General features: G+C 35.0%; 1 protein-coding gene across 1 annotated transcript; it reads left to right on the top strand.

Moving 5' to 3' along the window:
* The first annotated feature begins 30,613 nt into the window (after positions 1-30,613).
* LOC150094183 (glutamate receptor ionotropic, kainate 2-like) lies at positions 30,614-117,284 on the top strand. Its single transcript, XM_090412416.1, has 14 exons — positions 30,614-30,707; positions 84,831-84,992; positions 93,092-93,343; positions 94,768-94,943; positions 96,351-96,404; positions 97,111-97,275; positions 98,029-98,181; positions 100,774-100,875; positions 102,409-102,510; positions 104,931-105,134; positions 105,820-106,380; positions 108,484-108,706; positions 113,257-113,522; positions 117,072-117,284. The coding sequence occupies exons 1-14, from the start codon at positions 30,614-30,616 to the stop codon at positions 117,282-117,284; spliced, it is 2,727 nt and encodes a 908-aa protein (XP_090268542.1).
* Positions 117,285-144,179: the final 26,895 nt, after the last annotated feature.

Raw genomic sequence — 144,179 nt, 5'->3', positions numbered from 1 at the left:
GCAAGACTTCAAAGGTACATTTGAAAACTTCCCTCTTGGCAAAATATACATTTTAAGTTGTAGTTTCAGCTTTAGATGGCACAGTGATTTGCCTGGAAATATTTTTCGAAAACATCTGCAACCACTTAAATCTTATTTCATAGCAGGAAAGGAATGGGAGGGGGGAAGAGGATTCTGTGTCCGCTTTTAAGGAGGTTTTGTGTTTATTCATCCGTTTTACTTAGCGTGCCGAAAACGACGATTTTAATATCTTCAAATAACTTACAAGAGTGACATTGCTTGTGTAGACATTTACTATCACTGAAAGAAAATATTCATCTCTTTCATCTGAATTCCCTTTTTAGTGGAGATCGAGATAAGAAGCGAAGAGCTTCTTAAAAGGGCTATATGCTTACTGTAAGACGATAATGGAAAGATAGATAAACGGTACAGTTTACTCTCTCTCTCTCTCTCTCTCTCTCTCTCTAGATAGCACTCAGTTAGAGATATTTCTATCTTTTTATCCATTTTGTTTATTCTTTTATATCATCTCCATGTTATGCACAAAGCTGAACATAAAAAGTGATACGGCAGTGATTGCGTTTTCCTTTCTGTCCAACAGTTATTATAAATAGGAGACATTATTACCTATTTCAAAGTCTCTGAAGCTCAATCTTCATGTTGCATTTTGACTGGAAATACCCGGGTTCGATTCTCATCTAGAAGTCGAATAAAGGGTTTCAACTGAAGGTATGTTAGTGTCAATTTGAAATTCGTATTTCGTACGGATGTGAAGAGGTATTTTTTTCACAGAAACTATGGTTCGTTTATCCCTAAAAACAGGACAAGAACATGCGCCGTATACAGACATAGGAAAAACAATTAGTTGCCTGATTCCATCGGATGTTTGAAAGCCTACATGGTTACCGTTACACTCAAGATCATGACACTTTAAACCTATGAATGCATTTATGATCGCCCCCCAAAATGACTTCGTAACACATCCTTACATTCCGAAATAGTTTCGGTGTGTTGTTAAGCTAATGTAATATTTCTCCATACATTTAATATTTAGCATTTGTGAGTGCTATTGATCACCTCCACTACAACATCAGGGAATCTATTAGTCATCTGTCACCTCTTTCCCTAATTTCGGACAGGCTTAATGATCTATGAAATGGGTCTTGAAATTGACATTTCAGATATTCAGTGCGACTGTTATCGTGGGAATAATTTGTAGAGTCGTCCACATATCAAAGAAGGAAGCCATTAGGTTTATGTGATTTCTAAACCTGGTTTGTGAAAACATCATTACTCCAATGGAAGAATAGAAATAGGCAACGTTCTATTGGAGCTCATAGTTCTGAGTGATAAATGAGTTTGTAGATCGAAATGGCAGATTCTGTTTTCACACTTCACTGTAATTTATCGGGAATGTTATGGATGAAAAGGGCTTTTGACAGATCTGATAAGCAACAAATAACTAACTAGATTTACGTCAAACTGCGCTATGAATAATCCTCAATTTAGTGTACACATTCTCTCTCTCTCTCTCTCTCTCTCTCTCTCACTCCATAATGCATAATGCATGTATTATATATAACTGCAGTGAAATGCGAACTATTAAAGATGTGTCAGTAAAATGAAATACATATAACGTTGCACAGTTCGGTCTCCGTAATATTATGATAACAATTATTTTCATTGTTTAATTTCGAACACTAACAAATTATAACAGGACTTAACACATATGAAATTTAACAGTTAAATTTGAAACTTAAACAAATTTGCGCGGTAGTATTCATTGTGTTTTTAAATTTAAAAACCAACATCAGAAAATATTTTTGTTTCTAGAATCTTACGTCTTTATTTTTTGTCCGATAGGAAAATAAATCTCAAGTAATTTATCACAAAGCTGTAATAAGGAAATTTAATATCGGTAAGTAATCAGGAGTTCATTCATAAAAGGCCTCGTTAAGATTTACGAGGGTCAAACAGTATTCGAAATTACTTCATTAATACAAAACCACTCTTCAAGCGGAACTCACTGTTAACAATCCTGCATAAAATCAACAACAGCACAACATCATTCGCGTTTTTGAGTAGTTTTGAGTCAGGAAATTAATCAAAACAAAATCTCATTCAAGAAAGGATATTCTATGTTTTTACTCCATCGAATTCGTTAAATTCACGGTGTCCAGTAAGACTAAGCATGGATTAAAGTATAGTATCTCTTTAATTTAAATTACAAATTAATAAGCAATGATCCGAGATTAAAATTCAGCTGCTTAAGTATCCCAATAATCCTTTGAAATAAAGCTACGGAATGTTTTTCATCTCTTAATGTTTATTCCACTGAGTTTATCGAGCAGATCTCTTTTGGTTGCTGCTTGGAATCCACCGAAGAATTAATTTCTGATTCTGTTGGCTTCGGTGATTTACAAAAGCGTACCAAGATGCAAATCTAAGTCTTCAAAGCTTATTAAGATTAGAAAATGCAATGGCAATAAATTCTTTCTTTCTCTCCTGATAATTCTCGTATTAATTCTTCTTGTTTTATGGATATTTTAAATACGTGACTAGTTGGGGAAATTAACTGTCGAGACAGCAGAGTAATAATGAGGGAGAAGATGAAACGTTTTCGCAAAATTAACTTACTGGAAGTAAAAGAATATTCTCGAAGAATCTCAAGATGCTTTAGGAAGGGTACCGCTGATTATCAAAATTTCACTTCTTACGTTTAATAAGGTACTGCAGATGAAACTGAGTATAATTATAGAGTTTCTCATCCAAATTTCAGAGATTGATTACTGTTAGATATCGTAGAAAAAGTCAATACACTCAATTGCAGTAACTTACACCCTCTGTCCAAAAAGAAACCGAACTTTTCGAAAATAGAAGAAACTAGTGGCACCACCTGTTGTGCGGCAACTTTCATTGGTGTTGTGTCAACTGTTTATGACATTTATTTCATTAGAAGCCGAGTTATAGTGCCAAGAGTGACAGTGTGTTTCGACGAACGGTCAGCTGTCACCATATTCATGCCGTACGCAACGAATTCTCGCTATCAATCGCTTCAAAACTTCGAAATAAAACTCACCATTGATCGTTTGGCCAGGCAGAATGAATTCTTTGTGGATAATGCCCTTGGAATCGTAGAAACAAATCAGCATTGTCCTTACTTTTGACTTCTCCAATCGACTTTTTTTCGGATGCCCCTCTTCTTGTGGCCTCCACTCAGCACTCTAGCGCTTTGATTCGGGCTCATACTCAAAACACCACGTTTCGTCACCAGTACCGATCGTTTCAAGAAAGTTTGAGTCCTTACGAGTGGTTTTAACGAGGGCATTGCAGTGTTCAATTCGATACATTTTTTGGTCGTCGGTCAACTTGTGGGGAACAAATCGCGAATTCAATTTACGAAGGCCCAAACTCTCGTTCAAAATGTTGTGCACAGTTGATTTTGCAATCCCCAATTCATCTTCAATCAATCTCACGGACGATTTCCGGTTTTCTTTGATGAAATGACGCACTCTATGGATGTTAACTTCGCTCAATCCAGTTTTTGGACGATACGACCAATTTGAAATCACTTAAACCACTCGTAAACTTACCCCTCGTACGGGATAAGCATTCATCACCGTATGCTTTTTGAAGCATTTGATACATTTCTGTAAAACGTTTGCCAAGTTTAACACAAAAGTCAATCGCAGCTCTCTTTTTGAAACTCATTTTCCGACCGTTCGTCAAAACACACTGTCACTCTTGGAACTATAACTCCGCTTCTAATGAAACAAATGTCATAAACAGTTGGCACAACACTAATGAAGGTTACCACTTTCAACAATAAAAAGATACAACACGTGGCGCCACTAATTACTTCTATTTTCGAAACGTTCGGTTACTTTTTGGACAGAGGGTGTACATTAAATGTTCAGAGTATATCCAAAAATACAAATTGAAGAATAAAAAATACTATAATAATAAAACATAATTCTGAGATTAGATTGACAAGATAAACAGAGCAAACATTTCGTTCGTAGATTTTTTAGGCAAAATAAAGCCTTAAAAATTAAGTAATCTTGATTTTCGTATGACATATGCAACCACGTTTTTCTGTTTAAAAATATATAACAAAAGTTATTATAAAATCATAAAGAAACGTTTATGAAATTTCTGTCGAGTCCATTCCATACCACCAACTTCACATCAACGGAAAGGAAAAAACAGTTAGGATATGGAATATTGTAGACGCATTCGCAATGCTAAGATACGTTACTTTACAACTGATAATAAACAATGGTAAAGGATAAGAAGATTACCGCGAGAATATAAGTGTGAGTATAACAATGAGCAGGCGCATTGTTATGGAGAAGAAAGTCAGATATTTCACTTTTATAGTCTCTTGTAATCTTATCGTTTTTGCAACAATGTGCCTGATATAATGCAACAAATTCATGATATTTGTTCATATTTTCACAGTTTGGTCTTATGAACGATCGAGTCCACAAAGAAACAACGGTGCTCCAACTTTGCATTGAAGTTCTTCGGTAGTGAGAGAATGATGCACTTCCACACTGTGAGTTGGTGATTCCAATAATGACCTGCAATTCCTGACACAGTTCAGTTCGATTCTGTTCTTTATTTGTCACTTAAAAGAGAACACGTAACAAAGTTTTATAATGAGCCACAAGTTTAAATCATTTAAATCACGATGAGCTGTGCATGTGAGAGTGGGACCTCCAGCGGCGAGTCTCTTGGACTCTATGGAGGACTGTTGAATAATAATAATAAGAATTAGTAACTGTCCATTGTCAGCGATAAAAGAAATTCGTTTGGTTTACCAAATCAAAGTTTGCATCACTCAGTCCATAGAGGTTAGTGTTGTCGTCATCCGGGCGGTTCTTAGAAAACAAAGCATTGCTCACTTGCAGTTATTTCTAAATCATCCTTACATATTTTGTGCCATTCATAAATTTCTCTTTTACTCATAGTTTCATTGAAAGACGCTTGCCTTAGCAGTTCAAATTTCTGAGGGTATACTCGTCAGATGGCGTAATTATTTGATATTTCAACGACAACACATGTAGGAATGATCTCAAACAATTGCGCCATCTGACGAGTACTAAAATAGGCAGTGACCGCTCTTTCGACTAATAAACTTTATAAACGTCTTACGTATTTACATCTCTTATGCAAATTTCCTTCTCAATTCAGGTTCATATAACGTTTGGAGAGTCTTTTCTTTATACGATGCTATACTGTATTTTTCTGTTTGTTTGTTTAAGGACACTAGACTTAGATAAAAAAAAAAATAGTAAAGTGCTTGTTGAAATCCAAATATGCATCTTTGTGTAGAAATGAAAAATCGGGTGTGGATTATCAGGGCCTTTGACTAAACGTTGATAAACAGCGACAAGCATTTTGGCCCATTTCTCCATTGGAATGCCTGTCAGTCCGCTGGAATTAAGGTTGAACATACTTCTCAATCTTATTCTCAATCACGCACGCGCGCGCGCGCGCATGTGTGTGTGTGTGTGTGTGTGCAAACAAGTATTTTTTTTTTGTTAGGTATTAAATATTGGATGGCTCCTTCCGTATTTCCTGTAATGATGTAAGTAGATCAGATATTATTTATTACAGTTCGCACGTGCAACGTCATCACCCATAGAACCCTATCATTGAGCACAAGCAATCAGTTTTGTAGCAATATTAGTTTTTCCGCTTGTAACTTCACTATGTCAACTGTCGGCGATATCATTTCTCTCTCTCTCTCTCTCTCTCTCTCTCTCTCTCTCTCTCTGGTAGTATTCGAACTCTTCTTCCATCTGTCTTCAACGTGGCACGAAGACAAAAACCAAATATTTGTAGAGAGAAAGAATGGAAAAGATCCTCTCAATCAATAAACTTTAGCGGTTTTTCTGATTATTCTCCAAGAACAAAAAAAAAAAAAAGTAAAAGAAAGCGACGAAGCCTTTCGTGTCGGAATCAATGGAATTTGTGTCTGCTGGCAACTCCTGGGGTTATTTACTTAAATATAGCACACGACGTATGCTTCCCGCATTTTTATTTGCGAGTCAAGAAAATGGAAATCATCCAAACGTACACTGTTGGAACAAATATTAATATTTATATTAATCAAAATTCATTATTTAACATTGTAATCGCAGACCCTTCATCTGATGAAAAATATATCGTCATTTTCGATTACGGAGGTCAGTTTATGGTGTTTCAAATGAAGTATACGATTCTTTAATTTCATCGAAGTTTCACAAATGCCTTTGGATCTGGTTTCGAAAGCCTGCATGGTAAAGATGGGTCTATGCGTAAACTGTGTTGACTGTTACTCTATGAGTGATCCAGTAAATATTTATTTTAATTTTTTTGTTTTCATGGCATTTTTATAAAGAAGGATTATCACTAAAGAGTTTCTGCGAAGGATAGGGATATGTATTATTTAATACCAGTAGTTTTTTTTTTTTTTATCTACAGGTCTGGTCTCTGGATGTCAGTACTCATCCCATGTCATATTTGTGTCGAGAGCGTGTCTTAACTTTATCCAGTTTCATCTTTGACGTCTTTAGCAAATGAATATTTAATGGGATAACCATCAGAAATCCCAGGCCAGTAGCTGAAGCATGAGCACATTTTAAAAGAATAAATAATAATATTTTGTAATGTTTTAATATATCTGTCAATTGTCATAGAAAAAAAATCAACGTAGCATGTTATGTACATAACATTCTCACGAGTTTGTGTTGTTATCACAACACATCAACATTATTCAACAATGGAACAGTCCATTGTTGAATAATGTGATTGAACAATGGACTTTCCAGTAAGCTCTGTTATTGAAAGAATGAGAAAGGTTCCATTTGTGGATACTGAATTAGAAAAATGGAAACAATCACAGTATTCAACAATACTCTGATTAAAACAGTTAGAAAAGCCTATAGTTGAACCGCTTTTAAAGAAGACATGGTACGCTCCTTGATGCAAATGGAACTTGGAAGCCAAATAGTTAATTCGATCTTTAACTTCTGAACTAAATCGATATATACACAATATTATTTAAGACTGAAAATTGTTATAATTCTTGGCCACAGAGATTAATGAATAACTAACTCTTATTTAGAAGTATTGGTCAAGTGTTAATAAACTATTTAATAACCAACTAGTTTCGCCGGCTACTGCTGTCGGCATCTTCAGGGTACAAATAAGGGGCAAAGTAAATTACAAGCTAGATGTTAACTGACAATTCTAATTCGATAACAAAATAGTACTGAGTGTGAAACAATACACGCGCATGTGTGTTTAGTGATCTGATTAAGGTCTTTCATATATCAGGTAGGATTAAACCTTGATTCTTGTTAAGGTTTTTTGTGGAACGGGCGACTGTAGCTGCTTCTGGAACGAAAGATTCTGGAACGGTAGTTTTCTTCTATATAAGGCATATAACTTTTATTCCATTCAATAATGTGGTTGGTTCTAGAGAAGTGGGAAGAAAGGCCAGATACATATTGTCTGTTATTTCTTACATAACCGAAGTGTTCCCTTTGTTTCATTTCGAAGCTTCTAGACGTCTGATCAATGTAACTAAGACCACAGGGACAAGGATGTTATAAACTCCAGCCTACTTGTAGAAAGGATGGAAGTCTTTCGGTGATCTTGGAAATTTCTGAATAGTTTCAACTGGCTTGAAGGTCACTCTAATATTGTGTGGTTTTGGGAGGAGAGCCAGTTTTTTGGAAATGGTACCAACATATGGAATATTTATAATGGTGATATATTGGGTGACATCACGTTGTCTTTGTGGTATGTCAGAGAAGAGAATCTTGTTGACGAGTCTTCTAGGGTAGCCATTTAAGGATAGGTCGTTGAATGTTGTAGTCAATTCTTCTTGAAGATCATTTTGGTCGTAGTAAACTGTATAGCTCCTTTCTTTAGCATATGAATAATGCTAAGTTTTTGGGAGATGTGGTGTGATGAGCTGAAGTGTAGATAACGTCCAGTATTTGTAGGTTTTCTATAAACAGATAAGTTGACACTTTTATTATCTTGTTTCTTTATTATGATGTCCAGGAATGGTAGTTCTTTGTCCTTTTCAAGTTCTAGTGTGAATTTGATAGTATGGTGGAACGAATTGATTTTGTTTAGGTAATCCAATAGCTCTTCCTTTTTGTGGTTCCATATGATAAAGATGTCATCTACATATCTAAACTATGCTGTGGGTTTTGGGTTAATCTCAGATAAGATTTCAGTTTCAAGATCTTCCATAAATAGGTCAGCACAAGAGGGTGAGAGGGGACTATCAATGGCCAATCCGGTTAATTGTTTGCAAATGGTTTTCTTCCATACGAAATAGTTAGAAATTAAACAGTGACTAAACAACGAAGTAATGTCTTGTGGGAACAAATTGTCTACGATGTTGATGACTTCATCTACTGGAATGTTGGTAAACAGCGAAGTAACATCAAAGCTAGCAAGTATATCATCTTCAGAGATAGGGATGTTTTTTAATTTTTCAATAAAATGTTGAGAGTTTTTAATATAAGTATCTGAGTTATGGATATGTTGTTGTAGAATTTTGGCTAGATGTTTAGACAGTAAATAAGTTGGAGAATTGATTCCATCTACAATGGGGCGTAATGGGGGGCCATCCTTGTGCACTTTTGGAACGCTGTACAGTCTAGGAGTTAGAAGATGCATAGATTTTAACTTTTTAATTAAATCTGTAGGCCAGTTTGTCATCCGACATAATAGTTCATTGGTGTCATTATGATTTTTAACGTTGGATCTTTATTAAGGACATTATAGACAGATGTATCCGATAAAAGAGTGTTAAGTTTATCTTCATAGTATTTTGTGTTTAAGATGACAGTACTATTTTCTTTGTCCGCTTTAAGTATAATGATGTCTTTGTTGCCTTTAGGTTGAATACTTTAAATCGAAGAAAAGAGCTATACAGTTTACTACGGACCAAAATGATCTACAAGAAGAATTGACTACAATATCCAACGACCTATCCTTAAATGGCTACCCTAGAAGACTCGTCAACAAGATTCTCTTCTCTGACATACCACAAAGACAACGTGATGTCACCCAATATATCATCACTATAACTATTCCATACGTTGGTACCATTTCCAAAAAACTGGCTCTCCTCCTAAAACCACACAATATTAGAGTGACCTTCAAGCCAGTTGAAACTATTCAAAAATTTCCAAGATCACCGAAAGACTTCCATCCTTTCTACAAGTAGGCCGGAGTTTACAACATCCTTGTCCCTGTGGTCTTAGTTACATTGGTCAGACGTCTAGAAGCTTCGAAATGAGACAAAGGGAAAACACTTCGGTTATGTAAGAAACAACAGACAAGATATATCTGGCCTTTCTTCCCTCTTCTCTACAACCAACCACATTATTGAATGGAATAAAAGTTATATGCCGTTAGAGAAGAAAACTACCGTTCCAGAATCTTCAAAGAAGAGTCGCTCGTTCCACCAAAAACCTCAACAGGAATCAAGGTTTAATCCTACCTGGTATATGGAAGACCTTAATCGGATCACTAAACACACGGTTGAAATGAACTTCAGCGCCAACTACAAAATGTTTCTCAACAAGTAAATCATGTATCCGCGACACGTGTATTGTTTCACGCTCAGTACTATTTTGTTATTGAATTAGAATTGTCAGTTAACATCCAGCTTGTAATTTACTTTGCCGACCTTATTTGTACCCTGAAGATGCCGACAGCAATAGCCGGCGAAACTAGTTGGTTATTAAATAGTTTATTAACACTTGACCAATACTTCTAAATAAGAGTTAGTTATTCATTATTTAAGACTATTTCACTCATGTAGGGGTGAGATGTGGAGAGAGAAGGATTTGTCTTTAAAAGGCTAGGCTTAAATTGATATTTATATTAAAGGTATGTATGGAAATCCGTTTTACTAATTCCATGGCAACGAGTTTGCATTTGTACTAATAATCAAGAGGCCAGTGGATGTACACTTATAAATGATGGACGGCTATTCAAAATTAAATATAAATTTGGATCTTGTTCATGAGTAAAGAAACTCTTTGGCCTTCTTCCAGAAAGGTTACGTTATCCGTTCATAAACAGAGACTAAGCATTTTTATTTCTCTACCAACAACTCTGATTTTTTTTCTCTTTATAAATAGTTGAATAAGCTTGAATTTGAGATTTTTAGACAGCAGACACTGCAACAATACGACTAGCAAACTCACATTATTATTAACTGCTTATAAGTAGTATTTTATAACAATGACTTTGATTGAAATGTACTCACTATTCATTATTACATGATGACATTAGTGACATCTGGTGTTGTCACTTTGTATTACTGAAATGATTTGGACCGCGAATAATTTTAAATAGAGAAATGGAAATGCGCACAATATTTTTGCATACGTTCTTTCGTTCAATCAAAACTCTGTCCTCAGTAATGCGAAGCTCTTACAGTCAAGCTTAACATAAAAAAAAAAGCAAAACACTTTTATAACAATCAATGGACCAGAAATATAAGATCACCAAATATAGAAAAAAAATCCATTGGGTTTCGACAGTCACATTTTTCCATAGCACTTTAAAATGTTATTTTTCTGTCCTTTTTTCATATTCGTGAATGATTTGGTAAAACGCACATAACGTGAAGGCTACAAAAATAACGCTTTGTCATCGCGAATTTTGTGTTTTTCCTTCGAAGATTTCGCAACAATATTTTGAAAGCTCACCCTGCGTATTTTTCGTTGAGTATTGAAGGCAACACCAAAATGCAGAAGCAACTCATCGATCACTTCTTTGTCACCAGACAATCCTTTGCTTCCTTTCACCTACACTTTCAACAGCTTATGTTCCCAAATAAGAAAACACTACAAAGCATCAAAATAAAGAAATTTAATTCGAGGCATCAAAAAATAACATTTAAGTTTAGGGTTTAAATGCAAAACTTGATGTAAAATAGATCGTAATGAAATTTCACAGATTAAATGTTATATTAAATAAACAGAAAGATTTTTCTTGAATCTAATTCTATAATATTTTATTTATGTTCACTGCGATGAAAAGAATAACTATTTAGTTAATAAATATTAAGTAAAATAGGAACAATTCAAGTCATGTGACTGCATTTGACGCATTAGATATCCATGTTTACAACAATAATTCGAATTATTTCAACACTTAAACGTAACAATGGTATCTCCGATGACAAACAATGGATATAATATTCTTTTTCTCTGTTGCAGTTGGACACGTAACAATGTTTTTAATTGTTTAAGTTGCAGTATTCAACTATGAGCCTTTCTAATTGTTTTAAGCTCAGTATTGTTGAATACTGTGATTGTTTCAATCTTTCTAATTGTTTCATTCACAGTATTCACAAATAGGCCTTTGTAATTCTTTCAGTAACGGGACTTACTGGAAAGTCCATTGTTCAATCATATTGTTCAACAATGGACCGTTCTAGTAACAGTCGCATTGGTGATGTGTTGTGATAACAACAGAAACTCGCGAGAATGTTATGTACATAACATTGTTGCACTGATGTTTAGCAACATTGAGTTAGCAAAAACAATGCGATGAGCAAATACTGGCGCATAGTAAAAGTTTTCAATTTATTTGAGAAAATATCAGGTATTTACATAAATAATAAATAAGAAACATATCGTAAGGTGATAATATTAATTATTTAAAAAATTGTCACCACACATTACGTCATCCATTATTGATAAAAAGATGTATTGATACATATGCTAGGAGAAACTGCAATTCATTACCTATTTGAATCGAAATTTCAGTTTATTCACTTAATACAAAATTTCAATTTATTCATTTACACACATACTAGCCACTCAATGAGAAATCTTAATACAGGTATATGTAAACGTCACTTATGCAGCCTATATGCAAAATACTTCGTCGCTTGCGTCACTAGGTGTTCCAGGCAACTATTCAACAGTGTTGCTCACAATTTGAAAAACAAGGAATCTTTAGGAGTTCAATAAAGGATTTATCTGGTTTCTCCAAAGGTGAGATATTCTGGGTGTTTAATCAGTAGAAAAACAATCCGCATTGCTTGTCTAAGAGGCGGCTGTCCAAAGACAGCCTGTCAAGAGCGAGAAGAAGGCTAAGAAGGCTTGTACAGACAAACAGAACTTTTTGTGTGCACCAATTGATCGAAGTGTTTAACGAAGGCTGTCCCGACCCATATCTCGCCGAACTATGCGCATGGAACTGAAGAGGATCGGTATTGGCACTCACATGCCTATACGAAAAAATAAAGTTCAGTGGCAGATATATTTATTACAATGCACAATTAATTAATTGATTAATTAATTAATCAATTAATTACAATTTCTTAATATACAAGTAAGGACAATGTACAAGTATTAATTCTGGACTGTATTACATCTATCATAAAATTACAGGAAAAATGTATTACTGAGCAGGAAAATTCGCATATGCCATATTTATGAATATTTTAGAGCTGCTGTTTAAATACGTAAATAAAATATTTAGTTAAATTTCCAGTACTTAAAAAAATTGGTTACATTAAGCATAATTAAATAGCTAAATTTTGTGTTTTGTTTTTTTCTCTCTATATTGTACACTTTCTTTCAGTTCTCTCTCTTTTTTTTTTTTTTTTTGTCAGGACAATGCACAGAATTGTACTCCATTATGAAAACCCGATGTACAAGGAAAGTGCAATGCAAAAAAAAAAAAAATCTTTCTAACAAACAGTTTTTCATTGGAATAAAAGCATTCGATAAATTGATTTTGGACCAATTGCCTGCTCCCAATAATGTTATCGCGGTCTGGGACAGCTCATTTCAAGAAACCGGAGGGAGCTCCTTTATAGGCAGTTGCTAACTTGACGTACGTTATTTATGAACTCAAAGTAAACGTACGCAACGATATTAATAATATTTCCCAATTTATTTAATGCTATCTTCCTTTCCAAATACCAAGAAAACATACAAAGAGAATGGAAGAAAACAAGTGAATATGTATGGGACCTTGTAAATCATTCTGTTAACACACACACACACACACAGAATTTGTAATGCGTGTCTTTAAGACATATGTAGTTTAAGAAAACCGATTCGTACCGGCATAAATTTCACGTTTAACCTACTGAGATATCTCTGAGACACTGAGAGTGATGGATAATTTTGTTCAAAGAAATAAAAACTGATCCGCTGACCTCTTCATGCATATCAGGAAAAAAAATATTCCCTTAATCTCTTCCTTCCTTCCTTCCTCGAATATTTTTGCCTAATAAATAAGAAGGTTATATTAAAATGATTCTCAAAATTCACAAGATTATTAAACTCCTAATTTCAATCATTCGCTTTGTTATTTTTCTGTTAGCTTATTTTGTATCACTTTCTGATAGTGGAACACGTGGCGCTCCTAGCGGCGAAAACCAGAACTACGTATTAGATATTTATTACTACAGTGCTATGTGTGAATATATATATATATATATATATATATATATATAATGCAAAACTGCACGATTGAGCATACCTTACAGAGATAACAGAACTACTTATTAATATATTTACTGCCATCTGAGTAAACGTGAGTCCAAATCCAGCAGTTCCTTTCTGAGCTAGACTTGGACTTATGTATATATGCATACGAATAAGATGACTTGCTAACTCATGCATATCTTTCAGAAGTTTGTGACCACCTGATTCTAACTCTATCATTCTAACCTTATCTCTTTCATTTATATAAACTACATGGATATTTGTAAATAATATTAATTACTTGTCTAGTCTACAGTATTTGTATATGCCATTATTAATGAGAGTTTGAGTTCTTTTGATCGAATCGACTTCATTACTTTGACAGATGCTATTGTTCGATACAAGCTAGAAGTGCACTAGAACATTGTTATCGAAGCTAACAATTGTCTTCTAATTAAATGTCTGGGAGTAAAGTTGTTACTTGAGGCGAACATTCTATTGTTATCACTGAGCTTAAAGATCAAATGTGAAACATGAATTCACTTAGGTTATATGTAAAGCCGTTCGCTGAATTATCCTAATGACATCTATTAATTTTTAACTCCATTCTATTGATTTTAGTTAAATCTTAACATTATTTAATATAATTTGGCATCAGAAACTATATCAGGACTGACGTAGCCAGAATTATGACGTCACAATGTCTGTAGACATTGCGACGTCACAATGTCTACAGATTCTCCCATTGTTGTGATATTTGATTGTAAAATTCAAAATCACGTTTTACGTATTTCTTTTTTCTAACAATATTAGGTTTTCTACATCATACTCTGAAGCACTAAAATACCGAATATGTTACTGGCTATTCCATTTGCGCAGATGTTGCAAAATTTAATGACATACTTCAACAAAAGAGTTATGGATGTCAGGGCGGTTGTTACTTTACAGACAAGTTCAGATTGTTATTCTTAGACAATAGCGTACCCATTTGGAATGTCTTCTTGTTTCAGAGGTCTCCGTATTTCAGTATTCTGTGGGTTTCCATAAAACTTAATTCCTTTCTGAAACAAAATCACAGTATAAGTATATATGATACTACGTGTTTAAAGTGGAAAATCTTGAAATTAAATTAATAAAATCAAAAGAAGATGAACGTAGTTCTTGACATTCGGTAGATACTTATTTGTCAAGGATAATGAAATATTGCTGTCAAAAAGGGCGTACAAACTTAAATTCTCAATTATTTTGTTTTGGTCACTACATGTTTTTATTTTAAATATTAAAATTATCATTGAATCCATACATCCATTATTTTAGGGTTCCAAAATTCCACACACTGAATAGCAAAGCATGAAAATACGCCAAGGATCAAAAGCTTAAATAACCGCTGCAGATAGCGACAAATTAACATTCGATTTTTAAAAGAATATACAGATTTTATGGTATTCATAAAAAGGTGTATTAATTTACCGATGTATTTTTAGTAAATTTAGAAATTTTTAATACATTATTAATTAATTAGCCTTTTATTAATTTAATTAAACATTATTATAAATGTTTATTTTGAATATTTTAAAGGAATTTAACATTAAATTAGGTATAATTATAATACCATTAAATTACAAACAAATAAAATTATGATAACTAAGATGTAAAAATATCAGTATATTTGGTCGAAATCTTTATTTAAATTGGATCATCAGATTTATCTAATTAAACTATGCCGTGAATAATTAATTTGTTTGCATTCTTTATTCTTTTATTATACCAGGGCGCATGAATTTAGTCATATTTTAACAGCTAACTTATTTAATACAAAACTAATACCATACCCAAATAACCCTTGTATATTTTAATATGCTTATTTGATATGTTAAATTTTCGAAAGTTAAGTTGTTGTTTTTGTTATTATTATTCTTATTTATATTTAACATTTGGCTATAAAATATAGTTGGATCCATAATATCTTCCATTACAATAGCATTGTTTAGAAGTTTTACTTGCAAATACTTGGGAAAAATACGCGTTTTCCATCTCAAATCACAGTTGATTACTGCCATAGGCTATTCTAGCTTTCTGATAAGCAGTTCAAGTAGCTGAAGAAATTAAGATGATTTTTTCTCATTACATATTGCACAGATATCGGCAATTCATCGTAAGAAGACTCAGTTGCTCGCTACGTAAAGAAATAAGACATTCTGTTTTTGATGAGTTTTGTTTGTAAGATGAGGTAGAACAACCCCTTTTGAAGTAAGTAATTGCTCAACTCCTCCGTTTAAGTTTGGGGAATTAATTTTTGTGTATAGAATTACAACGTTGTTACTTAAAATCAATAACCTTCTCCGGGAAAAATCTGATAACGAGGTCAGAAGATGAAATATCGTAAGTGAACAGCACCCCGTCAGGATTTTAATTAAGCATCGGCTGCTTTATGTCTGGTCTTTAATTAGATCCCCCAACTGTACAGTGACAAGATAATGGATTTTTCTTACGGCCACCCACATCATGAATCGAGACGTCCCTCAAACCCCCTCCTTCCCCCCGATGAAAAGGAAATTGTTTGAAGCTTGTTTCTGTACCGAAGATAAGAAGTTCCCACGCAATATTCCAGGAACGTGCCAGCATAAAGTTGTTAACGAACTTGAAAAACAGAAGAAAAAAAAATGGATGGAAATGAAATAAATTAACAACTAAAAAGATTTTTTATTTTCCACCTTCGTAAAGATCGGCTCGATATTATTGGGTTTGCGCATAGTCGACTATAAAAGGGATAAACAATGGACGGTGATGTAAATTGCTGACAAATGCAGTTTATCGTCAAATAAGCACGCACACACACACACACACAATCCAGACGGATAACGTTTCCCGACATATAGGCGACAGTGCGTTCAGACAGTGAGCAGAATAATAAACCAGTCGATTTTCATTTGTCGCCGAGGTAAACCGGAAAATGAACCTCATTGCGACATCAAAAGGCAAAGACAGGTAGCGACGTGGTGACGCGAATGGGAAAGATCCCTGTGATTGGAGATTTTTTTGTGCATTGAAGAAAGGCATAAAATACTCTTCGAAACGTCAGCATGGATGCAATTTCTTCGGCGATGTGGATTCGGTTTCAGAAGGGGAAAAAGATAAATCTCATTCTTTCTTTCACTCTTAGAGAGAGAAGGGATCGTTTTTACTCGGTAACAAATTGCGTTTCACCATTCTTTCCTTCCATTTTTCGTTCTCTCAGACGAGCAGCATCACAGGTGGTGGTCCTTCGTCTTAGGTATAGAAAAGTAATCTTAAGGAAACTCAAGGACGATATCCTAGTACGTGTTTCTTACGATTGCTGTCTCATTCTGTTCACAAGTTTCTATTATTTCCTCTCTTTAACCACACTATTATGCCGTTCCGTGCTTTGGAAAAACTCGGAGAACACTTCCAAGAATTTCCCAAGAAATTTCTCTTGGGATTTCTGTAACTCTAGTGCTTCCCTCCCCCCACTCCTCCTTTTTAAATCTGTTCAGCGCGAGACTCGCTGGCTGTTACTGGATCTCTTATCCCGGTGAGGGGGGGGGATGCGATATTAGTTTTCCCTTAAACGTTGTTCGTGTGTGCAACTTCATTTCCAGTGGCGTTAAACGGACCAATGAGAATCCTTCTTTTATACGCTCCTTCCTCGGCTTCTTTTCTTTCCTATCAATTACCGGAAATACCTTGGGCTTTCGTTCTAGCCTTCATTCTTATGTAACGCATGACGCTCGATCGTATTATCGCCCGACACAAAGTAGACGACATACATGATTGTTGTGAGGCTTGCTTAGCTCATTTCGTAGCAGACTACAGCACCGTCTTCTTTTTTTTTTTTTCTTTAGTCGCGGCCTATTAGTGTGTAATCCGGTTGTGAGACACTTCCTTCCCAATGTTTCAACTTCCTGGTACAATGATAGACAAATATTAATCAAAGATTCGCTAGATAATTTAACTTACAAGATTATTAGGTTATTTAAGAAATAAAGTAATGCACTTAGACAAATTGTCTAAGTGCAATTGTCTAGACATACCGTGGCTTGAAATTGTGGGGGTGCTGCAACTTTCGAAATATCCATACACACTGTAAGTACAGTGAATACGTGTTTGGATAAAATATCAAAATTATGGTAAAATTTAAAAAAAAATTATACAAAAAATATTGTTTATTATCGATAAAATTATACAGTTTGGTATAATTCAAAATTACTTAAAAATAAAATCCATTATCATAACCCCAATAATGTTCTAAAATAAAAACTATAACAAATGTTATGTCTTTAATTGTACAAATATTGAAAGAGACGGAGTAAACACGATAAGCACTACGAACACTCTACTACTGGCGCAAACTGCATATAAACAACAGTGGAACTGCGCGACGGACAGTGCTGCATGACGCTAATAGCTCGCATCTCACTATGACGTGCATATGCTTGCGCGCGTAGCAATATGACACTGCGGTAAACACAGTGCTGCTAGCACCCTCCTAAGTGCTACAAGATGGATTTTTATTATTTTTTATACAAAATAAAAGAATTATATAGGATTGTTGATGATAAAATTAAATATTACAAGCAAATATAAATTAATTAATTAATATATGTATATATCGAGAAAAATTGGGGGTGCTGCAGTTCCGCAGTGCACGAGCCGCCCCTAAGATAATAAAAGATTATGTGGGTTGATTAGCATCTATTATTCGTGCACTGTTATTGGGTGGTTACTCACAATATTGGTCAATCTCTTTTTTTTTTTTTTTTTTGTATAAAATTTTCATACTAACATTTAAGTGTTTGGTTGCATCGTTCGAAATTATGGCTTGGACAAACAAGGTCAGGAACTAGTTATTATATAGTCTATTCATTGTGTCGTATATTGTTAGGCTGACATGGTTGTCTCATGTGAGAAAAGTGTGGGTGAGCTTGGAAAACGTCCTTGAACAAAGCCCCTAATTAGAAACAGGATTTGAACGAGGAAAAATCAAGCAAACACAGGAAGCCACCATGTTGAAAGCCACCACGTTACATCAACAACTGAGAAACAATATTGAGCGGATCCAAAGCATTTCAGTAACCAATATTAAGATAATACTGGTCACGTTTTCACCTCATAGGGCCCAATGCATTAGGAATTTCTTTCTAGCCACAATCCTCTTATGAACAAGCTATGATACGTTAGAAAACAATTAACGAAAGTTGTTCTTTCGCCATCAATGGAAATTAAGTGTGAAAACAACTTTTGTTCTCACAATTAGGCTCTTTATATTTTCTGTCTGCTTCGAGGATTTCTTCCTTGAAATTCCTTTGCTATATCTCGACTACTTTCTCCAGTTTCGTATGTCTCCGTGGGAAAGAGGCTTCAGCATTCATCAGTCGCCTGGCAAGAGAACGAAGGTCAACTCTCCTGTAAGTAGAACCGAACAGTGCGAATAATAAAGTACATTGTGTGCACCCTAAAGTGAGCTCATCTTTTTCGCTTCCATCTTAAGATTGTCTGAGATGTCCTTGCTTGGAAACCCGTTTACAAAATTCTATAATCACGAGAGAGATTTCAGCCCCGTTCGTTTCCCAGGCAACTAATGAATGTTGAGACTGCTTCTCAACCTAAGTGGGAAAGAAAAATAATCCAAAAGAAGAGAAAATATGTGGAAATTGAAATAAAAAAAAAAGTAGAGCTGTTAAGGGAAAGTACAGCAAGGAAGGACAGAAAAGGGAAAATAGAGTGGAGCTGAAGAAAGAAGGAAAGAGGACTTCACTTAGTTTAAGGCGGTGGAGGAAGACTTTCTAAATCTCTTTTGTTGACACGATATTACGTGTGCCGACTACGTATCCTGCGTAGTCATCGAACGTGCGGATATCCAATCCCCTCGACTTCCATTTTAAAAAGCCGGCGAGCCGAAGCTGACAGGAGGTCAAGTGGACACGTCGCATCCATATCGGATCAGATCGAACTTTTACCTTCTTTTTTTTTTTTTTTTCTTCTTTCGACGAGACTCCTCGAGAGTCTCATCCCGCTTTAATCAGTCGTCAGTTGTGTGTGTGTGTTGACATGTGAGGTGAAGCGGTGTGTCGATGTCCTCGTGCTGCGTGCCGGAAGCTACATTACTGCGGAAATGTTATGTGGGTGGGTGTGTGTGTGGGGGTGGCTCTTTCTCTTTATGGACACGTCTATCCCTCCTGTGAAGAGGAAAAGACGCGACCTGGCACACGTGACTTCGAAAATGCATCGCTTCTTCACTAAAGGGCAAAAACGTAACGCCTCGAACTGAGATGAATGTCAAAGGCGCGCGCCCTTAGTTATTTAAAAGCGGGAAATGGAGCCCACCCACGTATTCAACTTTTCTTAAGAAAGTAATGGAGACTACGGAATCGCGAAGATCTGTACCCGACAGTGATCACTAACCCGGAAGCGAGCAATAGTGAGAAATGCTATTAACCTTTTGCTACGGCTTTGAGCGCTACCTTTGCCGAGCGTGTCCGTCTCATTATCGGAAAGAGAGAGAGAGAGAGAGCACGTGACACCAAATAAACGGCATCGATCAGGTGCTTTTCATTTTCAAACCCGAAAATATTCGCACTTCCGTACGTACCAGAGTTCATTTGGTGCTTCGACACTCATTTGGCCTTCGTTTTCTTTGATCGCTCCTTCCGTACCTCCTTCGGGAACCCATTTGAAAATTCATGCGACGCCCTTCGAGAAGCGCCGTCGCTTCATTTGGACTCATGAATACCTTAATTCTTTTAAAGTTTTCGGCTCGAATCAAACACGCTACCAGTTGCGTTATTTATTGCGTCCGCTACGGAAACAAGGACGAAGCATAAAAACTAATTTCCCGCCCCATTGACCACACTGCTAACGTCGGTGTTCGCCGGCGGTCGAATCTGCTACTATCCTACGTTCTTTGAAGAAAATAATTTATTCTTCTATTCGCCCTCTTTATAAGAACAACTTCCAGTTGATAAACTTTCTCATTTTGCTCCCTAATTTTCGTAGGTCGCTTCACAACGCGGCCTCTTCAATGTGTTTTGTCTTAAATACGGGCTCAACTAAGTAAAGGGCATTTGCTCCATTTAGCGGAACATAATGAAAACTTTCTAAACTAGCGAACATTTTAAACTGGTATAAGCTTTGAAATTTTGAACGGGAAGTACAAATTCTTCTTTTCTATCGGAAGTATGCATTATTCATTTTGAACCGGAAGTATGCATTATTCATTTTGCATTGGAAGTCTATTTTGAAACGAATTACACATTGTTTCGAAAACGAGAAGTAATTAATAAGGTTACCCCCAAATATTTATTACTGAGAAAATCAGAACAAAATTTAGATGATGGTAACTCTAGCGAGTTTAAAATTGCCAATCAGCAAACAATTCAAAATATATCTCTTTATATCTTTACTTATATTTTTGACATTTTTTTGATCTCGCTGACAATTAAATAGTATCATTTGTTCTGTAATTATCGTCATAGTACAGATATGCTTTCATGTTTCCATGACAAAGTAAGTTGTCTTGATATCTACCAGGTGGCGCTGTGAAAGAGTAGTTAATATCGTCAAGAACCAACGTTGTGGTCGTCTGCAGCTAAGTGGTAAGATGTGCTCATCGCTGTTCTTTGCTTTTATGAACAAAATAAGCCATAATTTAAGACACCACTGCCCTGTTTTTTTTATATGCGCATTAAAAATAAAGGACAAGATTATTATAATGCAGTTTGGGATCAAAATGGAATTACCACCAGGAGAAAATCTGATTTGGTCTCTGGACCCTTCCATTGATTGTTTTGAATTTCCACCGCGTATTGATTTATTAGTTTTTTTTTCCTCTTCTGTCATCGGACACTGCATTTCTCCTTTACCTTTCTAATTCCGCCAAATCGTTCTACATTCCCTTCCGCTAAGCTCCTTCAACACCTCCTCTGTTTTCATCAATCAGCCAGGAAGTAAATAACAAAGTTGATTGAACTGAAAACAGCGAATCGGAGTTCTACGTGAGTATTTTTTTACTCGGCTGGGTTTGCGAAAGGAATCATGGGAAGAATAACCAAGTTAGCATAGAACAGTAAAAAAAAAATTCGTTCTTTTTTATTTATTTGTTTAACTAGTAGACTATACTATAACAACAGTACCGTCTACTGTAAGTGCAGGTTTTCTGAAGTATTTCATACTCTACGAACACTAACAGAACTATTAATCAATAGACAATGGTCTGTTATAAAGGGTAAAGAGATATAGCAGCATATGATCTGATAAAGAACAAATAATAAAGCTAAAAGTCGTCTTTCCATTACTATAGCATCCATCAGAATGATGAAGATGTTGCTTGTATCTGTACGGCGAATGAAGGCCTTTTTGGCTTGTGTTGTCCTGTCTATGATGTCGAGCATATATGCGTAGGCGGAATCCAGTCTGGCTGGTGCCATTGTGGCACCGAAACATTCGTCAGTTTCTTTCTTTAAAAAAAAAAAAAACTGTTTGAGTAACTTTCTAAGAAAAGCCCAAGAAAACAAGATTTTATTACTTCTTATAACCATTCATGCATTACCTGTAAATGTTTGTATGACAGCTATCTTAAAAATAATGTAAAATCAGCAGTTTCTTTTAGGGTTATAAAAATAATTTTATATTTTCTTTATTATAAAATTTTTATGGTGTTAAATAAGTTTTCCGTATGATTAAATTTTATTTTCACTTAAGTCTTTTTTGAGTATATTTTCAGTCTGATAACTTTATGAGATATTTTAATTTATAGGAAACTTATTTTTATTTTAATTGTTTATTGTAAATTACTGCTCTAGTATATGCAACCTATAAGGTTATTCGGTTTCCTGACATCATCCTGTAACCCTACTCAAAAGACCAAAACATGGAGCTTTTTTTTTCTTTTCAAATTGACCGACCTTTCTATAAAAAAAGAAGATAAAAATTGCATACAGAGGTAACACGATACCTTTTAACAAGTAACTCCAATTCCTAGTAGTACTTTCTTTCATCTAGCGGATTATTTTAAAATTCCAACATGTGCATACTTAAATAAGGACAAAGTGACTTCAAACTTTAATATTCTTGTTCAGGCTATTAAGAAACAATTGCAAATATTTTCCTCGTCAGCTTTGTATCCCCTAAAGAATACAGCCTCTTGGGGATCAAGTGATACAGTAATAATCCTGTTCCGTCAACAACAACACAGCATAATGAAGAAATAAAGTCACAGGGCAAAATATTTTTCAAATGAAAACTTCCATTTAATAATACTTTGCAAATAAATGCTGTATTATTATTTAATAACAGTATCACCTTACAGAAAAATATTAACTTATTAAAATATGAGAAACAGCTACAGTATATGTAAATAGACAGACCGATTCCGTGTGTGTGTGATGCAAATAAATAATCCTTATGCATCTCTGTGTATGAAAACAACAGTATCTTTGACAGTTCGAGACGTGTAACGGATGTAACGTCATATACAACAATGTACAAATATCTAATGTTTTCATTTGATTTTATATATTTTCTTAAATAACAATGTAATTTATAGATTAATTAATTATTTTTAAATTTAAAATCTTAAATAATTAAAATGTTTTCTAAATTTTCAAAAATATTGAGAACACCTTTAAAATTTCCATGTCTTAATATTATAAAATATAAGTCGTCTAGTTTATAGTTTATTTATATCTATATATCTATATATATATCTATATATATAGATGCGGAATCAATCGACCGTGAGATGCGGTGATCGATTTTATGAGATGCCCATATATATAGGATATAGATGCGGAATCAATCGACCGTGAGATGCGGTGATCGATTTTATGAGATGCCCATACATATATATAGGATAACGGATGGCAATGTTGAACCAATGAAGTTTAACTGAGGTTCGGCTGTTGCTGTTATCCTGGGTAAATGAGTTCGCTCTCTTAGGTTTTGCCCTAAGGGAGCACTTTGAGTCTCCGGGGAAAGTGTTCTCCGGCATGGCCCGCTGAGGGGTACTTGCCGGTGAATTATTTTCCTCGGAATATGAGCGGTTCTGCTCAGTGGTCGGGGAGCCCGTCACTGAGGGGAACCAACGCTGAGATTAGGACGGTCTTTCGCCCACTAGGGAGTGGCCTAGAGATCGTCCGTATTTTTGAGATTTCACCTTTACTTACATAGTCGGTGATTGATGATTGATTCATTCAATCCAATACCCTTGGAGGGTAATGGATGGCAATGCTGTAGCCAATGAAGTTCTAACTGAGACTCGGCTATTGCTGTTACTCTCCTGCCATGATCAGAGCTTTAATAGCTCAGTAACACCTTATCCCTACACTGTCCTCTACAGATAACGGGGAAGATGAAAAGCATTCTTGCTTCGCCCCTTTAAGCCAGTCCTTATAAGGACTATATATATATATATATATATATATATATACGTGATCAGAGCTTTATATATATATATATTTATTTATATTTACGTGATCAAAGAGCTATATATATATAGCTCAGTAACACCTTATCCCTACACTGTCCTCTACAGATAACGGGGAAGATGAAAAGCATTCTTGCTTCGCCCCTTTAAGCCAGTCCTTTTTAAGGACTTACGGATACTCAGCATCTCAAAACAACCAAATAACAAATTAGAACTGATCAACCTTAAATTCCTTCTCCAGCAGAAATAATTAACATCATCAAACATCGCAAAAACAGGAAAGCACTAGATCCGGACAGCGTCACAAACAAAATCATCAAAGGTGTATAATGCATCTTGTCAACATCATAAACGCAATACTAAGATTACAATATTTCCCTCCATCCTGTAAAATTGCGGATATTATACCAATTCATAAGCCTGGTAAAGATTCACATATCTCAAAACTACTGACCCATCACCTGCTATCCAATCTAGGAAAAATTGCCGAAAAAATCTTCCTCCCAAGACTGCAAGAATCAACAAACAAATTAAAACATTATTCCAACAAACGAACAATTTGGCTTTCGCAGAAACCACAGTACTGTCCAGCAAATCCATTGATTTGTCGAGTATATTATTCCAGGATTCAACTGGAAACAACACACATGTGTGCTGCATTTCTGGACATTGCGAAGGATTTTCATAAAATCTGGCACTACGGTCTCCTATACATTAGAATAAACATATCAATGAATATGATACATCGACTCATACCTTAGTTCTAGAAAAATGCGGGTCAATATTAATGGAACGAGATCTAACCAACGCAAAATTTTAGCTGGAGTTCCACAAGGCTCCTTACTGGCCCCGCTTTTGTTCGCAATCTACATGACACATGTCCCATAGAATCCTATGCCGTCCATCATGACTTAAACGCAGACGATACTGCAGTATTAATAAGATCTCTCCGTCCTTACATTGTAATCAAGAAACTTCAAGACAGTATCTCTAAGCTAGAAAAATGGTTCTCAGATTGGAGGCTGCAAGTAAACTTTCAAAAACGCACAGCCATATTCTTCACGAGAATGCTAGTATCCCCCAAAGGGGATATTCAACAATTTAATGCTAAAATCCCATGGCAAACACAAACTAAATCAACCGATCAAACACGTTGTAGATTACTGTGAATATAAACACTACAAGAACGAAAGACCTAAAGTCATTTTAATATTCAATGCCTATACTTAATCCCTCAGCCGCCACAGGGCGAGTTTAATATTCACAAACTACCCTTAACAATGCATCTCTCTAATCAGACAGCAGGGAATATAAAACGCGGTTAGCTTCATCCTTAATCGTAAGTGTATATTTATTATAGTGAGTTTATATGTTACATTTAAGGTAAGAAAAAGTTGCTATATTCTTTTATTAGAATTAAATAAGTAATTAAATAAAACCCAATGGCGAATGCTAACCCAGCCAGATTAAACATTTCAGAACATCCTCGATATTCATCTCAAAGAACCCAATTTCCATTGAACCCAATCTCCGAATGTGAAACTTAATAAATTTCGTAAGCAATGTATATTTTAATTCCAGAATTTTGTTCTGTTGAGCTCATGTTAGCTTATTGAGATATTAAGATCTGTAATCAATGTCAAAAGCCAGTTCCTCCTGTATCCCTTCCTGTATTACGAGTAATCTAGGTAATGCCCTTTGCTTAGTAGAAAGTTTTAAACTGACGTTAAATCCAGAGCCTAATTTACAATCGTGATAAAAAAAATAATCCAAATATATCATATGTAGTGAATATAATTCAGCCAAAGAAATTACTTTACATACACTGTCAAATTCATTTTAGTAATGAAACATTAATAAATGAATACAAAAATGCGACATTTCTGCATAATAGTAACAAACATTCAGTAAGAGGTAGAATGCACTTCGATAATTAAATTAGCATTTGTATTACTCAATGAATGTCAATAGGCATCCACAAAATGTCACCAGGTGATGCTCATTACTTACCGATATCATCAGCCGAAATCATGCATTTCAAAATATGAGATGTACACTCGCAGAATATCAAATGAAAGAAGCGAATGTGCAAAAGGGATACGTAAATAAATAATTATTACATATGTTGGAATATGAAAGGAAATTTATTTAAATACTTATATTTACAAATCGTAAGCAAGATTAATTCAGACAAATAATTGTACAGAAGTTCATACCATTGCTGATGTGATTATGTCTTAGAATTATTTACGATAGAATAATGCACGTAAGATGATTATTTTGTAATTAGAATTAGATTAATAGAAGGAAAGTGCGCATTCATTTACATGAATTTGAGATTGTTTTTAATTTCTTTCTACTCATTTTGAATTTAAAGATTTGTTATGATTTATATATATGTATGATATATATATAGGCATATGTAGTGCTCTCCATTGATTCTACTCACTTTACAAGCCGTGCTGTGCATCAAAATCATCTACAACTACTGCTTTAAACGCTGATCTACTATCCTTCAATGGGGCGAGGACAATCATGTTATGCTCAATGCCGCCAAAATACATCCATGTCTCTTCTATCGCCAAGAGATCTCAGCTCTCGATTCCCTTAACTTCCTAATACACAACTCACCAAATAAGATTAACTCTGCTTGGAGTAACATTCATCTCCAGTCTCTCCTGACACAACACATCACATCAATAATGTGATGTGTTGTGATAAGAATGCTTCCTCAGCATTAAAAAAACTAGGCATTCTCTTTCGTTTAAGATGCTATTTTACACCCAACCAATACTAACTATATACAAATTCCAAATCCATCCATGTTTAGAAAACTTCGGCTCGTAGACGATCCCCCTCTCTTACAGATTTACCTCAATCTAGCTCACAGATACAGCGTTGTGTCTATTCGACTTCAATGTTCATTGCTCCAGTGAAATATCAACCATCATTCCTCCACTTTCTATTGCACATGTTGATACAAGAGCAGCAGCTGCTCAACATCCCTTTACTGTGAAACTAAAAACACCGAACCTGCTTCTCTTCCTCTTTTATTCTTCCGTTTACCTTTCCAAACAACTACAACCTGCAAGTCTTCCAAAAATGCCAGCATATCAATAAACAGCTCCCCGAGTCCTCATCTGCACCTCAAGCAGGACACTGATGTGCTGATAGGTCCCCCGATATCTCGTGTATGGGATCTATCTTTTCTGTTAATTTGTTACCTAATTGCAATTTTATTTTGGTGTCTTTATATAAACTTTGCATAGTTTGTATGAAATGTAATGAAAATCTACCCCTTCCACATTATACTCCATAATTTTTATCGATGTATTTTATCAAAAGCTTTCTTAAAATTTTCAAAGGCTCAATACATCACCAAATTAAAACTCTGTTTTATTTTTCCAATAATTTCTTTTAAAACATAAATATCATCTATCCTAGTCTTAATAATATGTACAAATACTAAAATGTTGAGATGTTCAGATCAGTGAGTCACTTAAATCCAGCATGTTTTTATATTTTTAAGGAATATCTTTAAAATATTCTTGAGAAAGACAGTTTGAAACTTACAAGGTTTATTCAAACACTGTCCAAAAATTACGTTGTTGATTTTTTTCATCCAAGCTGGCCTATGGCCGAAGAAAATGGAAGGCACACGGACCGACTGTTTACCAGACATACTAATTGAATCTTACTTAACCAGTCTTGGATGGAGACGGCGTTTTCTTTCACCTTCAAAGAGACAAGGCAGGTTATGAATACACGCTTAAAAGACTGTATTTAATTTATATCCAGAGCTGTCAACTTTTTGTATTAATTAATAAATAGTTTATTATATCTATGTAAATGTAGTAATAACATCGGTTAGAACTATACGTGTTCTTTGTTGTTAAAAAAAAACATCTTTCATAGGAGCGAGCATTATTAGTTACTAGGTGAGTGACCCGACCAGTTTCTTAACATCTTTCATCAAGCTCGAGATTGAAAACTGAAGGAATGTATTGAATTCAATTACCAACCCCGAGTGCCGGAAATAAACTCATACCGCTCCGTTTTGGTTGCAATATACCTTCGATATCACAAGACGTTAACAGTATCCATGTCTTGTGTGTTGTAAGAAGGCATTTAAATAAATCCAATTTACATAAATTAAACCAGATTTTGTTACAGGGAATTCTTTCGTTTTAAAAATTGAGGTTTATGCATTCTTACGTATTCCCATAACACTGCAAAAATATCCGTTTTCGTTTTTTTTTTTTTTTTGAATAATCAGATGTATCTTCAAGAAGAAACACAGCTTACCTAGTTTTTGTCAATCTAAAGAGAACGCGTCGAGGAGATTTTTGTAATCCTTAGTTGAATGATTAATTTCCATTGAACATTACCTGACATGTCCGCTGGGATGTATTTAGACGAAATTACCTTTACGATCCGCCTTTTACGGAAATCTAAGCAGCACTTTCTCGCAAAAAAAAAATGTTTTAAAAAAAGACCAAGTAGTTAAAAACAATTCTCTGAAGTCGAGTAAGCCCACACTAAAATCCAATAATAAAAACGTTAAAAATATCCTCAGCGAATCAACTTCTCATCTACAATATAATAGTGATATATTTTGACAATTTAAGATTATTAAATTTTTTAAACAATATTATAAACAGTGCAAAATTTATATTAATCCAAGCAACTAAACGAATTATAATCCAAATTTATCACAATGATAGAGGTGTTAATTCATTTCTGCTTTTTCTATACTTCTTCAATTGGTTTATCGTGTGTGTTGCTAGTGACAAGGAAACGCAGGTTCCCAAAAATAAAAAATAAAAATTCATCTATTGCAAGGGACTGGTTTACTGACATTTTGTTGAAATCCCTTAAGACGTTCTTTGTATCCTAGATAGTATTTGATAAAAGTCTTTTCAAAAAAGGCATCGTCGCTAATAAATTCTATGGAGATAGTCGCTATATCTCTAACAATGGTAAAAGCTTGAAACGTCTGTATGAGCAACTCGTTGTTCTGTAGGATGAATCAATTTTTCTTGCTACAAAATGCAAATATCTTAAGCAGATAGTTTCATTTTTTAGCAAGAGATATTTTAAAATATCAATAAGGAAGTCAAAGACATTAAAAATTTCTACCATCTTTTCCTGGTCTTCCTGTTGTCCAACAGACTATCAAATATTCGTGAGGGTGGGCAATAATAGTCAACTGACAGAAGCATACACTGAAACCAAGAGAATTTTTAATTAAATTATCAGAATCTTAATAACTGAAACGAATCTAACATATGTTGGTAATACACTTAGTTATTTTTGAATGCGTTTCATTGTACTAACGCGATCAAACACAAACAGGTATAATTACTTAATGAGATAAAAAAAGTAATTTTTTTTATCTCATTAAGTATATATTTTATCTCTGCGTCGTATATAGAAATATTAACAACTGCATTAGTAATTAGGAGAAATTGCATAACTGTACAACTTCGGTGCTCTGCGGGAACACATCCTTTACAGGGGCTAAGAAGAACTAAATTGTTCTGATATGATTTTTTTAAAATAATTTTCAAATCGCGTACTTTTAGTGTTTTAGTTAGTTTTTCTTCTTCTTTTTCCTATACTCTCAGCATTCTTAAACATTTCCTTTTAAAAAAATGTAAGAATCCCAAAGTTTCAACTATATCTTCTATTTCTGTGTGATTTTTTAAAAAAATGTACCGTTATTATTATTATTATTTTGTAATTTTTGATAGTTCTAATAATTCTCTCTGTCTTTTTATTCCCATCACATTAAAATCAATAGCTTGTTTTACTTTTTACCGTTCAAGAAATCCCATAACTTCAATTCTGACACTTCTGTTGAACTTTATTACTACACGAAGGCTTCTTTCTCGGTATATTTCTAAATAGCTTAATTCTATAATCAAATACAATAAGGCAATTTTAATAAAAAACGAAGAAATTCAGTTGGTTCGATGGGCTCCTGACAGTTTGTATTGTCTGATTAGGAGAAGTGCAAAGCCATCCGGAAATAACACAATTACAAGAATTCGCAAGAGAAATAAAAAATAAATAAATAAAAAAAAAAATGCCTCCGATTTTCATTTTCACTACGCGCCCTTTCCTCTCCTCTATTCCTCAATCCAGCGGTGTTAACGCTAATAGCTTTCTATCTCAATCAGCCGTCATACCCCCCCCCCCAGCACTACCCTCAACAACATGGGTAGCTATGGAGGGCGATATTATAGAATCACCTGTTCCTACGATGGTGCGGACGTGTTTGTCGCTGACAGACATTCACCGTTCTGCACGATTCTCAGCGCCCTCTCGCGTCGCGAACGCAACACACCGACGTGTTCGTGGCAGTTCGAGCGTCAGATGTTTCTCGACTGCCAGAGCGTTGCAGCGTGCACGAGACCATGCCGGCGGTGTCACGAAACATGCTGTCATCTGGAGAGCGACACGGAACTTCGTGGCCAAGGAGAACGTCGGAAGGCAGCGTCCGCAAGTGTCACTGCAGCTGTAAAGTTTCAGGTGGTCCCGCTACAGTTTTAATCGTATCCTTGTCGTCGGCACTGAGTTTCCGCCTCTGACTGTGACAGCGGGAGGGAATTTTGTGAAGGTGCTCTCAGTCATGTCTCTGCTGCTATTGCTCATCTGTTAGTCGTAGGGCCTGTAAGTGACAGCTAGAGCGATGTTTTCAGGTACCTGCCTTCTCCTGGGATATCTAATTCTTCAGTTGCTCGTCATGAAATCGTACCCAGCATTAGCCTCCGTCGTTAGAGTAGGTAAGTCACGTGCTTCCGTTAATCAAACAATGAAATTAGCACTAGATTCTAAAGTATACCTCCTTAAAAAAAAAAAAAAAAAAAAAAAAAAAAAAAAAAAAAAAGCTGTTTCGCCCAATGGCGACTCGTCAGGTGCAGTAAGGAATAATGCAGGAAAAAAAAGTAACCAAACCGAAGTACCTAATCTTCCAAAAGAATAAACTTGCTTCAGAAATCCATTTCATCATACAATTAATTAATTTACTTTTGATTGACTGCAATTAATTATTTGAATGAATTCAAATCTTGAACTTCTTTTAATTCGGTTGATTATCTGCAGGGATAATCATCCCCTACATGAGTCTAGTTGTAGTAGACTGTATCGAAAAAGATTATAATAATAATAATGCTCATGTTTCTGTCATCATCATGGTCATTTTGCCTATCGCTTGGATCAAGACCTCTCCTCTGTTCTATATAATACCGTAAATAACTTAACTGGCATGAAGATAATAAAATTTTTATTACCTTTTCATCGTCGCTCCGATTCTTCTTAGCAATGATGGAGAAGCATTAATTTAAAAATTAATTGGAAATGCAGCCATTACTCAACTACCGTGTTAAACAGTTGAATTCAAATATCGCCCGTTACACTTGACCTTTATAATACCATTAAAACCATGACTTTTATTGATCTGACCACTGTAAGGCAGCTTTCAATCATTTACTTGTTTCTTGCTTTAATTATGTTCTCGGAATAACTTTATACATTCTTTCATTCTTCACACAAACTGAAATTCAAATATAAAAAAAATCGTATTGAACTAGTGACTGATAAAAACGTAAAGGTGAGCTGTCTGAGAGTTGATCTTTTTATAATAAAATATCTTCATTGTAGGCTTAAGAAAAGTAAAGAAAAGATACGCTGTATTTCAAAGCAATTGTGCGTGCACGCGCGCGCGATCGCAACCATGCACCCATATGTAGTTTCGATAAAATCTCATAGAATAGCCCTTTAAGCTTATTATGCAAACAATAAAACAATAACATATTCATCAAATGTGACGTCATAACGTTCACTTTTTGTTACGTAACTCCATAGTTTTTTTTAAAAAGATATTTTCCATTATTTCGATCATTCTTGCACTAGATCGCTCCTATGAAAAACACAACTACTTTATTTTTAAAATGTTTATACTAATTTATTGACTTGCTGCTATTTACTAAATGAGGATTACTTAAAGATATTCTCGGGTAGTGCTGTTCTAGGTAAGATGCAATCAATCTATAGTTTCTGTCCGTTAGGGCCATTAGCTTTTGGATGCAATCAATCAGTATGTTATCAAAGGTACTGCTTTATCTTTGGAGCCAAGTAAATTAAGATAACTAAGTAATAAAGCGTAAAGAAATCTCTTTATGTATTACAAACTAAAATGACATTAACCACACAGTTTACAACTTAGAAGAATTCAGAACAAGTTAATAATATAACGAATTATTCTACGTTACTAAGCGCTGTTTGCTAAGATGTTCTCCTCTCTTCCATAACTTAACGGGTGACAGAACTAATTACTCCACAATGAAAGTAATAACTTGTAGAAAAAGAGACTGTATTCTTCTCTTGTGAAGACTATTTAAGAGATTGTAATATTGTCATGTTAAAAATTGAGTAAACATAAGTAATTTGGAGCACCGATGTAGAAATAAGCACATATGTTATGTTTAATCTTAATACCAGATGAACATATGGTTTGTCACAATTCAGCTCCCGTACTTTTTTAACTGCGCACGTTCACATTGTTACGTATTATTCTGATGTTTTTAATAAACAGTCTACACTTTATTCTTATGTGTTGCTGCCATTGTCGTCAATTCCATATCCTGACTTTGACATAGATTAATTGTGACGTAACTCGCTGGTAAAACTTCATTTACCACTTCTTTATTTATGGAGTAGACTAAATTACACTCTCCTTTCTCATTCTGTCGCTGCAGTGTGCTTATCTTTGCCGCTGACATCCGAACGGCATCTTTAATGAGCCGATTACAACTGGCGCCACCTCGCTACCAACCGTCAAGATAAATCTAGTCCTGGGCGAAATGGAGAGAACGAGATCTGAGGGGGTCGTTCTTCAGGCCGCTTAGCCACATAGAGAAGCAAAATTGCGGCAAGTAGACGAACAAAATGATCCTCTAAATTAGGAGACATCGTGATTTAGGTCGTTTCTACGACCTCCCCCCCCCCAGTGAAATATTAACCACGTACCTAGTAGTGGCTTTTTCTTCAAACATGATGATAATAGTGAAAGTTATTGAGAATGTTTAATGAAAAAGCGAAGGAAATAAAAGAATACACCTAGTAGATGCTGTATAAGTAATATGGTAGATTTATAACAATTCCACTCATATCACACAAAACGGCACCAAAGTATATTTTTATTATTTTAGTTTGCTTTAACTCTGCTCATCAAGTGGAAAGACTGGTTTGAATGGCGTGTCTAGGACGCGAACTTTATAATCTATTTTTGAGCTGAAGGTGAGGTGATCAGTCTCATACGGAGAAAGCGATACTTACAATCCCGGAAACTACGGTTATTCATTCTACAATACAGACAAGCACACAACAAGAATGCACTCATTTAACAAAGGCAATGCATTGGTATAATCCCCGCTTCTATCGTAACTCCAAAAGGACATCGTACATCTGATTATTTTTAGCCAACAAAGGCAGGAATTCCTAATTATCAGGGGAAACTCGTGCATAGGCACTGCGTAACTGCAGCACCCCAAATTCTTCTCGATATATAAATATATTTATTAATTTATTTATATTTTCTTGTACTATTTAATTTTATCGTCAGCAATCCTATACAATTCTCTTATTTTCTATAAAAAATAATAAAAATCCATCTTGTAGCACTTAGGAGCGCGAAGGACGCTAGCAGCACTGTGTTTACCACAGTGTCATATTGCTACTCGCGCAAGCATATGCACATCATATTGAGATGCGAGCTATTAGCGTCATGCGGCACTGTCCGTCGCGCAGTTCCGTTTATATGCAGTTTGCGCCAGTAGTAGGGTGTTCGTAGTGCTTATCGTGTTTACTCCGTCTCTTTAAATACTCGGACATTACAATTAAAGACATAACATTTGTTACAATTTTTATTTTAGAGCATTATTGGGGTTCTGATAATGGATTTTATTTTTAAGTAATTTTGAATTATACCAAACTGTATAATTTTATCGATAATAAACAATATTTTTTCATGTTTAATTTTTTTTTTAATTTTTACCATAATTTTGATATTTTATCCAAACACGTATACACTGTACTTACAGTGTGTATGGATATTTCGAAAGTTGCAGCACCCACACGATTTCAAGCCACGAGCAGCCACTGCTAATTATACAGCCAACTCTTGTGAATATTTTGACCATTTTCGCCGATACTTTAGCTTATAAAATACTTAGCAAGAAAATATTATTGCAAAACATCGGTCCATAGTTGTGTCACATGACACAATCATAAGTTAGAATTCCATGTAGAATGCTAATGTGAAAGTCTGTCTAGCTTGTTCACGCGAACATTCGCGTGTAACTGAATAGTTGTGTGATGATATTGCTAGTCGTTTGTTTCTTAATCTTATTGTTAATAACCTGTGAAGATATCAAACCACAGTTCTTTATCTTTTGAGTTTATAGTAAGTATCTCGCTAACTTTCTACTTAAATTTTCGGGAGGGGTGAGAACGATCCGACTTCTATTAACAATAGTCTTAGGTTCACGCACGAAATAGGAGAATATTAAGATAAAGCATTCATCCTTTGTCGCTTTCATTGACCTGATAGTGCACCCTTTTTAGAAGGGACAACGCTGGTCACTTTCAGCTCTTTTCTATAATCAACGCCAACTCCATTCATTCCAGTAGTAGACTGAGGCGAGAATACTGTTGGCGAGGTGGACTATAACAAATTCAGATTGTTACATTTAAAATTACTCTGTTGAACTTTTGCTGTAACGCAAAGTGTACGATTACTTCTTGAGTTACTATAATGAATTTGGTATTTTAACACAACCCTCCACCAAGCAAGAAAACCAAAATAGTTCAGTGAGAGAAAGAACTAAACATTCTAAGGATTTCAGGGATCCTCCCGTTTCAATGATTACTGTGAATGCCCCTTGATCTTATTATAAAAATGGAATGTCATCCCACTGTTTTCCATAAGATATTTATAAGAGTTATTTGTAATAAGAGCTACAAAAAGGATATCGAAATCACTTAATGTAGGTTATGAGGGTAGATTGAGAGTGCGTGCGCTGCAGACCCTGATAAACAGGAGAAAGAGGGTTGATACGACAGAGATCTATAAACTTTGAGGAAGACGGTATAGAATATCGATTGATAATTTTTTTTTATTTATTATATGGACGGCGAGGGGAGTACATGAAGGTATCCATACAAGTTAAGTTTTTGTGTGGTTGAGAAAGGGATGGGGGCTAGACTTTTCTCCGAGAGATCAGTGAGTGAGTGCGTGAAACAGTTTGTCTGTTGACGTACTGCATGCATCTGCTGTGAATGAAGTTAAGATGGGGGATGTAGGGTCTCGTTTTAAATGGTGTGGTGCACCATATGTATGTTTGCAATAATATTGCGTGAGATATGACTATTTGTAGGAACATTTTCACGTATTTTATGGGCCCTATTATTTATTTACGTTTTTACAAGGGGGGGGTCTAGAAAGTTCTAATAAAACATCCAGAACAAAAATGATATTAAATCAACTGATATAACTACAAGAAAAAACGTATCAGAAAATCTGGTGATATTTCTAATGTTCATTGAACATTACAAATATCACCAGAAGTATCAATATATATACGAGAAATATCGGAAATATTTGTAATGTTGATATACCAGAAATATCAACATTAAAAATGTTTAATTTTAATTGTTCAATTAGAAACATTCAATCGCAGTTGAATGTTTCATCCAGGCTATCGAAGGAAAAGAACACTATTGATTTACAGTTCTGTATTGAATACAACTCGCAAGCTGGATTTCTTTGATGTTAAAGAAAAATAAAACAATAAAGAAAAATAAGTAAGAGTGATCTGTCACTGTTTTCTTTCTCCCAGTTGGAGCACACTCATCTAATTATTCTACTTATCCTATTTTGCAAATAATTTTAGAGATAATTAGGAATAAAATAGAAAAAGAAATGAACGAGGAACAGTTTGGATTCAGAACCAACAGAGGAACTAGAGAGGCTATAACTTGTCTAAGAATTACTGGGGAGAAAACACTAAACCATGGTGGAAAGTTGTTTTGGGGATTTCTAGATTTTGAAAAGGCATTTGATACAGTGAAACATGAAAAGCTTTTTGACATTCTGGAAAATACTGATATTGACTCTTATGACTTGGAAATTTTAAAGAGATTATATTGGTCACAAATAGCGTCAGTAGGTGTAAATGGAGAGGAAACAGGAAAATTCCCGGTGGAGAGAGGAGTCAGACAAGGATGCAAGTTATCACCATTATTGTTTAACTTTTATAGTGAACAAATGTTTAGAGAGGCACTTGAGGATGTAGAAGAAGGAATAAAATAAACGGAAGAATCATGAATAACTTAAGATATGCGGATGATGTAGTAGTGATGGCAGAAAGTGAAAATGGGTTACAACAAATTATTCAAAGAATTGAAAACTCTTGTAAAGAGTATGGATTAAGAATTAACACAAAAAGACCAAGATAATGATAATGGGTAGAAAAATAGGAGATAATGTAAAAATAAGATGTGGTGGAAAGATTTTAGAAGTGGAAAGATTTCAATGTTTAGGTAGCTGCATCTCAGAGAAAGGAACTTCAGAGTTGGACATTAGAAATAGAATAGGCAAAGCTAAATCGGCATTTATGGAAATGAAGAGAATTTTAATAAACAATAACAAAATAGGCGTTAGAATAGGAAAAGCAACAGTTTGGAGTATTGCAAGTTATGGAAGTGAATCATGGACACTCAGAAAGAGATATGGAAAGAATTAATGCATTGGAAATGTGGTGTTATAGAAAAATGGAAAAGATTAGCTATACAGAGAGAATATCAAATCAAGAAGTTTTAAGACCAGTTGGGATGGAAAGAACACTGCTCAAGAATATTATGCAAAGAAAGACTAGATTTGCAGGACATCTTCTGAGAGGTTCTTCGGGACACCTGACAAGAACTGTATTACAAGGGAAAGTTGAGGGGAAGAGAAAACGTGGAAGACCAACTAGAGAGTGGTTTAATGACATCGTGGAATGGACTGGTTTAAGAATGATGGAAGCGACAGATAGAGAGAAACGAATAGCTGCTCATCTGCTGCAACCCTTTTGCTAGAGGATGCTACCGGACGACGACGATCCTATTTTCAATATTTATTTAAGAATGGAATGATTTTAATATTTAACTGTGTTTTACAAAATTTTACAAGTTAAATGAAAGCTTTTTTTCAAGAGTATCACACACACACACACACACACACACACACACACACACACACACACACACACACACACACACACACACACACACACACACACACACACACACACACACACACACACACACACACACAAGAGAGAGAGAGAGAGAGAGATGTGCAGATTTTATAGCATGCAAGGGAATAGAAACATCCTAATATGTACCGTGGAGGAATGCTTGACGGTGAAGGATGTTCCAGAGAAGAGGCATCTGGAGTAATAGAGGAAGAAGAAAAGTGAGTTGACTTTGCAGTTGGACCACAGAAGCATGTTGAAAAGTTACTGTGCATGCTTTAAACAGCTTAATATATAGAAAGAGGGAGGTGGCACTCCAGTGGATGGATGGGGAAAATTCAAAAACCATTCAGCATGATCCTCATCGATCAGACAAAAAAAAAAAAACTGGCTACCCAATTACAAACAGCGAATGGTAAACCAAAACATGACGGTTTGGTGAGTGAGTCACCATGTCAGATGCGATTAGTTTCTCTTGAAATTTCAAGAGAAACAGCATTGGTAGTTTCTCCAAATCGTTCACGGTATATCCAGAAGTGGGAGATGTAGGCTAGGAGATCCACCGGGGATCAGAGTAGCAGAATCAGTTTCGGTGGTCATTGATTAGTTGGTGGCCTTTGGATAGTGGAAAAGTTGGTGATTCCTGAATTACTTTAGATTAGATTGAGGAGAGGAAATTAGTCAGAAGTTTACCGGCACTCGCTTATATCTATTTTTTGTAACGGGCTAAATGTAGGTTTGCTTCCATATTATGGAGGCCTGCAGTAAATGCAAACAGCATGATGTAGTGTAAAGATAATGCAGGATAGGAGCTGGTTACGGAGTACAACTTTTGAGTATAAATAATGAGGTACCATCAGAAGCAAGGTATTTTTATTATGCAGGTTATTTATTATTTTTCCGATTTCTTGTTGCCAAAAGACCACAGGACGCATTTGACCCAATGCTCCGATATTACAGAAGGTGATTTGCCGTAGTCACCTACGCAGCTATTAGATGATGAAATGATTCCAAGAGGTCAGCTTTGTCTTTAGGTGGTGTTGAAGCTGTCTGAGTGAGGAAGAGATGGAAGCATCGATATAAAGATCTGGATTTGGTGATGATTATTTTGCATTTTGTGGCATGTTGCATTACAAGATGAGAATAAGATTGGAATGTCTCTCTCATGATTCGTACGGAGTTCTGAAGTGTTTTTTGGATTGCCTTCGTACGCCCGTTGTAAGCGTCATGAGAGAAACATTCAAGTCTCATTTTTGTCTTGTGATGAAACACGTAACAAATCCAAATCCACCTGCTGCATCCAGAATTCCTGAAAATAATGGAGTGTAAGGTGAACGTTCTGTAGAAGAGGAAACTTGCACTAGATTATATTCTGAGTTAAGAGGAATACGTTCACTTGGGAAGATGTGAAGTCACACGTCTGTTTTCATTAACTTTCACCTGTTCGTGAAAGCAATATATTTTGAAGGAAAACTAATTAAGAAGAAACTGATTCAGATACTTAATGAACGAGAACGAGCTATCAAGTTGAGATTTGTGATGCAAACACTATGATGGAATTGTTTTTATAAGGGAACCAGGGCGAAGCGAACAGCGAAAAGTCAGCTACTCGAACAAACCCCAACTCAACATTAGCAGAGATCAAGAATAGCATCAACAACATAAGAAGCATCAGTGGGAAAGGAACTAGTAGAAGAATCGAATAAGTATCAGATCAACATAATAGGCGTGACGAAAACAAAGAAGATAAAACAGCTGAGGCAAAGAAGCAATAAATACAAAATGTTATATTCAGGCAATGACAATCAAGGAAAAGAAGGAGTAGCCATAGTATTCAACACAAAATACGAGGCTAATCTTCTTGAATGGCAGTCAGTCTCGAGTAGAGTAATGTGGGCAAATATGAGAATGGGGAACTGGACAATGAGACTTATTTATGCCTATGGTCCCACAGAAGGTTCTACTAAGGCAGAAGTGGAGGAATTTTTTAAGACATTAGAGAAAGCAGTTGACACAATGAAAAATGAAAATTTGTTCCCTATTAGAGATGTAAACAGCAGAGCAGAAAATGATCACCAGATATATAAGAAAGTTTGGGGGAAATTTGGAGAAAAGAGCAAAGTTCTTCTTCTTCTTCTTTCACTACGCCTTATTCCCGCTTCCTATGCAGGGTCCGCGTGTTACTTAGATGCGACTACTTGTTAGTACCACTCCCAACCGACCTGTCGCCTAGTCTGCCGCTGGGGGGGGGATATATTTTTGGCTGTAGAGGCGTATGTTCACGGGGCCGGTTTGGCTGCTTGCGGGATGAAAAACCCCAGATAAACTGGTGGGAAAAAACCCAACTGCCCGCCCCCTAGACCGGCTAACTTGGCTATGCCTGAGGAAGATCCTCAAGTTCCTTACGTCGAAGACGTAAGGAACTTGAGGAAATCGAACCTGGGACACTCCTTCCCCTGGCATATAGTTGCGAAGCGGAAAGCCACTAGGCTAACGGCGCAGACTAGAAAAGAGCAAAGTTAATAATGGCAAATACCTGTTGGATTTCAGCTGAGGACATTGACGTGGACTAAAACCATGTTTCAACATAAAAATTTGCAGAAATTCACATGGAGAGAAGATGAAAGGAATGCGAAAAATATCGGTGACTGTGTTATTGTTGATAGTGATGTTTTCTCCCTGGTGCAGGACACCAGAGTGTACGCAAAAATGTAATCACGGAGAATACAGAAAAAATGTAAGAAAGCGAAGCACTGTGTAAAACTAGTTAAACAAAAGTCATTAAAAGTCTTTGGTAAGAACATTGAAAATAAATATGAGGAAGGTGGTAAGATATTCTAAAGGATATTGAAGAAGCTTAGAAATGGAGGAATTAGAGATGATAAAGGAGACAGGAAAACTGAAGAGAATGATATTCTTGATGTATGGCGTAATAACTTTGAAAGATAACTAAATGAAACACGCAGTGACAACATGGTGGTAGAAAACACGTAACAGGAATGACATCTGGAATGCATATTGAGCTAGAAAAGCCATCAAAAGCCTGAAATGTGGCAAGGCAGCAGGGGTAGATGATATTCGCCTAGAAATGCTACAATATAAAGGTGTAAAAGTTTTAGTGGCTGCACTGCATAATTCAGAGGGTCTGGTCAGAGGATAGAATTCCAGACGATTGGAGTAAAGCTCTCATTTATATAGAAAAGGGAATAAAACTGAATGTGAGGATTACAGAGGTGTTTCCCTACTGAGAGTTACTAGTAAACTTTACGCAAACATACTTGAGAAACGGCTAAAAATTGTGAAGAAGAACAAGCTGTGTTCAAATCAAAGTCAGGATCAGATCTTCACTTTAAGACATAGTTGAGAAATCATGGGAATATGACAGAGATCTGTATTTAAGTTTTATAGATCTGGAAAACGTATGTGACAAGGTGCAAAGAGAGAAGCTATTCAAAATGCTACAATTGTGGGACGTTATAGCGAGCAATTCATAATCTTTATTTAAGCTGTAAGCCAGCAGTTAGAATTGAAGGAGGTACAGGAAGATGGTTTGGGGTTAAGTCTGGTGTGCGACAAGAGTGCGAATTATTTCCACACTTTTTCACCATATCTATATGGATGACATTATGAAGGAAAGTGGTATTAAACCTGATATCAAAATTGGAGATGTTAATCTTAGCTCTTTGGTTTATGCGGTTGATGTTATACTTCTAAATAAATCCGCTACAAGTCTGCAAGATTCTCTGACTAAATTGAATAGCTGTTGTAATAGATATGGTATGAAGGTCAGCAATAAAAAGACAAAGACAATGAAAATAGGCAGAATCATTGAAAAAGTCAACTGTGTTGTGAATGGAGAACCTGTGGAACAAGTAAAACATTTCAGCTACTTAGGCACAATTTTTACTGAAGATGGTAAACTAAATATAGAAATTGACAACAGAATCAGCAAAGCTGGTATGGTGGGAAGTCAACTGAATAAATTCATATGGAATAAGAAAGAAATTAGTCGGAACACTAAATTAGCTGTATACAGGACAGTGTTCAAATCACTTATGGATCTGAGAGCTGGGTCAGAAGTAAAACACTTGACCAGAGACTAGAGACCGCAGATATGAGAGTCCTGAGAAAGATTATAAGCATGAACAGATGGCATCAGTGGCAATATCATATTAAAAATGAAGATACTAGGAAAGAACATGACCTTGTCAGCATCCAGGAATGCGTTAGCAGAGCTAATCTCAGTTGGTATGGTCACTTAAACAGAATGGGCGAGGAAAGATTAGCAAAACAAGTGTTCTCTGCCAGGTTGGCAGGAAAACGACCCAGAGGAAGATCAAGATATAGGTGGATTGATACGGTACAAAGTGCCTTAGACCAGTGATTCTCAAACTTCTGGATGTCAGGGCCCCTTTGCAAAAATTAAAATATTTCACGGCCCCCCTCGAAAAAAAATCGTAATAAAGAGATATATTATTATAATATTCATTGTATTTATATTCAATACAAAACATAGACAGCGAATATTGCAAAAATCAAATGCATATATTACATTTTTTGCCTCTTACCGTTTGGTTCTGAAGATGATGCGGGCTGTTCTGGTAAAATATGAAATACTGTCCTTTTTTTTTTGAGTCTGTTTCTGCTTCTTCTGATTGTTCGCGGGAATATTTTTTATTTTTTATCAGCCACTTATCCATCTCAGGGTTACATTTTTTAACGTAGAATAGATCAAATAATATCACCACTTACCGATACTGCACACCACAGACTGATAACATGAGATTAGTGAATATTACCTGAATGAGGGAATCCCCGGACCAGGAACATTTTTCTCTTTTGTGACTTTTCTCCCTTTAAGGTAATTAATCCTAACGCGAAACAGACAGCAAAGGCAGGTTATTAAAACGTGCATATGACTGGTGCGGTATTAACAAAAGATCGCGCTTAGTTTTAACACTTTTACGAATTTTAGCACATTCGGTAGAATTTTATTGCTGCCTTGGGAAATCGAACTCACACACATCTAATTAATAATAGTTTTTAGTTAGATACTGAGTTTGCCCATGCAACATATGGTTTTGTTTCAGTCTATACAGCATAGTTTCTGTATGAGGGGACATGTGATTCATTAATTAGTGTGTTTTTATTCCAGTTGTCTCTAATTGCACTATTTGTTGAGAAATATATTACACAGACTCCTCATACCTTATTCACTGGCATAATAAACTACTTGTTTTTATTGCCTCTGCAGTATAGTGGCTGTTAGGGAGGGCATGTTTACCACTGCAAGGGAGTTACTATCTCCCTACATGAACTTGTTTAAGCTTTTTGTCATGTGTGAAGTATATGCGAAATTTTTATTGGTAACAGAAAACTAGCTCGGATGACAGTGATAATATAAAACGAGTTTTGATATGTATATAAAGTCAATATCAACAGTCCCTGATTACGAACGCGAATGCGTGATGAAAGGGACAGGAAGATTTGGAGCTTCCCTGGAGAACATTCGAAGTAAATACAATTAACCACTGCTTTGAAATGAAACATATGAATAAGCAATATTTACTAATATTCGTTAAGCGCCGAAATACGCAGGAAGCAAAGTTTTTGAACCAACACCAATGTGTGGATTTTTCCATTAAGATATAAAAAATAACAAAAAAGAAATAATAAATAATAAAAGTTAAATACGTTTCTTTTAAAATAAAAAAATCTACTTAGTCTTAAAACATTTTAAATTTGTTTTCATTATTTCACGGCCCCCCTCAACAAAACCTACGGCCCCAAGGGGGCCACGGCCCACAGTTTGGGAAGCGCTGCCTTAGACGATAGAAATATAAGATCTGGTAATGTTGGAGTCCTGACAAGTAACAGACTGATTTGGAGGAAAATTGTAGATAGGAAGTTAGTAATGATGTAAATTTTTCATGAAGTACTATCACATTCTGTACACCGTCTGAGAATAGATGTCAGAAATTTGATGATGATGACTAATTAAGAAAAGATAAAGAATGTTGGAGATACAAAATGCTGATATTCAGGTTGATAGATGGACGATTTATATTTGATCGTTTCTTACTGCAAATACTTCCGTATTTCTCCAGTTTGGTCTGTGGAAATGAAAACAATAGTCAATTGGAGTTGGATCCAAGAGGTTAGAGAGATTTTTTGAATTTGGATTGAAGTAAAGACAGAACGCTGAAGTATATGAGATGACGGGAGATGAATAAAGATGAAATAGGGGGTCGGTTTTTTGTAAATGTAAATGCACATCATTTATGTTTTTTTTTTTTCTGAAATTTGGTGAAATGCACGAGGAAATAATTTTCATGGGAAGATTTGTATGACAGTTTTGGATTTATTTATTTAGAGAGATTTTAACTGCGGAGACGCTATAGTTGTTTCTGATTCTTTCGTGACTAATTTTGTGGATCGCCAAAGTTAGATTCCTGTCCAGGTACTACTATCAGTCAGAGTACATGGAAATTGAATTATGCATCAGCTAATCAGAAAAAAAAACATCCTGATGCGGGTTAAATCCCGTGTATTATCTAGCGGTCTACCTGTGGAACAAATTTTCTCCTGTATCCTCGAATAAATGAGGTTTTAGATCTCCACAACTTCCACTACAGGAAGAAAGAAAGAAAGTGAGGGTTGATAGAACCTGGTACCGCTATTCTGGAGACTAAATATAGAATCAGCCGCTTCATGCGTCCGCTTAACAAGATGGTGTTTCGCTCTGCGCTGAAATTCATCTGCCATCAAGAGAACTAGCTGGCATTTTCCTTGAACTCGCCGAATTTTTAGGACCATGTTGTAGAAACGGCCACATCGTCGGAAGGTACGGATTATAACTAATAAGGAAAAAAAATAGCGTACTGTTCTTCTGTCTATTATTGGTCCATGCGTTTATTTCAACAAACAAAACGAATCCCACTGGAAGTGTTAAAATATTTTTTTTACCTTCGCGAGAAATTTCGATCTTATTTGGTACCGATCTATAGGGACATTTGAAAATACCAAAGTAAGTCCATCCGGCTATTTTCACGCTTTCGGTTATATTTGTCTTTAATTTAAGTTTGGTTGATTCGACGCAAGACACTTTGCAATACTTCTGATAATAATTATGATATTTTAACTCATGTTCAGTAATATTTCATACTACTTCGTTCTAATCTAGTTAGTGCCAGTCTGGTTGGCCGAGTGGTTAGCGTATCCACTCTCCAGTCAAGCGGCTGCTGGTTCGAATCCTGCCTAGGTATGGGTGTCTGTGATTGTCTTCTACCTTCATACATTCACTCATACAAGTGAATAAATACTCTCCCAAGATGGACTGGGTCACCACGGGAGAAGTAGACCCAACCCTCCCTCAATGGGAGAGGTCTTCATCCTGTAGTGGGGAATTTTTAGTGCGCGTGTAATGAAATTAATGTCCGCGTGGTTAGCCTAGTGACTTTGCGCTTCGCAACAACCTTATGCATGGGGAAGGAGTGTCCTTTTGATTCCCATCGACGACGTGAGGAGCTTAAGGATCTTTCTCAATCAGCCAAGTTATCCCGGCATGGACAGCATGGTTTTTCTTCTCAGTTTAGCTGGGTTTTTTCCTCCCGCATGCAGGCAAACCGGCCCCGTGAACACACACCAATACAGTCAGGAATACTTAAGACAATCCCTCTGAACTGTCAGCTATGCCGGTCCCGAGCCAGGATAAAAATAGCGAGGATTGAGGTGGTGCCGTACCTCCCCGTAAAAGGGGCTCACTGCCGTTGAATCACCATACGAAATGAATGAATTATTTTAATGTGTAGTACACTTGGCAATAAAAGCACCACAAGATAAAATAACAAGGAAACGTTTCTCTGGCAAGCAGTTTTTAGAGGAATGCAACCATATACCTGTAATTCAAATCATCAAGGCCATTATTATAATCATAAACCTTTGTAAATTTCAATGAAATCCCCTCTTTATTTGTGTTGTCTCTAAGATTGTACCTTTAAAATAGAAGTCAGTTTTCCTAAGTGTAACCACTCGTGCAAGATATGAATGGGTTCGCTTTCTTGTACACTTTCTCCACTCGGAAATAATCTTTCTCAGGCAGTAATTTAAATGCTGGTCTGGTTGGCAGAACGGATGGTGGATCCGCTCTCCAACCAACAGATTAGGGAACGTGTAAAATGTATGTTTGTGATTGTCATTGTCTTTAATTTGATTATTTTCCCTGTACGGATCACTACTCTGCATTTTTTTTTATAATTACCCCACACAAGAAAGGTCACTAGACTTATAACAATACTACAAGTTGGGGAGTAATTCAGTAGAGAGAAGTAATCGATTAATGTGTTTCTTAGAGTTGGATGTTGTACTTAACGGGAAAAACAGCACGAGGGGAGATTGTTCCAAGAACAGAGACAAATGGAATGAAGAAAGATGGTGAGAAGTTAGTTCGCATGTTTGCAGTTGGACACTGTGAGTGTTGGCCACTGGCTGCTCTATTTGTTAGATGATTAGAAGAAATTGGAGAAATCTTAGTGGACAGCGGAGCAATGACCATGAAAGTGCCTAGAAAAATGCACAACAGAGCACCTAGGGGGATGCTACTGAAGGGAGTCTGTGGGCAAAGGATTATCAATTAAACGGATTGCCTTCTTCCGTATATCATAAGAATTCTTTGGGAGAATTTTGGTGCATCGCCTCAAATGTGAGAACAATGTTCCAAGGTTGGTTGGATCTGAGATTTATAAAAGGCTAGGAGTTGAACAGAAGAGAATTAAAGTTTTGAACGAAAAAGAACACCAAGCTTTTTAGAGGCTGAGTAGGCTACGGATAGAATAAGTTAGTGCCAGGATAATGTGAATAAGGATAATCTTGAAAGAATATTGGAATAAGTAGGAACTTTTTTGCATATAATAAGAGATGTCTGAGTTTTTATTAGCATTAAAATTCACTTTGTCTTCATCCCATTTGAGATGCGGAGTACTGTCATTAGCAAAACAGAATTTCAATTCAAAGACAGAAGGTCATTGACATAAAGGAGACAGAGCGTGGGTGAGAGTGCAGAACCCTGGAATATCCCAGCGTTGACAGAAAAATATGATGAGAGGAACCCCCCCATCCACCATGACACCTAGAGGACGACAATTGAGGAATCTTGCAATCCATAGTGCAGGAGGGAGGTCATAAGATGGTTGCTTCTTCAGGAGGCCAGACACAATAAAATGCCTTTGAAATATCAAGCGTGACCCAAATCTTTCCATGGCCTGTACCCAAAGGTGAATAAGGTTGGCCAGAAGGTCTGTTGTAGAACGAGAATGGCAGAGTACATATTGTGTGATCGCTAAAAATTTGGTGGGTTTCGAAGTGGTAAACAAACTGATTGTTGATGACTTTCTCCATCACATTTTGAAAGTAATCAAGTGAATACAATGGGATGATAGTTTGATGGCTAACTTTTGTCTTTTTAAGGTAAACAGATAAAGGTGCTTCCATGCTATTGGGTAGATGCCATAGAAATATGATAGCTTATATAGGCGACACAGGATCGGTGTTAATTCTCGGACACACGTTTTGAGCCAAAGTGTGGAATACAATCTAAACCAGGTGTCTTACTAAGGCATGAAGATTAATCAGGATTTTCTTGGTGAAGGCGAAAGATCAAAGGAAGCATACAACGGACTGTAGTGGTGTAGGATGTGGTTTGTCTTGATGAGAAGTGGAGGAAAATTCTGATGCCAAAAGTCTGCTTTATCCTTGAGAGAAGTTACCATCGATAACTTCTCTCAAGGATAAAGTTGTTGAAAGAATAAAGAAGATTGGTGTTCGGTGGGTTGATTAACTGTTTGTGATTGATCATGCTGATGGCAGATCCAACTTCTCTTCTTGCTTGATCTGTGAAATTGGAGAAGAGTTTCATGTACGTTAAAATCGTCTAGGAAGAAATTCTCACAATAGTAAGAAATCTTGAGCAGGAGCAGATCGAAGAGCTGGGATTCCAGATTGGATGGCCTTTAGCAAGAAATACGAGATTTGACGAAATCACATGTTCCTTCCTTTTTTTGCAGAAATGAGTAGAAGATCGGGTTTTGATGTCTATAGGTGGTATTTAATGTTTGTATTGATGTCTCGAATGTTGGTGAAGTGTGAAGTGAATGTGGAAGTGTTTTATTGGAAAAACTTATAGTGTTCTTTTAGTGTTTTTCTTTTCTTTTTTTGGGGGGGGGTTATATTTTTATTTTTAATAACGTTTTGAAAATTTTGTTGTACTTTTCATATTTTTGTTATATTTTTATTTTTATGAAAGATTTTTATATTCGCAGTTAAAACGTTAACATTTAGATATCTTTTATATAAGAGTTGTTAATTCAGGACACTAAAGAGCAAGGGCATGTTGCTGGCGTGAGCGACTTGTGTACATAACTCCCACACAGGGAGTTATGTACACTCCAGTCCAAGTGTGAACTCGGAAAGTACTCCTACACACCACTAACAGTCTTCCTCTAGACGCGATGTGGCAGAGTGAGCTGCAGCCAATCAGGAAGCTTCCAACAGATGCTTTGCCATCGAGTTTGGTCCAGTGTGCTGTTTGGCCGACTGCTGTACCCTCAAATGGAACAGAAACTAGCTCTTTAGTTCAATAAGAAATGTGTTAAGAACTTGCCCAACAAAGCCATCACCCGCATAGGAAGAAAGTGGGAACAGAACCCCGAGGCCCGTTTCTGGAGATGACACATGGCAGCAACTACTTGATGCTTACACTGTGAAGCAAATTACGTAAGTAAAATTGCTTACTGGAGACTTGAAGTGACCTGAAAAGCGTCATGTTTGATCTCACTAGTAGAGGTTGATGGATGCATCATCATCATCACATCTCCTTCATCTTGGCTTGACTTACATATCTAACCTTTAGCACAAGCAAATTACTTTCACGGCTTCTTTGTCCTTCAAGACAGTGTTGGTCAGTGGAGACTGAGATGAGAAGTGGGCGTTTCATGCTAACCTTAGAATTCTCTTATCGTATTTGGGATAGTTCACCAAAACTCTATTGAGAATGAGTGTTGCTCTGAAGAGGGGCATCCTCATAATCGCAATCCCCTTTCTCATAGCCGTTCTCTTTCTTCTTTGTATCCCTTCGACAGAACTTTTGAGAACTGTTCGCTGAACCGGTCAACACTGCGCCACACACTTTCTTTTATGCCTGTAAGAACAAGAGCAAATACCAGTCAACATCCCTACAAAGTTCAACTTCAAACGTATCGAACGAACTTCATATTTTCTTCTTTCATTCTATTTATCTTTGTTCTTCGAAACGGCCTTCACCGCACCGTTTTCTCTAAGGACCTTCAAGAAATATGTCAATAGTCCCTTCTATCTCCTTAACCACTTGTACCCAAAACACCAGTGAGCTACAGGTTTCGCTGCATCTCTTGTGTAGGGTAGATATCAAAAGATGTAATCCTAGCTAATCCATAGCACTGAAGTGACGCAGGTTTACAGTACTTTTATTTGTATGTTTAACATTGCTGGATAATGATAAGAACAACCACAATTGCGAAAAGCTCACCACCTAGAATAATCTACGGAACGTGTTGTTTTAGAGGTCTTCCGTGAGCCGACTTACACTAATCATGAACTTTATGCTTCGTCCTTCACTTTCCTTCTCAGAAGTTAGTCATTATCTACACCCTTAAGGGCCGAGAAAGCTCTTTCTTTTAAAATGAAGACAAACTTAGGGAAGAACTTGAAACCTTATCCCTTTCTTTGATCCTTAATGGATGTTCCAAAAATACAGTCAACAGGATTTTATTTTCAAGTACTCCTCTTCTCCAGAACCAGAACATCCAGTACAGAGATTCGATCTTCATCCCATCCATCTGTTACGTTGTTCTGCTCAGATATCGCAATATCTTTCAAACCAAATCAAAGTGTTTGTAGTCTTCTCAGATCTCTAAAAGATCTTCTACAAGCATCTTGGGATCTATAATATATCGTGGTCATGTGGTCTTGCTTACGTGTGGAACACAAGTCGTGGTTTCGAGGTGAGAAAGAAAGAATATATTAAACATGTTGGAGGTTTTTTCCCACTTGATTAGACTATAATAAATTTAGCTTAATCCTTTATCCAAGTAAGCAAACAAAGTTTGCGCCTGAAGTATCTTCAGAACCGGTCTGGGTAGTGATCCTTCCCCTTAATACATAGCATTATACATGTCCGCAAAGAGATGTTCTTTGCATTATGGGAGATACTGAGACAAGGAGTGATGAGAGCTTGGTCCACCTTTATCACGGGTTGCCCCGGTCCTGAAGATACTTCAAGCGCAAACTTTGTTTGCTTACTTTGATAAAGGATTAAACTAAATTTATTATAGTCTAATCAAGTGGGAAAAAAACTTGCAACATCTTTCTCTAAATCCACAGTAATTTAATAATAAGGTGGTACACCTTTTGGCAACTTCTAAGGTAAATATGACTTCTCCATTGCTTTTGCCTTAGTATCACCACCTCTGGGTCTGGCTCCACACTGATGAGACCTCAATAAAGGGTCGAAACCGGTTTGGGTAGTGGCCCTTTCCTTAATGCATAGCTGTATACATGTCCGCAAGGATATGTACTTTGCATTATGGGAGATACTGAGACAAGGAGTGATAAGAGCTTGGTCCACCTTTACCACGAGTTGCCTCAGTCTTGAAGATACTTCAGGCGCAAACTTTGTTTGCTTACACTTGGATAAAGGATTAAACTAAATTTATTATATTAAAGATGTTGAGCACGAAAGAAAAATCTGCTCTGGCTCATCATAATTCAGCTACAAACGATCATTGAATGAATTCATCCACCATGCTGTACTTAGAAGAAAACTTATTTTCTAGATAAATCAAGGCTCTACGACAGTTTACCAAAGATTGGATTTCATCGGTAAATCTGTTATTATATCTTTTTTCCATATCGCATTTCAGTGTCTTCAGCAATTATCTGCAATCTCTACAAAGTGACAGTTGACGCGCGTCCAGCGATATTGCAGACGTGTTAATACGAACCGTTTTATTATTCTCTTCTAACGATTTTCAGAGTTCCCATTCACCAGTGTTTTTATTCGTTTCTTTATACGAAAAACCCCGAAGAAGCCACCAGTTTTGAACTCTTGAGAAATACAAAATTAGATTTCAGTGAATGTACGCAACTAAAAAACTGGAAGAAACAAGGAATTAGTTCGATCATTTAGTATTCGTTCTATGTGCATTATTGGTGAATATCCGTGCGTGGAAAGGGGGGGGGTAGTAATGTTCATATTTATCCTTCCAGACCTCTTCTCTATAATCACGTGAGATTCATAAAATATTCAAGCAAATCAGCGTAAAAAATGCCGTTTTCTTTAATAATAAAAATCTTAATATTGACTTCTACATATAGAAAAGATAATGAAAAAGATAATCGGCAAAAATAGAACTTTAATAATGTTAGCTTTGCTACCGTTTTATCGTCTCAGCTATAATTTAGCCCGTTCTGAACTAGGACTCATTAGTTTTCAACGTTAGTGCCAACGCAGCAGTTTTTATTATTATTATTCACTCTTGGAGTAGAATTATTATTAAACCGAAGCTTTTCTTAGTCCACATCCGGGTCACCAAAATCAGCAGTTGTGCAGGAGCACATAATTTCCCGTTCAAAACAGCTGCCAGTCTCAAACGTGGCTCAACGCGCGTTTTGTCATGATCCCGTCAGAGACACGTGCATTCTCTCAGTGATAGATGACGAAGGAAGGCTATATACCGTATCCGGAAGACAATTACGAAATAAAAAATGAAAAAAAAAAAACGCGTTAAAAAAGTTTGGATTTAAAGCTAAACCTTTTCTGTAACGAAACGTCTAAGTCCAGGATGATTCCATTATTCATGTAGCACTAATAATAAGTTATGACGTTACGATGACGTCATTTCGATAGCAAAAAAAAAATGTTAAAAGTCACGAATCATTAATAATTTCGGTCTTGTAGAAGGTGATTTCTACTATAGCGTCTGTCGATAGGAAGTGAAGCAGTGCGCATGCGTGGAGTTTTTATTTTTAACAATTACCTGTTTTTCTATCTTTATTTTGTTAATTTGACGGTAAGGATGCTGTCAATCTTTTACTTATCAGAAAACATTTTAACACCAAAAAGGTGGGCTAAATCATCGCCATCGAAAATTGTAAATACTGACTGACTTTTGTGGGACCGTGAAATATTGGAATTCAGTTTTTTATGATTATTATTTAGGACAGAAACGTGCTATCATGACATTAACAACCAGGAAACATAAATGCATCACTGCGTGGTTGGACAGCTCCCGTCATAATAAAGAAATATGAGGACGTCGTTAAAGTGGGGGCAATACGATAGCGGAAAATAAATACTGCCTACTCCTAGCAAAAAATCTCAGAAATCTGGCAGAAATTTATAAAGTCATGAATTATTAATAAACTTCTAAGGAATAAAAATCATAATAATTAGGAATATTTAGTGATTTAATTTTCAGTATTTTTTTAATGTGGCTTCCATCCAAGAAAACTTTTTCTGTAAACCTGGCAATAGTCCATTCGTACTGCGGGCCTGGCTAGGCTTTTTTTTTTCTTATTATTAATTTCAGATATATTTTTACATAGTAAGAAAACCTACGCTAGAGGCCAACCATGGAACTTTTTTAAGCCACTTCAGGTCTCCAATAAGCAGGGAAGTGATCTCACGCCGAGAGATGAAAGTCATCTGATAGCTAAAGATAATCACAAACGTCCATGCTTACGTGATGCTTCCTCACTGATGTGTGCTGACATCAGTGAGGAAGATCCGTCGCAAACTAAAGAGTACTACCCCGTAGTTGTTCGATTGTTATCTCATCTCCGCAATATGCAGCTTTTTTATGTTCGGAAGTCATTTGAAAGTTCCATGTTTCAACACGATTAGAACTTACATTTTCCCAATATAAAAAGCCAACGCCTCAGTGTACGTAAGAGTAAGAGGTGAATGTTTTATTCTGTTGTTGGTGATGATTATTTAAGGGAGGGGAAATTGGTATTGATACAAATTTTGTTTAGTCTTCTTATTCTCACGGTCTTATATAAGAGGGTGGTCAGAAAAGTTCTCGGCCTAATATTGAAAAAACGAATTTCTAATTTTAAAATTATTTTAATTTTTCAACATGATCTCCCTTAAGACTAATACATTTATTCCATCGATGCTTATCCCGTCCCTGTAGTGGTTCTCAGTAAGATCTGCAAAATACTCCTCTACAGCTGCAATCACTTTGATTCGAAGAAAAAAGCTGACAAGCGCGAGGAAGAGTTTTAGTTTTGGGAAGAGATAGAAGTTAGAGGGAGGCAAATCTGGGGAATAAGGTGAATGTTCCAACAATTCATAGTGCAAATTCCTTAATTTTCTCGTTGCCAAAACACCTTTGTGGGCAGGTGCATCGTCCTGATGTCAGATAATTTTTTCTTTCTGCAAACCGGGTGTTTTCTCACGAATTTTTTCTTCTAGTCTGGTTAAAAGATCGGAATAATATTCCCCGGTTATTGTTTTACCCTTTTCAAGATTATTAATAAACAAAATGTTATTTGACGCTGAACAACCGGCTTCTGTCCATTGTTTTGACTGCTATTTGGATTCGGTGTGTAATGATGAATCCAAGTCTCATCCATAGTAATAAATCGACGCACAAAATCAGTTTTATTCTCGTTAAAACGCTCCAAGCACTGTTCAGAGATTTTCATGCGAGTGCGTTTTTGATCTGCTGTGAGCAAGCATGGCACGCATCTTGCGCAAAGCTTTTTCATTTGCAATTCTTCGTGCAAAATATATCCTACACGTTCTTTTGAAATGCCATAGTCTCAGCAATTTCACGCACTTTGACTCACCGGTCATCCAATACCATATCGTGCACTTGATCAATGATTTCTGGTGTTGTTACACTTTTTGGACATCCTTCACGTGAATCACATTCAAGGCTGTTACGACCACGTTTAAACTCGGCAGCCCATTTCTTAATTGTCGAAAAAAACGAAGGAGAAGAGTGCCCATAAACTTCTGTGAACTTCGAATGAATTTCTTTTGTCGTTAAACCTTCTTTTACGAAGAATTTTAGAACCGCATGATACTCAATTTCATCCATTTCAAGGGATACAGACAGCATTTTTGCTTCAGACAGCTGCATAAAACAAACTACTTCATAGAATGACTTGCAATTTCACATGGATGCTTATGACAGATGTTACCATTTTAAAAAAGCCTTGCCGATAGTGTTGCCATATATGGTCGAGGGCAAGAACTTTTCAGACCACCCACGCATTTCATTCTGAAGCTTAGACAATGACGCATAATCCGTATTACTTGAGGATATGCTGAAAATTTTAATCTGTCTTATTAGAAACGTTTTTGCCATTAACAGAAAAAGACATTGCTTCATTGTACTCTTGAAATTGTAAACAACTTTGCCTTTGTTGCTGTCCCAGATGAGAGCAGCTGTTGGGAACCAGAAACAGCTTATTAATTGAATACTCGTACATTTAAGCCACGTGAAATTAATGCACCAAGTCAGATATGCTGAGAAAACTGGAATGATTTCAGTAGTAGAGCAGGTAGGAGAGAAACAATAGAATGTCCCGGATTAGATAATTCGCTATCCCGTATTTAAATCAAGTTCTGTTGGGGTTTTAAGAAGCTGTCAGAAACACACGCGATGGTAGCTAATGTGTCATATAATCGCCAGCGCGAGACTGGTTCACCGTGAGGGTCCATATAATAGGAGTTTAATTTCGCAAGAGGAGGCTTTAGATAAGGGACTGTTTACGTGCCAAACTGCTCATTGCGTGAGATAATTATAACTGATGAATCTTTCACGTCATCATTAATCCAGACAAATTAATAATTTCTAAAATTATTACTGATTTAATCGAATTTCAACGGGTAATCGAATACTGAAGTTACGATAGAGGTAGGCCGTCTGTCCACATCTCACTCAACTCATCCCCCCCTACTGCGATTCCTTCCCCCTATTAGGCTCTTTGACATTGAAACACTTAGAGGATAATTGGCTGCTCTAAGTTTCAGAAGTCGCTCATATAATTATTTGATAAATTATTCTCGGAGTTGTTAGTTGGTATTTCCTAGTGGAATGAGGATGCATCCTGGCATGTACTCAACACTAATCGCTCACTCTAAAGTGTCTCACAGAGAGAGAGAGAGAGAGAGAGAGAGAGCAAATTATCAGTCCGTTCACTCTCTCAACACATTCATCTCTAGAGGATTCCCTTTTATCACGTGATTTTATGACGTCCTCTTGGAGAATAAAGGCCTAATGCTATCTACAGCTACCTAACTCAATACACGCACAATCAACACTTATATAGGTGGCGTTCTATAACAGATGCATCGAAATCTCCTCTCAATCCATTTTAACATTATATTAAATTCGATTCATCGTTCGATCAACTGCAATCAATGACTTGGTCTTCAGTTATGCGCACGAAACTACTGCGCACAAGTTTGTTAAAATTAAATGTTTTCAAGCATGAATCTATTGTTACGTCAGTGGCAATTGTTAAGTTAATTACAGCATTGTCTTTTCATTTAGTTTCGTTTTCAGTTTATCATCATCATCAGATGTCCAATCTAAAAATTGTTATTTTTAACAGAATTTCTAAATCTATGCTTTTTAGATAAACAAAACTTCCTGTAATATATTTTTCGTTTTTACTCTCGGATCTTTTCTCATTTTTCACATTGTACAGGGATGCGGATGTAATACGGTTAGCAGCCTACCACCGTCTTTGTTATCAAAACCTTCCACCGAAGTTGTTACGAACAAGAGATAACTAGGCGCTCCTTTCAAAAAGAGTGGGAAGGTTATCGTGTTTATAAAAGACTTCTGTTTGTTGCGTAACTTCACGATAAAAATACGGGGGAAAAAAAACGCATTTAAACGAAGGCTGTTTCAGATGAGCGATCAGACAGTCTCGAAGCGGGGTAAAGAAAGAAAAGAACAAACTCTCCAACCAAACTATTATAAATTAACGTTTCCGTTCTACATATATTACATTATCGCATCGTTAGCTAGTAATTCCCTATCACACCATTGCCGCCAGTGACGGCTGCTTCCTACCAAGCACGCGCGCACTGTTGACTTAAATCTGAAATGCCCTGTGGATACACTCCTTCCCCCCCCCTCTACCCCCCCCCCCCAGTTCGCCTTCTCGTTTCAGACAATACCAAATAAAAGCGTATCAACGCATCCAATCGATATTGTTACAAGTCCTGAATCTTCTGGACCAAAGTTTGCTGCCCAAATATTTGGTTTCGGGACTCATTCTTAGCGCATGGGACAATGTAAATAGACTAATAATCCCACTTAGTGCAAATGGGGTGTTTATTGCTGTAATCATGTTAAAACGCACTTTGTCCCTCGCACACAGATGCGAGTAGCATCTGTGTGCGAGGGACACACATCGCCTTTGATCACATCATGTGATCAAAGGCGATGAAGAAAGCAAATAAGAAAATAGCGACGTGATCTAATTCAAGGCTATCGGATGCATGATTGCATTTTGATGGAATGAATTTTATTCCTTTTAAATGTAAATATAAACTTCACTGTATTATATTATAATCTAGTATCCATATAAAAAGGATAACAATAATTACTGATATTTTTCAAAAATTAATCACAATGATAATCATAAATATTTATCAAAAACATTTAATCAAAAAATTTATAATTAATTCGTAATTAATCATACATTTATTGTACAAGTTATACAGCAAATATTGTAACAATTGACGTAGTGAAAAATATAAATTTCAATAAATAACTAATCTTATTTGCATGCTACATAAACGTGTAAAAATGACTGAATATCAGACATTTTTAAATGTGCAACAACCAAGTATCGGCATTGCTAATAAAGGTGTAAGTATACGCAGAGACGGTGCTAGGGTCCCTGACGCCCGCATGCAATTTCTATCTAAGCTCCCCTATAACGATCCGGAAGTGTTTGGTTCTTTTACGATAATAAAAATTTAAATTATTTGAAATTTCTTAAATAAATTTTGACAGAACAGCCACACGTTGGTTCGCTAAATGTAACGAACCAAGGGTGTTGACTAGGCAGGATAATCGTTAAAAACCCGAATATTCAAAAAATTATCAAAAGTTAAAGCAAATTTTGATAAAGCCACTTCACTTTAATCGTTGAATATGATGATACAGGGATTATAGCCTTCTCACCGACCCGAATCGCTAACAAAATTAAAATGAATTTTAATTAAAGTTAAAATTTATTTGAACTAAAGTTTAAAAAATTCTTGCATTTTTATAAGTGGAAACTATCTTTTAGGAAAATAAAAGAAACTGAACATAGATGAGAAAATAAGAAAAGAATTCAGAAATAATTAGAACATTTAATATAAGTATTCAAAAAATAAAATCTTTACAGAATAACAGAAAATAAATTAAATTACATAAATATGCTTGAAATTTTTTTAATTAAAATTTTAGGGTTGTTAATTTCATATTCACAAAATTAGAAATAATGGTCTTAACGTCTAATTCCTCACCTATATCATTTTCAATAGCTATTAACGCCGAACTAACAAGCCTTTTTTGTGACATACTTGTTCTTAAGTAGGTTTTAATCAATTTCAACTTGGAAAAGGAACGTTCACCGCTCGCTACACTAACAGGTAAGGTAAATAGAAGCAATTGAAAAGTTAGGGAAAGATAAATTATTGGACACAATAAAATTAAGAATATCGAAAGGGTTTTGACCATTTAAATTATCCTTCCGAAAAATATCCCGGAAAGCACATAACTCGTCATATATAATAGTTCTATTGCATTTATGTCTTTATTGTCGCCGTCCTTCAAGGGAATCTCTAAATCGTCACAATTTTTTCGTAAAACTTCGTTATTAATTTGTAGTAATCTATACCAGAATTTGAAATTATCATAATATGTTTTTAGTTGTTCAAAACGTTCTATTAACGAACACATTGCAACGTCTAGAAGTGTATAAAACACATTCACTCTAAATATATCTTCTGGCATCATATTTCGTCATGATGCTCGTAGTCAAATTGCCGTGTCTTCTTTCGTCGTCGCACTTCCGTACCAGTTTTAAATTCTTGTTCTCCATCCACCTCTTCACTCAGTTATTTTGCCGTTTTTAGAACTTCTTTAAAATTGGTATCTGATCGATACTCTTGTAAGAATATTTTTAAGTTTTCGATAGATTCTAAAGCAAGTGTAATGTTCATATTTTTGTCTTGAAGCATTTTACTCACAGGGTTTATTCTGTTAAGTAAATCATGCCCAGTTATAAGAGAGCAAATAAATTTGTAGTCCTTTATTTTAGCACATAATGTTTGTGCTTAATGAGGAGTTTCTTTATTAAAATTTTCATTATTAAAATTTCAAAAAGTAAATTTCTCCTAACTGATATCGTAGAGGGCGGATTGCATTAATTTTACTTTCCCATCGCATTTCTGATGACTGTTTCAATGTTAATTTTTTTACGAACTTTAAAAGGATTGTCCAACGTTTGTAAGAGAATGAAAAGAATTGTATATTTCTTGAATAATTGCAAAGAAACTAATTGCATCTGCATTCACTTTGGCTGCATCGTTAATGATTAAATTTAAGAGTGTGAGCAGCACATGGCACGTAAAAAGCTAGAGGATTTTTGTTCAAAAGCAAATTTTGGAGCCCATATTTGCCTCATTGTCATACTCTTGACCTCGCATGTCTTCAAAGGGAATGTTCCATTTTTCCAGTTGTTCCATTATTATTGCACATAAACCACGTCCTATGGAATCTGATATATCTGCAAAACCTAAAACGTTTTCCCTCATCTTGACAATTCCATTGTCACAGGAAACAAAGCGAATAATAATGGCCATTTGTTCTGTTTTACTTGCTTCAGGTGTGCAGTCTAAAATTATGGAATAATATTTAGATTTTCGAATTGATAATAAAATTGTATCCCTGATTGCGTTACTTAAAGTTTCCAATATTTCATTTTGACTGTCTTTACTCAAATAGTGTACTCTATTGTTTCGTTGTAGGGCCCTTTCAACATGATTTTCCATAACGGGATTAAACTTCTCAAACAGTTCGACTAATTTTAAAAAATTGCTGTTATTTCTTTTATATAATTTATCAGATGATCCGTCCATTTCATACATGCTTTGAGTCTGGAAATCAATAGTAGTTTTGTTTTTTTAAATTTTTATCAAGTTCCTTCCATTTTAAGAAAATTTTCATGTGAGTTAAACTAGTCTCATGTCTATGCAAAGTTGTACTTACATTTCTCCAATCGTTATAACCTTCTACAAGACTCAGTGGGTGATTCAGTTGATTCAGTAGGTGCAACAATTTTGCAACAAAAGCAAAAAACAGAATTTAAAGTTTAAAATTGCATGGCACGAGCTCCCGTTTTCCATTTTTCTATTATAATACGTGTCGCCAAATTTACGACCATATGTACCTCTGGGATATATTATATTTTTCTTTTGAACAGGCCCCATTTCAATTAAAACAACTCGTAATTTTTCATCAATATTTCCCCGTTCACCTGGATCTTCTAAATTTTGTAGTTTCGTGGTCAACTACAACTAAATCTTGTTGTAGTTGACTAAATCCTAACTATGTTTCACTTAAATCATGTTCAATTATCTTGTTCAATAGTTGCAATAGTACCTTCATGCAAACTGGATGATGTGCACGGTTCTTCAACTCTGATTTCTGATGTATCGAGTTGGTTACAATCTGCATCAGAATATTTTAATATTTTAACAAATTTATTAAGAGCCCCAGTTTGTTTCTTAATAACTGATTCTTTCGCAGCATGACGCTTACGATTTTGTGCACCGAATAACTTTTTTTTTAAATTTTTGATTCCATTTCTATTTTATACCCACAAGAAATTATTACCCAACACGACACAGAGACGAAATAATAGTCCGCACTGCGCTACTGTCAGTAGCCTACTGAGATGCGTACCATATGACTGGTTAACTAGCAACAAATGTTTTGTACGAAAATTCGTTTCTGCGCAGAAAAATTGTTCACCGTTTCACTTTAGATAGACTGCAGTAGACACAACATTCTGCAGGCAAGCATTTAGCCTGCTCTCGCTGCAAAATTGTAAACAGCTGGCTGATCAAAGAGGCGACAATATACATTTTTTAAAAAATTTTTATTCAGTGTATACGGCCTCATTTATTTTAATATTGATCATTCTAAGAATTATTTTGTTTTTATGATAAAAATTTTGTTTCTTAAAAATTAACTTATGAACCGTTCCCTGGCGGCGGTTTCCATATATATATATATATGGAATCATTATCCTTCAAAGTTCGATCTACATCATCAACATATGCTAATACTTTATTTTCCTTTACAGTTGAAGGAACTGTTATTCCTCGCACAGCACGTTTATTGTTGACTTGTTGTAAGAAACATCCAATGCAAAGAGCAGTGGATTGAGAGGGCAACCTTGCTTGACTCCTTTTTGAATTTTTACTGGGTCTGACAGGAACCCGTTAACTAGGAGGCAGGTAGTTGAATTGGCATAGGCTCCTCTGATAATGGATAGCAGTTTTTTACCCACACCAATTTGCTGGAGGATGTGGAATAGAAAGGGATGCCGGACATTATCAAATGCTTGAGTAAGGTCTAATGATAGTACTGCCATCGACTGCTTTTTAAGTAAGCGGATTAGATAACGTAGCAGAAATAGATTAAATTCTACTGCTCGACCTGGTACTCCATAAACCTGCGTGCTTTTAATTATGTATCTCATTCCCACTTTGAGCCTGTTGTTGATAATGCAGAAAAATATCTCATAGTCAGTACTAGATAGAGAAATAGGTCTCCAGCTGCTGATTAAGATGTGATTTCTATTCGGTTTAGGAATGAGAACAGTATGGCTTGCTACAAATTCACTTGGTATGTAGCCCTGATGAGAGAAAATAATTAAATAGTGTAACTAGAATGGGAAGAATAAAATCTCAGGCCTCACGATAAGTTCTAACCCTGACTATCAGGCTCTGGGGATTTTCTTGTCTGGCTTTCTTTATAGGCTGTGGTAACTTCAGATGCTGTAATGGGTCTGTCAAGCCCATCTTGGATATGAACAGGAAAGACATTAATGTTCCAAGAGTTAGAATTTCCAACAGTACTGTTGTCTTCAAACATTTTTTATTGTTTTTGAAAGGAGTCAAGGATGTCTTTAGTGGTGGGCATGTGTTCTCCATCAACACAGATTTGAGTGATAGTCCTTTATTTGCAAAATTTTCTAAATTATCTTTTGAAGAATGCAGCTGAAGGACTATCTTCTAAGTGCTGTTGTATTCTTATCTTAAAATTTCTTTCTTCTACTTGTTTCTGCTTTTGGAGTACTATCTCTATGTTAATGTTCTTAATGATGTTGCTATTCTATACCATTGCGTTGGTTTGTTAGAAACCAGCTTCTCTCTTTACACAGGTCTTTCAACTTTTTTTCATTTGAGAAAAATATTTTCCTTTCCCCATTCCATCATATTCTGCTTTACTGCTTGTTTGAATTTTAATCGCATATTCCAATTCCAGGTAACATTATTCCAATTTGCACAGAAGGTCTGGAATTTGGTTGAAAAGATCAACGGGAAATTTGGCGGAAGTCTCCATGGTCTAGAAGAGTTAAGTAGAACTGGATTGATCTTATATGTTGATGTCAAGATATTTGATCTGAATTATCCTATTTATAAGGGAAGAAGAGATATAAATTCGATCAATACGAGTATACCTTGATTCATTTACGTGTATGCCTGGAGATTAGGATTAAAGTTTCAAATAGCAAATCTGAATCAGATTCGCTATTTGAAACTTTTATTCATCCCATAATAATTCAAATAGAATTATAATGGGATGAATAAAATTCATCCCATAATAATTGCTGTATTGAAGTCGCATATCAATTACTAGTAACAATAGTAATAATGGAGCCTGCGTAGGCTGGGCTTTTCCTCCCTGAAAAAGGCAAATCAGTCCCATGAACAGACAGGAAACAGTTATCGGACAAGAAAGACAATAAGAAACCATATTATTCTATAATTATTCCCTATTAAAGTATCATTGCTTTCTCAATCTGCACGATTCGGCATTTATTCTAAATGGATCACTTTTATCATAACATTTTCGAAAAGTTAAAATTTTCGGCGAATTGTTTTTTCTATGAATTGCATTTTCGATGAATTGTTCATTCGATTGCCTTTTCGATGAATTGTCTTTCAATTAATTGTCTTTTTGATGAACTCTCCGGATACCTGGATTGAGAATCCTCCATATGTCTACTAGTTGAGCATTGTCGAGACATGTTTTCAACTGTTGCATAACTGTTGGTGAAATGTTTTCCACTTCGTTATGCTATAAATTAAAGATACGAAGAAATTATATACTTGGTTTAGTCCTTTATCCAAGTTTAAGCAAACAAGTTTGCGCCTGAAGTATTTGCAGGGCCTCACAGAAATACCTGTAAATATATCTGAATGAAGAGTAATAAATTATTTTGTGCTAAAAATGCATTTCTTTGTAGAATTCTCTGTGTATAAGCATTTTTAATACATTGTGGTCATCATCGTCATTTCCTAGCATATATTTTAAGGAGTGGTTTAATTACTGCCATTAACAAATGAGAAAGCCTTAAACATCATCAAGACTAAAGTTTCATATTTTAGCTTTTTCACTTCCATAACAAGTCATTTCTGCTTTGCGCTCTTAGACATACAATGCTGTGAGAAACCCGATTTTGATGCTTCACATTCGACCAACAAGAACTTAAAACATAGTTTTTATCATATTAATTATTGAGAGATCCATTTTCCTCTAAGGTCCATTCTTTAGACCAGAGGTCGGCAACGCAGTGCTCGCGGATGCCATTTAGTTGTTTTAGATTTAGTTGTTTTTAAGAAAAATGAGATTTCAAATTTGAACATTATTTTATTTACCCCGATTTTACAACATATTTTTGCCACATATGAAGGAATATAAAATACCATAAAAAATAAAAATAAAAAATGAATACAAAAAGAATATTCATGTTAACAATTAGCATCTGTCAGATCAGATGCGAGCGCCTTGCTTTATCAATCGTAAAGACAAATGTATTTGTTTATTATGCAATAATAGTGTGGATATTTCTAAAAAAAAGCGATATAGAAAGACATTTCAAAACCATTCGTGCCAATTGTAATTTTAAGTTTAATTCTTTAAATCAGGAGGAGTCGGCAATGCAGAGCCCGCCGACCACTGCTTTAGACCATAAAATTACGCCTCTTCAAAAAATGAAAAATATTCTTGACTTGATATCTAATTGCAGCAGGAAGTAGCAAATTCAGGTAGTTCATATAACTGGGAATATGAATTATACGATGTTCTTAAATAAAACATCCATGACGAAAGCTTCAGTTACTTTTGCATATAAATATACAAAACTAACTGATGCTAGATATTTTATTACCGCATACTAAAGTGTTTTATTTGTTACTGAGAGCTCTTTGTCTTCCTGCAAATCGAATATTTGATGTAGAAATCTTTGATTTGATTCGTTTATTTCTAGAATAAAACACATAACATCCTGTGGCTTCTTTCTTGCGTTTTTAAATTTATCTTATTCTTTATTCTTCAGATTAACGTCACAATATTTTGTGTAATTATACTTACCATTAATTAAACCCTCAAGCGATTAGTTCACTTTAACTTAATGTGACATTGCAAAAACTTTCTCTTCCTTGTGTATCTTGAATAAGTGCAATAAAAATAACGTCTTTGTTAAATGAACGATATTAACCACTTTACATAAAGGAGATAAAAATATTAACTACCATTCACTTTTCTCTTTAACAGTATACATTTAGTTGCGATGGAAACCAACAATGGTACTTTGTTTAAAATTTTCTGCAGAATTTTTCTAGTCGAAAGCAGGATTTTCGGTTGACTAACTTATGACACCATGCATTGTGATCATCACAAGCTTTCCATTTCCCCTGCGCATTTTTCATTTGTTAGAGTGGAGAAGACAAACAAAGCAGCTTGCTGTAATCCAATTGAAGCTCTGAGATTAAAAGCAGCTCGACTATGGCTATTTGCTTTATTGCTTTCGTTTCTTTCTTTTTAAATATAGTTTCGTTTGCTCTGATTCATAGATCATAATGGCTACGTGAAAGATAATACAAATTTAATAACAGAAGTTCATAGATTGTAACCATTCTCGGTGTATGGGAACGCAGTATTTTAAATATTCTGATGTAAAGCAAACCATTGAACGAATCGCAATTTTGAACTCACTTTGTAGCTCTACCGCAGCATTACTGAAACTGAATACAGCTAGAGTGTCGCAACATTTATTATTAGTTGAAAAGAATTTTCCACTAAATGAATAATGAAAAAATGCGATGAACTCGGTTTTGTATCCCTCAGAAATGGAACATTAGCCTCAGAACACACACAATTAACACTCATAACACATTGGTGTCGCATCTTCAGAAGCTTTTCCATAAGCACAGTCAATTCATAATGCTAACGACGTCAGCCTAAATGTAAAATATAGGCTGCATGAGTGTAAAGTGATTTGTAACAGTTAGAGCACTTTTTCATAATAATACATATTTAGCTGCTTTCCCGCAATCAGATTCAACCACTGATACTAACGACTTCAGCCTAAATGAAAAATATAGGCTGTTCTGCATATAATTGTACTAGCTGTTCTAGCAAAGTGGTCTGCAAGAATTAATGTTGATAATACATGTGATAAATTTAGTTGCTTCTGCTAATCACAAAAAACTTAAAATAACGACACCAGCCTAAATGATAAATATAAGCTGCTCTAGTTGTAAAATAATCCACAACAAATAGAATACTTTCTAGTAGATGTAATGAACTAGTTACTACTAATCGCCTAACTGGGAAAAAAATTCCACTGAGCACTGTCAGTAAAGTCTGGGCATTCTCATTAGATATTCTAAATAAAATGATAAGGTAGCATCATAAAATGTTTTTAAGAATTCACGATTTACTCAAACATTTAATGAGCACATTTCAGATGAATTATCCGATCATTTTTCACTGTCACTATGACAACACCTTCAAAGACGTCAGGCTTGCAGAACATGATACCTTATGTAATAAATTACATTATTCTTACAATATCTTTTTAAATATGAGTTACGTCAACAACAATAACTTGCATCGTGGCATGTTGTGAAGAGAAAGATGGGAAAAATAACAACAAAACAGGATGATACTCATCTCTCACAATTTAATTCTTACCTGAATTATTCAGTACTGCAAATTATTTAGGAAATACCTTCTTTCTTTCTTGAAGCTTTTGAAGTTGAAGCTTTTCTTTCAATTTATAAGAATATTATCATCGTATGAAAACTTCTTCCTTTCTAACAAGCATCCAATTACAGCAAAAAAAAAGAACAAACAACGAGATAGAAAGAATGAGTACGCGCATCAAAACAGCTTCTTGTTGAAAATTAAGTGCGCGTGGATCAACCCGCCTTTGCTTAAATTCCTTGAGATGACGTCATGAAGCGGCTGTTAGAAATTCGATAGAGGTATGGGATGTCGAAAAATAATGGAAGATTAACAGAAAGGGGGATTAGACGTCTGATAATTGTTGGCTTCGTGGGCATTGGATATTCATGAAAATCCTCTAGTTCGTTTATTGTTCTTATGATTTTTTGCCACTCAAATATCGATATTTTCAATTCTTTCGAATGTGTTTGGAAGGGTGATTTTTTTGTTAAACATAGTTCCGTGAGTTGTTAGTATTTCTTGAGTTTTTATTCCGCTGTGAAAGCCTTCCAGATATATCCGTAGTCGCACAAGCGTGGCCAAGGGAAAATGCAATAATAATGAGGTCTGAAGAGATTTGTGCTCTTGGAGTTTGTACAGTTGCTTCTAGAATAATATGCGCATGACAATTACTTGTATTGCAGTAGGTAACACTATTCGCAACGTCTTATGAAACGCAGTCTTGTCGTTCATTATTTCTTAGCGTCGTTATAACATTCAAGAATATTCTGTATAAATATACGACGGGATATTGAGAAAGAAGAAAATGAAATGTTCTTCATGCTATTGAGAATCTTCTTTCGTATGGTTCTGATTTATGTTTCGAATTAGAATCTTTAATTTATTTTTGTCGTTGAAAATGTGTATTTTTAATAGTAGTGACTGCGCTAATCAAACATGAGTTTTCGAATTGCATCCTGAACCAGTTCAGTATTATAATGTATATTAGAAGTTTAAAATAATACCGAAGTTTTCAGTATATTGATGTTTTCTGTGTTGTTTGCAAACTATCTATTTATACGAGTAATCAGCCATCATTGGATTCCATTTACTGAGTACGCAACCCTTAGTGCAATCGCGAGGATATTGCATCATTATCCCTTCAATTGGAAAGATCTTGGTTCGAATTCTGTGCAGGATAGAAGAAATCTTATAAGAACTTTACTGGTCAAGGTAATTCAGCCAAATTGGCTTAGTGTTTCGTCTGTAAACTCGGATGAACACGTGTAATTCACATGGCCTCATAGTAGATGCTTTCGGTGTAATTCCAAACAGTTTCCACTAATGTTTTGCGTGATATCCCTCGCATTCTTCTTCTTCTTCATGACTGCATTCACTTTTGATACAAAGGGGTCCAAATGTTAGAAGGAAATCGTAATTAGTCGAAGGACGTAAGTTTTTAATTGTTTTGTGAAATCAACGTAACTTTTGATTTTTTTTTATTTTCTAAAAAATTCTCTCTCATAAAGTTTTGACAGCCTTTCGCACTAAACTAATTTCTGTTGCATTTTTCTAGCTTAAGGTGCTTATTCTGATATGCTATCAAATCTGATGTCACTGAATATTTAATCTTAATCCTAATTACACCAAAAACATTGCACATACCGCATCATTTGAAAATTCTAATTGCAATTTGTATTAAATGAGGTCGTTTATACCAGCTGCTAAGTAATATATTTTACCGGAGTAGGAGGTGGTTACTGTTCTTTTGCCATGTATTCTTTGAAATGCACTAAGTAAGGACTTACTAAGAAAATGATTAGTATTCAATTTTTCAGATTATTCGATAATCACTGGGATAAATTAATCTCACTTTGCATAAAGATTACGGAAAATTCATTCTTCTGAGAAACATGGCGGAATTCATTTACAATTCACTTCTGTCACTTTTCCCTTCCAGATAGGTGTTTCCGTGTTTATTCCAAGTGCATTGTCTATCAAAAAAGTCTTCTCCAAATACTGAACCATACAGGCTTGGAATATGTTGCATTCATGGTTTATTTTTCAGATTAAAAGTAGTTGAATCTTTGCTCATTTTTACACCAAAAATCTGTTCTTTCTTTTGATTTCTAAACTAATTTTCCCACTTACTTTGTATTATTTTTTAATTATTATTTTTTTAATTTTAATGACAATTACCAGACCTTTGAAAAGTACTACCTACATAGAATATCGTTACGCAAGGCAATGATGATATTATTTGGATGATATTACACTTTCATGTTTTCTATTGTCGAAAAACATGTGAACATTCATTCGAAGAAATATCAAAATTTGATTGTTTAGAATTAACGTAGAACCAGCCAGGAATATGAGACATATCTTAAGTCTCTTAAATGCGGGTATTTATTAGCTAAGTGACTATTTTTGGGATAGAGAAACTCAAATTAAGTTTCTGCGATGAAAAACCCTCCCTATTCCATACTAATAAACTCTAAGAAAGTATTAAGATCGATATACAGTCCGGAAAAACTGATCAAGAATCCTTATAGCACACGAGCATTTAGCTATCTCAACGTTAGCAAACTTGCTGACCAATTTATATCGAAATACTGGTCTCAGGTATTCTCATTTGGAGTAGAAGGGAGAGTTTTGACGCAGGAGAAAACAACAATTATCATTGTATGTAATGTGGTTCTTGTTTTTTTTCTGTACTTGATCGTCCCACTAATAAACGAAGGTTCGTAATTGGCTTCGTTTTTCCTTTTACTTCGGTCTTCATGAATTTATTCTCATTGGACTTTCCTCTATCCACCCATTATTTACTAGTATACGTACTCTTTCTTCTCTCACTAAGTTTGGGTTTGGGAAAGATTTCTGAAATTGTATCCATCTTTTACTAGCATCTTCCTACAACACGAATGCACCAATGAGAGATGAAAGTATCCACTACTACTATATATCCTATTAAGGATCATTATTAGATGTCTGTAGGAACAAACTTTATTGGCGGAGTCATTTTTATCGATGTGTAAATATGATAATGAATTATGAAAACAAACAAAATGAAGATGGTACAAGATTAATATGGTGCGCAGATCAATTTCTTTTTTCATTTTCCACATCTCTGAGACGTATGAAATCCCAATGCGAATTACGGTGTCCTGTGCAATGGCAAATGCGTCATCGGTGTGAATTTTTTGCACGAGGACCGAGTGAGGGGAAATTTGATGTCACTGATGGTGAATGGAATCCTGATTAAGTAAAGAACCTTCGATAGGCCGGTTGCAAAAGAAGTGTGAATTAGAGGAAAAGGAAAACGGCCTCAGGCATATCCGATGCTGAAGAAGTTAATTAAAAGTGCCAAACAATTCCATCGTAAGAAAACAGCCAATTAAAAAAAAAATTAAAAAAAAGATCGCATTGTGCATTGTTCGTGTACGGCCAACAGGCACCAGGGAATGATAGAAAAAGCATTGACTTAAGATGTAGACTTCACCTCTTCTTCGAAAGCTAATTACTTTCACGGAGTTGTAAGTTATTAAGGGATGACTTAAACGTATGTGAGGAAAGTATAGGATTGGAAAATGGAGCTGACTTTAAAAAGAAAGGATTGACAACCACATGTCGGTGTCCCTTAATTAAAATGTCACAAACTAATCGGACCTCGTTGCTGTAATGAATTACCTGACCTCATCACTTGAGAGGGGGTTCGCTGTCAGTGGACAGCTGCCTCCCTTCTGGTCAGTGATTCAAACTTAAGCAGTATAAGAAGGGAACTTTTGGAGCTTATTATATGGATCTTAGTTTTCGTCTCAATATTAAAGTTAAGAATTTACTTGTTTTTCTGTTTCGGAATCTGCATTTATAATTTAAGATCGAAGAAACAAAGTTAAAGTTCATGCGTTTTATGATTCATTCATGATCATGATAACGATCATCATGATCATCCTCATTCGTGGAAAAGGGATTGATGCTCTCATGAACAACGAGAGGTTTCCAGTGCAATCTGTCTTTCTATCTATCCATTTATTTTCTGTAAGAGTCTAGACCACTTATATTCTTAATGTTTTTTTGTCCATTTCTTTCGTGGTCTTCCAGACGGCATCGTTTTCTACACTTTCCCGTTTTGGGGAATTTTAGAAAAGTTTTCGTTACATATTTGGTTATACATGTTCATATGACTGTAATTTCTTTCTTTGATTCATGGAAATGAATAAAAGATATTAATATCGTTAATATCGTAAGATATTAATAACAAAAATAATAAATCAAAGTATACATTATTATTATTATTATTATTATTATTATTATTATTATTATTATTATTATTATTATTATTATTATATGGGAACAACTATGGAAACAATTTAAGAAGTCGCCGAACAATATCGCTTTAAAAGCTGAATACAAAAGAAAACGGAATCTCCTAACAACACAGATTAGAACGGCAAAAATAAACTATTTCAGCAACAAATTAATAACAGCTCAGAATGACATAAAGGAAACCGGGCAACTGATTAATGAAATGCTGGACAATATACACAGAACCACTGCCTCCAGAAAAAATAAAACACAGCTTTGCCTGCGACCCCAAATCCCTCAAACAGTCGGCAAACAATTTTAATTAGCACTTCGTGAACTCTGTCCAAAAGCTACAAGAAACAACCTTTCCTCACACAAACGAACATTCTCCACTAGGTCCACGAGCAACCCGGTCGATGTGGTTCCCCACAGTAACAAAAGAAGAACTATCACTGGCAATTCAACAAATTAACCCTAATAAAGGACCGGGGATAGACGGAATCAGACCAAAAGACATCAAGAAACACTCAACCAAACTACTTCCGGTTATACAAAAACTGTTAAATAAAATCTTCGAAACGGCACACATACCTCAAACACTGAAGACTGCATTAATCACACCCATACACAAACATGGTAAAAGAAACATTATAAGTAATTACAGGCTCATCACTGCGGTCTGTAATCAACCAAATCATGCAGCACATCATGCATCACAAACTCTCCACATACGTTGAAAAATATCAAATCATCCCCAAAACACAATATGGCTTTATACATTTAGTTTTTGTATTTATATAATTTTATATAATTAGTTTTTTATTCAAAAAAATAAAGGAACAGCAACATTCCTGGAAGATTTCAGAGACCTAATAAACGCTGCACTGGATAAAAACATAATAACATTAATGGTATTCACTGGCCTAACAAAAGCATTTGACACACTAAAAAAATTAACGAAACTCACGCATATCGGAATTGGAGGTCGTCTACTCCAGTGGTTTAAAGCATACACGAAAAACAGAAAGCACACCACACGTATAGGATCAGCGTACAGCAAAGAGGTACATATAACCTGTGGAATACCGCGAGGAGCTGTCCCATCTCCCATTGTATTTAGCATATACACACACGACATAAGCCACCTTCCCCTAAAAAGTAAAATCTTCCAGTACGAAGACGACACGGCCATAGTATCCATTCACAACAACGCAAATATCGCTTACACAAATACGCAACACGACATCAATCAAATCACTAACTGGTTAACCAAAAATGACATATATAATAAGCCCTGCAAAAGCAAAGCTAATGATATTCAAAAACCCCCAAACCCTATCCATAGAAACCAAATACCTCACTATGCGACATCCATCCTCCTGTACACAAAGCGCCGATCCTAAAACCACAACCATCACACAGGCAAAAAACAACACGCTATCTCGGACTTCACTTCGATGCTGATCAAAGTCGGAATAGCCATACAAACTACCTACATACCAAGCTTAGGATAATAGCAAGCAAACTATACAGATTAAAAGATATTGCTCCAACCCACATAAAATTACTAATCTATAAAGCATTATGTGAAAACATTTTAAGATATGCAATCACATCATACGCATTCTGCACAGACTACAGACTTAACAGGCTACAATGGTTGCAAGATAAAATGATAAAACTGATATTCTGGGAACAACCCACTCTTATGCAGGAAGCACGGACAGAACACAAAATATTTAAGGTGAAACACTTATGCCACTGCACAGTCAGGTTAAAACATTACTACGGCTGTAGTAATGTTTTAACCTGACTGTGTAGTGTGAACAACATATCAGATAAGAAAACCACAGTCAACAAACTACATAACATATAAGTACAACAATCACTACGGCAAAACCACCCGAAACTTTTACGTACTTGACATGATAAACAAACTGCCTTTCGACGACAGAAACCTAGGAACATACAGAGAGCTGAAACAGGCACTATATAAATATTATAGTGAGAATGAAAATTAGAGCAATTCCTGTTTCTCTCTCTCCCCCACACGCACGCACACACACACACATACACACACACCTATGACAAACCCCTCCCTCTTAAAAATCATCACTATAAGAACACAAAGAAACAAACACACCATGTCTAAATCCAACCCTACTTGCAAAAAAAAAAAAAAAGTTAAACTGTAATAGCAGTTGAAGTCTTCCAAACATGTAAATCAACACCTGGCTTGCGACCAATATAGAAACATAACGATGAAACCACCGCCATCTATCATCAATTATCTTCCTCAGATAAGCTCTGCTAAACTTCCAGGAAGAAATCAGAAATGCCTCTCAAAGAAAGAATATACTACATTATACAGAAAAAATATATATTAACTTGCAAGTATCTGTTATTCACAATTGTAATGTGTTATAAATATTATATATGTAATTATTACACCATCTATGTATGCAATTTATCTGAGACATAAAAAAATATTTAGAATATTATTAACTTGCAAGTATTTGTTATTCACAATTGTAATGTATTATAAATATTATATATATATATATATATATATATATATATATATATATTATTATTATTACTGATCTTTTGGGAACAAAGAGAAAATCACGACCTTATAAACATTGCAATGTCAGAACACAAAACACTGACATCAAAACATTTATGTCACTATGCAGCTTTTGCTGAAACATTATTTCGATGTCAACTAAAGGACAGTTAGAAATACATACCGTATAACAAGACCTCAGACTACTAATTATATCACATATAAATACAATAATCACTACGGAAAGGCCACGCGAAACTTCTACATCCCAGACATGATAAACAAATTACCTTTTGAATACAGAAACCTTACAAACTACAATAGCCTGAAAAGAGCTCTAAGGACATACTACGAACAAGAAACACGCACCCAAAATTCCATACAAACTTAATGAAACACAATACATTCGCTCAGGCTTCCAGTTCAGCGACGCATCGAGACATTCCAAGTTGTTGGGGGGGGGCGAATTTCTCAATCAATGGCTGCAGAGGAAATCAAGCCCATTAAACATAGATTTGTTTTCATAGCTTCCCAACACAGCAAACGAACATAAATAATAACTGGTGTTATTCTCAGATAAGCTCACAAATAAGCTTGGAGGATGAAAGCGGAGAAATAACATCTTATTTAGGATAAAAAATAAAAAAAATAATAAAAATAAATAAAAATAAATAAAAATATGTATTACATGTAATCAAAAGTATCTAATGTATGTATCATATGTTAAACATTATCATAATTATTATTGGAAAAAATTATTATTATTATTATTAATTATCAGAATACATGTATGTGTCATATGTAAACAAATGTATGTAATATTATATCATATTTAATAATTTATTATTATTAATTAAAAAATAAAATAAAATAGAATAAAAATTACTCATTGTGACAAAATGAGTACTCAAAACGGAATACCCCATAGAGAATAGTACTCAAAATTGCTGTGTTCTTGTACATGTAATTTTATTGACTGAGAATTAACTATTATAGTAATTGTAGTAAAATTATTATGATTTTATTCACGTAATTTATACACAGTCAAAACAAGCTATCATATAAATAAAAATTTGATTGGTGATTCAGAACAATTCAGAGTCTACCCAAGAATCTAAGAATAGGCCGTCAGGTAGCGTCGTAAACTATGGACTGTTCCAAGTAATCCTGTTTTTTGTAGGTCATATGGGGTCACTTCTCTGATGTTTAATTGCTGTAAATAGTTGGACAGCTTCTTTGAAGTTGCACCAAGTGCACCGATAACCATTGGGACGACTTTCGCGTGTTCAAGCCACAGTCGGCCAACTTCGATTGCCAGATCTCGACATTTAGTTATTTTTTCCAGTTCTTTGTTGTTACCAGTGCCCAGTTAATGCTGTTATCACTGGGTACTGCAATATCGATAATCCAAACCTGTCGATGTTCGATAATTGTGATGTCAGGTCTATTGAGTTCCAAATGCCGATCAGTTTGTATTCTAAAGTCCCAGAGAAATTTTTGCTCTTTCTTTTTCCAGTACAGTCTCTATTTTATGCTGCCACCAGTCATCAGAAGTAGGAAAGCCATATTTTCTGCATACATGCCAATGCTTTATAGTCATTTATTTACAGTATTTACAGTCAGTTTGAGCTATTTTGCTGCAGGCACTGATTAGATGTTCTACAATCTTCATCTTTCTGATCGCATAATCTGCATTTGCTGTTATTATTGATGTTCACATTTTTGCTTTGATTGCATTAGTTTGTAATGCCTGTTCTTGAGTTGCTAGAATAAATCCTTCTGTTTCTTTTTTTAATGCATCCGTATTGTATCCATTGCCATGTCTTGTTGACGTCGATTGTGTCCTCAGTATCTCGAAGAAATTAGCCATTCAAGGGTTTATTTTTCCAGCACACATATCGGGTTTATTTTGTTCTTCTTTTTGTAATCGGATTTGTCTCCTGTTGCTTTCAGAAGACCCTCTTGTGTAACTGCTTGAAGCATTGGCTCAGAGCTATTGTCGATGTAACTTCTTAAATTAATTTCTTCTTCTTCCACAGTCTGTCTCACTTGCAGCAGAACCTATCCACCTATTCTCCTCCGTAGGTACAATCGGTCAACATTACTTCGTGGATGTAATGCATAATGCATAGTCACTAGTTTTCTAGTTTTGAGGTCCAGTTTGTCCAGGTCTTCTTTTGTCCAATCTATTATGTCAACTGTGTATCGGATCACTGGTATAGCCGAAGAATTCATTGCTCTAATTGTGTTGAATCCATTTAGTTTTATTTTCAGGATATTTCTAACTCTTTTGATGTACTCTGATGCTGCATGTTGTTTAACTTTCGAGTGGAGAATATCATTGGCTTCTAATATTCCTAGGTATTTATAGTGATCGTCAGCTGAAATTGCTTTTATATATTTCTCTTGATCAAAATTAAAACTGCTGGTGTCATTAATTTTTCCTCGTTTAATACATAAAATTGCACATTTATCTAAACCAAATTCCAATTTGATGTCCGGACTGAAAATACGAACTGTGTTCAATAAAGAATCTATTTACTGGGCCGATTTTCCATAACTTCAAGTCATCCATATAGAGTAGATGGCAAATTTTAATCTTACATTTAGGAATTTCATATCCAAGTTTTGTTTCTTCAGAATCATGGACAAAGGTATCAAAGAAGTGTTGAATAGTAATGGTGACAAGGAATCACATTGGAAAATTCCACGTTTGATGCTGATATCTCCAAATTGTTCATTATTCACTTTTAAAGTTGTTTCCATGATTTTCCATGATATGTTCGTTTCATAGCAGCAGCAGAAACGAACATATGTTTTTGCTAATTCCAAATAGTTTTAGTGATTTTAGGATCCACGATTGTGGGAGGGAGTCGAATGCTTTCTTGTAGTCTATCCATGCCATGTTTAAGTTATGAATCTGAGAATCATTTTATTAATAAGGATCTGGTCTTTTGTTCCTCTAGATTTTTGAAAATTGCCTTTTTGTTCAATAGGATAAATATGAATATCTGATAAGTAATGGTATATGGAATTTGCAATGATTGCAGTTAACAGCTTAAGCATAGTCGGTAGGCATTTTATTGGACGATAATTACTTGGGTCTGCCCCTTTATCCTTATCTTTCATGAAGAGAAACGTGCACCCAAATATCATCCAGTCTTCCACTGAGCCTGACTGCAACAAATAATTAAATCGTTCTGCCATTCGATCATGTAGTCTGGTTAGATGTTTTAACCAAAATCCATGGAGTTCGTCTTTGCCAGGTGCACTCCAGTTTTTTAATTTTCTAGCTTGAGCACTGACCATTTCTTTGATAATGATATTTTGCATTTGTTTTTGTGTAATTTCCGACTCTATATCCTAAATCCATGAGGAATCTTTATTGTGTTCAATAGGATTATCCCAGATTGACTTCCAAAATTTGAGTGTTTCTTCTTTTCCTGGTGAATGATGGTTTGCATTTGTATTTCTATGGAGAGACTGAAAGAACTGACGTTGGTTGTGTCGAAATTGCAATAATAATAATAATAATAATAATAATAATAATAATAATAATAATAATTTTTTTAACATTTTATTGTCTCAGATAAATTACATACATAGATACAACAATAGTTTTATATACACGTATATATATATATATATATATATACACATAATATTTGTAATACATTACAATTGTGAATAACAAATACTGCTGAGTTATTAATATTTTTAAATTATAATAATTTTTTTTTAAATAAATAATATTTTTGTTCACTGCTAAAATATTTACACATACATATATACAATAGTTATCTTGAGTATAATAGTTATAATTTTTTTTATGTCTCAGATGAATTACATACATAGTTGCTGTAGTAATTATATATATATAATATTTATAACGCATTACAAGTGTGTATAACAGATTCTTGCAAGTTAGTAATTTTCTTCCTCGAAGCTTAGCAGAGCTTATCTGAGGAAGATAATAGATGACAGAGGGTGGTGGTTTCATGGTTGTGTTCCTATACTGGTCACAAGCCAGGTGTTGATTTTACTGTTTGTTGGTACGTGCATGAAAGACTTCGACTGCTATTACAGTTTAAATTTTTTTTTTTTTTTGTGGAAATAGGGTTGGATTTAGACATGGTGTGTTTGTTTCTTTGTGTTCCTTGTAGTGATAGTTTTTGAGAGGGGGGGTTGTCATAGGTTTGTGTGTGTGTGTGTGCATGTGTGGTGGGGGAGAGAGACAGGAATTGCTCTAATTTTCATTCTCGCTATAATATTTATATAGTGCCTGTTTCAGCTCTCTGTATGTTCCTAGGTTTCTGTTGTCGAACGGCAGTTTGTTTATCATGTCAGGTACGTAGAAGTTTCTGGTGGCTTTGCCGTGGTGATTGTTGTACTTATATGTTATGTAGTTTGTTGACTGTGGTCTTGTTATTTGATATGTTGTTCTGGTTACTCTATATGTTGGGCTGTAGTAGTGTTTTAACATGACTGTGTAGTGGCGTAAGTGTTTCACCTTAAATAGTTTGTGTTTTGTCCGTGCTTCCTGCACAAGAGTGGGTTGTTCCCAGAATATCAGTTTTATCATTTTATCTTGCAACCATTGTAGCCTGTTAAGTCTGTAGTCTGCGCAGAATGCGTATGATGTGATTGCATATCTTAAAATGTTTTCACATAATGCTTTATAGATTATTATTTTTATGTGGGTTGGGGCAATGTCTTTTAATCTGTATAGTTTGCTTGCTATTATCCTAAGCTTGGTATGTAGGTAGTTTGTATGGCTGTTCCAACTTTGATCAGCATCGAAGTGAAGCCCAAGATAGCGTGTTGTAATATTGTTGTAAATAATAATAATAATAATAATAATAATAATAATAATAATAATAATAATAATAATAATAATAATAATAATAATAATTATTATTATTATTATTATTATTATTATTATTATTATTATTTATACGAGTACTCCATGGAGTCAAAAGCTTCAACGTAGGAGATTCTATCCACTCTATGCATTAACACAACCACCCCAGGCAATCTATTCCACTCATTCACCTCGCTCTCTCTCTCTCTCTCTCTCTCTCTCTCTCCAAATAATACTCCTAGCCTACGCATCCTTACTAACCACATTCTTAGACAACTTCCAAGTGTGATCCCTTGTTTTCCAGCACTCCTCATGAATTGCAAATTTTCTTTTGTGTCAATATTATGGTATCCCTTTAGTAACTTATAAGGTTCTACCTTACCTCCTCTCCTCCACCTCTCAGCTAAACTCTACAACCCACACACCTTCAATCTGTCCTCATAGGGAACATTCCACAGACCTCTCATAATCTTGGTCACTCATCTCTGAATCCTTTACAGGTGACCGAATATGTGCACAGTAGTTAGTATATGGTCGAATCATAGACTTATAAAGAAGGATGAAAACCTCCCTATCTTTGTGTTTGTTCTTCAAAATCCAAGTAATCCTCTGAGCTATTTTCCAACTCTTGCAATATATCCTCTGAATTTCAAATCTCTATTCACCATCACCCACAGATCTCTAGTCTGATCAATTTCCTGTAGTCTGATACCATCGATATGATGGAAAGTGTGTAATATTTCCGTCATCACAAAGTGCATTATCTTCCATTTTACAACATTAAATTTATAACCATTGTCCTTTGCTCAAACGGCCACTTTATTTAAATCATCTCAGATATCTACATCACCTTTATCAACAATCGCCCTCCTTAGTTTTGCATCATCGGCCAACAACTGAATGTTCCCCCTCTCATTGTCCGCTATATCCTTAATGTACCAATAAAAGAGTAGTGGTTCTAGCATCGAGCCCTGCTGCACTCCATCATACACCACCATCTGATGTCCGTCTATCAGCCGCCTACCTCCCATCCATGCCACCCTCATATCCATTCCTCTTTGCTCCAACGTATGTAAGTTTTCCATGCGGTATTCTGTCAAATGTCTTTGAAAGTCCAGTAGTATCGTAGCGTAGCCATTTCCTTTATCCAGTCCAGTTGTCACCTTATTATAAAATGTGAATGAATTACTTAGGCAGGGCCTTCCTTTTACAAAGCCATGCTGCTCCCTATAGAGTAGCATATTCCTCTCCGTCCATTTCTGAATTTTACTTTTAACCAACTTTTCCAATAACTTAACCATCGCTCCAGAGATACTAACTGGTCTACAATTTATGTATGTTCTCAGTCTTATGATTAAATAATAAATTATTTGCGTGTTTAATATCACGTGATTTTTTCCCATTCGTTTATTCCCATGTTTTCTGGTAGAGATTCTTTATGGTGCCGGAAGATGTATTGAGAACTTTTTCCTCTTTGAGTTTTTTTGTCTTAAAATTTCAAATAATTGATGTCCGCTTATGAGTCAAATGCTTGCTTAAAGTCTATAAAACAACAATAAATGTTGTTTGTTTTTTCCCCATGATAATTGTAAGAGTACAGAATGGAGTGAAGAAATTGGGGAAGACCTTCGTCCAGCAGTGAGCCTATCCAGGTTGAAGAAGAAGAAGATAGATTGCGCCAATTGTAGATATTCCTCTCCTAAATCCCATTTACTCTTCTCGTAAATGTTGCTCATAAGTTTGTCAGTTTTCATTTGTCTAATCACAGCATATATTTCGATCTTTAATATCTTTGGAGTTTCTTCAGTGTTACCGAACTAATGTTTCATAATTTTCAATGTTAACTGTTGCAATAAAGGTTCCAAATAGTCCATGCAGATTTCCGATATTTTTTTTAATTCACCAATCAGATCACGTCTTTTATCATTCATTTTGCTGGTGTAGATTTGTATGTTTTTGAAAGCTTCTTTATTGTGCTATATATTAATTTTTCATTATGCCACACAACTGCATTTTGGTATAAACTGCTTCGAAAGAAGTCCATGGACACCATGGTGTGGAGAACAAAATGCCATGGTGCCCACCTTAATAAGATTTAGGACCTCCTTTAGCTGCGAACTGCAGCAATCCTACACAGCATACTTTCCACAAGTATACGATTGCGATGAATGGGAATTTTGGACAATTCTTCCTGTAGGCATGTAACGAGGTCCTGTGGGCGGATGCCCCTTGACCTCACCGACTCTCCAATTCATCTCACAGATATTCAATAGGGTTGAGATTAGGACTCTGTGAAGATCAGTCAAGTGTAGTAACGTTTGCTTCCACAAACTACGCATTTAAGAGCAAACGTTACTACACTTGACTGATCTTGCGTAATATGTAATATGCAATATGTTATAGTAGAAATGAAACAACGTAGGAAGCATTGCATTGTCCAGAATGTTCAGATACTCTCGGAGTTCAATTTCGTGGCACCACAGAGGTCTGAGGCTAAACTAGAAAAACAGGACTATAACATCACATCTGAATTTCATAGTTGGGGTTACGCACTCTAGTAAGAGGCGTTTACCAGGCATCCACCACACCCAAACCTGTCCATCAGCTTGGTAGAGGGTGTAACGTGATTCATCGCTCCATAACACATTTTTCCAAGCTTCCACGTCCCACTGTACACACCACTGAAGGCGACCATGTATGTTAGGTCTGATAATGCGGTGCTTGCATATTGAGATCCTATCATGGAAACCTACATTGCGAGCCTCGGTTCCGAATATTTTTATGCAGATTCATGTTCCAGTCGATGCCTGGAACTCCGCATTCAACGCGTATTCCGATGAATGACGGTTTTTGCATATTATCTTTCGTAGCACTCTATGATCGTGTTCCGTTAGTGTGGTGGGTCGTCCACTGCCGGTAGCACTTTACTCCCTGCGCTTCCATCTCAGTATGGTATCACTGATGGTTGATCTGGGATGGTCCAGTTTGTCGACAATTTGCCGAACAGATAAGCTACAACAAATTCTTGGGAATATGATGCACCCAAGCATCATATTCCCAAGAATATGATGCTTGAATTCAAAACAGTTACCAATTAGGAAGACCTTGAAGGTCTTCCTAATTGGTAACTGTTTTGAATTTAAGCTTTATTTTTTCTGATTGAATTTCATTAAGCAGAATATAATCAGAATTTGTATCTATATTGTTCAAAGAGTTTACATTTTAAAATGATGTTCCCCATTTTTATGTTGCATAGACGTCCAAAGGTCTCTGACATGACTACTATATTCCACTTATTTTTATTATTAATCTTCTTCTAACAATTTATGTTTTCCAATTTTAAATAATGTTCTGATATTAACTGTTGATATATATGAGTATTTATAATGTTCTTTACTGGTCACCTGTCATACTTCTCATCTCGCTTGATTGGTCTACTGAGATACGCGTTCGCTTCCCCGAACAGCTTTTGCAATTATTATTATTCAAAACTCATATATCGGAAATGACGTATTTAACCAGAAGAATAAAAAAAACCCATGACTCATCTCAATTTCAGGATATTGTCTGACCTTCTTAAAATAAAAATCATAGATGTGAGGTTTCTTACAGCAAGTTTTCAAAAGATGGTAATATCGGTTGCAGGTTTGCTGCGGCTAGTAGTCATGACAACATTTTAAGAAGCCTTTTCAATGTCTTTATCATGTACATCGCGTACTAAAGATAACTTGAACTCGTCTGAAGACTTATAGATAAACTAAAAAAACTGTTTTGCTTTGCCAAAAGATATGGTTCAGTAGATAAGCAATATTTATTCATATTCGCTATCTACTTAATTAACTTCTTCGAGCACGTGATTGTTAATTTAGATGAATGAAAAATGTTATCAAGCCAATCACGTGAGCGATGAAGTTGTGTATTTCCATAGTAATCGCAAACAATGGAAGAATTATAGTTTCAAGAACAATTACTAACGTAATTGCAGCGTTTTATAAATGTATCTCGACTGCCTCTGAAGGGGAAGAGAGCCTTACTGATAGGTGTCAACTTCTTAAAAAAATTATGTTTTAATATTTCATCCATTCGTTTTTGCATAATTTTAATTAAATTTAAGTTTTGTTTATCCCAATAGTCATCACCTCGGTAAGCTTAATTTCGCTCTTTGTTTTCATTGCAAAAGCGAACACTGTAACGTTATCAGATTTATGAGCTCAGCAGAGGGGAAACTTTCAAGAGATTTCTAAGGGAATGTGGGCATATTACGATAATAGGTATACAAATCAATAACATCATGTGAAGTGAGTAAAGGTTCGAAAGAGAAATAAGAACTTTCCATCAATTGCTACAAAATATGTATTTTACATCACGACAATGCTCCAGCTCATTCAGCTGGAGAAAACAAAATGCGTGAACGTTGGTTTTTCGTATGATAAGTAAATCAATGAAGATATGTCGATTACAAAAAACAAATTAAGCGATCTTTCTCGACACTAGAGCGTTACTAAGTGTTTTGAGTAGCTACGAGTATTGAAATATAATACTAACATTGTTAGCTTTGAGATCTAATTAAAATTAAATAAATCTCCTTTTTTTTGTTATGTGCATTTGGAAAGATGTTTTAAATCACCTGTCATGTCCGTTCAGTGCGTTCGTCCGTCTGTCCATTTATACGCAAGTTATGGCTGGACTTTGGCTAAATGGATTTTTATTGAAATTGGATATTTCATATTTTCCTAAAAAAATTCTCGAGCTTTTTGTATTTTTCATTTTAATCAAGCCTTTTCAATGACAAAAGTTGGCAAAAACGTTTCAGATCTTAAAAAAGTCAGCGTCGACCAAAGGGAAGTTGGACTTGATGATTTCGACTAAAATAAATTGTCTTGAATCAACGCAATTTGGTTTCAATTGAAACCATTTTAGTGGTCAAAATTGGGCAAAACAAACATTTTAGAAGCAAATAGAATTATCGGTTTCCTTTGAAATAAATATCTTTCGTCCCGACAAGTTCCACTTCGCCCGTGTTTTATTTTACCCTTTTTAAACTTCAAAAACGTAAGTCTTGGGAATCTTATAGGTAAGAATATAAACAATTAGTCAGTAAAGCTTCAAAGAGCTCATGTTGCACTTTCTCTCTCTCTCTCTCTCTCTCTTAGGGACGTTTTTGTTCGCGTAGTTACTGTAATGAGAACCCCTAATATGGAAAAAATCAACTCCAATAAAATATTCAAATTATCGAATAAAAAAAAATATCGCCTATTCATCGCCATTTTATAAGCAACATTTTGAGAACTAATCAAATCCAGTTTACAAGAAAAATATACATCGGAATGACCGCTGCGGTTTATTATATCTGCACAAAACGTCCGCAAAAGAAAGAAAAAAATGACGGCATAAGAAGTTTCAAATTAGCTTAATTTCTCCCATTCTTTGCATATATTTCTAAAATAGTTTATGCTTCGATCACACAGTCGACAGTTCTCATTTCTATGAGCTATTGATGCTTTCACCTTATTACACTTTGATGTTTTTGCACCCCATTTTGGAGTCATGAACCTCCTTAACTCAGTGAGTATAGACGAAGCTGTTTGGTTGGAAAGATATTGGTTCAAATCCCGTCTAAGAAGCGAAGAGCCTTTAATACTGCACTAACCAATCACGCTGTAGGCAGAGCGGGTCACCGGTTAAAATTCAAATAGTCGTATGTACGATATTTCGTGGATAATTGAGCTTGTATCATCAGCTGAGTTTTGCATAATCCTTCTCATTAAGGAATCTACTTCTGTAAGAAATTTCCAAGAATAAGAGAAGGTGTTTCATTGACCTTCTTTTGTTCGAATCGATCGAAGCTGCCTCTAGTTAGTACGTCCTGTCGATGTACTAACTAGAGGCAGTGGCTTCTAGGGGATCAGAAAAACCCTCGTTTGCATTAATAGTTTTCGATACTCAACCTTAGGATACTACCGTCTTATTAAAAATGATAAAATGATTTACATAATGACAAGCATCTTTGGACTAAAACACTTTCTGTACTTTTTAACTTCAGATTTAGATTTTTCAGCAAAACAAATAATAGGGCATTTGAAACAGTAAATTTATTATTATAAGGTTTCAATAACCATATGTTACATATTTATAAAATGTACATTCAAGTGCATGGCCTTATTGTAATATGATAAGCATAAATTCCACAGGATCCATTTGAAAGGTTTTTCAATGTAGTCGATTGTACATTTCATAAGTGAGTACAAATAAATACATTATAGTAATGTTTTGTTTACGCACGCGATTTTAATTGTATCTTTAAGTAAGATAGACTAATGTAATTAATGTTTAGTTGGAGGTAGCAGTTCTTCGATTTGTTTATCATCCTGCCAACTTACATCAGTCTCATAGCCTAAGAGGATGGTGTAACAAATTGCGTGTTCACCCAAATACAGCGAGTCATTTAAGATTTATTAAGCAGTTTCTTGTTGAAAAGTGTCTTGCTTTGAAAATTCAAGAAGTTTTGTTTTTGTTATCAATCGATGATCTCGAGTATTTTAAAGATGAACATAGAAGAGAAATAAATATGTTATCATGGAAGAATAAATTATAATACGCTCCAGTTGTATTCTTTGGGAGAGTACAACCCTATTCTAGTTTAATGGGGAATCTTGTGCATCAAGAACGTGCGAATACCCTAATCTCATTATATACGAAATCAATTTGTTTAGTGTTGACTAAACATAAATCTGAAGCAGTCTTTCTGCGTTTCCACGGCAACGATATTTTTTGTTTTGTGCACATTTTATAGTCAAGAACGAAATAGACCAACACTTGTACTTCGACGGTATCCCTCTTGCCACTAATTTCTAACTCTTGTCCATTTTAAATCCTTGTGTAGACTCTGCTTTCAACCTAAGTGCACATTAGGAGTAACTGGAGAAATAGAAATTGGAAACGTACAATGTCTTCTCTAATATGTCGGTTCTCTTGTATTAAAAGAAAAATAAATAAATAAAATAGTGAATGCAAGAACTACGAGAGCCGACGCTGTAATACAAGTCAACGCTGATAATAGAATTGCTTCCTCAGTGAATTCCGAACAAGATGTGCAAGATGGTTTCACCATCATCCAGTATGTCTAACGAAACCAAAATCAATCGTGAATGAATTTCCATTATGTCTTCAAAATGCAAGCCTCGTTTGTCAACAGATTACTAACAATAACAGTGAACTCCTACCATATAAATCTCCAAACTTAACTGCAGATAAAAGACTTAAAAATAACACGTATAATCCAATGGATTAAGTTGAGTTTAGCATTTTGAGTTTGCCATTCTAAAGCAAAACAGCCAGGAGGGTAGACTCTCGTAAAAACTTTTTCCTATCAACGGAACTCAAAGTTTGCCTTCCGATCAGATATCCGACTTGACTGTCAACGCCGGCTAGATAATGGTGGCTTCCGTGCTTTGGTACGGCTGTTATGTAACGTACGTGAGAAGCAACGCCAAGTCGCAGAAATACATTGAAATTCCGCAAGGGTAGTTTTGGAAAGATCGGAGTCTCAGGTAAAAGCACGAGAAGGTAAAAAAAAAAACTAAAAAGTTCTTCGGATGACACCTGAGAGGTCGAGAAATCTAAGATAACAACGGAAATCACAAAATCTGCAGTCTCTTAACTTTTGGGGCCCCTAATACAAAAGAGGGTGTCTTCTGAAATGACCTGTATCCGATGAAAGGCCAAAGCTACACTGTGGGCCTAAAAATATTGGATTGGCCAAATACGGTAAGTTTATTTAGTTCTATAAGGAAACTGAAGAGGCAAGGGATCTTGGCGTATTGGTGGATAAGAATTTAAAGTTCAAAGGTCACATAGCAAAAGTTGCAAATACAACTCAGAGGATAATTGCGATGGTGAAGCGAACCTTGACACGTAAGGATAAGGAAGTCATTTTGCCTCTTTATAAGGCTTTGATAAGACCACACTTCGATTACTGTGCGCAGATTTGGTCTTCCGGGTTCCAAGGAGATAAAGAAGCTGTGGAAAGGGTGCAAAGAAGAGTTAGAAAGATTATATCCGGATTATGGGATTTAGATTATGAGGACAGATTGCGAGTATGTGGATTGCAGACTCTGGTTAACAGGAGAAAGAGGGGTGATATGGCAGAGGTCTTAAACTTTTGAATGGGTGTTATAGCATTTCAGATGATGAAATTTTTCGTTATATGGAAAGCGGGGAGAGAACACGGGGGGGGGCATCCATGGAAGTTAAGGTTCACAGTCAAGAAAGAGGTAAGAGCTAGGTCTTTCTCTCAGAGAAGAGTGAGTGAGTGGATTAGTTTGCTTTTAGGGGTAGTAAGTTCATCTAGTGTGAATGAATTTAAGGGGATGTATAGCAGATGGATTGGGTGATTTTTAGCCTCCCTCGATGAGTCCCTGACTCCCTGGAGATCTCAGATAATAATAATAATAATAATAATAATAATAATAATAATAATAACTGCTTTTTCCAGTAATGATAATAAAAATATGCCTGCACAAATACCATCTGTGATTCGCAAATAATGTCACCGTTTTTGTTTCTCTTTTTTGCAGGAGCTTTGTTCACTGAAGATCAGAAAGACAGCCCTACCGAACTGGCTTTCAAATACGCAGTTTACCGACTTAATAAGGATCGCACCACCCTTCCTAACACTACTCTGGTTTATGACATTCAGTATGTTCCGAAAGACGACAGCTTCCACGCCGCTAAAAAAGGTAGAAACACGTTTGAAATAAATAAAACTTAAATCTATTTTATATACAAGTTTATTATTATTAAATTCATATTTCTGGAATGTAGATGGCGTTAGCTTCCATAAGTAACTAAAGTGTCATACGACTCTGCCATCTATGGGAAATACAAGAAATGAATCGATAAATAACCAATAACGACCACTTTGAAAATGTGACTTGTATGCCGTTATTCGCTTTATTATTATTATTATTATTATTATTATTATTATTATTATTATTATTATTATTATTATTATTACAAAGTTTTTTTTAAGTGGAATGTAATGAAATTACGGCAGGACAAAAGATAGGATAAAAAATATTTGTGTGTTATACGTAAATATTTAACTTAGGTAGAACACAAAAAATATATTTGTCCTGTTTTTTAGAGAGGATAAAAATTGCTTATTTCAATGTGGACTCCCCCCCCATTTTATTATAGTTTATGCCTTTTAGTATGTTTCTAACAAGTCCAAGACTAAAAAGCAAACATTGTACATTTATTCATACAGGATATCCTCGATCCCAGCTATTCGATAATGGATAACGATACAGTAATTAATTTTAAGTTAAGCTACCCAAACTGCCAATTTTTATTGATCGATGTCCTAATTGTAATTTAATTCTTGTATTAAGTTATGATGTTATCATTCTTACAGAACAGTTTCAATATACAGATGAGTAAATAGAAAATACAGAAAAAAATTATCTTTCAGCAATTTTTCGGGACATTGACATGCGATATTTAGTTGCTACAAAACAAGCATTTGATTGATAATAAAAAGACGATTATATTTTAAATTATTGTCTTCATTAAAATATATTTCGCGTTGTTCTACTTGCACCGATTTCTTATTCTTTTAATGTCAGTTATAAGCCAGTCTTGAGTGTAAAAAAAAACTACACAAACAAAACTTTTACTTCGCGAAATTGAAATTGCAGCTAATTTAAATTCCTCTTAGCCGGTAGCGGATTAAAGGATGATCAAAACCTTCAAAATTCATTACATCAATATACGGGGAGGGAGGAAACAGAAGTGGGCCAAAAAATGTCCTACTTTTCGACTGTTCGCGGAACTGCAAGTGTCACCTTGAAGTTTTTGCGGTGTTCCATTTTTTAACTGGAGATCCTGAATCGCGTTAGGCGACAGAGAAGATAAATCTCAGGTCCCGTTAAAATAAGAAGAAAGAAAAAATCCTTCTGTAAGTACATTTGAGCAGTCGACAAAGTGCGAGTTTATAGCTTTCCGCATTCAAGTAGCCCGGATACGTCAATTATCTGCGGAAAAGAAAACCTCAACCTGCGCAAAGCACGATCATGAGCTACCTCTCTTTCTCTCTCTCTCCGAGTGACAGCTGATGAGTTCCTGAGATATGTGCGTTTGTGTTACGTAAGGAGACGAGTGTCAGAAAGAGAAATTAATGGTGGGTGCTGTTTTAGAGTGTTTGGAAATCCGTCAGCTCCCTCGCTTCGCGTTTCCGATTTCAAGGTTGTCTGCAACTGTTTTGCTCACGTAATAGACCGAAAGAAATGATTAAGGAGTAAGCCAAGAGTGAAAAGCTAAGGATGCACAAACAAATAAACTAATCATTCAGTTTAAGCGAACGTTTTCATCGTTCTAATTCGTAATTAGTTCTGCGTTTTCACAGCGGTGCATTTTTAGTTCATCTTTATTGTTAGTAATAATAACGTTTGAGTGCATCTTATGAACTAAAATTAATGCCTTTTAATTCATCTTATGAACTAGTTTCTTCTGTTTTGTTTTCTCTCATCATATAAACTAAAATGAAATCATTTTATTTCATCTTGAATAGCGCGCGCGAACCGGTCTTCCGCTACTATAAGGGACGAACTGGACCCTTTGGTAAGTATGCCGATAACCGACCACACGAGAAGCTACGTTCTTGGGTTTCGTTCGCTTTTGCAACGTCGTGTTTGTAGTGGTTCGACGATTTTCTTCTCCAGCTGAAATGGACGAACGTCGGTCGACGAGGACGAACCTTCCAGACGACCGTATAGACAAGCACAATCCAGGAAAACATCGCAAAAATACACGAATCTATATTTACAGATCGTAGGTGAATTATCCGTGATGTTTGTGAGATGGCAGGACTGTTCAGCGAATTTAATAGTACCATGACAAACGCGCTCGCTAACACATCACTCGTTCGACAATTCCTGGCTTCCAAAAACACGACAGTCATTCTCCATCTTCGCTATTCGTCTGACCTTTCGCCCCCTGCGACTTTTTTCTATTCTTCTAGATGAAATTCCTGAGGAAAAAAGGCGTCGAAAGATCCAGGCAGATGCTGAACATTGACATACTTGCAAAGATGCATCGAATCATGGAAAAATCGCTGGGATTAGTGTATACAGTGATCCCAGGGACTACTTCGAAGGATCTATCGGAAACTAGGAGTAAGGGTACATTATTTATTTTTATGGGCAAATACCTGAACCTTTTGGCTAGCACCTCATACCTCTTTATACCTAGAAAAGAACCTTCTTAAATTCATCTGAAAGATAAATATATTTCACTGTCATACTAGCATAAAGGTGAGTTTTCTTGGATTGATGCTTTTTCATTATGATAAACACACATAACAGAGATTCGAAGAATGGACCTTTAGTTTGTTTCTGACTACTAGTTTACGAAATTATAATGATACTGTTATAAATTAATTTTAATATGTACCAATGGCGTTTTTAAACAAAATGCTGTATAAACCTATAAAGTTCACGGTAAATGTTTTATAAAAACTTTTCTAACAAAGAACAAAAAGGAATAAAAATACAAAGACGTGAAAAGGTTTTCGCAAACATAAATAAAGAAAGAGTGACAGAGAAGAAATGTAGCGTGTAAAATAAAGCCACCTAAATAGCGAACAGAACTGGAAGTCAAGAGAGTCAAAAAAAAAACGAAGGTAATGAGCGGAATTAGACCTATATGTATGCAAATGAGGACTCTCAAAGGCCACAGGAATTCTTATATTTCCTTAATGAGGCGATCGATAGCTGAAGAAAGTGAATCAAAGTGTTAAACTTCGTGTTAAGAACCCTTCCTATTAGGGCTACCAACTTGAAACTTCGCAAGGGGGCATTGATTACATTGAAACCACGCCGATAAAACACGTGCCAAAATAATGAGTTGAACTTCTCGAAAGAGCGATCTTGCAAACGTAACACAAATTGTTGGGGACACCCAAAGAATTGTGCAAAAACTCTTGCATTAACAGTCGGTCGATTTTTCTGATAATCTCGCAAGATCACTTAATGCGAAAATTTTTCTTTTTTCAAGAATTTTTGCATTCTTTTCTGAATAAACAGCAAAAGAGAAAAATGAACATCTTATATAAATGTTCTTTTCTTTCGCGCTATCATTTACACTCCACTTTTTCTCTTTATGGTTATCCCATTTCTTGCTGCTAACCATTTACTTGATCTTCTCTATTTTCCGTAAGTTGAGCAGTAAACACAATTCTCATTCATTCTTCACCCGGAGAATCCTAAAAACCTTTTTTCTTCAGAATATTAAAAGTTACATTTTTATTAACTCATATCCAGGATTATTAACATAATTTTAGAAATTCTAATCTTCGGTTTGAACAATTACTTATCTTTCTAAGTCTTATCTTTTTTTTATCAACCATTTTTCACAATCTCTAACCATGTTTCTTAATTGTTTTGGTTTCGTCTGAATTATTAAAGCTATTTCTCAACTATTACCTCTTCTTCATTTGAAGAAGAGTCTTCTTCATCAATAGTGATTCAGGATTCTTCTTCAACAGTGATTCAGGATCTCTAAATATCTCTTTAATTATCTTAACTCTTTTTACGACTTACTAAATGTCTCCTTAACATTATAAATAACTTAAATAAACAAAAGTTGTTTATTTTCCCAAGGCTCTTTCAAGAATATAATCCTTTAAATGAACGAAACCTGGGCTTGTATTAATATTCTCTGTCTGCAGACAAGGAATTCTACGGCTCTTAGAAATGTTATTACTGCAGACTCTTGTATTACACTGTCGTATATTTGAACAACCATTGACTTTATTGCTAACTTTCAGGTTGTTCCGGAAATGAGCCGCACATCGGATAATCTGTCGTGCATCTACTCGAGTTTCTTGGACAAACTCCAAAACGAAATGAAAGGAATGTCGTGTGTGTGATTTACTATAAGGTGGAGTCTGAAGATAGTAGGTTTGGAGCTGATAAAAATTATATGGAAATTGAATTTTTATTTCTTACACAGAAATACATGAGCACATCTTTAATGCTATCTTAAAAACATGCGTACTTTCATTAATGATCGGGGTTGGAATCCCCCTATAGGAAAGCTTATAGAAGATTTTTCATTTCGAGTTTATAATCCAGGTGAAACAGTCAAAACCGGCCAGAGAAAAGAGGCATTGATTGATAGAAGGAGCAGATAGGATTGACATTTCTATATTTATTAATTATGTTTATTAAAAGCCGGGAGCGAGGTCACTTGGCTTAATATGCTAATAGAAGAGATGATGGAGCAGGGGGAGACTTAGGCGGTTAGAACTAAATAAAATTAAATAAAAACGTGTCAGTGTCTATTCAGTTTAGTAAGACAGCCAAAAATCTTAATCCCATAAAAATAGATTTATAATCAGCCTTAAAGTTCTCCATTAACAATTCAATTCAAACCTTATATAAAACACAATCTCTCTCTTTTTTTTTAAAGTTTAAATGAGTTCTCCTGGAGGTACGTCTAGAAGATATAATTGGATTCAAAAGAAGTATCACTATCATTATTAATGAACAAATAATTTTTTTTTCTTATCCATCTAGCCCTACCCTCCCTCTTCAATTTGAAACCCGTTTCTATAGAGAAATTAAGAGTTATCTGAAACGCCTGATGATCTCATTTATAAGCTTCGCCTCTTTTCAAAGAGTAGTCGATAATGTTTGGCTTTGCAAATTCCAATTAACAAAGGAAGAACCAAAAAGAAGGTTTTTATCTCGAAACGCTAATTACATAGCCGTACAAGGGATCAAAAAAATTCAACACGGACCTACATCACGGTGTCTTTAGGGATACCAGCGATATGTGACTGGTAAAATGACCCTTTTAAAAGGCTTCACATAATAAATTTTTATATATTAGATTGAGAGCAAGCAGTGCTAAAAAAACATGACGCATGGTAATGACTTTCATTAGCATTGGAAATTTGTTTTTAGAATCTCAGCAGAAGCAGCTTCAAATTACAAACTAATTGGTTCGTGTGCTCAATAATATTCCATAGAACGGCTACATATCATAACAAGCTTATACAGATAAGGTATAGGTTTTTTTCCCTAATTCGTAGTGATATAATTGAGCTACGCAATGTTTCATTTTTTACTTGGTAAGATGATTCTTTGCGTTGTTCTTTTCTTTTTTTTTTGCTTTTTTACTTCCTGTTTTCTGTTTTTTATTTCCTTTTTTATTTGTTTTTCTAATGAAAAACATTTTATAGAATTAAATTATTCTATATTTTAAACATTACAAAACATATATAATAAAATAAATAAAAATGATTACGTAATTTTATCAGGAGACTTAAATGCAAGAATTGGAAACACGAATTTAATAATAATATAGGAATACATGGAGAGCATACTCTAAACAGGAATGGTGAAAAATTGATTGACTTTGTAGTTTATAATAACCTAAAATAATGAATTCCTTCTGTAAACATAAAGACATACATAAATATACATGGGCAGCAAGAGGATGGAAATCAATATTAGATTACTTTATATTAAATGAAAAGACATCAAAATTTTCACTAGATATTAGAGTTCACAGAGGATATGAAATAAGCAGTGACCACGTCCTTCTTAAAATAAAATTAAGATTACTACTTAAATGGCTACCAGTAACAAGAACAGAAAGAAAAATTGAAACATTTGTTTATAACACCAGACTACTGAATGACACAAATGTACAATGGCTATATGAACAAAGAATTAACTAATATCTAGATAAAATAAAACAAAATAAAGAAATAGAAATAGAATGGCTTAATATAAAAACGATACTAAATGCAGCAGCAAATGAAAGCTTAGGAAAGACCAAAAAATTCAATAAAAGGAAAAAACTGAAGATCTGGGATGATACAATCGAAGAAATAATCAAAAAGAAAAAAGAAGCCTATCACAAATGGTTAAGCACTAAAAGATTAGAAGATGAAATAGAATATAAAAGAATAAGAGCCATAGCTAAAAGAGAAGTCAGAAAAAGACAGAGAGAATCATGGAATAAATTTGTTTCTAATTTAGAACATGATTTATATAAAATAAGACCCAATGTATATAAGATTTTGAAACACCTAAATGCAGATACCAAAGAAAACATAAAATTAAACACTGAATTGAAATTAGAAGAATTTCTAAATTACTACACAGAACTGTAAACAGACAAATATTTTAAAAAAGACAACTGGCAAACAAAACAATTAACGAAAATGAAAAGGAAATAACTGAAGAAGAATTAGAAATCAGCCTGAAAGAAACAAGAAACGGAAAATCACCTGGAGAAGATAAGCTAGGTTCAGAACTATATAAATACGCAGAAACAAGATTCAAAGGAAGACTCTTATTATTTTTAAATAAAATTTACTCAACTGGTATCCCCCCCAATAGAATGGAAAAAAGCAATTGTGATTCCTATCTTTAAGAAAGGTAATAGAGATGACCCTAAAAACTATAGAGGTATCAGTATACTAAATTCATGTTACAAAATATACAGCAGAATCTTAAATAACAAACTAATGAAATATTCCGAAAACTTTATTCTAGAAGTACAGAATGGATTTAGAAAAGGACAATCATGTATAGACCCAGCCTTCTGCCAAAAATTAATAATAGAGAAAAGAAGAGAATACAATTTAGAAACATATATTGCATTTATTGACTTTGAAAAAGCATTTGAAAGTTAAAAGAAACATATTATTTAACATATTAAAAGAAAGACAAATACCAAATAATATCCTAAAAGCTGTCACACGTGTATATGAAAATAATCAAATACAAATAAGATTAAATCATGATCTATCATATACAATAGAGATAAACCAAGGGGTCCGACAGGGATGTCCTCTCTCAGCAACTCTTTTTAATATCTACTTAAATGAAATAATAATAAAATGGAGTAAAAATTTACATCAAGGAATTAAGCTTTCACCTACAGTTAACTTAAACACTCTCCTCTTTGCAGACGACCAAATAATAATTACAAATTCTGAAGATAACTTACAGAAAGCTATTTTAAATCTAAATGAGATATCCAAAGATTATGGTATGATAATATCAACGGAAAAATCAAAAACTATGGCCTTTAAAGGACAAGATCCAGCAAGAACTAAAATAGTAATAGATAACAAGATCTTAGAACAGGTGAATTCATTTAACTACCTAGGATGTATGATCACTTATGAAAATGAAAAAGATATAAACATAAAAACTGCAAAATATTTAAAAATAACAGCAGTAATTAACTCTATATTTAAACCAAACCTAGTTCAAAAACAAACCAGGCTAAAAGTATACAATACATTAGCCCCTACCGGTCTTAATGTATGGAAGCGAAATCTGGACAATAAAACAAAAAGACAAACAAAGATTAACAACAGCAGAAATGAAGTTTATGAGAAAAACTGCAATGTATACCCTATTTCATCACAAAAGAAACGAAGATATTATGAAAGAATTAAACCAAGAACCAGTAATTGAAAAAATTAAAAAATATAAACATAGATGGATGGAACACGTTCAAAGAATGAAAACAGAAAGATTACCAAAACAAGCCTTAAAGTACAAGCCATTAGGAAAAAGAAAACCAGGACGTCCTCTTAAACGATTCAACGATGACTTCTAAGGCCGGAACAGGCCATGATAGGCCTAAATCCTTGATACGTATGATGATGATGATGACTTCCTGTTTTCTGTTTTTTATTTCCTTTTTTATTTGTTTTTCTAATGAAAAACATTTTATAGAATTAAATTATTGATTTCTGACATGCTTTTGTCTTTTTCCATTATACTAAATTTACGACTCGTATTTGTAGCTTGTTCTCAAGTAAGTTCTGGTGTCGGTGCTATATTTGGACCACAGGATCCGTTGCTGGGGAATCATATCCAGTCCCTCTGCGATGCTCTAGACATTCCCCACATAGAATCCAGAATGGATATGGAACCGGAAATTAAAGAGTTCTCCATCAATCTCCATCCTAATCCGATTCTCTTAGGAGATGCCTTACGAGACCTCACCAGATATCTCAACTGGACCCGAGTGGCAGTGATATACGAAGAAGATATGTGTGAGTTTCTTACAAATATTCTTTCATTACTTGGGATAGTAAAGTATGCGTATGGATATGAGGGTGGTCTAAAACGTTCTCGGCCTAACAATGAAAAAACTAATTTATAATTTCAAAATTATGTTTATTTTTCTACATAATCTCCCTTAAGACTAATACATTGATTCCAGCGATGCTCCAGTGCCATTATTCCGTCCCTGTAGTGGTTCTCAGTAAGATCTGCAAAATACCCCTCTACAGCTGCAATCACCTCTTGATTCGAAGAAAAACGCTGAACAGCGAGAAAGAGGTTTAGTGTTGGGAACAGGTAGGAGTGAGCAGGAACCAAATCTGGGGAATTGGGTGGATGTTCCAACAGTTCATAGTGCAGATCCCTTAATTTTCCCATTGCCAAAACACCTTTGTGGGCAGGTGCATTGTTCTGATGACAGATGATTTTTTTTCTTCTGCAAACCGGGTCTTTTCTCACGAATTTTTTCGTCTAGTCCGGTTAAAAGATCAGAATAATATTCCCCGGTTATTGTTTTACCCTTTTCAAGATAATTAATAAACAAAATGCCTTTAGCATCCCAAAACACTGAAGCCATGACCTTTCCTGCTGATGAAACCGACTTTGTCTTCTTTGGCGCTGAACAACCGGCTTCTGTCCACTGTTTTGACTGCTGTTTGGATTCTAGTGTGTAATGGTGAATCCAAGTCTCATCCATAGTGATACATCGACGCACAAAATCAGTTTTATTCTTGTTAAAACGTTCCAAGAACTGTTCAGAGATTTTCGTGCGAGTGTGTTTTTGATCCACTGCGATCAAATGTAGCACCCATTTTGCGAAAATCTTTTTCGTATAATTCTTCATGCAAAATATGTCATTCACGTTCTTTTGAAATGCCTATAGTCTCAGCAATTTCACGCACTTTGACTCGCCGGTCATCCAATACCATATCGTGCACGGATCAATGATTTCTGATGTTGTTACACTTTTTGGCCGTCCTTCACGTGGATCATCCTCAAGGCTGGTACGGCCACTTTTAAACTCGGTAGCCCATTTCTTAATTGTTAGAAAACGAAGGAGAAGAGTGCCCATAAACGTTTATGAACTTCGAATGAATTTCTTTTGGCGTTAAACCTTCTTTTACAAAGAATTTTATAACCCCACGATACTGAATTTTATCCATTTCAAGGGACACAGATAACACTTTTGCTTCAGACATTTGTATAAAACAAACTACTTGATAGAATGACTTGCAATTTCACACGGATGCTTATGACAGATGTACCAACTTAAAAAAAATCTTTCTGATAGTGTTGCCATCTATAGTCAGGACCGAGAACCTTTCACACCACCCTCGTATGTCTGTGTAGTTTTGTAATGAGATTGAGTTCCGTGCAAAGATTCTTACAAATGCTTTTCCTGTTCTTTTCATAGCTTTGATTAACCTACAGGAACTTGTAAAACCTCCATTGCCTAGAAACGTGCAGGTTATATTCCGGAAAAGCAATCGTGATACCTTCAGGGAAACCCTACGAGATGTTAAGAGCAGAGGAATTTACAGCATCGTTGTCGACACGAAGCCAGACAATCTGCCGTATTTTTTAAAGGCTGTAAGTTGTTTGTTTTACGTGTGCGTAGGAGAATGTGTTACGTATGAATTATATATGACTTAACATGTTAAATATTGATAGAGAAGCAATTCTTAATATTTCTCAAGTATAGTGTCGCAAATTGTGCCTAAAAGGAAGGATGGTGTTCTAGCAGAAATCGATGAGATTCAAATTGCTTATTCTGTTTGTAAGAGCGTTCAATGGCCTGATTTAATAAACGCATTCAAATACAACTCGTAATATTCTTCTGAGAATAACTTAATTAAATATCACGTGAAGGCTCGAAGATAATTTAGAACTGTCTTTTAATTTTATTTATCATTCTCTTCTTTGAGTTTCCTTTTCAATATCTTAACGCGCTTATTCATCGTATTGAAAAGTTAATCATTTAATAGCACTGTCAAAATTAGTAATACGAAGGACTTTTACAGGTGGAGTTTAGATCGCTTCGTGATGAATTGCATTACGTATTAAATCCGAAAGATGACGTTTTTTTTTGGGAGATTAATGATTAAAGCAATTTCATTGGTTAAAGACAAAATTACTGAATTTTTGATAAAACCCATTATCCGTTCCATTTCTTTTGAATTTTGAATAATGGGCTAACTTGAAATATAAATACACTTTTGTCTTTATGTGGTTCAAATACATCTTTTGTGACTTTCTTTTAGCTCATTAAGATATCGATCTTATTCTAAACAGGATCTGTCTGGCTGTTGATCAATAAAATGGAAAGAAAAAGAAAATAAAATTCTTGAGTGCTTTGTTAATTCAAGATGTAAATCCAAGAAATCATTTCTCTCAAGAACTAAATAATGCACAAAACGATGCTTAAAATGAAGTCAGATGAGTTGCATCGATTAAAATGGAAAATCATTTACGTATGACAGATTTAAAGTCGGAGCCTCCATAGCTCACACGTTTTCGACGATGCCCTTTGGATGAAATAACCTGGGTTCGAATCCCGTTCTACAATGCGAGCAACCGATATCAGCACTTTTCAACTAAAGGTGAGTTACTGGGTTTACGTCCGGCAAAAAAAGAGGCAGATCGGCTAACTAAACACGTGCAATTCACAGACATAATAGACAATTCCGATAGCATTTTCTGTCTGTCTGTCTGTCAATTAACACTATCAGAGCATTAATCAGGTTTTACACAAGTGCCCTAACTTCACAGTGACAGGTCATTGAACTTAACACGCAAGGGATGATGGGAATGGAAATTTAATGTCCTCTTTAAGGGGTTGTTGTGTTTGGTCTGATATCCTATGCTGTTTCATCACATCCCTCTGTAATGTTTAATGAATTAAAAATTTGACTATTTCTGTGTACAATTAAATCTAAATATGCGATAATGCTACAATTTATTTACGAGATTCTTAATATTTGTTGTTTTATTTTGCAGATTTTACAGGTTCAAATGAACGATTACAAGTACTACTATCATTTCACAACATTTGTAAGTTAATTTGCCATATATTTTACTTTATACCAATTACTTTCAATTATTATGCGAATCTTAAATGATCTTCCACAATGCCTGTTCATTTTAGGGTGTTTTATATAGACATGGGCGATTAAAACACTTTCTAGATCTATAATGCAGCTTAGAAGTAATAATCAAGTCGATCAAGACTGGTGGGATTAATATAAAATATCAGAGGACTCCTGCAAATGGGGATTCTGTCTTTGGTTGCTATGGTTACAGTATTCGATGGACTGTAATTTCTCCTATAATTGAAGATGCAGTTCCTTCTTCTGATGTTCAGTTAATAATTATGATTATTTAGTTTATTAGTAGCTGTTCAAGAGATAATGATCGTATATAGCTATATTATCCATTATTCTTGAGCAATAAAGTGAAAGAAGTGCTCGTTTATATTCACCCAAAACTTAAACATTATTTCTATGAAGACAAACAGAATTGTAACGTAGCTTCTATTTGTAATAGGAATGTGTCTATTACAATACTCAGTGGTATATTCATCAGATGATAATCAATTTAAGCAATACCGATTTAAATTTCAATTGAAACAATTTCGAAACTCTTTTCGCAATAGAATTTTTGTGTATTTATATAAATCGTTATTATAGCAATTTACTATTTACTATAGTCTCGGTCTTCATATTCAGTAAGTCTAAGAGAATAATCTTCATCTTTATAGGATATCGAAACGTTTAATTTAGAAGATTTCAAATATAACTTCGTGAACATGACTGCCTACAGAATGGTGGACTCAGAATATCCGAGTGTGCGCCAGACCCTGAGGGATATGGAAAAGTTTCAACCAATAGGACATCACATCATTAATAAAACGAATGTGATAAAGGTGAGTTTAAACACAACACTTTCAAAGCGATAACCATAACAGTTAACAGCACACTACATCACTAAGTAAAATGTGTTCGAAGTTTCCATCTTAAAAGCCTTTTCACATTCATTTAATGCAAGATTTTAAAAGCTTATAAATATTTATGGGAACAGAAATTCTCTTCCTTATTGAGTCTTTTATAACTTTGAGTTGCGACGGAGATTGCTGTTTATTGTAAGATGTGTTTACGACCATGAAATCAACTTTCTGTCGATTAATCATTCCATCTAACGGACTCATGACGGTATTCGCATGTCGACCTCATCGTACTCTAGCGCTATCTATAATGAAGGATGAGATGAACACTTTCGGACCAAATTTATGTCGTATTATAGATCGCTTCGCAATCTCACACGATCCCCTCATTCCTGTTTAGTTGTGGCTGATGTTAGTTAATTAACTCGCTGCGGGGAAATGTAGTTTTCCAGCTAAACGCAGCTCATTGTTTGTACTTGTCTATCTCTATTATTTTTAGACAATTTGATTGGTTCGCTGTGATTATCCTAGAAGCGGTGATTTTGTAGCGCAATAAGCTATTGATGTGACAAGGTAATTGGAGTTCTGAAACGTATTCCAGATTAATGTATCCTAGAGGCATTAGTATCAGACGTATTGTCATCCAACTTGTGGTTTTAATTCCAATGCAGGTTAATACACCGGCATATTCCTTAATTAGGCATTTTTCTGTCACTTTTTTTTATTCTTTTACAGACTGATCCAGCGCTCATTTTTGATTCCGTCTATGCCTTGGCTCGTGGTCTACATGCGTTACAAGGTGGCGCTACTTTCAGGCCAGCGAATGTGTCTTGTGAAGAAGAATTTCCTTGGAATGATGGAAGCAGTCTTTTTAATTATATTAACTCAGTAAGTCTATGTTTTAATGCTGTGTGTTTAATTTTGGTTTATGACTATTTAGAGTCCATTAATTTCTATGTGTTAAGAAAAGTCAAATCCGTATTGAAGAATGCTCAGAATAAATATTAATTATTTTTTTTTACATTTTCATTGTTAAATAAAAGTGTTAACGTAATTATTAAAAATGCTTCTTAAATAATAATAATAATTAGTTTATAAAATTACATCGACAACAGCACTAAGCAAATGCTTCAAGCCATTTCGCAAGGGGCCAAGAGCAACAGGAAACAAATCCGATTACAAAAAAGGAAAAAACTGGCGTGACCAAGACATGGCAATGGCTACGATATGGATATATTAAAAAAGAAATAGAAGGATTTATTCTATCCCCTTGAGAAAAGACGTTATTACAAACTAATGCAATCAAAGCAAAAATGTGAACATCAATAATAACAGCAAATGCAGATTATGCGATCAGAAAGATGAGACTGTAGAACATCTAATCAGTGCCTGCAGCAAAACAGCTCAAACTGACTGTAAATACCGCCATGATCAAGTGGCCAAAATAGTTCAGTGGCATGTTTGCAAAAAATATGACTTTCCTACTTCTGATAACTGGTGGCAGCATAAAATAGAGACTGTATTGGAACACGAAACAAACAGCAAAAATTCTCTGGGACTTTAGAATACAAACTGATTGGCATGTGGAACATAGACCTGACATCACAATTATCGAACATCGACAGGTTTGGATTATCGATATTGCAGCACCCAGTGATAACAACATCAACAACAAAGAACTGGAAAAAATTACTAAATGTCGAGATCTGGCAATCGAAGTTGGCCGACTGTGGCTTAAACATACCAAAGTCATTCCAATAGTTATCGGTGCACTTGATGCAACTTCAAAGACGCTGTCCAACTATTTACAGCAATTAAAAATCAATGAAGTGACCCCATATGACCTACAAAAAACAGCATTACTTGGAACAGTCCATATTTTACGACGCTACCTGACATACTATTCTTAGATTCTTGGGTGGAATCTAAATTGCTCTGTATCATCAGTCAAATTGTTTGAATGATATCTTGTTTTCATTGTGTATCAATTATGTGAATTTTTTTTTCAAAGTTTGAGAAAGAGTGATTATACCAACAAATTTCTGCATTTGTTTATAGGGATTACGTGTAGATGAGTGAGGCAAGTTAATCCCACCTAATTCGAAGCTTGGGTTAGCTTTTATGAAGAGAGTGGGATTTAGCCTTCACTATTTATGTTGTTGCTACTGTTTATGTATGGGATGTAGACATTGGATGCTAGTGATTTGTGATGTGTATATTAGTGTTAATGGTTTCTTAACTTTGTTGGTATATTTTCCAGAATTCGTTTTATAATGTTCTGTAGTTATCTACGTGTTTTACATTTCTTGGTAGGTTGTTGAGTAGCGTAAGTATCTGATGTGATCTCACAAGAGAACCGTATGAGTTGTTGAAGGGTGTGGGGATGTAGAGAGTCGTTGTAGGTCGTGTTATACGATATGTGTCTCTGTTGTTTCGATAGGTGATGTTGAAGTAATTCCTTGTTAATGTCATGTAGTGTTTCAGGTTTTTAATGCTCAGAATTCTGTGTATCGCCATGTGCTTGTCGGATATTGGTTGTTGCGTGTAAGGCGTCCAGATCACTGTTGACACGATTTTCCTGTGTAGTGTTTCTAATTTTGTTAGGTGGCTGTTTGATGTGTTTGTATAGACTGTTATTCCGTATCTGAGTAGGGATTCGCAGATACCGTGATATAGGAGTTTTTTTATGTTGGGTGGAATAATGTCTTTAACTGGGAAGAGTTTTGTTGCGATGATCGGGAGTTTGGTGTGTAGGTATTCTATACGTTTTGTCCATTTAAGGTGGGAATCTATATAGAGACCGAGGTATTTTGCGTGTATTACAGGTTTGATTTCGGAACATTGGCAGGTATTTTTGTTGTTAATGCAGCGGTATGTGTGACAATGTATCGATAGTGATGCGGGGCGTATGATAATAATAATAATAAGTAAAGAAAATGATAATTGGAAACTTCAAAATATAAAGATGTACTTCATCTGAAAATGATTTGAAACAATGGTAAATCCAATAGATTTGAATTATTAGATTTGATACTACTGAGCACCATCTACTTCTGATCTTTCATGAGATGTTTGTCGGTATCACTTGCAGCTAAGCATGTTTTTCATTGACGGTAGTATTCGTTTTTGCTTGTCCTAGCATTGTGATTTTCCACTGGGAAAAAAATATTACGCAGTATTTTTTTTTCATTGGTAGGATCAGTAATATTGAATAAATAAGATGAATTTAGCAGTCCAACATATCTACATGAGAGACACGATATCCTATATCTCCTTTGTGGAAGTATTCAAAATAGTACATCCAGTAAGAATTACTGGATGGTTTTACCGGCTCATAGGTGTGAATCATTGCCGGGGGCTATCGTTACGTATGCGGCATAATAGAAGGAACAGTTATCGGTGCTCGATATTTTCACCTTCAATCGGTCAATTTAAATCGATGCTAATTCAGATCTATGAAAAGGTTTTTTTTATTTCCAGGTAGAATTCAGGGGCCTTACAGGGAAGATACAATTCAAGGAAGGGCGAAGAAATAATGTGAAGCTAGACTTGTTAAAACTGAGACAGCAAAGCATGGAAAAGGTGAGTTTGCTTAAACAAAAGCCTTAATGGAATATTTTAAGTAAAACGAATATGCAAATATGCACGCGTTTATATCCCATTACTTTTTCTCCATTAAAGTTTTGAATTAATAAACAGGGAAATAGTTGTCGTATATCCTTTTGCGATGTGGAGATAGAATTCTTAATGTAAACAGCATGCGTCGAAGTTTTTGAGAATTTTTTTTTGTTTCTTACTAACACGTATTTATATGATTTGTCTTTCTGAGGAACAGTGTAAGAGTTTTCGAAATAATCTCCTTGGAGAAAGACATTACTTTAATGGAATATATGCATTTAAATGTTTTACGTACCTGATTGGATTGATTTGTTGTAATCATAAACTACTTAAAAGTCCCCGGTGGCTCACATATTGAGAATCTAGAGATCATTATCGTGTTTATTTATAAATGGAATTTTATCCATTCTTTGCCGGATCTAAATAAAATATGTTCACCATAAAGTTACGCATCGAAGTTTGGATTCTTTGCTTTAGGATAATTCTTAACTTAAAATGTCGTTTTTAAAATTCGAATAAACATTTCATAAGGGAAATGACAAATATATTTAATAAGTATTTAAGTTTCAATAAACGCGATATGTCAAGAATGTCTTTTTCTTGTGTTAATTTTATTTGTTTTGCTCAGTAGCGAAAACTGCTCTTTGTATAGAAGGAGACAGTTCTGTTTTTTTTTTTTTTAAATGCAATTGCTTACTTCGAATTTTATAACTAATGAGCACGATATATTTACCCTTTAACTGCCTTAAAGAATAAATAATTGATCTGTATCTCTAAATATAATTTAAAGCAACATTAAAAGTAAGGAAAGGAGATAGAAGAGTGAGCTATGATGCAGAGAGAAGGATGATAGAATTAGAGATTAGAGGAATGCATAGAAAATATATTGCTCAGCTACGTCATGATCTATAACTCTTCCTGTGATTCGTATGTCAGAAAGTAGGTCAATAGGAGGCAGATTGGTTCCAGTTGCCTCTTTCATATAATGCGCCACTGATGATCACACAGCAGAGTCAGCACTAATCTTTACGACACCGCACTCGTCTTACGGTTACAATTAATTTCTCACGGGTACTATTAATGGTGCTGGTGACTGGGGAAAGGGCCCTCATATAACACTTCATCTCTACACACTCGTTGACTCTGTGAGAGAGAGAGAGAGAGAGAGAGAGAGAGAGAGAGAGAGAGAGAGAGAGAGAGAGAATCCATATATGCAATATTCTTGTAATCATCGGTTTATTTTTGAAAATCGTATCATAAAGAATACCTGTCATGGTGGACGTTATTAATACTTTCGGGGGGTGGCTACTGCTACTGCTGTGCGCTTAATTACGGTAATGAAACTTCTGAAAAGAAATCTGAAATCATTTGCGATTCTTTATCGTAACAGATTCGTTTTCACTTCATTTTAATTGGCATTTTTGTACACAAATTTTCGCGTCATTTACTTCCGTATGTTGGCGATATATTTTCACGTATTTTTGTTTCTGATTTTAGGTTGGAGAATGGTCCACGATGCACGGATTGAACATTACCAACCACAACGCCTTTCACGAATTCGGCATGACCAACATCACTTTAAGAGTCACCACTATAGAGGTGGGTACCGTTTGGGATATTTTAATGTTTACATAACTCAGAATAAAATGAGCAAACTGCATGGGAACTATTAGAGCTATTTCCTATATAATACGTATGAAAACAATGTTTAATATTTTGTTCGTGATAGAACTTTTGTAACAGGTTTTGGAATAATCAATTCTCACACGACTTCCTCCGTAGCAAATTTTCTGATGTACTAATTCTAAACAACCAGAAGAAAAATCGCTATTATTATAAATGCACACAACCAGTCGATTAATATTTCTTAGGCCTGTTTCAGCTGGTTTTCGATCAAAAATCCTCCTTGTAAAGGTAGGTAGGACTTTCACCCCCCCTTCCGAAATTAGCTTTAATCCTGCATCTCAAGAAACTAGAACGTAGTACTGACATCATCGCAAACAATGATACCAGATGGTGGCAGATTTCTGTCGTACTCTCTTCCTGATTCCTTTAAAATCATCGATAGCCATGAGCTCGGCTACTGGTGAAAGAGCTCCGCCTGTTCCGTTTCTTGAATAAAAAGATATAATGGATTTATTTACAGTCTTCTTTATCAGACTGCTTTCTTCTCTCTCGAAGTTAGTGTTAAGATTGCCTGGAATGAAGCTGTTTTGTAGAAGCCATAAGAAAATGATTGCTTACGAAATTAATATCAAGAAATGTTTGCCTTTCAAGCATGTTTCGAACAACTTTTTTTATCTGACTCCGACGTAATAAATCTTGTAAATCTATCGTACATCAGTAGATTGGCTAAAGCCTTAGATAATTCGGAAACCCTGCTGTAGAGTTCAAAGTGGAACGTTTTTCAAACCACTTCAGTCCTCCAATAAGCAGTGTGGTGATCTCACACCGGACGGTGAAATTCATCTCCCAACTAAAGACAATCTGAAACATCCGTTTATATCCACAACAGAATCCAAATCTGTGGGTTGAAGATATATAACTTTTTATGAGTCTATTGAATTCATAAATGTAACTAAATTATTTTCATTATTTGTTTATGCTTACATTTTTGCTGCATTTTAGCTCGAAGGCAGATTGGCGTTCACTTCTCATTCATTGATAAAAAAAGGAGAATTTTAACTTCCGTACATTTCTCGACTTCTTCTGCATGTTGGTGACTAAACATGCATTTTTATAATCATCAGTATTCATCTCTGCCTAGATTTGTCAACACCCAGTTTCAGTATCGAATATAATGAAGATCCATTGTTACAAATCACGTGCCTGGATGCACTTGAATATTTCAGTGTTGCATGATACTTCCCCTCTCATCCCTTCGATGTAATGAACAGCGTACCAGTACACGGGACAGCGTATTTGATGACGTGAGTTTGAATCCCTTTGCCGATACGACAGATTCCGGATTGCTCACTTCTCAGTTAGCTGGTGCGAGGTCCATTATCATAAAATAACCGAATTTGCGCATTTCATTTCCAGTCCATTAATATTCATTTAAACGAGCACTTGAGACCTTGATTCAACATACGAATCGATGATCATTAAGATACTGCTCGAGCCTTTATACGAAGCACTTCTGGAAGCCTCACGATTAATCTTTTCTTTGCAAAAGTTCTCAAAACTTTTCTGTTTTTTTTCTTCTAAGACATCATCTTATATCAATTTTCTTTGTAGCGATGCTCGAGATATCGTTCTTCCTCAGAAGTATTTGAACACGAGGGATAACAGTTGAAACTCCGTGTACATAAATGATAAAAATCAGAAAACATCTGGGGAATGCTTATAAGACAGAAACAGAGTTCTCTGATCTTTCTTAATTCTTTACGAAACACGTTTAAACATTTCAAGTGCATTTTAGTAAGGAAGAAAAAAAAAAGAAACGACTTAAGGCGCTCCTGTTTCTTAGCTTTTTTTTATCGTTTCCATGTGACTCTTTCTCTTTATCAACAATCGGATTGTGTTCTTTTGCCTCTTACATCCATCGTGAAACATTTCTGAAAAGTAAACACTTTAAGAAAGAACAAACTCGTAAGGGGGGGAGGGTGATTTTTCTCCGATATTGACAGAAGGAGAGAAATGCACCCCTAAGGTACAATAATGTATTTTTCTCCTCTGCCTCTTTGCACTCTTTCGTCTTTAGGCGATCCCGCATGTGATGCTCCACCGAGATAAGGATCTCTCCGGGAATGACCGCTTCTATGGCTTCTGCATCGATCTTCTTCGCGAAGTGGGGGAAAAGCTCGGCTTCGTGTACGTCATCGAACTCGTGCCCGATCGGAAGTACGGAGCGCGCGATCCCTCGACTGGAGAATGGACCGGGATGGTGCGTCAGTTAATGGAGATGGTTAGTGTTTCACTGATTTATTTAAAGCTTATTTTATTGGTGTTTTGTAACATCTTTCCTCTTTCTTTCTCTCTCTCTCTCTTTCCCCTTCCTTCCTACTTCCCCTTCCCAGGCCACCCCCTATGTAATGCTGAAAAGCGACAAAAATCTAACCGGAAATGAAAGATTTGAAGGTTTCTGCATCGATCTATTGAGAACGATTGCCGATCTCCTAGGTTTCACCTATGATCTCTACTTGGTTCCCGACAGCAAATTTGGAGCGGAAAATACTTCGACTGGCGAGTGGAGCGGTTTAGTTAAAGAAATTATCGAAAAGGTACCGCTTCAACAACATCCATCTGCATGATGACTGAATAACGACAAGATGTTTGAAAAGCATGAAAATCTACGATTGTATTGACTTATAGTACTAATATGACTTGCTGTATTGGCTGTTTTGAAAATGTTCTGCAAACATGACAAAAGAGAAAGACCTAAGTAGGTCATATAAATTTATATGAATAGATACGGTTGCATTCCTATACTAACGTAATTAGTATCCTAACATATTGTTACTGGTGACAATCTAATAAGTCTGTAAAGTGATTATTGCACGCTACGCTGGATTCGTTCCATTGTTGGCAAGAACTATCAAAAAGTTTTGTTTTAACTTTACACAGTTTTGCACGCTTGACTGCAGCCTGTTCCATTGTTACCAGTATACAACACTGCATGGAGTTTGTATTGTTGTGAGCATGCGCAAAATTTGGTTGAGCTAAAACAGTTACTCTTTGTGTGTGAATAAAGTTCTAGCAGCACGCATTGTTTTTATTATTTAAACAACTTTTTTATTTTTGCTGCTGCATACTTTTCAATAAAGTCAAAACTTAAACTAGTACTTGATATTGCTGATTGCAAATGAGCTGTAAGACTCGTAGTTTGCTGTTTTCCCTTTCTTTCTTTATTTTTTTAAAATAACACTACTCACCATTAATCTTTTTCTTTTCATTTTGTCCCACCAGAATGCCGACCTTGCTGTAGCTCCGATGACGATCAATTATGCCCGTGAAAGCGTCATCGATTTCACCAAACCCTTCATGAATCTTGGAATTGGAATCCTTTTTAAGTTACCAAAAAACATGCCTGTCCGTTTATTCTCCTTCATGAGTCCGTTGGCAGTCGACATTTGGCTTTACGTCTTAGCCGCTTATGTCTTAGTGAGCACAACCATGTTCATTGTAGCCCGCTTTAGCCCTTACGAATGGCAAAACCCTCATCCCTGCGTTAGCGATAGCGATGTCATGGAAAACCAGTTCAGTTTAGGCAATAGTTTCTGGTTCACCATAGTGACGTTGATGCACCAGGGATGCGATCTCAATCCGAAAGCCACTTCCACCCGCATCATCGGTGCTATCTGGTGGTTCTTCACCTTAATCATGATATCTTCGTATACAGCGAACTTGGCGGCCTTTCTTACCGTGGAGAGGATGATCACGCCCATAGAGAGTGTCGAAGATCTTGCCGAGCAGAACAAAATTGCCTATGGGACCCTGGAAGGAGGATCTACAATGACTTTCTTCAGGGTAAGCTTTTACTAAATTAAGTGGAAATAGAAATCACAATACATTTATTAATATAACGGATTAATATGTAAATATTATAATATATTTTTACATTTACAATGGTCTTTTTTGACCAATATAAGAAAAAGAAAAATAGGAAAATGAAGAACCATCATCAAAAATTGAGTTGCGTTAATTCCATTAATGCATTGTGACGTCATTTATTATCACAACAATTGAACGAAGAACCATTTATTGCTTAGGTATTGTTGTAAGTAGACATTTTGTTTTGTTGTTTTGCCTCTAATACTGACAAGATTAAAATTAAACTGAAGGTGCTAAATTGACATATTTTAGCATAAAAATTGATTGGAACTAAAATTCACCTTAATGAGCATTCTGAATTTAAAATCATATTCAATTCTTTGCACTCTGATGCAGGTTTTGCTTAAATATAATTTGAAACGTTTGGATAAACTTTGCCCATCCATCAAATGGCCCGAAAGAAACGAACGTTGACACAGCACGGAAATTTTTGCATTGATTCCTGACGATCGAGCATCAACGAAATCCTTAAAGTCAAGAACACACGTGAATGGGAAAAACCAATCTAACTGGATCGTATTATTTTGAGGAAATTATCCACAGACCGTTCTTGGCTCACTTCTTTTCATCATGATTGGCATTACGATACACGAATTCTACTGAGAGACAATTCCTTCATCTTCTGGAATATATTTGGAAGTTTTTCCGAAAAAGATCGGTATGTTTCGGAGAATACTGACAGTAACAAACCTGTCTATTCCTAATAATATATGCACGTAGACATCTTAGTGGCACTACAAGATCAGTTTTAAAAAATAAAAGGACATTTATAGCGGGATCTATGTAAGAGGCGAGTTTTTGACCAAAGGAAGTTGTGGTTAGTTTCAATCCCGTGCTGAGCCAGTCCAGATTTTTCAGGTTTGTTGTGATGAATGGAGGATTGATGTTCTTGGATTCTTTTTTCTAGAGAGCGTCCAGTTTGTCCAAAATAGGAGAGATCACAGTTGCAGGGAATTTGATAAACTCCAGGAAGAGATATGGTTGAGCGTTTGTCTTTAGGAGAAGGAAAATGGGAAGATAATTTGTTAATAGGTGAATACGTAGCTGTTAACTCATATTTCTTCAGAATTCTTGCAATAGGTTCTGAAATACCGGAGATGTAGGGAATTGGACGCTCTCTAGTAAAACGAATCCAAGAACATCAATCCTTCATTCATCACAACAAACCCGAGAAATCTGGATTGGCTCAGCACGGGATAGAAACTAGTCACTTCATTTGGTCAAAAACCAGCCTCTCACATGGATCCCGCTATAAATTTGAACGTTTATTCAAAGAAAGCGTACAGGCCTTTCTCCATCGTCCTAACCTGAATGGGAATGACTGTTTATCTGTATCAAAAATCTGGGAAAGTCTAATCAGGATAACTCATTAATTCATATTAATTTTATGTTATTTAATATTATTAATTAATATCTTTATTTCAATCATGTCTCTGCTTAATAACATTCTCTTTAATACTTAGTGATATAACATCACATGGCTTGTTCTATTTTTAAATGATCTATTGTTAGTATTCCACCTTATATTTTTTTTAACTGTTCTTGTAGTGCCACTGAAGATGGTCTGCTATTTCCAGACCGAAATATTTGGTTAATTAAATATCTTTCTTGTGTTTACGTGCTTATATTATTCAGTCTTTATGTCACAAGTATCCTTAAAACATCAAATCTGTCTGTTCCTATTTCTAAACTGAACGACACCGTTCGCGACCTCTGACATCCGACGAATTTAAAATAATCTTCCAGACTTTTCTGATAATCTCTAGTTCGTCGCACAACAGACTGGAATAGTTTTTCGTCTTAAAAAGCTAAGGATTATGAAATTTATGAAATTTCCGTCGAAAAATATTCGTCCTCTCTCTATCTATCTATTTGTGTGTGTAAAAACTTTTATATTTTTTTTTTCGTTCAGAAAAACAAAGGCATTGTAATATAGTTTCGTATTAATGTAGATTATACTAGAATTTGGCCATCTTCTCTTTGTTGCAGCGGAAATAAATTTATAATTTCTTTCCTTAGGACTCCAAAATCGAAACCTATCAAAAGATGTGGCGGTTTATGGAGAATCGTCCAACAGTTTTCGTCAGTTCCTACGAGGAGGGAGTCCAGAGGGTATTAGAGGGAAATTATGCCTTTCTCATGGAGTCCACGATGTTAGATTACATGGTCCAAAGGGACTGCAATTTAACACAAGTAGGCGGTCTACTAGATTCCAAAGGGTATGGAATTGCCACTCCAATGGGTACGTACAGATTCTACTTCGATTTCGGTTGTGTTTAGATCAGCCTCTAAAATTGGTTGCGTATTTAAACACTAAAGTTAGACTATCTGGCGAAAAACAGAGTTCTCAGTTCCCAATTTCTGGTGTAGAAAAATGCATTCTTTTTTTATACGATCCATTCAGGAGCGTATTTTGATAAAAACCCCAAAGTAGTTAGACCAAAACGAAGACATATTCTTTTCTTTTCTTAGAATAGGTAAAATATTTTTCTAAATTATAGTGAATGTCATCTATACAGTGTATGAACCTCTACATCCTTAATTCCCACGTTTTCAAAATCATCTCCTTCCATCAGGAGATAAAAATAATATTTATCTCATTCTGTATGTTTTCCGATAAATATTTCGTATATTTTTCCGATTTGCTGTAATTCGGTATTGTATGAAGTTCAGCCCGCATTGTCTGATAAATTATAAGGTAGAACCTCTACATGTAGTGGACGATTCAACCGGTGGTACTACAAGGGAACATTACCAGTTTGGGATCGATTTTCTAATACTTGGAAACCTGTATTTTTTTATCCAAACATTATTCACCAATATATTACGAAACCGCATGCGTATTAAATATATTTGTTTTCATACATTACACTAGTGGCCAAAATTGTGGAAAAAGTGTATTTCTGAGGTTTGATGACTCATAACACCACTTTTTTTGGAGTAATACCATAAAGTTATATATCAATGGAAAGATAATTTAATCAAGTATGTAATGCAATAACTTTCATGAAGGACTTTTTATTAGAACATCAGTTATAAAGAATAAAAGTGAAACATAGAAAAAATGAGATATAGAAAAATTCTCACAATGTGAGTTAATAATTAGTTGGGTAACCTTTAGCGTTAATACGGCCTTACAACGCCTTCCCATGGTGTGAACCAAGTTTTTTAGTTCTGCAGCTGTTATAATGTGAAACCAAGATTGAATTATTGCTTCTATTAATTGGGTTTTATTGGTGGGTTGCTTCTGACTAACAAGTTTCTTTAGTCGGCTCCATAGCTTTTCGATTGGGTTAAGGTCTGGGCTATTCCGGGGCCATTTCAGCAGTGGAATATGATTATCTTGGAACCACTTTTTGCACACAGCAGCAACATGACATGGAGCTGAATCCTGTTGAAATATAAATGCTTCATTATCTTGGAAAAGATCACGTGCTTCAGTTTGGGCTCAAGTATTTCATTTATGTATTTTTGGGCATTTATATTCCCATGAATCACGCAAATTCTGTCCACACCTTTTGATGTCATACAACCTCAGATCATAACACTAAGTGGATGTGTTCACGGTACGTGTAATGCAATCAGGATGCAAATCTTCTCCGATTCTTCTCCTTACGTATTTTATACCATTACTACCAAACAGGGAGATTTTGGTCTCATCACTCCAAATAACACTATCCCATTGTTCTGCTGTCCAATTAACATGGGTTTTAGCGCAGTATAATCTTTTCAACCTTTGTTTGAGAGATAAAAATGGCTTTTTTCGTGGAATTCTAGCATTTAAGCCAAATTCCTGCAGTCTGCGCCGAACAGTCCTTGCACTCAACTTCACATTGTATTGCGCCATTTCATCTTGTATACATCCAGATGATTTCTTCTGTCACGTAGGCACAGTCTCTCAATTCTTCTATCATCCTTTGTTGTTGTGCACCTTTTCCTGCCTTTACCAGTCTGGTTTCATAGTGACTGAGTCTCCTTATACCTCTTCAAAAATTTAGAAATGCACCTTTGGTTAAGTTTCCACCAATTGTTCTTCTAATTTCTTCATATCTGTAGCCTTGTTCACTTAATAGTACTATTTTACATCGCGTTCTGGGTGACCAGTCAACTCTTTGCGCCATTTCTTTAAGTTTATTACGTTTTACAAGCTCACTAAATGAAAGAACAGAAAAAACCCAACCAACTTGATAGCAAGCACATCACACTGACAAATGTCCTCCTCTCAGCTCCAATACAGGACATCAATAGCTGAATTCTACTGTGATCTTATTGGCTCATTGCCAAAACAAGATGACACCTGATTGCCTCTCTAAACACTCATGCTCATTGGCTACATTCAAATGAAGGAAAGCTACTTCATATCAACCTAAGCAAGTTATGCTTCTTTTTTCTGGTTATTTGGCTATAACTTTTCATAGAATACAGATAATTGAACACACTTTATTGCATTACATTTTTGATTAAATTATCTTTCCACTGATATATAATTTTACAGTAGTACACCAAACAACATGGTATTATGAGCCATCAAACCTCAAAAATACACTTTTTCCAAAAGTTTCCAATTTGGGCCACTATATTCTTTGAGGATTATTGTTTGGATATATTTCCTCAAATAAATGTTCTAAATCTTTTTAATATGCTTCAGTGTTGGAACTCTCTAATTAATTATTGTTTTATAATAGTCAGACCTAAGTTACGATTTTGGAAAAGTGTTGAAACTTTCTGTTTCTCCTTTCTTATACTAATATGAAGAATAACTTTATAATTAGGAATCCCCCCGTTCTTTAGTTCTAATCTATCTGTCCTTTCATAAATTCATCTTAAATGGATTTTGTAGGCCATTCGCTAACAGGTATAGTGAGCCGTGCCTAATGGCAAATGCACTTGGGAGAGCTGCTTATGCTCTTGCTGCCAACTGCTCTTCCATATCGCCTGGAGGAAGTACAAGTAATGGTATTTCAAAGAGAAGTCGAATCATTTTGTACTTCTCCATTTATGCTACTTATCAAAAGGCTCTTGGCGTTACAAAATGAAGCTGAATTGGTATTTATAGTTTCCCCTTCTGTCTTTATTAAAGGTGGGTTTAATTCGTTATTACACTTAAATAACACTTCCAAATATTAGCAGATATTTTTGTTTCCTCGATATGAATCATCTCAGACTTCATCCTTTCTAAACAACCTTCATCTATTTTGAGAAGTTTTTTCTGAGATCTAATCCACAGCACTACACCCTCTGTCGAAAAAGAAACTGAACTTTTCAAAAATACAAGAAACTAGTGGCGCTACCTATTCTTTTTGTTGTCGAAAGACAACCTTCATTCGTGTTGTGTCAACTGTTTATGACATTTGTTTCATCAGAAGCCGAGTTATAGTGCCAAGAGTGACAGTGTGTTTTGACGAACGAACGGTCGTCACGATATTCATGCCGTACGCGACGAATTCTGGCAATCATTCACTTTAAAACTTCGAGCTAAAACTCACCATTGACCGTTTGGCCAGTCGGAACGAATTCTTTGTGGATAATGTCCTTGGAATCGTAGAAACAAATCAGCATTGTCTTTACTTTTGACTTCTCCAAGCGACTTTTTTTCGGATTTCCCTCTTCTGGTAGTCTCCACTTAGCACTCTAGCGCTTTGATTCGGGCTCATACTCAAAACACTACGTTTCGTCACCAGTAACGATCGTTTCAAGGACGTTTGAGTCCTTGCGAGCGGTTTTAATGAGGTCCTTGCAGTGTTCAATTCGATAGATTTTTTGGACGTCGGTCAACTTATGGGGAACAAATCGCGAATTCAATTTACGAAGGCCCAAACTCTCGGTCAAAATGTTGTGCACAGTTGATTTTGGAATCCCCAATTCATCTTTAATCAATCTCACGGACGATATCGGATTTTCTTTGATGAAACCACGCACTGTTTCGACGTTAACTTTGCTCAGTCTAGTTTTTAGACGGCCCGGCGTTTCGTCGTCCTCAAGCGTCTCACGACCACTTTGAAATCGCTTCAACTACATGTAAACTTGAGTTCGGGATAAGCATTCATCACCGTATGCTTTTTGAATCATTTGATGCGTTTAGGTAAAGCTTTTACGAAGAGTTTAACACAAAAGTCAATCGCAGCTCTCTGTTTGAAACTCATTTTCCGACCGCTCGTCAAAACACACTGTTACTCTTGGCACTATAACTCAGCTTCTAATGAAACAAATGTCATAAACAGTTGGCGCAACACTAATGAAGGTTGCCGCTTTCGACAACAAAAGGATTCAACAAGTCGCGCCACTAGTTTCGTCTATTTTCGAAAAGTTCGGTTTCTTTTTGGACAGAGGGTGTATACGTTCGTGATTGAGATCTACTTAAGAATGTGTTCTTTTAGCATTTTTCCTATCAAACACCGACAGGTGGATTTCAAATAAAATTGACTTTTCTTGCAAATTTGTTCAACGCTTCACTGATCAGATTGCTGTGATGATGAGTTGCTAGACTTAACGCCGACACGATTAGAGTGTAATATTTGCTTGATTAAATCTCTTATCGAATCCAATAATTAATTTGAAGGATTTACAGCAACGTTTTAATCGGCTTAACATAGCTAATCTCTTTCTCTCTCTTATAACTCTTTTCATGTACCCCGTGTCTGATAACTTTTCATCCCCACCAGGATTGATCACACACGAGACTTATCCGGAAGCTAATTAGTAATCATTAATCAAACTTCTTAATCTCTGTAGCCAACTGCTTCATCTTAAAGTAAGCCTTTCCGGTAGTCATGGTTACTTTATTCCCTGTAGGTTCTCCATGGAGAGACAAGATCTCGTTGGCAATTCTGGATCTCCAGGAGAAGGGGGTAATCCAAATGCTTTATAACAAGTGGTGGAAGAGTCCAGGAATCTCGTGCTCGAGGGACGATAAAAATAAAGACGGAAAGGCAAATGCTTTAGGTGTGGACAATATAGGGGGAGTGTTTGTAGTTCTTCTCTGCGGTTTAGCTTTTGCCATACTCACTGCGGTTTTAGAATTTTGCTGGAACTCAAGGAAAAATGCTCAGACTGCTAGGGTAAGGCATTTATTTTTTCCCTTTCTTAATGAAACTGAACAAAATTTATAATAACGATGTATTTTAGTCATGTGATAAGACGCATACATGGGAGAAAAATAATCTAATGAGCATTGCATAGAATAATAAAAATTAAATCTATTATAATTATTGCAATAATTGAAACTTTACAAACACGTCAATATTTAATGACTATGCCGATAGACTTATACACGTGGTGAGCGAATTTGCTTGTTTCGAGGGGTCAATACTGAGGAACCGGAATAAGAAAGATTTCGACTGAAGCGATGGTACTCTAGAGGAGTAGCTTTCCAACAGCATCCACTACCCATTTGGATAGAGACAAGGGACCTAAAGAGCTTTCTTGGTGGCATAAACATATTATGAAGCAGAGTACTTTTCCACAGCTCTAGTTAGTAAACTATTACTAATAATTTTTCCAGCAGACTTGTCATTGATGAAAAGATGAACACCCCCCCCCCCACACACACACATTAGAATGAAACATATAAGAAAAGACCTAAAGGAAAATGGGCATGGAAAGAAACAAAAAATAATAAAAGCCTATGAAATGATCAGATGACAATGTTTCAAACTGCAGCCGGGATAACGAACATACTTTGTTTACATCCCCTTATAAGCTGCTGCGTTTATTTCTCTTAAAAGCTCTTAAGGGAGTAGTTAAATTGCATCTTTCTCTTAATGACACAAACCAGAGTATTAATACGAATCAACTTCCATTTATATAATAATTAATTCTTGTGTTTTTTATTGAAATTGTTACGTTGGTCAAAAACATTATTAATATTGTTTCAAAGTAGCATCCATTCTATGAATAATATCATTTATTAGAGAAAATAAAACGTCTTAGTCAATGCTAACTGAAGGTATCGTTTAGAAAATCACAAATGCAATGCGATAATTGGAATTTAAATGTCATGATTAATCAAATAGAAAATCCATAAATATTTTAAAAGCTTTTTAGTACACTTAAACATCGAGGCATGGATGATTAAGTGTGTTAATAATGTCAATAATGTTAATCACACACAAACAAACTGCTTTCCTCATAATCACAGTTGTTATGGTGTACTGAAACAACGCACAAATATTTTCTTCGGTTATATGACTACGTGTAACAGCTGATGGATTTGCAGTGTCCACTCCTTGGACAGATTCATAACCCATCATTCTGAACCAACATTCAGTTTCTTTCAAACTATAAGACCCACTTCTCTTTTGTCTTCCCAAACCCACCTGCTATAGGTCATCAGGGTAATATTTATTGATCTTGTGTCACACAAGTCATCCATCTTTATCAAAAACGGGACACAATAGATATACAGGATTCAACTCTTAATCCTTCGCGAAATGTCTCTTCGTCAAATAATACCTTTGCTAATGGATGATCTCGGTTTCTTTGGTCATCCATCATACACACAATGCAAACTTTTGAAACCAATAAAATAATCCACATGTGTGTCATCTCAGGGTCTTTTAATCTGTGCGTGTTTATAAAATTACTTAGCACGTTGTGCTCCTCAAGTGTCTGAATCTCAGACTTGCATTAAAAATATAATCGATGCTCTCGGATATTTAAACACAATTTTGTCACCATTAGATTTTTTCTGAGGATATCCTTGAAACATGTGGAAGAACATGAGTCAATAGATTGTCTTTCGGCTGGACGTTTGAAATTATTAGTATTAATTTGTTTAGTAAACCAGATGCATCGTTACTACCATCACATGCTTTTCGAATACTTATGCTTATTTATGACCTATTCTAGCCTCAGCAGCCATCAATGTCTCTTTAATGGAAGCCCTGCTCTAGATAGTTTATATTGAAGTACTTGTGTGGACAATCTTTCTATTTTCATTTGTTTAATATGCTCCATTCATTTGAGTTGAGATTTCTTACTTTTTTTCAAATATACATATTTCATTTCAGCTACTATTAAACCTAGCTCCAGGTTTTGTTTTACTGTACAAATTTCACTCCCAAGTGTTGTTAGAAGCTAAAATAAAATGGACTGGATCCACAATTGTTATAATCAGATCTTGACTTAAACTTATAGTTTAGAGCTCAGTCGTATTTGTATTTTATATTCTTTATATATCGTCTAATAGCTCACAAATTGCTATTTGGCATTTGTCCTTGAATATATTAAATAAAATGTTTATTTTTCCCTTATCGAATTCTTTTTCAAAGCCAATAAATAAACGTGTTTATGGATTGTGCCCTCACCTTTTTGTTTTCATTATTAACTTTAGATATAACGCTGGATCTATACATCGTCCTTTTCTAAAACCATTCTTTGCATCTAGAATAAAGTCAGAATAGTTTTTAATATTTTAATTTAACAGTCTGCTATTTATTTTGAAACAGGAAGTCAAAATTATTATAATTTTAGGGCCTTCCTTGTTACTTTTTCGTTACAAATAGGAATTTCTATTGCTCTTTTCTATTCTTTTGATAGTTTGCTATTTGAATAATTTTATATTTGTTCTTCTAATGATTTTTATTTTCCAATTTTTGTTCTGGGAATTTTCCATTTATCCTTCGGAGGATGATTTTGATTTTGAATTTTTTGTTTTGATTTTATTAAATCAAAAGTTTTATTTTTTTCTACTAGCGATTTTTTCTGATAGTGATTTTTGTTTTTTGTTCTTCTGAGAATTTTCCATTTTTGTCCATCCGCTTTGATTTTCATTTTTCTTTTTTTTCTGCTGTTGATTTTCATATTCTATTTTTCATTAAGATGGCGATCAATTTTTTATTCTTTTTGTTCTGGTAGTTCTCCATTTTTATCCTTCGGTTCGTGATTTTTATGTTTCATTTTTTGTTCTACTGACAATTTTCCATTTTTGTCCATTTGCTATTGATTTTCATTTTCCATTTTTGTCTACTGTTGATTTTCATTTTCTATTTTTTAATGATGGCGAGTTTCCAATTTTTTGTTCTTTTTTCTGGTAGTTCTCCATTTTTATTCTTCTACTCGTGATTTTATTTTTCATCTTTTGTTCTTCTGTTAGTAGTTCCCATTCTTGTTCTATGGCTAGAAAATTCCATTTTTGTTCTGCTGATGATATTTTAATTTTATTCTTCTGCTGAAAGTTTTCCATTTTTATCCTTCTACTGGTGATTTTTCCTTTTGTTTTGCAGCCAATTTTCCATGTTTTTATTCTTCTGGTACTTTTTAATTTTTGTCCCTCTGTGGCGGTGCTTTTTATTTTCCATTTTTTTGTTCATCTGCTGGAAAAATTAAATTTTCTAATAAAATTAAAAATTTTATTATTATTAGAAAATTTTATTAGAAATTTATTTAAAAATTTCTAATAAATTTTTCTAATTTATTAGAAAAATTAAATTTTCTAATAAAATCTAATTTTCTAATTTAGAAAATTAGATTTTCTAAATTAGAAATAGTCTCTAGATTTTCATTGTTACATCGTGTTATTTATCTAAATGTTATTACTATAAATAGCACACAACGGAGCTAGTCTTCTCTATAATCAAATGCAGACTTTTATATTTTGTTCTGTACAGCAATCTCTGTGTGCAGAAATGGCCGAAGAGTTGAGGTTTGCTGTTCGTTGCAGAGCTTCCCGCCAGAGGCCAGCACTGAAGCGACAATGTTCAAAATGCATTCCCGGGACCACTTATGTTCCAGCTGCCATGGAAGTTCCTCAGGAAAACGGCATCATGCAGATGATAGAAATGAGAAAATCACCTATACACTTCGACTGCGGCGACACCTAGTGACTACTTTGTTATAGAAAATAAATTATTTATTCGTCCGAATACCATTTCGGTGCCGGTGGTTACTGATGTTGTAACCAAACCGGTGACTTAACGAATGCTGCAATGACAACACAGTCTAGGCTGCAAGCACCCCCAGAGCCACCCAATTCGTCCATGATCGCTTTTCTATGTCGACAAACTCATCATTGCATAGCGGATTACATCATTGGTAAGCATTTAAAGGAAGTCAAAAGCGAAGTATCTTTATTGATTTTAATCAACTAGAGATGATTTAGTAAGATGATTATTTAATGATTGATGCATTCAACAATCATTTTAGATGTTAATTAAGATAGTATTAAGTTACAGTAGTTGATAATATTAACAATAATTGATTTGTGACCTGATGGATTGCAACTACATATCTCTAAATGCTGCTTTAAAAGCAGCACCAAATTCAATACGTATAGCAGACGATAGCGCCACCTTCTTCCCTAGAGTTCAATTCTCATTCCAGTCGCAAAATAGTGCTACATATATGAGTTAAGTAAAATAACTGTTTCGGAAAAAAAATTCGCCTTTACCTCCAAGGTCCGTATCTTCACTAGAGTTCTTCCTGTGAGTTTTATATAAAGAAACAAATAGAGCAAATATTATTTTCTATATAAACCGGTCACGAAATACGTGATTTTCTTTACAATAAAAATAAAATCACATATTTAAAATTTTTAATCCCCTATATGATAAAATGGAAGGATTTATGCTCCTGGAAACAGGCAAGCTGGCCCGAAAAATATGTACAATTAACAGACTGATCTCTTAGCCTTAATGGTATCGACTGTAATCCTAAATAACAACAGCGACTTATTTATATAGAAAACACAAATAAGCAATTCAGACAAAGTGAGTGTGTGAAAGCTCTTGTTGTTAACGAAGATTTAACTACTGATATTAATTAGTACAAGTTATTTTTCAGCTTACTAGCAAATCTTGGAATGCATGCAGATATTCTTAGCCATGATAACCTCTAGAGACGACAGCGTACCTTTCAATTAAAGTGAGAAACATCGTGCTTCCTTCAAGCACTCTGTTCCTAGCAACCGTCAAGATATTATAACATGTTTCCTGCGGTTTCAAAGGCTTAAATTCAAATCCTGTGTAAGAAACGAAAAATGTTTGTAGGACTTTTAGGCAAGAGTGAGATGGTTGGTCCCATATATAGAGAAGACAGAGTTTAATCGCTCGGAAACTTTGGTTTTTTTCATCTCTCAAAGTAGATAAGGTGGAGGGAGAATCTACTAACAGCCGAAGCTGCTTAGGCTAATTCTAATCAAACTCAACCCTCATATCAAAGCCAGTTATTCCTTATAGGAGGACTAAATATTATCATACGATGAAGCTAAATTCAGTGAACAAGCAGCTCTCCGTTTGCTTTTATTCTCACTACAAACCAATAGTTGGCACCATTGTTACGAGAAAGCCTTGTACGATTTTTGCATCGTACCGCATATTGCCCGAGTTCTTCAACCTGAAGCCATGTAAAGCTGGTCACTCTTTAACCAGAATAAATGCATAAGTCAAGTGCTGATTTATTATTTCTGTTATTTCGTTATTCCGATTATTAATAATCGTTCATGTTTCATCACATGTTTTCCGCTGATGCCATCTTTGTTTCCAGCTAACATCATAAGAATACAATGACTTTGAGCCGAAACACAACATATCTCTTTGACGGTAATATGGCAGACTCCATCTTCATAGGGTATGAGTAATTTCCTACAGACAGGTAAGGTGACGACTCGCTTTACACACACTCTAAATCATGTAGCCGAGCAGAAGGTAAGAATGGAAAGTTTATGGATTAAATAGTAAGCAGATACTGGCGTTTCTGATATAATTTGTTAAACAACTGATGTGTATTATACGCAAGGCGAAGAGTGAATTTGTAGACTTAGATAAACCGATGGCAATATATTATGTCTCATTCTTTACAAGATAGCGTTCTCTAATTCCCTCACGAAAACAATAAGTCAGTATGTTATAATATCGAAGTTCTATCCTTAACGCGTTTCTCTTGCATCCTCCTGTGAGAAGATGTTCTCAGGAGGCAACATTGGAATTAAAGCCTTTTCAAAAGTGTTTGATTTACATGAGCTTTTCAAATGTATTAATCTTTTCAAATATGCGAGCATGAATATCACATGTTTCTATACTAAGATAACCGCAAGTGCTTTATTACCGAGAATGACATAAGGATTTATATTTGCATTGTTCCTTGTAAATATTTGATATTTTCTCCTGTTAAGCAAAATGCTCTTTTCCACTTGGGGATACGATTGTAGACTCCAATTATATCGCAATACCTGAGAGAGCTAAATCAATAGAAACACATCTTGTTGAATAACTTAAACGCATAGTTCATGCAATGTCATATGACGATAATTTCAGAAATTCTACTATGCATAGTAATAGTAGTTTCTGCCTTTACGTTAGTTGTAAACCACACTGTACTTTCTTCAAGAAATGCTTGTTTTAAAAAAAAAATATTTATTTCTTATTTTAATTTTTTGTTGAAAATATATTCAACATTTATATCAATCTGTTAGCACATAGTAATGCATGTTATTGATTTTATTTTCAGTGCTTGCCTATGAACTTCTATGACATCGTTAAGAAGATACAGGAATTCAAATTATTCCTATCTCAAAGACTATAGATGGCTCCCATGATCTTTTTACACCCATACACAAACTGGACAATGCTAACTTCCCGAACACTGATCTATATATAAATATATATATATATATATAATATACTGACAATGTTTATTTTATATCTCTGGATGTTATTATTCATCTATATGATGTTGATACGTTAAATGTTTAAAATTTCCCTGATTAACTACAAGCGAATTTAATAAGAAAATAGCGCTCATTTTTTACACAGAAGTGGGTGTCAATCCGTCTTCAACCAAAAGAGTTTGTTGTATTTTGTGCCAAGCAACTTCTGTGAGAAACTAGTTGTACAAACTCCTCGCTTTACGATCTGTTTATATGACCAGTCCTTTGTATGTGATGGAGTTGAGACACTCCTGCAATTTTTTTGGTTCATCTTGTCACGTCCATCTAAGATCCGATTAATATTTTTGTCCAATTTTAATGTGAAATATTAGTTAAGGGGAAAAAAAGATGACTAATATTGCCCGGAAGACAGCTACTACCGAAAGAGGGCAACAAGGTTACATTAGCCCTCTAAATGCAACTATTAGATAGGAGATAGTTTTAATATAGTGACTATGTGAAGAGCTTGGACTGTACAGTTGTAGGCTAATTTATAAATATGTAAAATAGATGTAAACAATAAATTTGTTTAAAAACGTTTCTCCGGTCGTCCGATTTTGATCTTTTTTGTGCGTAAGATTTATTTAATATCTTATAAAAGTGTAATTTTTCAGGTCACTCCTGTGAAATTATTAAAATACGAAGGACGTCCAGAAAGTAAGTTCCGATGGGGTGTCAGAGAAACAAAAATATACTTATAAAAAAAATTTATTGGGAATTAAAGTGGACATCTTTCGCTACTTTTCTACATAACTTCCGCAACTGTTCAGGCAAACGGGGCACCAAGAGTTGTATATCTTCGTTGTAGAAGGTTGCCGCCTGTGACGCAAACCATATTGACTGCTTCTTTGACCTGGTCATCGTCTTAGAACCGCTGGCCACCAAGGAAAGATTTCAGATGCTTGAACAGGTGAAAGGCGCTTGGCGATAGGTCAGGACTATATGGGGGGGGGGGGTGATGGAATTGCTTCCAGCCGAAGGCCTTACCCATCTTCAAACCATTGAATCCCTCATTGCGTGTTCTCCATAAACCTCAATAATTTGCCGATAAATTTCAGCTGCTTTAACGTTCCTCGCATTCAAGAAACTGACCTACTTTCACATGCGGCGGGCGATTCGATTTTCTTCGACATTATAAACTCACACCAAGAAACGTACGCACTGCGAGAATGTCTGAAAATGACACCAACGCTTTTCTAACGAATCAACAAACTCAGCACGCATGCGCACCATTGCGATCAGCGCTGCAGTTAAAATATTTTAAAACGGAACTTACTTTCTGGACGTCCTTCGTGTATTATCCATAAATACATTGGTCTGCAGAAGTTAGTAATCTTTTTCATAATATAGTTAATTACAATGACGTTTATTCTAAATCTGACACAGTTCACAAAGCGTCAGGATTCATTCTTTCCACGACTAGAAGAACATTTCATAGATTTTTTTTCTCTTTCTAGTCGATTCCAGAATTAGTCTTTGGAGCAGGTAAGTAGGTTTTTTACTTCCAGGAATAAATTTGCATTTTAATCCCAAAACTCATAAAAATAGACCGTAACATGATTAGATACAAATGAATACTAGTTAGGATTGAGAACACTCATCTAGCACGCAGACAAGATGCACTCAACCTCAGCGGTGATGGAAATCGACTGCAAACATTTCAAAAAAAAAAAAAAAAAAACATTAAAATGTCTTGGAAAGTATTTCTATTTTTATTAGTTTTTTTTTAGTTATTTTGTATTAATTAAATTTTAAAGATGCATCGGGTTTGTAATTGTTTCATTCAGCTGTTCTTTTAATTATTAACATATTTCCATAAAAGAATGAATTACTATAAACAGGCCTAAAATATAGCGATCCTTTACTTTCTGTTTATTCTTTTAAACTTCCTCAGTGTCACTATACTTTAAAAAAAAAATCCTACTCTTGTCTCCAAATATCCTAACCATTTAATTAAGAACTCGTTCAAGTTTGTTTCAATTCTCTGACATATTACGGTAATGTAGCTTCTTGTAATGAAGATGTGTTCAGCGGTGAAGTATAATTAATGTTGAAGGGGTAACTTAAAACGGTAAGCAAAATAGTGTTTTTATCCTACTTAAAGATCAAACGTGTTTACTGCTGCATAACTTATGATGCTTAATTATAATAATAATGTGGAAGCAGGTATTTTTTGGTTCTTTCATTAATGTAGTTTATAGTTTTATAATCTTTTAGTACTTAGTAAAAAGTGATGTAAAGAATGCTTGTCTTTTTAGTCGGAAAAATGATTTATTACATTATCCATGTACTTTTCAAATAACTGCAAACATGCAAAAGATCGAAAAATTATATAAACTATATCGCACAGAATTTATATTTTTATATATTTTAAGCTTTCCTTTTAAGACTTCCTTGATTAACATTTCAAAAGAGAAGCACATCAAAGTATCTTCCTATGAAGGTAAGCGACAACAACAATAATATCTGGATTGCACTGCTAGCGTCACGGGTTATAATGCTATGTAATTAACTCGGATTATTACAACATTTTTGTGTTTTTCGGAACTATATTTAGGAAAGAATGTGACATTCCCGCGTGTATTAGGCTTTTCTCATATATACTTGGATAACCGCCATGTGTTCAAACAGACGTAATCCATTTCATAGTTGTCATGACAACTGAATGTCAAACATTTCCTTGTAAATATCCGAGGTAGTAAAAACTGCGTGGAAAATTGCAGACAGTAAAAAGGAAGAAGCAAAAGTGTGTTGTGGGAAGAAAATAAAGTTAGCGGTAGAGAGTTATCGCCAGTAAAGGGTCCGACACTAGTTTCTCTTATTGCATCCGAGGAAGATTCCATTTCTAACTGAAAACTTTATTTGTCTTTTGTTCTGGCTCTATTTCTAGAAGGAATTTGCTTTTGGAATTTGCTTATAGAACATGAGTTAACTTAGCAGGTCAGAGAGAGAGAGAGAGAATATTCTGGAGAAGTTTTCCAACTTTCGTCATGTAGATGCTATATTTATCTATTAGTCGCAATCCAAATTGCAAATGCAGCCATCAAGTGTGTTATTTCAAATAAATCGCATCATCTTAAGACTTACTTCGAGAAAAATATCCAGATAAGTCAAGGATTTTCAGATTATCGTACCAAGACTAAGAAAGCAGACTAATTTAAAACTACTGATAGAAAACCAATGATGCAATTCGTACGAGTGGAGTTTTCAGAACATTACAAAAGCGGCTTAGTGAAAGTGTCCGAAATAAATCTTTATAGGTAACGGATTTGAATATACTCTAGTTTATTTTTCTATTCATGAGGAATTAGAAATTTCAGAGGAATTAAGAAAAGAGACGTTTGTCATTCTGTCTTTGCCGCATACTAAAGAAACTTAAGATTGATTCCGGAAGGACTCACATACTAATACTTGTTGATGATATCAAATCTTCGTATTACTGCTTGTTTTCATCTAATCGATCAGCATGGATAAACAGGGAAATAAGATTACAACTGTGGATTAGACTTCATGGAAAGATGACAAATTTGCATAGAGTAGGAAGAAGATGCGCACTTCTGTTGTCATTCATTTCATATTAATGAACAATGTATTTATTCTTCGAGAATTAATATATAGGCTAGACTTTTATCACAACGACTGTCTTTTCGTAAGGATCTCAGTTAGTTTTTGATAGTGGTGTTCTTCCTTGAAACTTGGTTATCTCCTCTGTGTAGAGAGTAGGTATTCTTTGTAATGTTCGTTTCTGTCGGTGAGCAACTTGACAGAGTGCAGAAAACAGGATGAGCTGAAATAGATATTGAATATTAGCATTTACCTTAGTTTGATCTGTTTAGTTACCGTTCCAGAATAAAACGTTTGGCCAAGGAGGTCAATAAAACAGCTAGAAGTTGTCTTATTTGTCTACTTCTTATTAGTGAACATGTGATATAATTGGATAACGAAATTTCTGTGGTTTTAAGAGGATACTTACGAAATGGCTGAATGCTCTCTCCGACGAAGTAGACAGTCTGTGAGTGCTCGTCTCCATGAAGCCTTCAGACTGCTGCTGTTTTTCGCTAATGTAATGGAGGCATATAAAATCCACCTTAGAAACTCTGGACAGTTACAGGGTCAATAAATCAATTTAATACTATAAGGAAAATAACTTAAAAGCATATTAACCTAAAGATGAAAGTTACGCATTAGTTAATGAAACCCTACCTAAATAAATAAATTATTTCCCCCTGAAATGGACGTCATTACCTCATAGGTGTGCAATAAAACCCACTAATTGGCTGATAATGTGACACAGCCTCTCTAGTGCAACTGACACCATCTCCTGGCGTTCCGATCTGGAAAGTATTGCTGCCTTAAAACACACAAATGTAACGTGTGCGTCCGTGAGTGTCTCGCATCCAATTTCTGCATCGGTGAACAATTTACGTTTCGCAATCAACGCCCATGTTATATGTTTTTAAACTTACTTCATATTCGTCAAACAAATCATCTACAACACGGAAGCAAGCATATTTCATTTGGTTCATTAAAAAAAGATAATAAATCCTGCCATCAAACTATCGTTCTAATGTTTTCACTTCTCTTTCGCTTGAAATGATAGAGAAGTTCATAAGCATTCAATTTCTTCACGAGGTTCACCAACCAATTAGTAATGACTAGATCTCCTCCTAGTCATCAGTACCTACTTCTCAATACAAGCCATAGAAAAGTTTCGTGAAACTTTTGTGGTTGGGTGGTGATGAAAGTTCGAGGACACACAGTGGATGGTTTTGCACAGAGATCTGCCTTTCACACATTGCAATTTATCTGCGGCTTCTCCGTCGTCGTTTACTATTGTCATGGCAGACATCTTCCCCCCCCCTTCAGATATCCCCAATCTGATTTCATCCACTGGCGTCCTCATTAGTGACGTTTTTACTAAGAATGGTGCATTTCCTGTCTTCTTTTTTTCTCCATAATCAGGAACATCTTGAAACCCAGAATGACTAACTCCGATATACTCGACAAATCCGAATATTATCATCTATTGGGTGACACTTTTACCATGCACAGTAAATCATGAAAAATCGCTTTTTTTTTAGAAATAACAGCGCTAAAAAGTGGGATCTGATTAATGAAGTCTTACTTAAAAGTGGCTATCTGAATTTCACTCTTCTTTCATCAATCACGGAAATGATTAATGCATAGTGACCAATAAAAATAAGTCACCATAACTAGTAGTGGTGGTCGGCAGTAGATGGCGCTGGTGTAGTTGCGGTCAGTTGGTTGAGGAGGCAGAGTTGTGGAGCAGGTGCCCTTCCTCGATGAGTCTTTGAACTCCCTGGAGGTGTCAAATAATAATAATAATAATAATAATAATAATAATAATAATAATAATAATAATAATAATAATAATAATAATAATAACGATTATCCACTGCTTTCAATTCGCTTTGTCAACTACAGAAAAACTCGTTACCTACTTCTAACAGTAAAATTTCTATTTAACTATTAAGTTATTTCCAATTGCAACGTTTCTACACATTTAGGTATTTAAGTTGGTTAGTCTTAACTAGGTTATTTAAGTTATATAGTTAATTACTTAATTATTTCTAATAGTTATATATCCGCTTAACTGCATATAAAGTAGAAATTTTACTGTTGAAAAACCAACTGAGACAATCCACAGTTGCAGGTACCTTCACAGTTTTTTCCAGTAAATAATTTATTTTTATTTCGTTGCCACCTTTAATTTTATATGAAAGGAGAACTAATTCATTGCTCTTTGCATTAACTCGGAGTTATTATTCAGAAGATTCTCAATTTCTTTATCTCCAACTACCTATGGAAATTGTACACCTGAATGAAGGAGAAGAAATCTTATTTCTATCAGGTGATGTTGATCTTTCGCTTCAGTTAATCAACAAATATTTTATCACGTTTATTAATCTTTATTTTATTTTATATACTCTTGTGTATTTGGGACGTAGTTTAACAAAAAATAAATAAAGAAATAAATAGCATATCCTTTTTCCTCGTGTTTAAGGTGTCACTAGTGAGGCTTCTTGCTAAACGTGTTAACTGAACGAAGCCTATTTTTATCTCTCGCTGCTTTTCAACTTTGTTCAACTCCCGTGGAGTAAAAAGAACTCCGTTAGTTGTTGCTATGGTTACTAATCCTCTATTAGCTCTATCTCAAGGTCGTAGCTGGTCAATATTTGCTTGACAAAAGAAATTACTGAAAACAGGCTCACGTTTAAGCTACTTAACAATAGAATAAGTCATTCTAAACCTTAATTATGAAATTTTAGTAACAAAAGCTTACGCAAGATAAAAAGAGATCTGCCAATGGTACATTATACTGGGTTTCTCCCTTAAAATTGAGCAAAAAAAAGGAAACATAAGGAGTAAACAAAACATTTATTTCGGAAATCTTAAACGATAACTAACGTGGATGATTTTCAAAAGGTGCGTTTAATACAGTAACAAATTTATAACCCAGTTTTCGTATAATGAGAATACGTTAATAAACAGTTTGTGTACTCGAGATAATCTGATGTTATTACACCTTGCGATTTTCTTTGTGAAATGAATTTAGAAACTCGAAGCCTCAGTTATTTGAAACATAAATTCTTATTTAAAAGATCTTGTTTTTATGTATATTCAGCACTGGAGATGGCTGCCTCGGGTGTCTTAAAAGAGAATTACCAAAGCTCCAAAAATATATGAGGAAAGCTTTATCGTCTCATGGCTTCAGCCACCCTCTTATGTTTCACTTCGTTCATCCATTTTCAGGGGAGTATAGGAAAAAGAAATCTTCAGGGAGAAGTTTGGTTTCGGCATCTATTTGGTTTATACAGTTTTGATAAGTCGCTCGCCTAGGTTTCTGGTTGTCTACCTTACATCGCCTAATTGTCCGGGATCTCCAACATTTTTTCCCTTTAAATTCCGGTTCTATTTTTAAACCTACCCGAGATCTTTCATCTGTTGAGCAACTGGTCTTCTGCACTCAAAACCAGTGGCGGCTCGTGGGTTGAAATCGTGGGGATGCTGCAACTTTCGAAATATACGTACACACTGTAGCTACAGTGTATACGTGTTTGGATAAAATATCAAAATTATGCTCAAAATTAAAAAAAAAATTAAACATGAAAAAATATTGTTTATTATCGATAAAAGTATACAGTTTGGTATAATTCGAAATTACTTAAAAATAAAATCCATTCATTTAATTGTCATTAAAGGAATGGATTTACAATTTTTGGACATTACAATTAAATCCTTTAATTGTAATGTCCAAATATTTAAAGAGACGGAGTAAACACGATAAGCACTACGAACACTCGACTACTGGCGCAAACTGCATATAAACAACCATGGAACTGCGCGACGGACAGTGCCGCATTACGCTAATAGCTCGCATCTCACTATGACGTGCATGTGCTTGCGCGTGTAGCAATATGACACTGTGGAAAACACAGTGCTGCTAGCGTCCTTCGCCCTCCTAAGTGCTATAAGATGGATTTTTATTATTTTTATACAAAATAAGAGAAGTGTGTAGAATTGTTGATGATAAAATTAAATATTACAAGCAAATATAAATAAATTAATAAATATATTTAAATTTCGAGAAAATTGGGGGTGCTGCAGTTTCTCAGTGCCTATGCACGAGCTGCCCCTGCTCAAAACACTTGTTGCATGATCTTTGAATGCTCCCAATAAAGACAGTCATACGGTTGTCTTCACTGAATGATCTCAGGAAGGTTGGTCTATTTGTTTGGATAAAAAAAAAATTGTTTTTCAGAGAAGAAGTTATCTCTGATCTTTTTCCAACACTGGATGATAATGACTAACTCCTTTCATTTGAAAAAAAAAAGAAAGTAATTATATTTTGTACAGCTGTTCCACATATGAATGAAGAAATTCAAGTCTGTAGCTTTTGCCGACCAAAGAGAAATGTACACATTCTGAGTTTCCTTCATTTCCATTTTAAACAAGCTCTTTTTTTTTAAATGTCGCACATTTGCAAAAACATAAATATCGATTCCTTTTAATTGAAATTCCTCTCTGTTTTACAAATGCCATCAGTTTGCTCCACCGTAAGATTTTAATATCCATCAATTGTGGTAAGAGAAGAGAAAGTGGGAGCGTGTCTAAGTTGTTAAATATTGCACGGCATATTCGCCGAAATTAATCTCCATCTTCGAAAGAGAAATCCTCAAGACTGAATATTTAAGTATCAGTTGCTAATGGAATCTGAAATAAGTAAGAGTATCGGGGCTATTATACCCAAGTACTGCGGCATCTTAAATAAGAAGCTCTTCATTCTGTCTTGTAATCGGTTCTCCAAAGTGTACTTTTCCAAAGTACACTTTTCAAAGAACTAAATTTTCTTTCCTGAAAAATGTTTCAGGAAACGATTTCACTCTTATAATATTAAATATTATTTTCGTTAATATTATAAGAGTGAAATCATTTGCTTACATCTTCCCAGTAGGAATTAAATTATGAGAACAAGAAACATACTCCTTCAAACTAGAAGGGGATCGAAGAATTCCTGTGAAGATTCGCTTCATAAATCTTTCCAACAAAGAAAACAAAATCCCAAAAATAAAACAGAGAAAAGAAAGAGATACGTAAAAAAGATCAGAGACAAGCAGGTGACAAGTGATTTAGACGTTCTCCAAGTAAATGACGTGTGTTATTCCATCTCTTGGTCTGCTGAACTAGACCTGTGTCAGCACAATCGGTGCTGATAGCCGAGGATAATAGCCACGACAAATAAAACTCTTAAAATGAGCACCGATGCTTTTGTGTAGGGCTTCCAAATCAATGGTAATGTCTCGCTGTTACGGTCCTTCGACTTTTTGTTTTCTTTTCGTAGAGAATTCTGACCTCTTCAAGATCACTACGGGGTTACAGTGATTGGAAGAAAGTTGCTGTTAAGCCTTTTTCGTGTTTAGGTCTGTTATTAGGAGTAAATTTAATTTTATTTTCATCTCCTTCATTCCTTCTCTTTCTGTGGAAATTGCGTTCCAAGAGAATGCTCAACTGTGTGCTGCGAAATGATTGCATCGAATTTAAAAAAAAAAAAAAAAAGAAATGGAATGAAAGAAAACTCACTCAAACGCCAACTCGACTTGATCCCTTTGATACTTCAAAGTTCAAATCCTAAACGGATTTTTCGATTTAAAAAGTCGCATAGTTTTAAAAACAGTCGCTGATCTACATTCAGAGATTAAGTTTCGTATAAAGCCAGACTTTAGAGGATTTATCTCTTTTACGATGGCAAATTTAGTTGTTGTTTTTTCTTTTGGCCAAAAATAAAAGAGGGACCCCTTCTATTTTATTAAGGGAAACTGGCCGAATAATCTTCCTCAGTAAACTGATAAGCTTAGCCATATTTATCTGTGTGTGTGGAGTTGGAATATATGATCCGATAGGATGCTGTATTTCGTATTTTCCAGCTTAAAAATATACGATCTGAATATCCTTTTGAGAGGATCAAGATTACAAAAAAGAAGATATGTAAGATTCATCCATTCTAGAAGTCAGTACCGAAAATGTAGGTGATATCGATCAGCATTTTACTTAGAGTTAAATTACGTTAAACTATATTTTATTTTCATTTTAAATTCTAAAACATTATAATTCTAAAGCTAAAATTCATTTGCTATTAAAATTTCATTAAAAAAAGTGTCTAAAAATTTCCGAATAAAGGGAAAAAACAAAGAAATATTTACAAAAATTAAGTTTCATGAAATGCTTAACTTTTCATTTATTTGCGATTGCAAATAGGTTTAATTCAAATTCGATGGCTCTTGCTTTAATTGGAAAGTTGTAGGGACGCCAGCAGTCGCAGAAATATTGACTAGCACTAAACATATTTCATTTCGAAATAATCCAAATAATCCCTGTAAAGTGAGGTCATGGGGATTACTGGGATTCATTCTTGACGTATGACTTGAGAACCAAAAAAAAAAAATTTCCAAAGGTATCTGACTTACTCTTATCTGAATGGACCCTTCCTCATTTGTCGTTTAAATGGGCATAAACTTGCCTTACAAAAACTCTGAATTACTAAGAAAACGCGGACTTACTAAGCACAATTTAATATCTTCCAGTTTTCTACTGTTTCTGCTTAATTTGTTCACCATCCCATCAACGATGTTTCCTGCAAATGTTAATAAAAGTAGTCTTAGCAGTCACGTTAACCCGATTATGGAAATTCAAGTCAATTTATAAAATCTAAGAATAATTAACGTTAATTGTTCCACTACATTAGATCACGCTTTTGGAGAACCCCTGAATACGACAATCTAATTTTCCCTTGTATAAAATAAATGATACTTCAAAGACATTATATTAATACATAAATATTCATTCTTGTTCGGCTTTTCACTTCCGTATTAGCTGCCTAACTGCTTCAATCAGCTTCCTTTTTTATTACAGAAGCTCTCACAGTTTTCCTTCATTAAGTGTACGGGTACATTTGACATCTCTAATAACCTGAAGAAAGATTTATGATCGGAAATTATGCTGCCACGTTTTTCTAGTGGACATAATAAATGGCATGTTGATATTGCTTCGATAGAGTGGAACGTGGACTGCAGAATCCAGTGGCCATAAAGATACTTAAACCTTACGCAATATTCTATACGGGTACGCAACAAACATGCTAGCTTGCCTTCTAGAGTCTAATTTATAAAACGTTTGCAGTGTTAATATGATGCGAGTAATCAGGAATACAAATCGATCTCTATTGTGATGTAGCCTTCAAATTCGTTCAAAGATTATCAATGTAGAAAATAGCAGTTCCTCTGTTTTTTTTAATCGAAGATATTCTAAAAACGTATTCTTCATGCTTAGACGTACAGCATCGGGGATATCGGTATTTGATTTATTTGAATTAGGGCCAAAATAACCGATGATACGAGGCCAGTATTTCATCTGTAATTACGTGTTTTCTCCTAGCAGATTTGGTTTCTTGTTTCCTGTTGTAAAATAACCTTTCTTAAGGAAGATGTAAACTAGAGATTTTCTAATTAACAATGGTAAATATCATCTATTCACGAATGCCAAAGTCCTGTGATTATCTAAATATAAATTATAAAGATCCTCAAATGCGTGTTAAAGATATCATGACCATTTAATGATGACTGCTAAAATATTCCTGGTCAATCTCTCACTCCATGACTGAATCCTCGTGATCCGACGTATTTGTCTTTTCCACTTGTCTCTCTCTTCTGTCTTTCTCAGTGCATCCCCTAAACTTAATCCAGTTGAAGCAGGAATTCGACCAGGAATCATTCCAAAATATATGAGAATTCGTCTCTCCACCATGATGCAGAGATTCATTTTAAGATTCAGTTGGCCTCTGATGCTCTGATTGGTTCTTTTCTCTGTCCAAGGAACTCTAAAGCATTATCCTTCTCTAGAAGTATTCTTCTCCCACATCTCAAAAAGCATTGATCTTCTTCACAAATGCCTTGTTCAATATCTAAGATCCTGAGTCATAAAGATCGAATCTCATTTTTCTATTCTTCCAACTCTTGGTGAGTTGAGTTTTTGCGAATCTTCCTGTTACAATTCATCTTCTTACTTCCTTCATATAACTTCCGTCGGCAGACAGCAATGAGTCCGGATAGATAAACTGATCAACTTTACCTCTGTTAGTAAGCACTGCTGAATCATTTCCGTTATGATTTCAACCAATGAACAGGAACTTTGTTTTACTGAAGTTAATCTTAAATCCGTATGTCAAGCTATGCCATTTTATTCTTCCAAGGAATAATATGTCCTTTTCATTTTCTGTTATTGGTATTATGTCATCAGCATATCTTAAGTTACTAATTTTTGAAGAACCACTCAGCATGCCTCTGTCCAATCATGCAGAGATCTCTTAACGATCTCCTCACTACAGAGAGTTCAGAAGATAAAATACAACATTTACTCCTTTTTGTAAACAGAACCAATCTCAAAACGTGTTATCAATTATTAATGCAGTTTGATTATTGTAATAAAGTTGACTTATTAATTGAATACGATTTGGGAGAAAGCCAGACGTAGACATCCATGTTATATCAATTTCCAATTGATCAGCCATTTTCTTTCCATTTCTAGAAGGAAAGCCTCCCAAAATTCGTTCGTTCTTTTGTGTGTTATACTTTATTATGCAATTTTGTTTATGTTGAGCCCATACACGAAAGGTTGGTAGATCAACCTATAGTACATTAGTACCGTGTATGAGTTGGGGAAGAAGGTTGGGAAAGAAATGAAGGTACTTGTTCAGATGTGTTCTAACGTAAGATGTTACTATAGCGATGTCGTGGTTACCCATCTTTATTTAGTTTCATTCCTATTTATTTCACATTATTTTTGTCTATTTTTATATTTAATCCTTTCTTTTTGGCTTCTGTATTTAGTTTGTTGATCCTTTCTCGAAGTTATTTTGGCTAAAAGGAGAACACAAAGCATCAAGTCTTAGGCGATTTAGCTCCTCTTTTCCGTTTTTCACTATTTTAGTTATTCTAGCCTTGCTTGAAATTTAAATACTTCTTCTAAGGTTGACTTGAAAGCCCTCGGTTTGAATTCACTACGACGCGATGAATGCTTATAAGTTTGTTTATTTTTTTTAACAAAAAAGAGATTACTCAGTCTCATAATTATATGGGGAATTTCCTTCAAGAAAATCTGGTTTTTATCCATCATAATTAGATAAACCAACCAGAAAACACACGCGCACACAATCAATTAACAGCCACAATACACTGACCTCATAACCTTAATCGCTTTGGCCCAAATTCTAAACAACCACAGTTTTAATTTCTAAGTAAATAGTTTAGGTGATCTTATATCGCCTTTGTAATTCTTTTATATTGAAAATTTCAATCGTAATTTCCTGATTTCATGGATGAAGTTAAATTTCTAGATATTTCATTTCTTTATATATATTTAAGACTTTTCGAATAGTCAATTTCGACATGAATCAAAAGTCTTTTCAAAATCAATAAAGATTAAAGCTTAAGTTTTTATATTCGTTTGCTTTTTTCAATTAATTTCTTATTACATGGACATGAACACAGAAGTAGAAGAATATTTATACGCGTGGACAAGCTTATGTGTTCGTCAGACATGTTCTAATAGATTTCAGTATTCAAAAACCTTATGTAAAATTAGAAACTCTCATCCTTTCACCTAAGGACAAATGCACTCCTTTATCACATCCAGGGAGTCTATGAAGTGCCCTGTTCTTGCCATCAAGCCTACTACGGATAGACAGGAAGAACTGTGGACATTCGCCTCAGTGAACACAAAAAATATATCCGACAGTTTCTCTATGGCAAGTCAGGTCTGGCAGACCATGCTTTGGATACCCCTGCACACAGGATCAATTGGAAAGAAACAAACGTAATGCACAGAAGCGTTTACAAGTCAGAGAGGTTGTTCCTGGAATCAACAGAGCCCTTAAAACATACTCCAAACCTTAACAAGTATGGCTGTATAAATCTACCAAAGATTTGGGAGACAGTCATCTTAAGACCAAATTAATATTTATTACTTTTATTTTTTATTTATTTATTTATTATTTTATTTTTTAAACTTTCTAAGACTATCATTTGGACTACTATGTCAAAACTTTAATTTTTTTTTTAAACCTAGATGGCGCCATATTAGGACTTTAGTCTTATTTTGCACGCTGCAATTACTTATACTAGCCCCACTGTTACACCGGGTTGTGTTTGTCTTGCTTTTGTAACAAACTTGTGTTGTGTGCTCTGAAGATGCTGGATATAATACCAGCGAAATATTAGCTTCTAAGTTAATAAATAGTTAATTTCTTAACCATCTGTGTTCTTATTATTACCGTGAAATCTATTACAACAGAAGTAGAAGGATTGAATAGGAGAACGGAAAATTGATTCGGTGTGTCTGGCAGATGGTAAACAGACGTTGAGTTAACATCGGAATAATAACAATTCCCTGCCTGCCTCCTAAACTTCTATCAGTATCTCAATTTTACCTCATTCAAGGGCGTAAGGCGTCCACGGCCTTCATTTAGAACGTTACATTTTTGTTTCTTCCGTGTTTTGGATTTTTGTGTTTTTCATTTGCTCTGAGTTTATGAGGAGGCGCATAATTTAGCACAGAAATTCTGTATTTTTCTTGGGATCTCTTCCTTATCTTGAAAATTGGCACTCCTTGTTTATCATTAGGTACTAACAATATGTTTTTCGTATAGTGTTCCTTTGAACTGCTATTGTCTTCTAAAGCAAGCCTGATCCCTAAGCTTGTTGTACGACTGTTTATTTTCTCGTATCATTGTTTTCTTTGTTGCTTTACCAGGCTCAAAGAATTCCACCCTTTTTATCTATAAAGATCTGTTTGAAATAATAAAATAATTTACGAAATGAAATTATTTTGAAACTCTTTATTATATCTGTAGGTCTTCAACGATATATTTTCTTCACGTTATAACGTTATCAATTGCATAAAATAGCTCTTTATTTGGACTTTCCCATGTAGGAGTTTAAGTCGCCTTTCCTCTGAAGAAAATATTCATTATGTAGAATGCTCTGCCTTTAACAAATTCTACCAATCTTTTCCCATTTTTATGCCTTTTATCCATCTTTATTTTTCAATTACGCTTTTAATGGGAATAGATGTCCAATGTATTGTAATTAAAATCTCCCATTAGACTGGCAAAGGGTAAATTACTGCTATTTAGTATTCGCTGTCCTTTTTTACAAATCTATTTTTCATATCTGTGATCCAATAATGTTGTTAATGCGCACATCTGTATAAACCTCACTGTAGCATTCCTTAATAGAGGATAGAACTCTGAAATTCTGTTTATGATTCATTTTATTTCTTGTACTGTAATGGAGCCGTCTTTATTGTTATCTTTAGCATCATATGTCATTTACTTATTTCATCGCATCTTCCTTTTCCCCTATTTTACCTTGCGGTGTCGAGGGTTTATTCATCATCGGACCTCAATCAATCATCGGACTGGTTGCTTTACAGGATGAAAAACCCACCATAAAATCGGGAAAAAAAACCTATTGTCCACGTCCGGCTAATTTGACTATGGCTGAGGAAGATCCTTCAGCTCCTCGCGTCATCACCAACGGGAATCGAACCTAGGACACTCCTTCCCCAAGCATATCTTTGCGAAGCGCATAGCCGCTAGGACTTATTTACTTATATGAATACTAAACATAACATTGCCTGAGTATACCGATTACATAAAAAGCAATGCTAGAAATATTATACGAGCGAGGGGAGGCCTGAAAAAGTCTGATGAACAAAACTGATGATAAAAAATGATAAAGTAACTGATATAATTACAAAAACGAACATATCTGACAACCCTTTAACCCTCATGTTTCATCAAATTGTAATAATTTGTTCTTTTTCTTTTAGGATATATAAGAAGAGTTACTTTGATATCATTTTTGTTCTCGATGTTTATCCAAACTTTTCCGCCCACCCTCCTATAATCTCATGATAAATGTTATAGATATAATAGTCATCTAATCATGAATGTTAAAGTTATTATGATCACCCGATGACGAATATTAAATATACGAGTTTGCCTACCTGATAATGACCCTTAAATGTAGTTTGATCATTTACTAATGCATTTCATGGTATCGTCTAATACCAACTCTTAGCATATGTCGACAGCGGGTAATTTCGACATTAAAAGTGTCATTAAAAGTAATGCTATTTAAACCAGAGTGGACTAAATGATTTTGGACTACTTTTAAATTGGGGAAAAAAAACATCAAAAGGAGCACTTGAATTAGATTTTCAGAAAACACCATTGATCCTTAAGCCACATAAATAATATTTGCCAACAGATTAATTGTTAACGCGTTCTTTTGTATCGACGATGAAAACAAGCGAACTCAATATTTATAATTATTAATAGAATATGTTGAAAATATCTGTTATAAAAACTTTTAATGTGACTTCATGTTTCACATCCTGCATTTACATCCTATTCATCCATTATTCTTTTACTCATTATATCCAATGGATTGTAAGAGCAGTAATTTACCTTCTTATGAATGTGGTCTGAGGCAGGTTTTGTCTATTTTCGTAAATGGAAAACCTCAAGCGCCACTACGGTATGTATGAAAATGGCTCACACCTTCTCGTGAAAAGTCCTTTCAATATTTCTGTTGCTCTACTCGGAATTCATACCATGTGTGTTTAATATAAGTTCTAAGAGTATCGTTATGTAGGAACCTTTGAATTGTACACGAAATGGTTACAGATAATTTTTAACCTTCAGTTTCTGAAATTATTTGGAATATTTATTAATGTTATACTAATTCGTTCATTTTGCGCTTTCGAAATTTAAAATAAAAAGAAAAAACTGTTCTCGTATTTTTAAGTACTTTACAAAATCCCGATATTTAGTTAATACTAAACATTTGTGCTTTGTTTTTTTCTAGTGATCACTCTTAAATATCAAATTTTTATTGAAATGAAGATGTTTCCAATAAGAATCCAAAATAGTAATACCAAGTTTAGTTTATTATTTCATTGGAATCTAGAGGGCGCTTCTTACCAAATAAATTTTACTGATATAGTTCAATCGCCTATTTTTGTGTATATAAAAAAAAGGATTTTTCTATCAACTCTTACAAAACCCGAAAGAAGATGACAAGAATGATTCTCTCTCTCTCTGTGCAAAGAATGCTAAAATAAAATAAAATTCACAATCGTCTGTGTTTGAGATTAAAATAACCGAAGTATGTTTTATTTAATTATGTGTTTTTGAACTGATAATCAAGAGAAAAACTTTAAATTTCTTAAACATTATATTCTTGAAAATTATTAGTTTATAGGATTCTCACTTGGAAATACCTGCGAAAATAATTCGTTTAATAAATTTAAAAGTGCAAATGTAAATAGTCGAAGATATCTGATTTGCAGGGGTATCATAGTTCTTCCCGGATTCCAAAGAAATCTTACTAAATTCTCATTCAGATTCCAAAACGTTTCGATATCTGACAAAATATAATATTAGTACCTAGGAAATCAATTCATTTTATAATTAAGGTATCATGAAAAACTCAAGAAATATTTTAAAATACATGGGGAGTGAGTAGAAAGAAAAAATGTTAATACTGTGGAAACCAAAATCTGTTCTCCACAGTTCAACGAACTCAATATCCACCTATACATTTATGATGACGTAAGTAAACTTCATTTCATATACACCAATGTGATTATTGCATGCTGATTATCCACCAAATTAGTTATCTCCGATAATGAAGTAATATAAATGTAAATTTGTGTTGACATTTAGATTCAGATTTAAATTAACCGTTTTATTGAGCAATTTTAAAATCCATTAATTGTAGTGTGGAAAAAAAATTAATTTTAATTAGCATTCTGCGTAGTTCTCAAGCTAAATAATATACTAAATGTAGCAATACATCCGTGGTTTCACACGAAGTCATTAATATATTCCCAGACCCGATATCCGTGTGATATTGCATAAACATTTTAATCATTGAATTACCATATGCAAATCTAATTTTCAGTATTAATTATAAACCATTTAAAAGTGACAGAACGAGCCTTAAATCCAATAAAATATTATCATCGATTGATGACGAAGTACGGGGGGGGATATATTAATGAAGCCATTTCTATTAACCAACGTGTCAGCAAATGCTAAGATGCATTTGAACTAAACGCAAGCGAAAATATAATAATAGTACAAAATTTGCTAATGAATAATCGATAATTGTACAAATAAAAAAAACACTTGAATTTCTTATATTCACTCTAGATGGCGGTACTTCATAAAATCGAAACTGGTTGTTGTTATGGTTACATCCATATTGTTGTCATGAAAGTTTGAAATTTTCTTTTCTGTATGTTCCACTTTTAATATGGAATTTGAATTAAGTTAGTTCAGTTTAAAAGGAGACTAATTATGACCATGAAGTGTTAGCATTTGATACGCGAATCTCTTTTTAAACTGAGCAAGAAAACCTACAAAACCAAGGTTTGTTTTTATTTTTGTATTTTTATTCAAGTTCAAAAGTAACAGGACGGTGACCTTTTAGTTCGATCCTTTTGCGGATAAAACGATATGTTAAAATTAAATTAAGGAAATTTGATTTTAATTAAATTCCATAAAAAAATGAACAAGTCTCGTGTCTTTATATTTGAGTTTACCTTACAAGTTGTTCATAATTTTTTGCACACTGCTAAGCAATGAATTGCAGAGCAGCTGTCAATCAGGTTGATTATTATTCTATGCAATCTGTTTTATAAACGCAAATAGCCTGCAATGACGTCAAAGTGCTGATCTCGTTTATAACATTAAAAAGGTACATGAACGTAAGATAGGATATTACATATCTTATGAAGGCATTCAACAAAGGTGCGTTAGGTCACTTCTCCTGTTGCTTGTGAAGGGAAGAGTAATGTTGACCTCCGCCGGGTGATGAAAATGACCCGACTAAAGACATTCACGAACATCCTTTCCACAGTGGGATTCAGATTTACAGCCTGTTGAAAGATAGATGGATATATTACCCAGTTGGTCAACAGGCCGCTCAAACGTGAAAACACTTACATCTTACTAAGAAACTAAATTTCAGTAGAGTCATTTAAGCTTCACTGGCAGAAAATCATAAGAGATGCGTCTTCTGCGGAAAAGAGGGGGGGGGGGTTGGCATTGAGTGATAATCTTTTATAGGAAAAGGTTGTTGAGCAGGTGATGACGTGGTGTCAGGGATAGGTGGAACTTTATGTTTACTTACAATAAATCTCTCTGGTGTGTGCTTATCATCTCCTTCTGTTCTTCGGTGACTTCGTTTGTCTGTCTCGAAGAAACACGAGAGTTCCTGGGATGTTAAAATACTCCTCCTCCTCATCCTCCCTAGTTATAAGACCCGAGTAAGTCTTCATCTGTAAAGTCTCTATGAAGATTTCTCTCCTTCTAGATGAGACGCAAACCATCTTTCAATCAAAAGGCAGAATTTCTTACTTTTCTAATTGGTTGACAATATAGAACTCGAAGCCCAAATGAGGAAAGGATAAGACATCATCTCCTTAGCCTAATATGATAATTGAATGATTTATTATCGTGAATGTTTGTTTTCCACAAATGATACATCATAAGAAAGTGTGTACGTGATGTTAAAAGGTAGTAAATATCGCTTATGCTATCAGATGTATAATGAAAGTCATTATGATTTTGACTCCATTCTTGTTTGGAAAGTCATAAGCGTTGTTATATTCTTTGGTTTTTCTGACTTAAACCTCCCTCCCCGCACACACGCAAAAAAACTGCAAATATTTTGATGTCAGTTTTTTGGCTACAAATGATGGATAACACAATAGTCCAAGGAAATTCCCAACAAATTGTTGAGAATTTTATAATTTTAGTTGACCAGAGTTCAACAGTTTTATAATTTTAGTTGAACATATATATTGTGCATTTCAATTGCACAGTATACAGAATATCGAGTTGTGACTTACCGATAGAAGTCATCAGCTTTTTGTCATTTTGGAGGATTTTATCGAAACTGTTCTCTTGCCTAAAATATTACACAAATTCTTGCAAGACATTTTTCCATTTGCTAATAAAGTGGAGGGGGGGTAGGGAACAATCTGATCTTAGAATGAATTTTTATTTTACATCATCAGTAATCAAGGACCCCAAGGGATGTTGCAAACCCTCTTATCTGCTTCTATAAATGAGCCAAGATTGAGCTTAATGTTCGGCTACCAAGTTAATTCACACATTCATCTCGAGAACATTATAATGATGAAAGATTTACGCGCGTGAATTTGATACGTACTTCCTTAAATACAGACGATCCACGTATATAAACTAGATGGTTCTAACCTCAAGTAATCTTTCTTTATCGGGAAAATACTTAGTAATGATCCTAATGGGATGAAGGCATCACTTTCTTTGTTAACACACAATTTATGAAGTCAAAATGATCGCGCGTCGAACAAAATGCTCGGAAAGGCGAATTTTAAATGGAGAAGACGATGAAAGAAAGAAAATTAAGAAAAGTGAGTCTTGTGAAAGAAAGGAGAACGAGTGTAATATGATAAGGAAACTCAATGATGAAAAGCGAGGTTAAAAGTAGAGAGAGAGAGAGAGAGAGAGAGAATGTAATCAAAGAACAAAAAAAATAAAAAATAAAATAAAAGAATATTTTTCTACGATAATGCGATTGAGGCTAACAAAGAAAAATGGCATCTGAAATTGCATTGGAAAAACCAGGAAAGCAAACTCGAAGATAAAAAGAAAATATTGCGTACGGTACAATGTTCGACATTTTAAGTGTCTGTCGTTTTTCTTTCTTCATTTCTTCTTTTTTTGTTAATTTTCTTACTTTAGAACACGAAATTCCCACTTGTAGCCCCGAAATGCCCTATCTTTGTGAATTGTCATCTTTCTTGACCATGACAGCGGCACACCTGCACGTCACTCGAGTTCATAAAGATGTTGCCAACCGGAAAGGTATGGGATGTGTTCGATGCGAATACGTTTGCCATTTTTCAAAAGATGGATGGATGACCATCTATCGTGGCTCACGAAGCAAAGAAAACGAGGTGGTTGCTCCCACACGTCATTTCCTAGCGGCAGCATTGACTTTCAAAAACCATCAAGAAGTTGCCCATCCTACTGACAAAGATAAAGTAAAAAAAAAGTCAAGATAAACTCAATAAACGCGTTAGAAAAATCTCCACCTATTTTACGTAAATGTGCTGTTTAGGATTATAGCGACACTTGAATCATCCACGTGGAAAAAGTGGAATAAATGGCTTTTTCCTCTATTTTAATACTTTTAGTCGCAATGTTTAGGATGTCGTACATCATCCTAAAATATTTTCGGCTTCCTGAATTTCCGGGGCATTTAATTGTTTAACAAAACGAACGCTTCGTGTGAGACGAAACTACATTTGACATGCGACCACCGAAACAATTAAAGTGTTTTGCAAAGTCCTCCGCATCCACTCTCTCTTGAATCTTTTTTGTAACACGAAGTCTTTTCCGAAGAACAATATCCCTAAAGAAATTCGATAAGACGGAAAGACCTTCATTACTTGGGATTTAGGGATGTTGCTAAGACCTAAATGGAACAATCCTTTGTTTTCTGTTCTTCGCAGTACTTGTTAATGAGTGGACTTTTCCCAACCCTCCCCCACCTCACGACCCCCTTAATTGGATGATTACGTGGGTGAAGTTTTGAAAGCAAATTGTTTCCGACAAAACACACACACAGACGTAATCTTATTTCTTTCCGGTGCCCAGTTCTTATTTATTTCTCAAGGTGGAAGTAAGATTGGAAGTGAAAAGCTACGATTGCTTGAGCGGAACACTGACGGGAGAAGTTTAATCGAAGGTGGAAATATCTTTGGGCTTTTTTTGTTCGGAGAAAGTAATGACTCAAGACAGTTGCGTTTATTTAGCGACAAAGTCCCGAGATTCAAAGGGTAAGGAATGCCATATTTCAGACAACACTTTCTTAAAAGCAATCTTAGATATTACAAAGAAAGAAAACGGTTTGTGGGTGGGTGTTTATGGAGGGGAAAAGTCAACGAGCATGACCACATGAACTCCTTTTAATAACCAAATTAAAAACTAAATAAAAGGTATTTTTGAACATTTATAGAGGTAATTAATTTCTTCACTTGCTGGCTTGATCTACTCCTATCCTCGGGTGATTTGTCATTCATGAGAATAATTTGATTATTTTTAATTCTCACAGCTTCGTTAAATAATTTCTCATTAAGGATGTGGGATGGCTATTGGCAAAATATAATCACCTTATGTTTAGCAAAAGAATTCAACCACTTTGTAGACAAATCCATTTTTCATCATAAATAATAAAACATTTAATAACACGAATATTTGCATAATAGATGACCTGCTTGTTACTTAACTTACAGAACGAATAAATTTGTCTGTGTGTAATGACTTGTTTTAAACATCAAGTTTGTTTTTTTCCATTTTAAATTAATCACAAATGAAATACTCAATGAGCAATTCGGTAAATCAAAACAACCGACTATTTTGTTGTTGCTTCTGTTTCGTATGTTTATATTGTTTTGGTGCTGTTGACTTGTGAACGGACCAAACTAATACATAATGCATGAGTTCAACCAAAACATTAAGAACCTCAATTATTCATGAGTCTAGAAGCACAAATGTCTAGTAAATCCTATAACTCTGAGTACATCATAATATAACTGGATGTACACGAGAACGTAATACCAGTGCTGGGGTCTACATTGGCACACGACCCAGTTTTTGTTTTTTTTCAGTGTTTCTTCGAAAAGAAAAAAACAATAAATCTCTCTCTTTTCTTTCTTTTATGAAACCAATTTATTTTTTTTTATCTCTCGTACGTCTCTCTGGAACTATAAAAATCAATCCTTTCTTAAAGATCTTAGAAACATACTGGTTGAGCTATTGTGGCCTTTTCCCGACTTTCTTAGTTGACTTCAAAGGAAAACTTAATCACTTTTCGACTCCTGCTATCTTCCTCAAGATGAGACCGAAGTAGCAACAGTGACCTCGGGTCCGTTCTTCAATCTATCAATGTCAGATACCCAAACATTGTTCTGAATATGGCTTCGAGTGACAACCCACAGCACAATTTATAGACTTCATGTAAGCTTTGACTTATCTCGTTTCTTGCTTTTTTTTTATTCTGTTATCGGGCCTAACTTCCTTAAACTCACACTACCCATAGCAACGATATGATACAGATAAGGGAAGCTGTGTAAAACTTAAAAATGCCGGCACTTCCTTTGTATTGCTTAATAATAATTTGGTGGTATTTTATTAAGAACATTATCCCAACAATAAGAAGTTATCACAGGGCCTTAAATGTAACACGATACTCAGGGCTTTTGCCACCTATAAACTGAATATTCATTTGAAAGATTTATAAAAGGTTATCCTAGATGATTACAAGAGCAACATAAAAGGATATCTGTGTCTTGTGCCGTTCTTATAGACTAAGGTCGTCGTTGGAACACATAAAGATTTTATGCCACGATTTCATAATCCATAGAAATGCATTTTTGTATATTTTTATTTCCTGTTAGTTGACTTCAAAGCTATGTACTCCGTCTGATACACGCATATAATTGTAATTGTGTCTTTTATAACAGGTCAGTAGTTCGAAGTTTACGTTGCAAAAACTGTGTAGGATGGGATGCTACTACTGGAGCTCTTATCTAATCAACTTACGACAACGCGAATTCTCATGATAGAGGCTTGAGAAGAGTCAGAAGTATAAAGACAAGCTATACAGCGAATGCTTTCATCATGGAAGGTATCGTTCTTGAAACATGAGGAAGTTCCGAGTTCTGGAAGTAATGTATTATCTTAGGAAAATTCAAAAGGAAGTATACGAAGCGAGTCCTTCTTGTTACGCTTTAGATCCTCAAAGGAATAAACCCAATTAAAGAGACAGGAAAAATTGTAGAATGCTATCTAAATGACTTCGAAAAAAAAAAGAAAAATTGTCGTTAAAGTCTGGAGATCTTAAACAAACAAAGAAGTTTCTATAAAACATGTTACGACAGTGTTCTTTGAAAAGTGTTAATTACAAACATGCTGTGTTTGGGATTAAGAAGTTTGTTAAGAAAATTCGAAAATGTCTTGATAACAATTTTTATTTTGAGGCTACCTTTGCGCTTCTTATTTCACCGCTAATTAAAGGGACTTTCTAGATGAGTTTCTTTCCGTTATTTGCTGCTTTGTCTTATGGCATTTTACTTTGGTTTCCACTGTCTGTTCTTTTTCGCCCATCTGTTTTTGAGTGGAGAAAATTGAAAAGAAAAATTTACATTCGAAAATCCCAAAGACGTCAAAAAGATATTTGCGTCTCGGAAACAAGATGAGATGGTCCTTTAATTGGGTTGCAGACTATTTTCGGCAGACAGCCACCATCTCTTTTATTTATCCAGTTACTGCAAATATTTCTTTAACCTGACTCGAGGAGACATACGAATAACAATTTATTAAATTACTTTCTTTCTGCCACTGCGTAAGACATCCAATTCCATTTCTGATACAAGA

Source organism: Typopeltis vanoorti, chromosome 22 (assembly GCF_054136105.1).
Source record: "Typopeltis vanoorti isolate ZY-2024b chromosome 22, IOZ_Tvanoo_1.0, whole genome shotgun sequence".
Taxonomy (NCBI): Eukaryota; Metazoa; Arthropoda; class Arachnida; order Uropygi; family Thelyphonidae; genus Typopeltis; species Typopeltis vanoorti.
The sequence above is the reverse complement of the archived record's forward strand: the minus strand, read 5'-3'. Positions and strand labels throughout refer to the sequence as shown.

Coding starts and splice junctions, on each gene's coding strand:
- LOC150094183 (XM_090412416.1), top strand. CDS start 30,614: ATGTTTTCAGGTACCTGCCTTCTCCTGGGATATCTAATTCTTCAGTTG. Junction 102,511..104,930: donor TAAGAGTCACCACTATAGAG/GTGGGTACCGTT, acceptor TCCCCTTCCCAG/GCCACCCCCTATGTAATGCT. Junction 113,523..117,071: donor AAAATGCTCAGACTGCTAGG/GTAAGGCATTTA, acceptor TGTTCTGTACAG/CAATCTCTGTGTGCAGAAAT.